General features: G+C 36.7%; 1 protein-coding gene across 1 annotated transcript; it reads right to left on the reverse strand.

The window, feature by feature from the left end:
- Window positions 1–27,102: 27,102 nt before the first annotated feature.
- On the reverse strand, window positions 27,103–111,752 carry LOC115232039 (sulfhydryl oxidase 2). The gene is made up of 10 exons (XM_029801920.2): window positions 111,274–111,752; window positions 57,741–57,841; window positions 54,281–54,435; window positions 50,330–50,420; window positions 46,758–46,897; window positions 43,548–43,682; window positions 40,785–40,920; window positions 38,715–38,831; window positions 29,285–29,423; window positions 27,103–27,899 (listed from the first exon to the last, which is right to left on the reverse strand). Exons 1-10 carry the CDS (start codon window positions 111,530–111,532, stop codon window positions 27,145–27,147), a joined length of 2,028 nt encoding a protein of 675 aa, XP_029657780.1. The 5' UTR covers window positions 111,533–111,752; the 3' UTR covers window positions 27,103–27,144.
- Window positions 111,753–137,500: the final 25,748 nt, after the last annotated feature.

Below are 137,500 nucleotides of genomic sequence, written 5' to 3' on the forward strand. Positions count from 1 at the left end.
ATCCTCCGACCGCAAGTCCGCTGCCCTAACCACTGGGCCATTACACATATACATACATATAAATAAATTAGGCACTAAAATAAGGTTAAGGTTAATTTCAATAATAGAGAGGAACAGGGGTATTCAGGTTAAGGTAGAGGTAGAGATTAAAGGAAAATAACGAACCTATGTGGTATTATAAATGTATAAGGTTGTAAAGTTAATTGCAATTATAATAACCATTATTCAGATTAGGATAGAGATGAAAGGAATGTTATTTTGGGGGTAGTTTGTCATAAGATGTATATGAATACACCTACATGCATAAATATTAATAAGTATATGAATCAACACTCACAGATAAATGCTTAGAAATATATGTAGTACCACCCTCAGGAGGATGGTATGAGAAAATATATATAATAATGAAATATATATATGAATAAAATAATATATAGGGTATATGGAATTGGTTACCTTACACATATAGTGGAAAAGAATAACATTCAATATATAGTGCTCAGACTAGGAAAAAGGGGTAAGGAAGGGACTAAAAAAGGAAGTAATATTACCTATAATAATCATAGGGGTATAATACAGATAATGATGCTTATGGGTTGATATGTTTGCAATTCAGAACAAAAATTAAGGAATAAGTGACCAGTGACAAATAAATAAAGTGGGATAGATTTAGAGGTACTAGAAATATTCAATCAGACAAAGAGGTATAAAGATTTACACTGTGGAGGTGGAGTCCAGTCCCAACAATATGTTAATATCAAAAGAGAAAGTAATACTAATAACAATTAATATTAATAATTCCTAGAGAAAGTGTGTTTAGCTTTAGGAAGGCAGAATGCATTATTTTTTTTTTTTACTATTAAGTAGAGGAACGTTGGCCTTTAATATAAAGAGGATTTCACTAATACACAAATAACATTTATTATTCCTTCAATCATACGCTGAAGCTGAGGCTAAAATTTTCCAGTGGAGGTCATAACTCTTATCTTTAAGATCCCATATATAATTACTTAAACCAGGGAATTTCTTCCTATTTCTGTTTCTAAAAGTATACAAATGGTAATTCAGTCTACATTTCATGTGGTTTTGGGGTAGGCCCACATAAACCCTTTTACTCGACTGTGTAGTAACTATACATTGGTAAACTATTTCTTTTTTATTGCAATTATTACTAAATTACTAATTCGGTCGTCTATATTTCAAGGGAGGTAACTTTAACAAACTACAGTACAGTCCCTTGATAAATATTTGAAGTTATATTACACGAATTCTTTACATAGTTACCGAAAGGAGTGCTATATAGTCAGACGTTCTGGATACAAGCAATCAAATTCACGCACACCTACTTACCCTCTTAATTATGATTCTATACGTCTACTTTCATAGGAGGTGTCTTGTCTTTTATTTGGGATATTTAGAGCAATAATTCATAGTGTAGGTGAATTATTACTCATTCACACACGCATACACACGCACGCCGCACGCACGCACGCACGCACGCACGCACACACACACACACACACACACACACACACACACACACACACACCACACACACACACACACACACACACAAACACACATAAACACACACACATTAATTCCTCGACTATTGCGGGTGTTACGACTCCGCACCCGCGATGGGTGAAAATCCGCGAAGTAGAAGCAGTACTGTACTATATATTTTTAAAATTATTTTTATAATTTGTATATATTTTTTAATTGTAAAGCAACACCACTGAGGAATCGACGTAAGCTTAATAGTAAAACGCGATAGGTGAACCGCGATATGGTGAGGGATTACTGTATGTATTTATATATATATCTATCTATCTATCTATATATATATATATATATATATATATATATTATATATATATATATATATATATACAGAGAGAGAGAGAGAGAGAGAGAGAGAATTATATTTGTATAGGATACAAATGTCTGTATGCTAAAGGACGACGCCGAATACGTCCTACCACTTTGAATATTCCTTCCACATATAATTACACATATAATTATATATTCGAATATTCACTCCACATATAATAATATGTGTAATTGTATGCGGAGTGAATATTCGAAGTGGTAGGGTGTATTTGGCGTCATCCTTCAGCATATAGGCATGATAGCTTTTGTGCCCTTAAGTGTAATTGTATCCTAAACAATTACATACCTTTATAAATGTATTTTACCTAAAAGGTTTTTTTATATGCTGGCCACTGATAAGATACATTAATTTTAATGATTTTATCCCCTAATTATGTTTCATATATATATAGTGAAATGTGTACTTCAGCCGAAATTGCGAGGATGATCCAGTTCTTGACCGAAGATTAAAGGCTTCGAATGACACGTCCGTGTTTTTTGTATCGTCTATCTGAATGTTTTGCATTCTTGTCCCATTTTGTGTATATATATATATATATGTATATATATATATATATCAGAATCATTACTCTCTGTCGGTTGCTAGTGTGGAACCTCGCTTGGCCCTACCTGAGATTCGAAACTGAATCTGTAAATTCTCCCTAGCCAACGATCTTTTGTTTTGTCAGGAATAAACCGACCGGTTCGAAATACCGTCTCGACAGAGCGTCATAGAGGGACAGCTACGGAATTCACCAACGATACAGTTGTCCTGTTTGCCACTCTCTTATTTTCTCACTCACTCACTTTCGACAACATCACTTATCTATTTAGTTATGGCTGCTAGAATGGCAGGGAATAACTAAGTCCAATGCAATCTACCCTTTTGCAAGAAAATATGATTCTCGTTACCTCGTATGCTTTACCACTGTTTTTATACATACCTGCCTGTCGTGGTTTAGCTTTTATCATATGTAATGGAGAAATATCTACAATTTCGACCACTATCTTTCTTTAAACATCATCATTTTCGCCCTCAACATAACAACTCACGTTACATTCTGGTAATCACTCAGTTACACACACACACACACACACACACACACACACACAAACACACATATATATATATATATATCATCAGCAGCATCAACATCAGCATCCTCATCATTATCATCATCAACATCATTTAACGTCCGTTGTCCATGCTGGCACTTGTTGGACGGTTTGACCAAACCTAGTTAGCTGGATGGCTGCACCAGACTCCAGTCTGATTTGGCATGGTTTTCTACGGCTGGATCTCTTTCCTAACACCAACCCCTTCGAGAGTGTAATGGGTGCTTTTACGTACTACCGGCATGGGTGCCATTTGCATGACACCGATATCTGCCACGACTGTGATTTTGTTCGGTTTGATGGGTCTTCTTCTCAAGCATGACATAATGCCAAAGGTCTTGGTCATTGCCTGCCCAATGCTTTAAAGAAACTCAGCCACTTTTCCTCTGTGAAGCTCAACACTTGAAAAGAACTTAACTACTTTGCCTCTGTGAGGCCCAACACTCAAGAGGAACTCAATCACTTTGCCTCCATGAGACCCAATGCTTGAACAGTGCTCTTTGCATGCCACGAGCATGGGTCCAGTTACATGACACCAACATCAGCCATGACTACGATTTCACTTGGCTTGATGGGTCTTCTCAAGCACGGTATATTGCTAAAGGTCTTGGTCACTAGTCATTACCTCTGTGAGGTTCAAAGATCATGCTTCACCACTTTGTCCCATGTTTTCCTGGGTCTACCTCTACCACAGGTTCCCGCCACAGTTAGAGATTGGCACTTCTTTACACAGCTGTCCTCATCCGTACGCATCACATGACCATAGCAGCACAGTCGTCTCTCTTGCACACCACATCTGATGCTTCTTACGTCAAAAGGCTTTCTCCAAGTCAACAAAGGCCAAGTACAGAGGTTTATATTTGGCTATGTATTTCTCCTGCAACTGTCTTACAAGAAATATAGTATCAGTAGCGCTTCTCCCTAACACAAAACCAAACTGCTTCTCATCTAGGCTAACTCTCTCCTTGATAAGTTGGGCTATGACTTTCTCCACAACTCTCATCACCTGATCCAACAATTTGATACCTCTGTAATTATTTCTATCTAAGGCATCACCTTTACCTTTGTAGCAGTTGACTATGGTACTGCTACACCAGACATTGGTTATGACTCATTCGTGAACCACCTGATATACAATACAGGTAACCCACACCGCCAGATATTTTAAGCATCACAGTAGTGATTCCTGACAGACCGGAGGTTTTTCTTGTCTTCATATCCTTAATTGCTTTATCTACCAACGTACTGTCGATTCGGGTAGCTGGTCCCTCAATTGGGTCAACCTTTGGCAGACTCTCCTCCTCCTATTCATTCTCCGCATTCAGCAGTTTGCATAATGGCATTTCCAAGCCTACTTCTTCGCAGGATCATTAAATTCAAGTACACCATGATCCCTGCGGACACACTTCTCTCCTATGACATCACGATTTTCTCTCACACAGTCTTGCAATCTGAAGCACTTCACTTCTTTGGTCCTCACGTCACTGAACATAGGCAAACTTCTTTTCCGTTTTTCTGTTTTTCCCTTGGCTAGATATACCTAGTTTTCCTTCTGGCTATCTGATACAGTTCCCTGCTATCCCCACTCTTCCAATCCTTCCAGGCCCGTTTTTTGCTCTAATGGCCCTTTTGACCACATTGTTTCACCACCACATTACTCTAGGTCTGGATGGAACTTCGCACCACCCAAAGATTTGGTCTGCGACACTCAACAAGCTGTCTCGCAGGAATTCCCAGTTGCCCTCTATGTCTCTCTCATCAAATCTCTCAATTAGGATGTCCCTAAATCTTTGAGCACATGAAGGGTTTTTAAGCTTCCCAATCTTTCTTTTCTAGATTGGTCTGCTTCTTGGCATTCTTCTGGCCTGGAGTCTAAAATCACTAATGACTAGTCTATGCTGGGGGATACATTCTTCACCAGGGAGGGTCTTTGTATTTAAGAGCAACCATGCATCCCACTGCCTGGTGAGAATGTAATCGATCTGGCTAGAATAGTCACCTGATTGGTAGATTATCAGGTGGCTAGTCGTCTTCCTGAAGTTGATGTTGCAGATCAATAGGTTATTTACATTACAGAACTCCAGTAGCTTTGTTCCCTCTTCATTTCCGGAACCAATTCCGTACATGGCCCTCATGTACACCATAGAAAATACTGAGCTGCCGTCTGACATGCCCATTGAATTCCCCAGCCATGAAGATGAGATCCTTGTTATTCGTCTTCGAGGTAGCCTGAATAAGAATATCATAAAAATGAACTTTGCTATTCTGCAAGACTAGCACTCTATCACTCATATATATTCATATCTTTTTATGCGCCCTTTTCAAGCCTAGCCAGGCTCATGGGCCCGGTTTCCCGGTTACTATGGCGTATATGTTCCCCCCAGCTGGACGGGACGCTAGTCCATCGCAGCGTTACTCAAGAAACAGGAAGAAAGAGTGAGAGAAAGTTGGGGCGAAAGAATATAACAGGTTTCGCCACCACCCCCTGCCGGAGCCTCGTGGAGCTTTAGGTGTTTTCTCTCAATAAACACACACAACGCCCAGTCTGGGAATCGAAACCGCGATTGCGCCTCCACGTATAGACATATATGTGTGTGAGAACATTTTGAACATTTTGTAGTGTCCAAAAAGTTAGATTTGTAATAAAGATTCTTTATATCAAAGAAGTAGCTTGCAATTGCAAGTATTTAGAATATGAAAATATAACAAGTAAAAAATGTGACATGAGCACTTACAGGATTTAATCCTATATAAACTATATAAACTCAGCTAACAGTTAAAAAATGGAGAAGAGAAGATGTTAAAAGCTTTTATAAAGTTTTAATCCATGCATACGATCGTTTCAAATGATAATACCAACATGTAAGAAACATGGAAAAATTAAATTAATTATAATAATAATCAAATTGATTTAATTACGTATTACCATTCTCCTCAGTGCAAAAGATAAAGCTAACATCAAAAAAGGTATTAACAAAAGAATATTACAATGAAACTACAGAGAGCCTGTGTCGGATAAACTCGATCGGATATTCATAAAAAGATTGTGAAAGAGGGAAAAAGAGATATAGGAACATATTTATGTAGTGTTGAGTCTATCTTTGTAAGAACTAGAACTGTTTTGGCCAATTGATATTTTTAAATATATATATTCTTTTGCTTGTTTCAGTCATTTGACTGTGGCCATACTAGAGCACCACTTTTTCAGTCAAAGAAATCAACCCCAGGACTTATTCTTTGTGAGCTAGGCAATATATGTATTACAAAAAATATATGTATGGGCCATTGGTGAATATAACAAGTAATCAAGTGTGGAACATCAGGAAAAGTTGTTACTGACTGTAGATTTATTGTGTTGTATAACAAAGAATAGTTGGCATGAATAAGTGACCAGATGTTAAGGCGGCAACCACTTGAAACTTGTTGAAACAAAGGCAGGCATCAAAAGCAGGAAGCAAGTGGAGTGTCTCACAAACTGAAGAAGGGGCGGGTTGTCTGCATGTGGTTTGTTTAGATCAGAATTGCTGGACAAAAGCACCATTGGATCAATGTTTCTAGGAAAGTAATTACTGGCACTTGTATTTCTGTTAGAATGATAAGGGATTGTCTGTGTCTCAGTGAAGAACAAATACAACAGAGGAATTTTATTTGAAAACACTGCATTTATTTTCCCTTGCTTTTGTTTTGACCTATATATATATATGAGTGCATGTGTATGTGTACGTGTGTGTGAAGGAGGGGCATTGGAGGAGGTGGCCTTGTGCCTGATGAGAGGTTAGAGTGTGACAGAAGGATAAAAACAGGATTTTGCTGTAGAGGAGACACGTGGTTAACCACTCAGAGGGTGAGAGGGAGAGAAAGAATGAGGACAAAAACAGGTGTGTTGGTACTTCATATATATTATATATATATATATATATATATGTGTATATATATATATATATGAATTATTTATTCATATATATATATATATATATATATATGAATTATTATTTATTCACATACACACACACATATTTATATAAATAAGGATAAGATTGATATTTAAATACCGATCTTATCAGGTGGCCAACATGGGAATAAAAACCTTTCAAAGCTAATAATTATTTAAAATTGTAATTTAGGGTATCTAAGAGATATCTCCACGCTGGAAATAGTAGTCAAAACTTGACTCTAAAACCACATTAAATGTTCATATAGCACCAGGAGAGAAGACAAAGACACAAAATAAACTAGCAAAAAAATTACTGGATAATTCCAGATCCCGGATTTCTGGCTTTGCATAAGAAATGCTCTGCCTTCATCAGTGGAATATACTCAGATATCACATAAATACAAATATATATATATATATATATATATATATATATATATATATATATATATAACATACGATATACTTACATATACGAATGTATATACATATATATGCACGTATGCACACGTATTTTGTCTTTGTCTTCTCTCCTGGTGCTATATGAACATTTAATGTGGTTTTAGAGTCAAGTTTGGACTGCTATTTCCAACGTAGAGGTATCTCTTAGATACTCTAAATTATAATTTTAAATAATTATATATATATATATATATAGGAGCATTATCACATGGTTTTTTCTCAGACTTTCATGTTGCACGCTTCACTGTTGTTGTTGATGTTATTGACACTTGCTATATGCACAACTAAGCTAAAAAAAATTCTCTTGTTTTAATCCTTTCAGTCATTCATCTAATCCGTAATACTAACAAGTATTATTATTCCCTAAAACATTAGTTTTCTCTCTGTTTCATAATGTTTTTGTGATTGCTCTCTAGTAAAAAGGACCATTGTTTGACCGTGATGCGCCCACCCAATCCCACTCCGCCACCTATACTGATCCCACCCAATCCCATCCCCACCCCCTATACCGCTCCCACCTAATCCCAACCCCACCACCTATACTGGAAATCTATCCTCAGTACTGAAAACCACTACAGGACTCTGCCTCGCTTCTGTACCTGAAGACTTGCTTATCTTTGTCCCTCCTTCCGCACCACCAACGATCGCTCACACTACTGCATGCACCAAAAGGTGATATGTTACTTAGGCTAAAGTGAGAACAACTGATGTAACATGTCTGTTATCAATGAAACCTTTTCAGGTGCCGAATACCATCTCTCTTTCCCAGTTTTCAGAGTTGTCACTGTCAATATAGGCACATTGAAAGGTAGGCCTAGTGAGATTGTTGAGAGGCTTGAACAGAGGCATATCGATGTATGGTGCATACAAGAGGTAAGATGGAGAGGAGCTTCAGCCAGGTTTCTCACAGGCAAGACACATAGGTATAAAATTTTCTGGGAAGGTAACAATGATGGGGTAGGTTGTGTAGGCATACTTCTTGTTGAGAAATGGGTGGATAATATCATATAGGTAGTCAAGGTGGATAGTCTTGTAGAATATCATAATGACAGTTATATCTACCTATACCCCACAAGTAAGCTTACCAAATGAACAGAAGGACCACCATTATGATATTCTTCTGCAGGCTACCTCAAAGATGTTAGTGATTTTAGACTCCAAGCCAGAAGGTTGCCAAGAAGCAGACCAATCTGGAAAAGAAGGATTTAGAAGTTTAAGGACTCTTCATATGGTCAGAGATTTAGAGATATCCTAATTGAGAAATTTGATGAGATGGAGGAGGAACTACAGACTTGTGACATAGAGGGAAACTTGAAATTCCTGCGGTACAACCAGCTGAATGCTACAGACCAAATCTGCAGCTGGTGCAAAGTCCCACCCAAACCTAGGGTAACGTGGTGGTGAAACAATGCGGTAGACAAGAGCATTAGAGCAAAAAAGCAGGCCTGGAAGAGTGGAGGTAGCAGGGAACTGTATCAGATTGCCAGAAGGGAAGCTAGGAGCCAAGGGAGAAACAGAAAAGAAGTTTACTTATGTTCAGCAACGTGAGGACCAAAAGACTGCAAGACAGTGTGTGAGCTGATGGTGGTGTCACATAAACACTGTTCGAGCATTGGGCCTAACGGAGACAAAGTGACTGAGTTCCTTTCGAGCATTGGGAATCACAGAGGAATAGTGGTTGGATACGCAAACAAATATACAAAAATACGAAAATATGTACGCAAATACATGCTCACATATATAAAACTATACACACATATGCATACACATTATATATGTATGCATATATATATATATATATATATATATATATATAATATATATATATATATACGCATATATATATGCACACACACATACATGCATTTATATACATATACATACCTACAATACATACATACACATAAATATATAGAGACAAATCTACATCATAACGTATATATGAAAACAATTTAAGAAAAAAAAAAAACTGTTCGGTGTGTATAATATTAAAATGTAAAATAAGGAAATTGTACATTAATTTGATGCAACATAATTAAATACGCGAGTAAAAATAGAAATAAAAATTAAAATAATAAAAATATACCTCGGCGAAGCTTAAGCTTAAAATTGAATTTATAAAACAGTCGAGAGACTTCTTAAAAATGAAGTCGAAATATACATTAGTGTTGAGATGCAAAATAACTATACCGTGTAAAGTCAAATTCAAATGCGACAGTAAAAGTCAAATTCAAATGCGAAAGTAAAAACATTTTACCCGTACGGGTAAAATGTTTTATAAATTTAATTTTAAGCTTAAGCTTCGCCGAGGTTTATTTTTATTTTTACTCACGTATTTAATTACGTTACATCAAATTAATGTACAATTTCCTTATATTTCCTTTTCTTTAATATTATACACACCGAAAAGTTTTTTAAAATTGTTATGCGTTATGATGTAAATATGTCTCTATATGTTTCTTTATTACCCACAAGGGGCTAAACATAGAGGGGGCAAACAAGGACAGACAAACGAATTATGTCGATTACATCGACCCCAGTGCGTAACTGGTACTTAATTTATCGACCCCGAAAGGATGAAAGGCAAAGTCGACCTCGGCGGAATTTGAATTCAGAACGTAACGGCAAACGAAATACGGCTACGCATTTCGCCCGGCGTGCTAACGGTTCTGTCAGCTTGCCGCTTTATGTCTCTATATATTTATGTGCATGTATTGTAGGCTTGGAGGCGCAATGGTTAGGGCAGCGGACTAGCGGTCGATTCCCATACGGGGCCTTGTGTGTTTATTGAGCGAAAACACCTAAAAGTTCAACAAAGCTCCTGCAGAGGGTGGTGGCGACCCCCGTTGTACTCTTTCGCCACAGCTTTCTTTTACTCTCTCTTCCTGTTTCTTGAGTAACACTGCAATGGACTGGCGTCCCGTCCAGCTGGCGGGAACATATACGCCACAGAAACCTGGAAACCGGGCCCTTGAGCCTGGCTAGGCTTGAAAAGAGCGACGTATGTATTGTAGGTATGTATATGTATGTATGTGTGTGTATATATATATATATATATATATATATATATATATATATATAGGGAGAATTTACGAAAAAAACAACAAAAGACGAAGACAGGTGGTGTACAAAACAAACAGATGTATTAGTATAACGCTCAGGAATAGAAAAAGTCTTTTACGTTTCGAGCCTACGCTCTTCTACAGAAAGGGACACAGAAAACAAGGAGAGAAAAAAATGTGTGTAGTGGCTAACGAACTATCATATGCATATATATATATGCATACATATATGAATGCGTGTGTACTTTTATATATGTGAGCATGTATTTGTGTACATATTTTTGTATATTTGTTTGCGTATATATATATGTGTATATTTGTATGCATATTTATATTTATGTAGATATACATGTAGTTTCATGTGTTCGTTGTGCAAGCTACATGAAATATTCAAACGTTGTTGGTTACTTTCGAGCATCATAATGTAGCATCTCTGCCCCTATCTATATTTCTCCTTTCTCTCGCTAGCTCTCTGTTTCTCTTTCTTTTCTTTTTCTCCACTGTTTTCTTTCTCCTCCCCATACTTAATATTTTCTGATTTTTCCTTCTGTTCCTTTCGCCTGTAACAACTGACTTGTGTAAGAATACGTCAGGAGATTTTCTGCGCATATATATATATATATATATATATATATATATATGCTTACGGAGATGTACTTGCATAGCAAGTGACTTGATCTGAGATCGTGTGCTGGAACGAAAACAATTGCAGCGTGGATTTTTGTCAGTGAACAGGTCGCGGTCTTATAGCGACGAAAATATTTTGACAAATTAAACTTAAATGTTGAAGTGAATCGAACGGCTTTTGTATGTTTCTTAAATGGCTTACAAACACCTTCCACGCTGCAATTGTTTATATATATGCTTGTGTATATATATTTATGTTTGTATATGTATGTAGCTATGTACATGCATCGGTATGTTTTAGTGTATACATGTATATTACAGATGTCTTGGTATGTACATATACTGCTAAATGTATATGTAATCCAACATGAAAATTTTTTTAAACGGATATAAGTTTTAATGTATTAATTGATTAATATTTTACAAATAATTAGAACCTGTCCTTCGTTATAAGCTACTTTTGATTTAAGATTTCTTCGATTTTATACTGAAATTTGTTCATTGCATGCAACAGGTCATTGCAAAGACCGTTAGTTGAAAGGACCAATGAAACAAAAACATTTTCAAATGTGTATCCATTAAACTGTATATGTTTGCTTATAACCTTATTTTTGTTCCATCCTAAACAAAACTGTTCGACGAACGTGAACGTGAAACTCTGAGTAACAGCTTTTGTTATACTTTCGCTGCTTTTTAATTAAGCATATTACTCTATCTCTGGTATTTGAGTATTATTTTTTCCACCTTGTTTCGCATTTATGTGCTTACTCTGATGTATATATATATATATATATATATGCATACACTAGCAATGCACCCCGGCGTTGCCCGGGTGTTATGACCTACAACCACATTGTATTATTCCTTTCTTATGGGCAGAAACGGCACACAAGGAGCATGAAGCAAATAACTCTTCTTTATAAACATGTTTTCCAGTTGTTTCATGATGAACAACACTGCAGTTTCCGCCCAAGTTTCCATGCCGAGGGACTGAACGTGGAACCATGTTTTTTGGGTAAGCAAACTTCTCAACCACAGTTATTCTTGCACCTAATTCGTGTGTGTGTGTGTTTACATTTGTTGTTAAATCAAGTATTTTTTCCCACTATGTCTCAAAGTTAGCAGTTCATCAAGCAGAGATCCATAGAATGAATGCCAGATTGAAATACGTACTGTGGTCAGTATTATCAATTAAATTTTTGTAGGTGATACCCCATCATAGCGACAGTTGAAAGACTAAATCCAGTAAAAGACTTAATGGCTTCAAACTTAAGATACTGGATTACTAACAAGATAATGAGTTCAATACTTCGTATTGAACTTCCATTCTATACGGTAACACTATATTTACATGACAATCTACTTGATTTTCAACAATTAAGAATTGTAATTTTAAGTTGAATGGTTAGAAGTAAGAAAGATGTCCAGATTTCTTTAAAAATTATTGTGCAAAACATTCCGAGAAAAAGAATTTTTTCACAAAACACACACGGAGTTGCCTCCCTTAGCTAAAGACTTCAAAATTGTTCAACCCGACATCTTTTTCTAGGTTATTTTTTTTAGTAAAATAGAATTGTGCAAAAAAATACTTTATTTGGTAGCCGTAAGATTACTGAATCTTTTGATACCTCATACATCAAAATCGGCAACTCAGTTTTCGAATCCATAAGGAACATACGCATGCACACAAACTTTGTTTTATTATATAAGATATACATATATAAAACTGCAGAGGGCATGAAATAGATCCAACAGAAACATACCCTGGCAGCAGATGACACCAGGTAGCCCAAACTCTGCCAGTGCTCTACTCAACACACTAATCGACAGATACCCATTAGTCCAAAATATCAAATACATATGTGTGTGTGTGTGTATGTATGTATGTATATATATATGTGTATATATCGTGGTTTCGATTCCCAGACCGGGCGTTGTGAGTGTTTATTGAGCGAAAACACTTAAAGCTCCACGAGGCTCCGGCAGGTGGGTGGTGGCGTTCCCTGCTGTACTCTTTCACCACAACTTTCTCTCATTCTTTCTTCTGTTGGCCTGCTCGCTTAGCCAGCGGGATGACGTCATTGCGAAACGCATTGTGACCAGCGATGTGTAGCAACATCTGATAGCCTGGTCGGTCGCGGTGATCACGGTGATACACACACACACACACACACATATATACATATATATATATAATCATCATCATTTAACATCCGTTTTCTATGCTGGTATGGATCGGACGGTTTGACAGGGACTGGCCAGACAGAAGACTATACCAGGGTTCACTGTCTGCTTTGGCAGGGTTTTTACGGCTGAATGTACTTCCTAACACCATCCACCTTATAGAGTGAACTGAGTCCTTTTTTTTTTTGCAGCATCAGCTCTGATGAGGCCTGTTTTGGCATGGTTTTTACAACTGGATGCCCTTCCAAAAACCAACCACTTTACAGTGTGGACTTGATGGGTCACCAAATAACTTTCAAGCCAAAAATTCTTCGAGATGGTGTTGGTGGTGGCCTTGTGCCAGGTGATGAGAAGCTAATGTGTGACAGAGGGAAAGAAACATGTCTTGCTGTAGAGGAGATACAGGGTTACCCAGTTAGAGAATTAGAGCAAAAGAGAGAGAGAGAGAGGGGGGAGAGGGTGGAGAGAGAGAGAGAGAGGGACGGATGGACGGACAGACACAGACAGAATGAGGATAGAAATAGATGTGTTGCTCTCTTACCTCTGATTAGTTACCCAGTCAGAAGGAGAGAGCAAGAGCAAGAGAGTGAGAGAGAGTGATCACGAATGAGATAGATAGATAGATAGAGAAAGAGAGAGAGAGAGAGAGAGAGAGAGAGAGAGAGAGAGGGGGGAGAGGGGGGGGGAGAGGGTGGAGAGAGAGAGAGAGGGACGGATGGACGGACAGACACAGACAGAATGAGGATAGAAATAGATGTGTTGCTCTCTTACCTCTGATTAGTTACCCAGTCAGAAGGAGAGAGCAAGAGCAAGAGAGTGAGAGAGAGTGATCACGAATGAGATAGATAGATAGATAGATAGAGAAAGAGAGAGAGAGAGAGAGAGAGAGGAAGAGGGCGAGAGAAAGAGAGCGAGAGATAGAGAGTGGAAGAGAGCGAGAGAGAGAGATAATGGAGAAGTGCCAGGGCATACCCTCAAGATATGGGGATCATAATATAAATAGGAGGGTAGAGTATGGCCAAAGGTGCATGAGTAGGGAGTAGGGACTTCACATGAATGCAAAAAGTGTGTGTGGGGACGCAGGGAATGGAGTGACTGGTGAAATGTGGGCATATAGAAGAGGTGGGGGACAGCAGGAGAGCAATGATACAGTGAGCAGGGCAGTGAGGACAAGATTGGGAAGCAAGAGATAAGCATAGTGCATGATGAGGAAATGTGAGGATGAGAAGAGGAAATGTAGTTTGGTTTGTTGGGGGAGGGTATATTCATTTATTTGTTTCAGTCATTTAACTGTGGCCATGCTGGAGCACTGTCTTTAGTTGACCAAATCAATCACAGGACTTATTCTATCAGTCTCTTTTGCTGAAGTGCTAAGTTATGGGGCGTAAACACACCAACATCAGTTGTCAAGCGATACACAAACATATACACACATGCACGCAGATACACAAACATATACACACATGCACGCACCCACCTCCCGCATATATATATACACACACAAAGTTAAGCAGAGTTAGTGGTTGGAATAATCATCTAAGGGATAACAGTATCCATTCTTAATATTAGTATCATTTACCTATGCCATCCCTGGGCATGGATATACATGCACAGTATGCTATAGGGTACAGGTAACAACAGAATAAACAAAAGTTTATCATGAATCAAATTTAAATAAGCAGAGAAGGGAGAAAACTTTTGATCAACAAACAAACAAATTGACCAACATCAGTTGATTATTCTTAAATAGAAAACATGTCATGTTTTGTATTAAAAAATAATCAACCGATATTGGTCAATTTGTTTGTTTGTAGATCAAAAGTTTTCTCCATTTTCTGCTTATTTGAATTATATATATGTATGTATACGATGGACTTCTTTCAGATTCTGTCTACTAAATCCATTCACAAAGCTTTGGTTGGCACGAGGAAATAATAGAAGACACTAGCCCTAAGTGCCATGCAGTGGAACTGAACCAAGAACCATGTGGTTGATAAGCAAGCTACTTACTACACAACCACCTTTGAATTTTTTTTTTTTTTTAGATATTTACACGTGGGTGAAACACACAGCACTCCCAGAACTCAGTTTCACTGAAGTGGACAGGTCTTCTCAAGAGCAATATATCGCCAGACATCTCGGTCCATTGTCCTCACCACTTCATCACATCTCTTCCTCAGGTGTCATCCACTTGATCAGCACTTCTTTATATGGCTATCTACATCCATGCACATCACATGTTCAAACCAACATAGTTTCTTACATGCAGCATCTGATTCCTCTTATGCCCAACCTTTCTCTCAGTACATTTGCACCTTCTTGTACATCCACACTGATGTTGCACATCCAGCAATGCATACTCACTTCATTTCTCTCTAATCTACACATATCTTATGCAGTCAGACCCCATGTCTCACTACCATGGCGTATAGCTGTTTATACACAAGCATCATACAATCTACCCTTCACTCTGAGAGAGTCTTTTTGTTGCCAACAGTGGTAATAGCTCTCCAAAGTTCCTCCACCCTATTCTTATTTTAGCAACAATACTTTCAGAATATCTACCATTGCTAATTTGGTCACCAAGATAACAGAAACTATCTACAATTTTAAGAGAGCCTCCAGGGCATTTGAGAGTCTAATTCCCATGTGTCCTATGTGGCTGTTATTCTTGCACATCTGCCACGCATTTTTAGGCAGATGTGGCAAAATAGAATTTAAACACACAGGGTGAACAAAAATGAAAAATAACTGAATTATTTTTCAGGGAGAATGTACAAAAACCATAACAGAGATTTTTACACACGACTAATTGAAATACACAGAAGCCAATTTGTTGACAGAAGTTAGTGTGCGAGTTAAAGAGAGAAAGAGTGAAAGAAACAGACATAGACTAAAAGAGAGGAATTATTACAGAGGATGAGAGAGAATATGTGTAAGAAAGAGAAACAGAGAATGAGAAAAAGAGAGAGAGAAGAGATAAATAAACAGAGAGAGAATCAGTTGAAAACTGCAGAAGTTTTTAAAGAAAAATCCATATAAAACTCCGTTTTTCCCAGTTTTTCACTTTATGCAGGAGTTCTGGGCAAAATCTTATAGTGCATGACCCTCCCTGGCACATAAGTAATGTGTGTGTAAAGTTTGGTAAAAATTGGTTGAAAACTGTAGAAATGAATATGTATTACACACATCCTTTGTTTTATATTTACAGGTGAGAAGCAGTTTGAATTATTGATAGAATGGGGTACTTTTGATGTTCTCTTTCTAGTGAGACTTTACAAGAGAAGTTTTGAGCAAAGCACAAGACACTGCCTTTTCTTTTACTTGCTGAGTCTGGAGGAAGGGGCAGGATCCCTGACTCTTGCATACCCACCACACTGGTGAGTTTGATGCTAATGTTCCATTTAAACTGTCACTGGTTAACACCTGCTGGAAAGTCATAAACAAAGAGGAGATTCCAGAGGGCCATATGGAGGAAAAGGGAGTTGAACATAAGGGTGATGAGAGTTACAGAGGTAAGTGGATCATGTGCGCATGAGTGGCAAAAGTATAAGACCAGCCAACTCTGAGGAACAGAGGCCATTATAATAACAACAGAAAAGATAGAGAGAGGAGACAGCACACCTGTGGGGCTAGAGACTGAAGTGTGCCCTACCTAGAGAATATTTTTCATTGATACCACATTCTACAGTCTCATAGCTATTAAGAAAATTAGGCATAAATGAGTGGATTGTGAAAGCCATATAATGTGTTAATGAGTTGGCAGCTAGTAATAAATTCAGTAAAGAATTTAGAGTGCAAGTGTCCACCAGGACTCAGTTCTCAGCTTCTGTTTATTACAGCTCTCCAGGTCATAACAGTGGAGTTTAAGATTAGGTGACTGAGAAAACTTCTGTATGCCGATGAGCTAATTTGCATGGCTAATCTGTCAATGAGTTGGAGAAGAAATTTCAAGTGTTGAAGCAAAACTTTGACCCAAAGTATCTTAAAGTAAACCAAACAATGATAAAAGTTGGTGGAAAAGAAGACAGGACTCCACTGCCATTTGGCAAGTGGTCAAGCTCATATGCATTAAAGAAATAAAAAGGAAATCTATAATGTGTACCCAACGTAAACTATGGTTACATTGGAGATGCATCTGTGTCACAAGACGGAATTAATATGCAGCAGATGCACAGGAGTAGTTAACACTGAAGACCACTTGTAAAATAAAGTCTTTCAAATGTTCTGAATGCTCTCTAGTAATTGATATCTCCATTACCTAGGTAACTAAATTAAGGGTTTGGGTATTGCAAAAGCATAGTAGCCAGGGTACAAAGTGAGTGAAAGTAATTGGGAGAGATATTACTTCTACTAGCAACAGATGGATATTCTCTTGGATGAGAGGACAGATTGTGTGTTGCTTGTGATGTTACATGATAGTGATATTTTTTTCTTTTACTTGTTTCAGTCATTTGACTGTGGCCATGCTGGAGCACCGCCTTTAGTCGAGCAAATTGACCCCAGGATTTATTCTTTGTAAGCCTAGTACTTATTCTATCAGTCTCTTTTGCCAAACTACTAAGTTATGGGGATGTAAACACACTCCCATCAGTTGTCAAGCAATGTTGGGGGGACAAATACAGACACACGAACACACACACACACACACATATATATATATATATATATACACACATATATATATGACGTGCTTCTTTCAGATTCTGTCTACCAAATCCACTCACAAGGCTTTGGTCGGCTCGAGGCTGTAGTAGAAGCCACTTGCCTGAGGTGCCATGCAGTGGGAATGAACCCGGAACCATGTGGTTGGTAAACAAGCTACTTACCACACAGCCACTCAAATGAGGACATTTAATGTGAAGGATGTGCAAAATTTGGAAAGAAATAAAATAAGCAAGCTACATTGAATGAATAACATTAATGTACTTGAATGACAGAGCACAAGCAGGGAGGTTAGAGAAAAACTAGGTACGTAATGAATAAGAAACAGTATGAAAGAAAGATGACTGAGCTGATACAGATATGTGCTATGTATGGAAGATAAAGGGTGGGTTGGATAAAAAGAGTTCCAAGCAGTGCACATAAAAACAAACCAACAGAAGAAGAATGAGGAAGACATGAGTAGAAGTGGCCGAACTCCAGAAAGGAAATAATAAAGGACCAACAATTGGTGAGATACTGGAAAAGTTTGCACAAAATGATGATGACAAGGATTATGATGATGATCCTTGCTCAGGACAAGACATTATTTATTAAGAGAGAAAACAGGATAAGAATGATGGATGGTAAAAATCATATTCTGAGTTAAAATCTTGTCATGATTAACTTTGCCCTTAATCTTTACTGTATCAATAAAATGAATACATATCAAACACTAGTATCAATTTGTTCCCCAACAAGACCAAATCAATAAATAATTGGCTATGAAGTGCGAAAGAGAAAAGACTGAACTGGTCTGGACATGAAAAATACATGAAGCATAACTGTTGCATAAATCATAACAAGAATGATTTACACAATTGATTACCAATCACAAACAATAAAAAAGAATTTAAATGTAAGTATACACACACAAATGTGTATATGTGTGTGTGTATACACATATATGTATGTGTGTTTTATAGCATTATTCAGAAATCCCTTTAGCCCTTAAATCAGTGATTCTCAACCATTTTTTGCTTATGGATCCCTTTGGTTCATATTTTTTCTCTACTGGACCCCCATAGCCATTTAATGTTTTAAAAAATCCTATTATATTTTTATAATTAAATATTAATAGGAATTGTGTATTCTTTTATACCTTTATTTGTTTCAGTCATTTGACTGTGGCCTTGCTGGAGCACTGCCTTTAGTTGAGCAAATCAACCCCAGGACTTATCCTTTGTAAGCCTAGTACTTATTTTATCAGGCTCTTTCACTGAACTGCTAAGTTATGGGGACATAAACACACTTGCATCGGTTGTCAGGCGATGGTGGGGGAACAAACACAGACACAAAAACGTACACACACACACATATATATATACACACACACATGATAGGCTTCTTTCAGTTTCCGTCTACCAAATCCACTCACAAGGTTTTGGTCACCCTGAGACTATAATAGAAGACACTTGCCCAAGGTGCCACACAGTGGGACTGAACCTGGAACCATGTGACTGGGAAGCAAGCTACTTACCATAACCACTCTTGCACCTATTGTAGAAGTATAATCAATTTATTACACATAGATTTTTAACAGCAAAATCTTATATAGACCCCCAACTGTGAACCACTGATTTAAATGAAAAATAAAATGAAGTCATCTTGCATATGCATAATATACACATATCCTATGAGGTGGTATCAAAAAGTTTCAGGACTAGCTATATTTAATAAAAAGTAACTTATTTATCTAAGTTTAAACGGTCACTTTGCACAGCAATACACTGGTCCCAGCATTCCAGCCACTTTTGGAATCTGACCTTGAAGTTATTTTCAGTAATTGAATAAAGGACCTTCTGTGATTCACTCTGGATCTTGACAACAGCATTAAAATAGTGACCATTTAGCCACATTTTTGTCTTGGGGGAGAGAGAGGGAAGTCTGCAGGTGCTAAATCTAGTGAATAGAATGAGTGCAAAAGTGATACCATGTTGTTTTTGAGGAGAAAATCATGGGGGAGGAGAGCTCAGTGACAGGGTGCACTGTCATTATGAAGAAGCCAATTCTTCGTACTCCACAGATCCGGTCGCTATTGCCAAATGTCCACTCTCCTCGATTGACAGTCTGGTCCAGGGGGACAAATTCTTGAAGCACGATACATTTCCAGGGTGATGCTTATGGCAGGTTTTCCAGATTGCTCATCTTCTTCCAGGGTACATTCTTCCACTTTTGAAGTGCCTGTGCCACTTTAAACATTGCATACAATCAATTGCCTTGTTGCCATAAGCTTGCTGAAGCATGCTCAATGTCTCTACAGCAGGCTTCCCAAGTTCAACACAAAATTTTACATTGGCTCTTTGTTCCTGTCCATGACAAAAATCACATATATGTAATCACAAAAACACAAATTTCACAACTTGCAAAGTAAACACAGAGATGTCACTTGGCACACTGCCTCATGAAGGTCACTGCTAGCTTTCACTGCACATACAACTGTGTGTTGCCATCTATTGGCATGCTACCAAACTAGTCCAGGAACTTTTTGATACCATTTCTTTTATTCTTTTACTTGTTTCAGTCATTTTGACTGTGGTCATGCTGGAGCACCGCCTTTATTCGAACAAATCGACCCCAGGACTTATTCTTTGTAAGCCTAGTACTTATTCTATTGGTTTCTTTTGCTGAACTGCTAATTTTCGGGGATGTAAACACACCAGCATCAGTTGTCAAGTGATGTTGAGTTTGGGGACACACACACACACACACACATATATATATATATACATACATACATACACACACACACACAACGGGCTTCTTTCAGTTTCCGTCTACCAAATCCACTCACAAGGTTTTGATCAGCCTGAGGCTATAGAAGACACTTGCCCAAGGTGCCACACAGTGGGACTGAACCCACAACCATGTGGTTCGTAAGCAAGTTACTTACCACACAGCCACTCCTGCACCATCTCGTATGTATTCTTCAATGGGAATAGAATGAAGGTGGCTTCTTTCAAGGTAGTACATTTTTACAATATATCAAAATTTATCATATTTCTGTTGAAATACATTACATGTATCTTAATTTTGAAAATAATGAAGAATTTAAGAAAATGACTGTTATTATTAAGTTAGTGGATGGAATTTTTGACTTAAATAAAATATGACTTCAATAAAATAATAGGATTTAGATATGGATTAAATTAAATAAAAAATAAAATAAAATTTACAAAATGGTTGCAGTGTTGTTTATTGATAAAATAGGGAATTCACATGTAAGAAAAATTCTTCCAACACAAAGAACCCTATTCATACAAGCATGTATGAGTGGGATACTTTACATCTTCGTTAATTTTGCTACATGCCCAGCAATTTTGAGGGGAGGGGTAAGTAGATTACACTGACTCCCAATACTTGACTAGTACTTCATTTTACTGATGCTGAAAGTAGACTTTGGTCAGATTTGACTCAGAATGCAACGAGATGGAACACATGCTGCTAAACATTTTGTCCAACATTATAATGACATTATTAGCTTATTGCCATTTTTTATAGCTATAAAATTAGATGTAAAAAATGTAAAAGAAAGTTTCTCAAAGTTATAAAATACAATAACTGAAGATAGGTTGCATGAGTAAAGAAATCACAGAAACAGATAAAAAATTAAATATTATATCATCTATCTCTTTTACTTGTATCAGTCATGTGACTGTGGCCATGCTGGAGCATCGCCTTTAGTTGAGCAAATCGACCCCAGGACTTATCCTTTGTAAGCCTAGTACTTATTTTATCGGACCCTTTTGCCGAACCATTAAGTTACGGGGACGTAAACACGCCAGCATCGGTTGTCAAGTGATGTTGGGGGTGGGGACAAACATATATATATATACATATATATGACGGGCTTCTTTCAGTTTCTGTCTACCAAATCCACTCACAAGTCTTTGGTCGGCCCGAGGCTACAGTAGAGGACACTTGCCCAAAGTGCCATGCAGTGGGACTGAACCATGTGGTTCGTAAGCAAACTACTTACCACACAGCCACTCCTACACCTATGTGATATTTTCATTTTTTTTTTTATAAAAATGATATAATGAACAAAATTGCATTGTAAAAGGGATGGAACCAAACCCTCCAAGAAGAAGCTTGCATTCAAGAACATCTAATAACCTTGCTCTGAAATCTAAAATTTCTCTCTGCTCTCTCAAGTTCCTCGCATAAGAACTAAAGTTGTTATTCAGACATAAATTAAACAGATCTATGGACTGATCTAGAATATTCTAGCCATAACCATCTGTCTTTTTATGGGTATCAAGGACTAGATTACCTAATATGTACTTTATTTTTTCAAAGTAACAGGGTAGAATTTGAGGGAGATTTGGCTGCTATGTCACAAAGGATGAACAATTACATACAGGTTCTATCTATGTATCAAGACATTGTACCCTAAGAAATATAGGTTTTTCTTGTATACCCAGAGACAGTAGCTATAAAACAGATTTTTTTTTATATAACCAGACATTGTGCCCAAACAAATATAGGGTCTTTCTGTATACCCAGAGACTGTACTCAAGCAAAAAGTGGCAACAACAATTGCAAGGACACAAGTTGATAAACAACATTACTAAGACACAAAGAGATTTTGAAAATAAAAGCAATTTCAATATGATACTTATCAAGTAGCACACATTCAATATTATTAAGGCCTTTACAAAACTATTCCAGGTCTGTAGTACTATGTGCATTAACTATTTCAGGTTTTTGGTACTATGTACATAAACTTACACTGAATTGGCTTGTTTACCAAGTTAGCAAACAGTCTTCATAAATCTTGTATCAGCACAACAGTTTTTTTCACCTTTGCTTGGAAACAGGAAAAGATTGGTGACAAGAAAGGTATCCAGTTGTTGAAAATCTGTCTGACTCTTGTGAGTATAGAAAAGTGGACTTTGAAAAACTGATGATGACAGTGATGTAACTTAAAAAAAAACTTGTACTGATTTTAAAAGAGAACTGTGAAGAAGAAAATGTCTTTGAGCATTTAGTTTTGTCTCTCTGCAATCTACGTTCAAATGTAGTTTGGGCCAATTTTGCCAGAGTACCAAAGACATACTCAGCAACATACTACACTACAACTACCAACTCACAAACATGCATATTTTTCTTTTATTGCTACAATTGCAGCTCATACACCTTCCAAATCCTGCCTCTCATCTTTTAATATTTCTTACTGTGAAAGCTGCAAGCTGGCAGAATCGTTAGCACACCAGACAAAATGCTTAGTAGCATTTCATCTGTCTTCATGTTCTGAGCTCAAATTCCACTGAGATCAACTTTGATTTTCCATCCTTTTGGGGATAAAAGGTAAAGTACCAGTTGAACACTGGGGTTGATGCAATTGCCTAACCTCCTCCCTTGAAATTGCTAGCCTTGTGCTAAAATCTGAAACCAATATTTCTTACTGTGTCATACCACTCCTGTCTGCTTACTTCTTCCGCCCTCACAACATAAACCTTTGGAATTCTCTCTCTTGTCATATATGTCCATGCCAACATTAACTTGAAGAATATTCAATGGAATTTTCAGCCACAAACTCACTAGAATGCAATAACATGCAAAGATCACGGGCATAGATCATGCTCTTCTAATTAATCAGTTACAAACAAATAAATAAACAAATTATTATAATTGTTTCTAATTTAGGCACAAGGCCAACAGTTTTGAAGAGAAGGGAGGGGTTAGCTAATACTATCAACTGCAGTAAATGACTGGTACTTTATTCTATCAACTCCAGAAAGATAAAAGGCAGAGAAGACCTTGGGATTTGAACTCAGAATATAAAGAATGGGAATAAATACAGCAAGACATTTTTCAAGCAGCCCTCTAGCATGTCACTTGTGCTAATTTACATAGTAGGCCAGCAATTTTGAGGAGAAGGGTTACTTGATAAACATGGACCCCAGTGTTATATTGGTACTTCATTTTATTGGCACTAAAAGAATGAAATGCCAAGTTGGCCTTGGCAGGATTTGAACTCAGAACATAAAGGGCCAGAAGCAATATGGTAAGGCATCTCATTCCAATGCTTTAATGAATCTGCCAGTTTACTACAATAATAAAATAATTCTAATTTTAGCACAAGGCCAGCAAAAAAATGTAGGAATATGTGAATTATATTGTCCCTGTGTTCAAGTGGTATTTATCTTAATTGATCCTGAAAGGATAACAATGTTGGCCTTGGCAGAATTTGAACCCAGAATGTAAAGAACTGGAAGAAATGCCACAAAGCATTTTGTCTGACTTGCTAACAAGCCTGTCAGCTTTGCCACCTTAATAATGATGATTACGATAATTGGTTCTTATTTAGGTCAGTGTAAACACAGTTGCGTTAAGAAGCTTGCTTTTGTTAACATAGTGCAGGTTAAATCCATTGTGCGATACCTTAGGCAAGTCTCTTCCACAATAGCCTTTATGTTAATGAATGCCCAATGAGTGAAATGTATTTGGAAGCCAGTTTTACATACATATATACATTATGTATACAAGTGTGTGTGTGTGTGACAGCCTCAGGATATTGAACCTTTCAGATGTGGTGACAAAACCAAGATACCTGGTGCCTTGTACTCAAAGAGACCCGTCCTCCACAGCAGAAGCGTTAAGGCCAGTCCCTCTGGTGAAGAGGATTGACTCACAGGTCTGATACCACATGAAAAGCACTTGTCAGTTCCATGTAAAAGTGCTCATGCAGGTGCCATGTTTAAAGCACCCAGTACACACTGTAAAATGGTTGGCATTAGGAAGAGTATCCATCAGTAAAGACCAAGCCAGATGAGAGTGGAACCTGGTGCCCCAACTTGCCAGCTCTGGTCAAACTGTGCAACCCATGCCAGCATGCAAAACAGACATTAAAGGATGGTGATTATATATGATGATTTATATACACACACACACGTGTGTGTGTGTGTGTGAACTGGGACTCTGTCAGGTGTAGTACTACTACTACTACTACAATAAAAATAAATAGAATAAGAGTAAAATAGAAGTAGAACTAATCTCACAAGAAGATTGTAGTCAGCGATCAACACTGAGATGAAAATGAAAGAAAGAAAAAGAATAGATCAGAAGGTGAAGAAACAGCTATGATAAATTTATGGTATTCAGACAGAGAAATTTTATATGTATATGCATGCACACATACCATTTAGCATGCACAGGATTTAAATATGAGCTACTATATGTTTTATACCTCTGATAATATAAGCTTGTCTGACCACTGTATTATAAGAGGTATGAAATTTATTGTAGCTTACATTTAAATCCTGTATATATTAAATGATATTTATTTCTCACTGGACAGAGCACTTTTTCTCTTCATCCCACCAACACCATATATATATGTATGGTGTGTATGTATATATACACACACACACACACACACACTCATTTAAAAAGCATCCAGTCCATACTATCAAGTGGTTGGCATTTGGAAAGGCATCAAGCTGTAAAAACCATGCCAAAACTGATCTCATCCATGCTGGTGCCACATAAATAACACTTAGTCCACTTGGCAGGGTGGTTGGTGGTAGGAAGAGCATCCAGTCGTAAAAACCATGCCAAAACAGATACAGAAGTATGGTGCAGTCATCTGTCTGGCCAGCTCCTGTCAAACCATCCAACCCATGCCAGCTTGGAAGGAGGACATTAAATGATGATGATGACACACACATATATAAATATATAAGCACAGGTATGGCTGGGTGGTAAGAAGTTTGCTTCTCGTCCACATTATTCTGGCGTTCAGTCCCACTGTGTGGCATCTTGGGCAAGTGTCCTCTACTATAGCCCTGCAACAATCAAAGCCTTGTGAGTGGATTTAGTAGAGAGAAACTGAAAGAAGCTTATTCCATATATGTGTACATGTCTGTGTGTCTTTGTGTTTGTCCCCTCACCACTGCTTCACAACTAGGGACCAAGAGAATAAGTACCAGATTTTTTAAAATTTAGTAATCGAAATCAAATTCAATGACTGGCATCCGTGCTAGTGGAATGCCAAGAGCATCATCTGAGCGTGATCGTTGCCAGAGCAGCTAACTGGCTTCCGTACTGGTGGCACGTAAAAAGCACCATTTGGGCTTGATCGTTGCCAGCGTCACCTTACTGGCACTTATGCTGGTGGCATGTGAAAAAACATTCGAGCAAGGTCGTTGCCAGTGCCACTGAACTGGCTCCTGTGCAGGTAGCACATAAAAAACACCATTTGAATGTGGCCATTGCCAGTACCACCTGACTGGCCCTCATGCTGGTGGCACATAAAAGCACCCACTACACTCTCGGAGTGGTTGGTGTTAGGAAGGGCATCCAGCTGTAGAAACTTTGCCAGATCAGACTGGAGCCTGGTGCAGCTATCTGGTTTGCCAGTCCTCAGTCAAATTGTCCAACCCATGCTAGCATGGAAAGCAGACGTTAAACGATGATGATGATGATGATGATAGTAATGGGGGGTGGGGCTGGTTTGTTTGATGAGCCCCTTCAAAGTGGAACCCCAGTATTGCTGCAGTCCAGTGACTGAATCAAGTAAAAGATAAAGGATTTATGTGTGTGTGTTGTGTGTGTGTGTGAGTGGTACTGACACCACAGAAGTGGTGGTGATGTTTACATGTCCCCCACCCCCCAAAAAGACACCTGTAGTAAAGATTCTATATGCAAAAACAGAGAATAAAGTACATTACTTCAAAAGTAAGGGTTAGTATCAGAAAAAGCATCTGATGATAAGAACACTGCTTCCAGAAGTCATGCCCAACACAAGCCATCATGGAAAAAAGTAGATGGAAAATTAACAATGATGATGACTTGAAAATTGAAATCTTTGAAGAAAAGGTGAGTATTATGATATTCATGCATCTTCCAAGAAAGGGTTCAGTAACATAAATAGAAACGGTGCCAACAAACAATCCAAACTGGCTTTAGGATTTGGCTGATAGAAACTTACCTGTATTCTAATTATGAACAAAATGCATCCAGCCACAGGAAACACTGCCAAAGCAGACATTGGAGCTTGATGCAATCCCTAGATTCATCATTGAATCCTGTCAAATCATCCTCCCCAATGCCAGCATAAAAGGTGGATGATAAATGATGATGACAAAATGATGATGATTTGACTAATAATATAGTAATGATAATAATAACAAGATGGAGTAGAAGCCAATAGAAGCTAAGATATTTATTGCTTCTCTGCAGTCAATATGGTAAAAGCTTACACAACCGTTTGCCTTTCCGACGTGCAAAATGGAAATATAAGAAAATAAGAAGACTTAAGCAAAAAATGTAAAATATAATACACATGCCTATGTCAATCTCACTAAATATCCAAAATGTCCGAGAAGACCGGACTTTTAAATGAGGATCATGTCGATTAACATTTCTCTCAATTAGTTTTCTTAAATGATTTTGTCTTCTTTGTTCTTTGACACTATGTAAATTCTGTAAATCTCTTTTTCTCTGTTTTTTCTCCCACCAATCAAGTTCTTCAGTTCTGTTCTCTAACTTTCCTAAAAATGATTCAGCAGTTTTGCCAGAATTTTCGGCCAACAGGTTATTATAAGAATTCTTAATGGATTCTGAGACTTTGATTAAATTGGTGGAATAGAAATGAACCATGAAGTCCAAGATTGCAGCTTTATTCCATTTCTGATTAGTTTTAATTATCTTTGAATTGTCTTTGATATTTTGGTTGTAACATGTTGAACACATTTCCACGGACGGGAATTGAATTTTGGGGTGAAGTGGATCTTCAGAGAAATCATTGTGAAGACGTTTATTAACTTTGTTATGGGCTTCCCATAGCCATAACACTGAATCTTCATGACTGTGAATCACAGAAGAAATATTTTGCGACATTTTCTGAAAATTCCGGCTACATTCTTCACATCCAAAAAATTTACTGACGTAATCAGAAATGGCTGAAAGAACTTCTGCTGGATTTGATAAAAGATCTAGAGGTTAAAAAAGACAGAAAAAAAAAATTAATAGTAATTCAAAATTGTTGTGACAAATTTGTTAACAAATAAAAGGAACAGGAAAGGATCGCAAGACACATTCTTCAAGTTGAGCTAACCAGCAGGAGACCTAGGAGCAGACCACAAGTAAAACGGTTGGATAATATCCATAGTCTAAGTTGGTCACCTTTGCAAATCCAGCGGGAAAGCTTAATGATAGCTGTTTCTGATAGGACCTTATTGAATAAATACCTGAAGACTTAACCCCTACGATCCTTCCAAAAACAGTGGGCAAGAAAAATAGATGGATGGGATGGATATAAATCTTTAATGAATCATTAATGTGCTTTACAAAATACATCCATGACATGAATTTTGGATTTAGACAATGGTACAAACATTACTGACCTTGTCTGAGAAACTGACAAGATAAGTACCACTCATATGCCATAGCTGAATAGTTGAATTAGTGTTAAATATTTACACTTATATTGTTGTATAACCATTGGAATTGTTAATACGGCACAATTCTTTTTGGATATAAACATTTATGATATATTTTTAAAAAATGTATGTCAATATTTGTTCATTGGGATTAGGGTAAATTTGTGGTGCAGAAAGTTTGGTTTGTTGTTAGGAACTGTTCTAAAAGTAAAACTAAGAACAAACAAACAAACAAAAAAATGGAAAACTGGTAAAATGTTGATACTGTAAGTTGAGTAGAGCTTAGATATACTTCAATATTCAAAAGTAATCTTTATAATATATATTTTTTAAATAGACATTATAGTCAGAGTAAGAAGAATAGTAGAAACCTTATAGGTTATTTATTTACTAAGATGACCGAGATGACATAACAACAATGGAAGATGCAACTGTGTAGGTGACTAAAGATTTGTGATTTGTCCGACCTATATTACACCTTCTATGTAATGAAACTATAGTAGTGATACCATGATTACAGCAACAAAATGTCCATCATTTGCTTGTGGCTTGAAGAGGTTTGAGTCCTCACAATGTTGTTATTGCATATGAGCCTTCATACAGTCCGCTGGAAATCCAGCCTTTACAAGTGCAAGGTTACAAACTCTTAAAGAATCTCACCAACAGTTTAAAACATGTCAGTTACCCCTATGAAACATTATAATCAAAACCAAATGATTCTCATTCTTTAATTGCAGCCCTTTATACCAAGCTCCACTTCTTACAAAGATGACTGACTCAACTTTTTGTCCTGTTAAGGTTGATAAAATAAATATTAGTCATTTATTGGAATTGATTCTATCTTGTGCTACTATCAGAATTCATTATTAGAGCATTCTCAGTCAACAATAATTTGTAATTCATTTTTGAAGCAAATAAATTAAAACAGTTGAAGTTACCATTTCTATTCTTTAAGTAAGCATTAACAGTAAGAGCATGAAAAATTGTCCATAAGCTACAAGGATAACCTCTATATTGAGGTCTGCTGCCCCGACATCCAATCCAAATTATTTTCTTTGGCAAGAAAGCATCTTCAGCCTGAAACAAAAAGAAAATAAAGTTATATAATGACAGTATAATTCAGAAATGATCCACAAAATATTAATCAATAAGGCATTTTTTTATTTTTTAGGAGAGCAAGAAGCACTTAACTAAATGTGATAATCTAAATAATCAAATTAAAAAATAAATATCCAGTATTAGGTCTGTAAGCTTCAGAACATAATCATTAAATGCTTGTCTTTCATACTGGCATGGGTTGGATGGCTTTACAAAATCTTGTGGGTCAAAGGACTACATCATGCTCCTATATCTGTTTGGGCATGGCTTCTACTGATAGATGCCACCAATCACATTACAGAGTATACTGGGTGTTTTTTATCTGACACTGACATTAATGATAGTGTACCATTTGAGCATGGCCATTGCCAGTACCGCCTGATTGGCCCTTGTGCCGGTGGCATGTAAAAGCACCCACTACACTCTCGGAGTGGTTGGCATTAGGAAGGGCATCCAGCTGTAGAAACTCTGCCAGATCAAATTGGAGCCTGGTGCAGCCATCTGGTTTGCCAGACCTCAGTCAAATCATCCAACCCATGCTAGCATGGAAAGTGGACATTAAACGATGATGATGATGCTGTAGCTTGTAAGACTAAATTATCTTCAACTGAGTGGGACTACAGAAGAGAAGGAAGCAGTTTTATGCTAGGTGATAAGCAGTGACAATATGAAAGAAGGGGCCAAAACACGTTTTTTTATTGTAGAGGAGATACAAAACTGCTCACATTGTACAAGAATGGTTGCAAGTAATTGGGGTGGATTTAAATTGTAACGAAAAGAAAATCACTTCTAGCATGGTTGGTATAAGAATGTAATCAGTAAGAATGTGAAGCCAGTAAGTGGGTAGAATTGCTGGCATGTTAGAAAATATTACATAGCAGCATTTTGTTTGTCTTTAAGTTCTGATTTCAAATTCTGCTGAAGTTGACTTGGCATTTCATCCTTTCAGGGTTAATAAAATAAGAACCAGTCAAGCACCGGGATTGATGTAATCAACTAGCCCCACATACTAAATCTAAACTCCAGGTCATGTGTCTATAGGAGAAAGGACAATTACACAGCATGAGGTTTGTGAACACAGGTTAAAATAGGACAGCATTCAATAGATCATCTCTCTATATATAAACGGCAGTTTGTCTGTGTGTGTTTCTGTGTGTCTGTTTGGTTGTACCCTCACCCTGACCACGGCTTTCAACCGATTCTGATGAAACTTGACACACACATAGCCCAATGTCATAATTCAAAACTAACCTGAACCACTAAGTTACGGGGACATAAACACACCAGCATCGGATGTCAAGCGATAGGGAGACGAACACAGACACACAACCACACACACATATATACATGGGCTTCTTTCAGTTTCCATCTGCCAAATGTGTGGTAAGAAGTTTGCTTCCTAATCACATGGCTTCGGGTTCAGTCCCACAGTGTTGCCCCCTGGGCAAGTGTCTTCTATTGTAGCCTCAGGCCGACTAAAGCCTTGTGAGTGGTTTTGGTAGATGGAAACTGAAAGAAGCCCATCATATATGTGTATATGTGTATATCTATGTGTGTGTGTTTGTTTTTGTCTCCCCAACATCGCTTGACAACCAATGCTGGTGTGTTTACGTCCCTGTAACTTAGTGGTTCGACAAAAGAGACTGATAGAATAAGTACTAGGTTTACAAAGAATAAGGCCTGGGTAGATTTGCTCAACTAAAGGTGGTGCTCAAGCATGGCCGCAGTCAAATGACTGCAACAAGTAAAAGAGTAAAGAGTATATAAGAGTATATATATATTATATATGATATATATATGATATATATATATATGACATCTATATGATATATATATATATATGACATCTATATGATATATATATGTATGACATATATATTATAAATATATATATAATAAATATATATGATACACACACACACACGCATATGACAGGCTTCTTTCAGTATCCAACTGCCAAATGCACTCATAAGGATTTGGTTGACCTGAAGCTATAGTTGAAGACACTTGCCCAAGGTGCAACACAGTGGGACTGAACCCGAAGCCATGTGATTAGGAAGCAAGCTTCTTACCACACGGTCGTGCTTGCAGCATTATACCTGATTTTATGTTCTGAGTTCAATTTCTGCTGAGGTCAAGTTTGCCTTCTAACCTTTCAGGGTTGATAAAATACATACTAGTCAAGGATTGGAGTCGGTGTAAACAACTAACAATTTATAAGGATTTCATTAAATAGCTGTCTTTTCCATTATTAAGTTACTGTTTAGAACAACAAAACTCTTGAACAAAATTATAATAGAAAGCTTTTCTTTTAGTGTTATATTTCAGGATGGTCTTTTTAGGGGTTTTTTTTTGCCAAATAAACACGTGCACTATATATTCATTCTTCACTTCAGATTTATTATTGTTCTTATTCTATTATCCTTTGTCTGAAAATTCAGAATGGATCAAACAGAACAAGAGGAGACATGGGATGGAGAGTTGCTGAAGAGGTCACAGGATGTGTGACAAGAGATTTCAGATAAAAGACAATAAAATACGAATAATAAATTTGAAGTGAAGAACGATAACTGTTGTGAAATATAACAATATCTGTTTAAACACAGGATTTCACATTAGGAATCTTGCAAAATTAATACATAAATGTAGTTTTAATTTTAGATATTAACAATTTAAACAGAACCAGAGGTGGTCACAGTGGTGGTGGGGGTGGGGTGGGATTTTGTTACTGAGGGTTTAAAATTTTTTTATATCAACCTACGTCTGGCTATCTCTGGTTCTATGTTACAGTCTATTACTCCTGTTACTTGTTGAATTAGCATTTATGTGACTGAGTATTCCACAGACATGTGTACCTTTAAACACAATCCTCAGCAAGGGGCATAGTCAATGTGACACAGTTGAATTACAAGTAATTACTTGAATTACTGGAGGCACATGGCCTAGTGTTTAGAGTAGTGGACTCACAGTCGAGGGATCATGGGTTCGAATCTCAGACTGGGCAATGTGTATGTTTATGAGCGAAACACCTAAGCTCCACGTGGTTCCGGCATAAGGTAATGGCGAACTTCCGCTGACTCTTTCACCACAACTTTCTCTCACTCTTTCCTCCTGCATCTTGCAGCTCACCTGCGACGGACCGGCGTTCCATTCAGGTGGGGAACCTTTACGCCAAGGAAACCGGGAAACCAGCCCTTATGAGCCAAGCATGGCTCGAGAAGGAACAAACTTGAATTACAAGTACAACCTGTCTGATGAGCATCTAAACAGTTTTGATCAATCCAGTTTCATTGAGAAAGCTTAAATGAAACTAAGGCTGGAGAAAAAAATATACTCAAAATGTTATGCAATGTGACTGAACCTGGAACCTCACGACTGTGAAACAAACTTCTTAACCACTTGGCTATGCCTTTGTGTGTGTGTGTGTGTGTGTACGCACACACATGTATTATATACACTCAAAAGTAGTTTAGGGTGGAGTCGACAGAAATATTGTAGACTAGTACTTAAAATAGAAGAAAAATATATCAAAGAAAAAGTTAAAGAAGAAAAGAGACAAAGGTTACAGAGGTCAATCATTGAAATTATTAAACATTTCCCTGTGTAAAGAAAAAGAAAGTAAAGTAAAAACACAGTGAGTGGAGTGCTATGAATGAATGTATAAAGGTGAGTTGATATCATTCACATATAAAGTATTTATGAGTACTTGAAATTTTATATATAGAACTATGAAAACTAGGACATGAAGAAGCATTCAGGATCATATAAAGCAGATTTTTGGGAGTCCATGAAGCAAAATAGTAAATTGGAGATCTACAATACTATTCTAATGACCCCTGAATAAAGTTTGTTTTAGCCATATGTATTGGTGTGTATTGCAAGAAACAGCTAGGTTTTTTTTCTCAAACGTTTTACATAGTTCAACCTACACAAGTTAATGTGTGAAAAAACAAAATAGAAATTTTGAAAGAAGTTTCTATAAAACTAATTTTTAAACAGCAAATGGCTATGGGGGTCCACCAGAATAAAATAGTAATCGAATCAGTCCATAGATAAAAAAAAATTGTTGAAAACTCCTGATATAAAGGAAAGACCGTTGCTAAAGAAAGGAAAAGCACTTTTTTTAAAGAAATCAAATAAAAATCTATAAAAGGTAAAAAAAAAAAAACCTAACAAACAAACAAAACAAAACAACTGTCACAACCCTGTTTCTTTAAATAATGTCAAAGTGCTATGGAACATAAAAGCATCTTTCAAGCACTGGGCCTCATGGAGGCAAGGACTAAAAGCATTATGCCATGCTTGAGAAGAAGACCCATGAAGCCAGGTAAAACTACAGTCATGGCAGATACCAGTGTCACACAAATGGCGCCTATGCCAGTGGCACGTAAAAGTACCCATTATACTCGTGGAGTAGTTGGCATTAGGAAGGGCATCTGTGCCAAAACAGACCGGAGTCTGGTGCAGCCTTCTGGCTTGCCAGCCCTCATCCAACCCATGCCATGTATGTGTGTGTGTGTGTGTATGTGTGTGTGTACATGAGTGCATGTGTGTATATATGTGCATATGAGTGTGTGTGAGACCATGTGTGTGGACATCTGTGTGCAAAAGAGATGGAGAGACGTGTGTGTGTGCATGTAAGTGCACATGAGTGTATGTGTGCATGAGTGTGTGTGTATATGTGCATAGGAGTGTGTGTGCGTATGAGTGTGTGTCAATGTATATGTGCATATGAGTGCGTGAGGATGTATGTGTGGATGTGTGTGTGTGGCTGTGTGAATATATATGTATGTGTAGCATGGGTGGCGGCATGTGTGTGTGAGTATGTCTATATGTATATATGCAAGTGCACGCATGTGTAAGTAAGTGTGAATCTATGTTTGCAAGTGCACATATGTGTGTGAGTGTAGTGGGGGAGGGTTCTACTTGTACATGTCAGGATATGTCAACAGGTGTGTGCAGAAGGTGTGTATATATTATGTGCGGGTGAGGGTGTGTGCATGTTATGTATGATGGTGTGTGTGAGATGGATAAAAAAATAAATGAAAGCGAAAAATAAAAAAAAAATTAAAGAATAGATTTTAAAAAAGGTGTGTGGAGGATGTCACTGGAAGGAGGGGTTCAATGCTTAGTCCAAACGGAGTTTGGATTTGGAGAATTAAAATGTAGGTCTGTTCAAGACAAAGTCTGGTGTTGGTGGATCCTTGTTGTAAGGCCAGGCCGAAGACAGTGAGGTGTGAGGTGGAGTGGCTGGCAGAGCAAAAATGATGGGTGCATATGTGCGTGTATTTTCTTTATTTTGTTTTGCTTTTATACAATGCAGTACCCAAAGCAAATACTGTCTGTCTGTGTGTTTTGTTGATCGTTCAAAATTGCTGGTGTAACTAATAACACTTTTACATGTGTGTGTGCGTGAATGTGAGTGAGTGAGCGAGCATGAGTGAGTGTATGAGAGTGTGATTGAGTGAGTGTGTTAGTGTGTCAGTGAGTGGATGTGAATGAGTGTATGTGAACAAGTGAGTGTATGTGAGCGAGTGAGTGTATGTGAGTGAGTGAGTGTATGTGAGCGAGTGAGTGTATGTGAGTGAGTGTGTGTGTGTGTGTGTGAGTAAGTGTGTGAGCGAGTGCATGTGTGTGAGTGCGTGTGCGAACGAATGTGTGTGAATGTGTGTGCATGTGTACATGTATGCAAATGTGTGTGTGTGTGAGCAAATACGTAGGTGTGGGTGTGTGTGTGTGTGTGTGTGCAACTGGTGAATCTTTATCAAATATCATCACCTTTTGTGCTAAAATTACAAATGCAACGCCGCCTAGTTATGGCCTCACACAAAGATAAAATCTCACACAACCACAATATAACAAGAGAGATCATAGATACTAGTAACTCGACAACGAAGTGTTGTAGCTGTGCAAGCACTCAAGGAATCACAACTGCCTCTGCTTATATGGCACCCCATTTTTCATCAAGTAAAGAATCTAGTCCTTACCAAGCAAACCAAGTGGAGTTTCCAGTTAGGTCAGAGACAACCTAACCTTGCAACAGGTTGTACTGGCTCTCAGGATTATGAAGTAAGCCAGTATAACTTGTTACCTGATAAAGTTAGAGGTCTGATAACTAGGTGGTGTTTATCAGATGTTTGATTTTACGTGCACATGTGCATGTGTATGCATATGTGTAATAATAGTCTATTACATTTCTCTGGTACTTATCAACTCTGAAATAACGGAAGGTGAAGTTTACCTCATCAGTAAAAGTAATCAAAAGTGCATGAACAGTATATCTTAAATATAAAACAGTGTTTGTGTATGTGTGTGTGTGTGTGTGTGCGCGTGCGTGCACACACACACACACACACACATATGTTCCATATGGATTCAAAAACTGAGTTGCCGATTTTGACGCATGAGGTATCAAAAGATTCGGTAATCTTTCAGCTACCAAATAAAGTGTTTTCTTGCACAACTCTTTTTTACAAGAAAAATAAGCACAAAAACAAAGTCAGGTCAAACAATTTTGCAGTCTTTATCTCAGGGAGGTCACTCTGCCTCCACAATCTTTACGTCTTAGAGTTTAGTGAGAAAATGTTTAAAATACATGGAGTTTTACTAGGGAATGAAACTTCAAAGATAAACCGTCAACTTTATTAGCATTTATTTGGTACTCTTTTACTTGTTTCAGTCATTTGACTGCGGCCATGCTGGAGCACCGCCTTTAAATAATATAATCTTTTAATGTGAAGTATGTTTGTCTGCATTTTGTTTAGCCCAGAGTTGCATAGTTTTTTTTTCATTCTTGAAGTACTGTAAATTTGTGTCTTTCTTCTGATGAAAGGGTGTTTTAAGAGAGATTTGGCTGCTATCTGTAGTAGCTCAAATTACCACAGACACTCCTCTGTGTGTGTGTTTTGTTATGATGTAAAAAATACCTTTTCTCAGAATATTTTGCACAGTAATTTTTAAAGAAATCTTACTGCTAACCATTCAACTTCAAATTAGAATTGTTAATTGTTGGAAGTCAATTAGACTGAGATGTACATATAGTGCTATCATATAGACTGGAAGTTCAATAACAAGTTTTGAATTCATTAACTTGTGGTTAGTAATCCATTACCTTAAATTTGAAGCCATTAAGTCTTTAAACATTATCTTACTGGGTTTCAACAGTCACTATGATGGTGTATAAAAAAAAATATTGGATTTGTTATATTGACCTCAGTATGTATTTCAATCTGGCATTCATTCTATGGATCTCTGCTTGATGAACTGCTAACTTTGAGATATAGTGGGACACAATACTTGATTTAACAACAAATGTAAACACACACACACACATTAAGTGCAAGAATGACTGTGTGGTTGAAAATTTTGCTTCCCAACCATATGGTTCTATGTTCAGTCCCTCTACATGGAACCTTGGAGCAAGTGTTTTCTACTATAGCCCTAGGCCAACTGCAGACTTGTGACTGAGTTTGGTAGACGGAAACTGCAGTGTTGCTCATCGGAAAACAACTGAAAAGCATTGTAACAAACAAGAGTTGTTTGCTTCATACTCCTTGTGCCCATAAGGAGCAAATAATACAATGTGGCTGTAGGTCATAACACCTGGGCAACACTGGGATGCATTGCTTGTAGAATATAAAACAAGAGTGCTTATATGGATCAAAAGCCAATAAGAGAGCTTCTCTCATGGTCCCTACCACAGTATAGTTTGTTCTAATAGAACATTCACGTTTAAGCAGGGATAAATATCATTTCAATATTAATACTGCATTTGTGACTAATATATATTTAGTACATACACTAATGCACAGGAAGTGAGTTGTTTAAGGAAGCATGGTGTTTTCGAAGGGTGTAGTGTCTTGACAGCTAACAACTGAGGTGGGCAGTTTATTCCATGCTTCAGCAATTCTGAGTGTAAAAAAAATGTTTCCAAAAGTCATATGTGATGTGTTGATTTTTGATTTTGTGAGCATGTCCACGAGTGTTAGGCATGGAATTCAAAAAGGTGCCCAAGGTTGTCGTTGGAAAGATGGTGGATAATCTTGTGGGTCTTTACCAAGTTAATTGCCAGACATCAAAGCTTTAGTCTATACATGCCTAGAGAAACAAGACATTCAGCATATTATAGTAGATACCTGAGGGTGGGTATTTGTCTGGTTGTATGTTTCTGAACAGTTTCCAGGAGACTGATATGTGTAAATATATGTAGAAGTGTGTGTGTGTGTGTGTGTGTGTGTCTGTCAGTTAAGACTTTCCTTTCTTATGCATTATTCACTTATCTGAAACATGCATAGTAAATGCATTCAAAGTATCACTACTTGGTTTGACTTTATTTAAACTGTGCTTATATATGTGTGTGTGTGTGTGTGTGTGTGTGTGAGAGAGAGAGTTGGATGGATTTTTGTGAATGTGTGTTAATTTCAAACAGCTGTTGCTTATACAAAAATGTTTCACACAATTGAAACAAATTATTTTTATATGAGATACAAGACCATCAATTACTTTTTTTTTTTTCCCATATAAGCAGTGTGTGTAAAATTTCCAATAACAGACCATTATAGATCACATCACCATCATGTGTGCATTTAATCTATATTACTATCCTTCTTTTTAAAAACAAAGGGGTCTAGGTCTAGTGAACAACAGAGTTGCAGAATGATACAAAATCTGTAGCTTCATAATTTAACAAACCAATATAATTATTGCTACACAAGTCAGATATTAATAATTAATTATAAAATAAGCTCGTTAAATAACAGTTCATAGTGTGTGTGTGTGTGTGTGACTTTTTTTTTTTTACAAGACTGAAGTTTTGGCCTGCTTATCCTTCATCAGACAGTGTGATGAAGAATAAGCATGCCAAAACCTCCAAGTCACTGTCAACACTGTTACTGTGAAAGAATAATAATATGTATTTGAGAAAGGTATATCTAGTAATCCTTTACTTTAACTTAAAATTTGTTTTATTATAACTTTACAAACTGACAGATAGACACACATACATACATGCATGTAGATAAATAGATAAATCAATGCTACAAAAATATAAAAAATCATGAAGATGAGGTAGAAAAAATACAAGTTAACAAGGTATACAAAGTTGACACTTGGGAAAATTAGAAGTGTGATATTTCAAGCCTACACTCTTCTATGGAAAGGATAGATTAGAAAAGAACAAGCTTGTCTAAATTTTATTATATATATATATATATATATATATATATATGTGTGTGTGTTTGCATATAAAGCCAATTATAGATAATTACTTACCTGTAGAGAGTCAATTTTTTCTAGCCAAGATTTACCAGTGATGGAATATTGGATTGTTGAAAGCCAAGAATTGACCTTACTCAGGTAAATTGAAACTGATGTTTCACCAGGAAAGTACTGTCAGAAATAAAGAAAAAAAAGAAAAATGTATTCTTCATCATCAATATAGTGTAGGAGTGGCTGTGTGGTAAGTAGCTTGCTTATGAACCACATGGTTCCAGGTTCAGTCCCAATGATTGGCACCTTGGGTAAGTGTCTTCTACTATAGCCTCAGGCCGAACAAAGCCTTGTGAGTGGATTTGGTAGATGGAAACTGAAAGAAGCCCGTCGTATAAATATATGTATGTGTGTGTGTGTGTGTGTGTATGTTTGTCTGTGTTTGTCCCCCCCAACATCGCTTGACAACCGATGCTGGTGTGTTTACGTCCCCACAGTAAAAGAGACTGATAGAATAAGTACTAGGCTTACAAAGAATAAGTCCTGGGGTTGATTTGCTCGACTAAAGGTGGTGCTCCAGCATGGCCACAGTCTCTTTACTGTTTTACTTGTGTAAAAGAGTAAAGAGAGTAAAGAGTAACATCATCATTTATTTACTGTCTACTTTTCTATACTTGCATGGGTCAGACAAGAGTATGCTGGGGATAGAAATTTTTTATTTTCCTGCAGCTGGATGTCCTTCCTGTTTACCAACCAACTCAATTGGTTTCTAAGTGAGGAAATCTCAGGCTATTGAACATTAAACAGTCTGCACATGTTTTTATGGTAGCCTGCAAGCAAATGACAATGTCAGGAAGACGTTGTTTACAAATCAACAAACATGGGGCAAATATGAACTAACTCTAACACACATATACATACATGTGAGTGAGTGAGGGCAAGTGTGAGTAAGGGCGTGTGTGAGTGAGTGAGAGCAATTGACACAGCTTTTTAATGCACCTGTAAGCTAAAACTGTTTTCAATATGCTTGTTTCACAAGTCCTTCAAACACTAAAGGCATGTTATTTCACAACAGCTGAAATAATTAAAACTGAAGATGGAATAGAAGACACCTTGGACAGGTATCTTCTATAGCCCTGGGTTGACCAAATCCTTGTGAGTGGATTTGATAGACAGAAACTGAAAGAAGTCCATCATATATATGTGTGTGTGTGTGTGCGCACACGTGCATGTGTGAAAGACTGTGTGTGTGTCTCCTTGTCTTGACATCATGTGATAATTGTAAAATTGATTGTCACTGCCATAAAAGCAGTGTCAATCATTTCCAATATACTGTGAGACCATGTCTGGTCATGGGAAAATATTACCTTGCATGGAAACAGGTGAGGGTTGGTGACAGAAAGGGCATTTGGCTGTAGAAAATCTGCCTCAATAAACTCCATCTGACCCGTACAAGCATGGAAAAGTTATGATGATGGCGACAAATATTCTGATGGTATATTTGCATATATGCCATCAGTTTCTGATTAGTTATTTTGAAGATAATGTTCAAAGTATCAATATTGAGGAACATATCACATTTTAGCATTCAAGGAGATTTTCACTAACACACTGCAAGCTTTTAAAACTCAGTTGCTACTATACTGTAAATGAGCAGACATAAGCTCTTTTACTCTTTTACCTGTTTCAGTCACCTGACTGCGGCCATGCTGGAGCACCGCCTTTAGTCGAAGAAATCGACCCCAGGCCTTATTCTTTGTAAGCCTAGTACTTATTCTATCGGTCTCTTTTGCTGAACCGCTAAGTTACGGGGACATAAACACACCAGCATCAGTTGTCAAGCGATGTTGGGGGGGGACACACACACAAACACACACAAACACACACACATATATATATATATATACATGACGGGCTTCTTTCAGTTTCCGTCTACCAAATCCACTCACAAGGCTTTGGTCGGCCCAAGGCTATAGTAGAAGACACTTGCCCAAGGTGCCACACAGAGGGACTGAACCCAGAACCATATGGTTGGTAAGCAAGCTACTTACCACAGAGCCACTCCTGCGCCTACAAAAACTAGGAATATTTTTTTTTTCTCCTCCTTTAATTACAAATATTTGAAATACATACCTTGGACAAAACTTCAATGAAATTTTGAAGTGATTTTAATGATTTGCCGTTAATATTTTTTCGAATTGCAATCTCCTGCTGAAACATATAATGGATTCCCGAGAGTAGGTCCTGCATGTGAGCAGCTGGCTTGTTTCTGATGACATAGAAAAGAGATTTAATTAAGAACATGTTAAGTAAGTTTTGTATCAGATGCATAATTCCCACCAAAAACAAATAAATTTTTATTTAAAAAAAAACTAATAATAATAATGATGATAATAAAAACAACAACTAACATACTAAAGAAGAAGTAGAGAGAAAAATCACTTGATAACCAAAATCCAGCAAGGCTCAAAACAGAAGCACCAATCCAATGTCAGAACTAATGATGGCTTAAAAGCTCTGAAACAAAAGCAGAAATCAAAAAACTGAATTTAACTACTCAAGACCAACACCAGTTTTCAAGCTGAGGTGGGAGACAAACACACACACCACAGGCTTCTTTCAGGTTTGTTGACCAAATCCACTAACAAGGCTTTGGTCAGCCCAAGGCCACAGTAAAAGACACTTGCCCTAGGTACCATACAGTGGGACTGAAACTGAAACCATTTGGTTAGGAAGCAAACTTCTTACCACACAGCTATGCTTGCACCTATCATGAACAATTCTAAGGTAAAATATAACAGAACTGAATCCTAACACCAAATGCAGAATGTGCAACCAATACAATCAGATGGCTAACCACATGGACCCCAGTGGTCAGTTGTTGCCAAATCTGAATATACAAGGAGAGGCAAAAGTATACGGTTGCTTAATTTGAGCAGAATTCCTATTCTGAAAAAGAAAAAGAGAAATGAAAAGAACATTCCACTCATTTTAAGCAACTGTATACCTTCTTTTGCCCCCTGCGTATACACAGACATGACTGAGTTGACAGCTATATCTATGGAGCAATATGTCAACACTTCAATGTGAAAACAGACAAAAAGTGGTATAAATGGGTACCAAACAAGGTACACGGAAATGACCTGGCCACAATAATCTGGGAATGTGCACATCCAAACAAAGTGATCAAAGCAAAACATCTGGACAAAATAATCAAGGACTGGAAAAAAACCCAAACAAAATGAAAAAACACATGCATACTGATAGACATTATAATCCCTTCTGACCAAAATATGATGAGGAGTAGGTGGAGAAAGAGGAAGATGATGATGATGATAATAATAATAATAATAATAAATAATAATAATAATAATAATAATAATAATAATTCTTTCTACTAAAGGCACGAGCCTGAAATTTGGTGGGAAGAGACTAGATGATTATATCAACCTCAGTGTTTCACTGGTACTTGATCTATTGACCCTGAAAGGATGAAAGGTAAAGTCAACCTCAGCAGAATTTCAACTCAGAATGTAGTAATGGGCGAAATACCACTAAATGTTCTGTCCAGCATGCTAACGACTCTGCTAGCTTGCCACCTTAATAATAATAATGATAGTGATTTTTTTTGTTTGCCATACAGAAACATCAGAAGAGGGAGACATTATAAGGAGAGTTTATAATTTGTGTGTGTGTTCACATAAAAGATAAGGGGAAAGAAAGGAAAAAGAAATGTGATAAAAGTATACATAGTGCATTAAGTATGAAAACACAGGAATGATGTAGCCCTCTTAATGCAAGAGTACCTCTTACTTGGAGCCAGTCAGGGAAGCCCACAGATCCATGATTACTCTGACCACCAAGGGCAGGAGCCCTCACCTAGTGTGTTACAAAATTGCTACTGCACTGGATAAAATGCTAGGTGGCCTTTCTTCTAGCACTTTACATTCCAGGTTCCTTCTGTCAAAGTCAACTTTGCTTTTCATCCTTTTGGGGTCGATAAGGTAAGTACCAGTCAAGCACTAGGGGCAATGTAACCAACTGACCTTCTCCCACAAAAATTTCAGGCCTTGTACACCTACAGTACAAAGAATTATTGTATAAAAAATACAAAGGAAAATAGAAACTCCTGATAAAAAAGTATAGCTTTATACCAGTGTTTCTCAAGCAGGGTTCCACGAGAAAGAGAGAGTTAAGCTAATGCTAATTTCATGATTGTAATATTACTATACATGCACAACATATTATTGGTTATTGTAATATAGACATCATCCTATCTAACCTATTATGTTATATATATATATTATATATATATATATATATATATATATCTAACCTATCTAACCTATTATGTTATCAACAAATATAACAACCATATATATATTATATATATATATATATGGTTGTTATATTTTTTGATAACATAATAGGTTAGATAGGATGATGCCTATATTACAATAACCAATAATATGTTGTGCATGTATAGTAATATTACAATCATGAAATGTTATGCAAGGGTAAAATGGTTGAGAAACATTGTTTTATACAAATGAATACAGGTTTCAAATTTTGGCATAAGGCAGGAACTTCAGGGGAGGAGGTAAGTTGCTTACATCAACCCAGTGTTCAACTGGAACTTGTTTAATCAACCCTGAAAGTATGAAAGACAAAGCTGACCTCAGTGGAATTTCAGCTCAGAATGTGAAGATGGCTGAAATGTTGTAAGCATTTTTCCCAGTGTGCTAATGATTCTGCCTGCTCACTACTTTTATACAAATGAATATTAAATTAAAAACATACCAACAGTGTTAATTATAAAACAACTATCAATAATTTCCTATACACACACAAACAGAAAAAAGAAGAGACATATAGAAATTATAAAAATCAACTTACATTTGAATGCTTTTAAGAGTTGGTTTCATACTGGCAATGTAACCCATTGATGGGTCTTTTATTCCACTAATATTGGTAGCATAACCAGATACATTTTTTAGGTAATTTACACAAAACCTTGTTGTCAGATTTGAACTGGAAAAAAAACAATAAAAATATTTGTTTTAAACAAAGGTAAATGTATACTCTTTTACTTGTTTCAGTCAAGTGACTGCGGCCATGCTGGAGCACTGCCTTTAAATGATATATGATATTTATTTACTAAGTGACTTTAAGACATTTTACAGAGCAAAATAGTGAATTTAATGTGATTAAGACTTAAATTCACAATCAAAATGATTGAGATTTTAATTTTTATTTCATTTCATTCCAAGTCTAAGACTGGTAAAACAAATAACTCAAGCTGCTCCAGTAACTTTGAAAAATTAATCTCTTGGAAATTGTTTATGCCCAAACAAGTGTAAATCTTTAATTGCATCATCATCATCATCATCACCATTGCCTTTTAACATCTGTTTTCCACGCTAGGATGGGCTGGACAATGTTATGTTCCAATGTCTGCTTTGCCATGGTTTCTACAGAGCTGGATGACCTTCCTAATACCACCCACTTTACTTATTCTATTGGACGCTCTTATTTGTGGCACCAGCACATAATATTAAACATATTGGAATATTTATGAAGAAAGTTCAATATGCAATCACTGCAACCACATGGTTTCAAGTTCAGTCCCATCGTGCAGCACCTTCAGCAAATGTCTTCTTCTGCAGGCTAAAACCAATGCCTTGTGTGTGTGTGTTTGTGTGTAGTAAACTGTATGTGGTAATGATGTTTTCATTTTTCCTTCAACAAGAGGCTTTGTACTTTTGAAGATGTATGAAATAAGAGAAACGTGAGGGTGAGCAACTGGAAGGGGATCCTGCTGTAAAACAAGGCCTCAGTGATATTTTCACCTAACCTATGCTAGCAAAGAAAAACATGTAAAAGTGAACAGAATGTGCATGTATAAATGTTGACATCCCATGGTGATTTGAGGTTAACATTTTTTGTTGATACTATGACCAGTCACTCTCAGCTTTCAAAGACCTACAAAATAGGGGAAAAAAGAAAAACCTCCCTTACTTGAAAAGCAACAGTGATAACTGAAAGAGCACCATCTAGTAGAAAAAATCCTGCCTTAAATATGTTCCAGTCCAAATTAAGCTAGCATGAAAAAACAGGCACTAAACAAACAAACAGTCCAAACACTCCTATCATACATACACACATTCCTGAATTTAACAATAGTACTGTCGTTAATTCATAACAAGACAACCTTCAAATAACGTAACTCGCATATTTTGTTATCAAACAGTATTAACATTGCACAAGGATAGGAAAACAAAGTCAGTATTGCTTAATTGTTGACTGGATAATTGCGTAATTTTGTTTGTTCCGTAACTTTTAAAAACACTGAACTGTTCAGCACAAAGACTTTGTACAATAAATTGACATATAAAGTAACTTTCTAGATCAGATGTCTAGAAGAGTGTAAATCACATCGCACTCTTCTTATTGTCGATTTACCTTTGTGAAGAGTTACATCAATCTTTATTGTAATAATAATAATAAGAAGAAGAATAAAAATATTTTTATATAAAAAATATTTTGACATTAAAATCAAAATAAAATTTAAATTGTTTTTTCCCTGTTCAAATATCAAAAAAGTTTAGAATCTTTATATTCTTTACCAAAAGAATATATCATGGTAAGGTGCATACTGTAGTTTTAAAAGCAACAGAGTGAAATATAGACTTCCTATAAAGCTATTTAAAGGAATTTGTTTTCTGTCTGTAGAAGTATTTAAAAAATTTAATTCTGTAATAAAGTTGCTGTAGTTTAACAGCAAGTCATCACAGGCCTATGATCAAAGGCATTCCTGCTGTGACCCCTCCCATCTAGAACTACATTTACAATTATACCTGTCCTGCCACTTTGTCTTTTTGAAGGCAATAGAGTGTCATTACAGAGTGATTTAACTAGCAAACTGAGCAGCCATGTAAAAGCTATCTCACTGACTTGCTTGATGACTTATGATGATTTGTTTGAATGATAATGTGCCCAGGTTTGCTTTTTGGGTGTATACAGGTGGTTAGGTTAATGAGCTAGCATTAATAAAGTATGGGTTCAATTCCCGGACAGGGTGATACATTGAGGCCTTGAGCAAGGCATGTCATTTCATGTTGCTCCAGCTTACTCTGCAGAAAATGAGTACTAGCTGACTGCTAGTACAGTCCTCTCCCTCTTCCAACTTTTATAATCACAATAGACACCATCTTGGCCCTCTCACCAATGAGTTCCAGAGTCAAGGGTGAGAGGGTTAAGATGGTGTCCAGTCAACTCATCACTACACAGGCATCTAAAACAATTAGCAAAAATGTGGTACATACCACTAGGTCATACTCACACACAAGTGATGGTAAAGTTGTTTTTCTTTTAGCTTGTTTCAATATATATTGTTCAATTCAAAACAATTTTGCATTTTTTTTTCATAAATTATTTCATATTTTGTTCTTCAAATTATTAAGTCTTCAGCAAAAATCACCAATTTCAGAAACTCTAAAGGTCTTATGTGTTAATGGTGAGCATTTGAGAAAACTCTAGCTGAAGTTTGTAAAATATTTTCAAAATTTAACATGGGTTGGATAATCCCTGCAAATTGAGACATTTTCATGATTTGCTGGGAACATCAGATATCTTTTATCAACAGCAGTTCTCTAACCAAGGCATGAGAGCATTCCTTATGTTGTTGTTTAGCCAAAGGACACTCTGTGATTGGAAGAACATTTGGCAGCTAACAATAACCAAGTGGCAATAGAGAGGCTACCTTTGTTATCTTCTATGTATGCATATATTTCATAATTTTGCTTAGGAATGGCAATGCTAATAACCAGTTGTTAGAACTCATTATACTAATGCTTAGAGTGTAATATAAATTATTGAATGACAAAGAAACAGGAGTTACCAAATCAACTTCGTTAGTTTGTTGATTACATAATTTCTGTTGCCTTGTCAATTACATAAATCCACTTTTTTTTTTTATCAATCAATAATATACATGTAAAACTTGATTAAATAAACTCATGTTCTGAAAACCAATTGTCTAGATCCATTACTACTTGGCAATGAGACTTCTATCAATATGTTAAGGAAACCGTAAAGAATACTTACTGTATACGTGTTTTGAGTTTGCCTTTTTTATCTATTAGTAATAGAGATGGGAAATGTGTCACCTGGTATTCTACAGGAACTACGTCTGATAGCATTGATCTGATGAGGATTTTGGAATATTTACTCAGATCAAGTATTACCTAAATACAAAATTGATTAATTCATTAAATAAAATTAAACAGAGAAATGAAAAACTGGAAAAGAAAATTTTTATTGATATATTGAAAGACACAGGTCAACCCTTAAACAGCAGACATCAGAAAATGATTCAAAAATTTTTACATGGGTTGAGCTTTCATCAGTTGATCCCCAAATGTAAATGATCTTCATCAATGGAAGAAATCAAGTCGCAAATGGAAGATTTAGACATTATTTACTGAAGAACCTCTTCATATTCATATTTCGCTCAGCTCTCTATTTTACTCTTACTTATCCTTTTCCATTTTTATTGTTTACTCTTTATCTTTCTATCTCTTTCTTTATCTTTCTATCTGTCTGTCTTTCCCTTTGTTTTTCTCTCTCCCACTCTTTCTCTGTCTATGTTTGTTTACTCTCTTTTCAACTTATTCTCTTTCCTTTTCTGTCAATTCTGTATCAATCTTCCTCTCTATCTATGAGTCCACCCCGCTTTGTATATCTTTCTTTCTCTCTCTGCCTTTTCATTCCCATTTCTTTCTTACACTCTTTCTCCTCCTCCTACTGTTGTAACTTCTCTTTCTATCTTAAACTTCCTCCTCTATCTCCCGAATGATATTCACATTTCACTCAGCTCTCTATTTTACTCTTATCCTCTCCCACTCTTCTTTCTATGATTGCTTATTCTCTCTCCTACTTATTCTCTTTCCCTTTCTATCAGTCATCCTCTCTTTATATATCCATCTTTGTATCTGTCTCTCTCTCTCACTTTCTGTCCGTGTCTGTCTTTCCCTGTCTCTTCTCTTTGCTTTTCTTTCTGCCCACTCATCATCTTCCTATGTTTGTTTACTCTCTTTTCAATTTATTCTCCTTCCCTTTCTATCAATTCTATATCAATCTTCCTGTCTATCTATAAGTCCTCCCTTCTCTCTATTTTCTATCTATCTTCTGTAAAAATCAGTGGCCTTTTCCCCATAAAAACTAACAACCTCCTCAACATGGTATAGGCTAACAGTGGCAATATTACTTGAATGATAATCTAAATAATAAATGATGTAATATAATCAATAAGGCTACAATCTCCAGCTCGGAACCTTGCAAACAACTTCTGTACAGTTCTTTTGGATAAAGAAACATCACCGTAAACTGTGCATATTTCTTTGGTTGCTTGTGAGGCATTTTCCCCTTTATGAAAAAAGAAAAGCATCAAGTGCCAAACATGAACTTTCTTATCTTCCATTTTAAAGGGTTACAGAATTAACATAGGTTATAGGAACATAAACCTTCTTCCACAAAAAGATAGATTAAACTGTGCTCTAAATGGAGGTGTAGTCAAATCCTATTTTATGGACTCAACCATGTTCTATAAAAAGCCAAAAGAGAAGCTACTATAAATTGGCACAAACTTTCCGGATGACTCTATATTAAGTAATCATTTTTTCCAATTTCTTTCCAAATTATTAGCAGATGAGTGACTATCTTTTGATACAGACACAACACAGGCTACACTTTCAGGTTTTTGGATAAAGTTTTCAGAAATAATCCAATAAGCTTACCATTAATTCTGCAAAATATTCATGGGTCCTACTAGTCCCCAGGTGATAGAAAATCTTTGCTAAATAACTTCATACACTCCTTATCATTTTCTCTTGTATTGTATTATATGTTCTGTGTTTGTAGAATGATATATTAAGAAGTTTTTTTTTCATAAGTACTACTGGATTACTTGAATCCATATATTGTGACTTAATATATATATATATATATATATATATCATCATCATCGTTTAATGTCTGCCTTCCATGCTAGCATGGGTTGGCCGATTTTAACTGAGGGCTGATGAACCAGACGGCTGCACCAGGCTCCAATCTTGATCTGGCAAGAGTTTCTACAGCTGGATGCCCTTCCTAATGCCAACCACTCCGAGAGTGTAGAGGGTGCTTTTTACGTGCCACCGGCATATATATATATATATATACATATATATCATCATCATCATTTAGTGTCCGCTTTCCATGCTAGCATGGGTTGGACGGTTCAACTGGAGTCTGGGAAGCCAGAAGGCTGCACCAGGCCCAGTCTGATCTGGCAATGTTTCTATGGCTGGATGCCCTTCCTAACACCAACCACTCCATGAGTGTAGTGGGTGCTTTTTATGTGCCAGATGAGGCTGACAAACGGCCACGATCAGATGGTGCTTTTTACGTGCCACCGGCATGGGGGCCAGGCGAGGCTAACAACGGCCACAATCGGATGGTGCTTTTTACGTGCCACCGAAATATAAATGTATAAATATTTGGAAAAACCAAGAGGAGAGTGGAGATTTATACAAATCCAAAACTTTTAAAAGAGTTTTCTACAGCATGACCAATGTATGTTTCCACTACAGCAACTACATGCACATTGCTCTAAAAAGCTTTGGATGTGAATAAATCTCCACTCTTCTCTTGGTTTTCAGTTATATACTCTACAGAATATTTGCAGTTCTGAATAGGAACAAGGAACTACTCAACAACTGGAGCTTACAAAAACCAGTATCTATTTAAACTTGAGTACTATGTAATTGAACTATTGTGGATAGTCTGTATCAATACCATTTTATGAGATATATCCACCAATTTATATCCACCAAGATAATTTATCCCTTTTATCTATATATATATATATATATATATATACATATATATATATATATATAAATTAGAGAAGAACCACCATGTAGCAATTCAACAATGATGTTCTCTAATTTATATACATATATTATATATTGTGAAATTTGATTTAGTATTACTAAATTGAATTTTTCCTTGTAAGTTTGGAATCATATTCCCTAATATTATTATCATTATTATTATTATATATATAGGGAGAATTCACAAAAAAAAAAATAAAAGACGAAGACAGGTGGTGTAGAACAGAAAGCAAATCATGTGGTTTCAGGTTCAGTCCCACAGTACAGCACCTTGGGCAAGTGTCTATTAAAACCCCAAGCTGATCAATGCCTGGTGAGTAAGTTTGGTAAACAGAAACTGTGTGGAAGCCTTGGCACGTTAAAAGCACCAACCGATTGTGGCCGATGCCAGACTCCCCTGGCACCTGTGCTGGTGGCACGTAAAAAGCACCCACTACACTCGCGGAGTGGCTGACGTTAGGACGGGCATCCAGCTGTAGAAACACTGCCAGATCAGACGAGCCTGGTGCAGCCTCCTGGCTTCCCAGACCCCGGTCGAACCATCCAACCCGTGCTAGCATGGAAAACGGACATTAAACGATGATGATGATGATGATGTGTGTGTGTGTGTGTGTGTATTTGTTCCCAACAGGATTTGATTTGTTCAACTAAATAATTAAAGCAGTACTCCAGCATGGCTGCAGTCAAATAGCTGTAACAAAACATGAAAAGTAAAATGTAAGGAATAGTATAAGAATCAATTACCTCTTTTCCCAAGTAACTGCCTTTATCTTCAGTAATGATAGCAATAACTGAGTGTGATGAAACACGATATTTTAAAATGTCATCAACAGAGCTGAAATATGACACAAATAGAAATGTAAGTAAATACATTCCTGTTGCTAATAATATAAAAAGAAACAAACATTAAGTTTATTTTATTTCATTTAATAGCCTTTCCTTTCAAGTAATTAAAACTTAAATAATATTGTAAGAAATTGCTTACATTATTACATAATGGGATCTGCTTCCATTTAAAGTTACTGAAAACAGAATACAGATATCATGATGTAACACATATTACATGACACATCATCATCCCAAATGCAGTATATTTCACTTTCATAATTAACAGGTAATACATTTGAAAAAGGAGACTAACATTTCTGGAATTTTAGACCATGTACTATAAAATGTCTGTTGTAATGAAATTGTGAAAAAAACAAAAAAACAAACACAGAACTCTTAGGTTTAGTTAATATCTTTATTCCAGAGATGTACTTGCACAGCACAAGTGCTTTGCTCATATGCTGATACAAAAGCAATTACAGAATGAAAGACAAGTTAGCCATACAGAAATACACAAAGCATATTAACTTCACTTTAATCCTTTAGTATTCAGATTTCTCTGTCAAATGTAATGCTTTTTTTATTCAAATCGTTTTGAATTAGTCATACATTACTTTGTAGCTTAAAGATTTTGATGATGTGGTTGTTTATTTCTAGAGTAATATTCTAGGGTAAGTGTGAGAGACTGGATCTGGCCAGTTTGAAAATAAAACAGGTAGAATATTTTAGCTGGATATGACTGGTTTAAACATTTATCTGTAATGTAGTGAGATTTTTTTTGTCAGTGAACAGTTGCAGTTTTGAGTGACAAATTTTCGCACCATATTATACAAACAATTGTTTAAGTGAAGTTAATGGTCTTTGTGTGTTTTTCTATGGCTATCTTGTGCCTTCCATGCTGCAATTACAAACATCTTTATCTGTACAAAATTTTGGAATTCTATTGAATGATCCACTTTAAAGCTGTAGTGCAAAATATTAACATCTAAACTGGAATAAATGCAATAAGAATCTTGTAGAGAGAGTAGACTTCTGTGACAAATTTCCAATGAACCATCTACCTGTCATACTAGCAAGGGCTGGGTGAATTTGCTAGGGGCCTTTTACTATGCAAACTTGCTCTAACTTTTTAATGCCAGTTTCCCTTAACCCATACATTGTAACTATAATATAAAACATGGCTTTCCATACAGTTACCCTCATCTGTTCTCTAGTTTTTCTCTATATTATTTTTTTTTTTTCTATCAGAAATATCTATTCATTGGAAATTTGTCTTTGGAATTCAAAACTAGATAATTATTTCTGTAGACAGAAAGTTAGGCAATCACTAGGAAAATTATTGTTTGAAATTTATAGAAACAAAAAGAAAGCAATTGCATGCCTGCATTAACCGTTTCCATACTGCATTTCTGGTGAAATACACCATCTTTGTTTCAATTACTTTGGAAAATAATGAAGAATTCAATAAAATACCTTTGTCCTTATTAAGCTGGTGTTTGGAATAAAATTCAACATGAAATTTTGATAGAAGGTTTTAATTTAGAATCCTTTAAAACAGAACCGAAAATAGTATTGGGCAGGCTGGTATCAAAAGCTTTAATGAGGAGTTATTTTTACATCTAATTATATTGATTGAAAATATTGGTTTCAAATTTGGAAACAAGGCCATAAGTTTTGGAGGAGGGTGCTTGTCAAATACACAACCCCACTGCTCAACTGGTACATTTTCTTTTTTTATCAACTCTGAAAGGATGATAGGCTAAGTTGACCTCAGCAAAATTTGAATTCAGAATGCAAAGATAGACAAATACTGCTCAGCATCTTGCCCTGTGAGCTAACAATTCTACCAGCTTGTTGCCTTATATTAACTGAAAATATTAACATCATTTTACACTCCTAATTCATATTTTTACATGTATATACATAAATTGCTTTTAACAGTGGAACTTGAAGCAGATAGAGCTATGAACAATCATATGTAGAATATCAGGGAAAAAAAAAGATCATTGGATAGAAAAAAGTTGAAGGAAGCCCATCAGATGCAAATCCAGATCTTCTGTGAACATGATAGATATGCTACCATTAAACCAAAGTGACACTTGAAATTTTGGGTAAAGATTGAACTCATGAAACATAACAGTAGTACAAAGTTTTACTGCTTTTACCTACTGTGTCACAACTGAAGAAAAAGTGCATTGATTTGATACTGAATACCAAATCTTGTATATATGTAGCAGAGCTGTGGAATCAAACTTAATTGTGGAGTTGGAATCAGAAGCAATTACTGATTTGAGTAATCTGATAATTGCTCCTGATTGTTGACTGTAAAGAAAGTGTGCAAAAATGTTCAGTTTCACATATATTACTAATTTGATTAACCTCTTTTTTCTTTCCAGGATAAATTTATAATAGTTTATGGCCAATGTACTAGAAAAAGAGTGCCAATGAAGTTGGTAATGTTTTAAACATTTTCTAATCTTAGCAAACAGGAAATATTAAATGTGATTGTGCTTTTGTAGCTGGTGACAATGGTGAAAAAATATATTCTTTTAATTGTTTCAGTCATTTTGACTGCAGCCATGCTGGAGCATCATCTTTAGTCAAATAAATCAACCCCAGGGCTTGTTCTTTGTAAGCTTAATGCTTATTCTATCGGTCTCTTTTGCTAAACCACTAAGTTTCGGGAATGTAAACACACCAACATCAGTTGTCAAGTGGTGGTTGGAGGACAAACACAGACACACAATACATATATATATATATATATATATATATATATATATATATATATAATATATATATATATATATATATATATATATATATATATATATATATATATATATACACACACAAACACATGATGAGTGGATTTAGTAGAGGGAAACTGAAAGAAGCCCATCATATATATGTGTATATATATGTGTGTGTGTGTGTGTATATGTTAGTGTGTCTGTGTTTATTCTCCAAACATCACTTGACAACCGATGCTGGCGTGTTTACATCCCTGTAACTTAGTGGTTCAGCAAAAGAGACGGATAGAATACAGTCAAATGACTGAAACAAGTAAAAGAGAATAAAATAAGTGGAAAAGTATGACTCCCCATTGAAGCTGACTACAGAAGTCAGGTCTGCTTATCCAGATTATTAGTATTATTAATCAACAGTTGAAAGATTGTTTTCTAAGCTGAAAGAAATCAAATCAGATTTAAGGGCTTCTATGAAGGTGAATCTAAGAGAAGCAGTTGTTTCAAAGATGACATTTGTAAATTTTGGATATAGCTGTGTATGCATGCACGCACGCACGCGTGTGTGTGTATGCTTGTTGCCCTCAAACACTTGTTAATCAGTGTTGGTTTGTTTATGTCCCTATAACTTAATAATTCAGTAAAAGAGACCAATAGAATAAGTAATAAGTTTAAAATAAGTATTGGGGGCAATTTGTTCATCTGAATCTTTCAAATTGGAGCTCCAGCATGGTTGCAGAAACAAGGAAAAGAATAAAAGAAAAAATACGTCTCTTTTGGTCAGCAATGAAATTTTACACACCTGACAGATTTGTAAATGGAAACGTTTGGATGAACTACAAAAAGAGATGCTTCAATTCAGAATACCAAACAGTAATAGAAAGACTCAAACTATAGTTACATGAGGAATGAAGGATATTTATTAATGAAATTCTTTCAAAAAGGTGAATAAATTGTAACAGAACCAAAAGTAATTCAAGGTAACTGAAGAACAGAGGCCAAGCTCTTTGTTTTTCGCACGAAGATTTAAGCTGGAAAATTGGAAATATGTGTTTGAAGAAGAACAAATTATGCAAACTTATATTATAAAACTAATTGATTGTATTAATTAGATACTCACTTAATTGGTGATAAGGTTTCCCATTGTGGATCCTTAGACTGCATATAATACTGTACAGAAAGGTCTATAAGGTTATGGCGCAATACGTCTACGCTGTCACGAGCTTTATTATAGTCTGTGCCAATATCAATTGGTTTTGAGTGTGGGAAAAATGTCTGCGATGAAAAGAGATAAACGGAAATTAAGAAAAGCAAAACAAGCGAATAAATTATTTTTAAAAATTTCACTACAATATTTTGGTTTTTGATCACTTTATCAGCTGATCTTTTATTTTACCTATTCACTATTTGTTCTTGAATATAATAATAATAATAATAATAATAATCCTTTCTACAGGAGGCACAAGGCCTCAGATTTGTGGGGAGGGGACTAGTCAATTACATCGACCCCAATGTTTCATTGGTACTTAATTTATCAACCCCGAAAGGATGAAAGGTAAAGTCGACCCCAGCGTAATTTGAACTCAGAATGTAAAGACAGGTGAAATGCCACTAAGCTTTCTGCCCAGCATGCTAACTATTCTGCCAGCTTGCCGTCTTAATAATGATGATAATAATAATAATAGTAATAATAATGGTTTCAAATTTTGGCACAAGGTCAGCAATTTCTGGGGTGGGGCGATAATTTCAGGGGTAGGGATGCAGCAATAATAATAGTAATAAGCCCCTTGTATGCTGACTGAAAGATTATGAGATCAAGCTTTTTTTAGAACCATAGCCAAGGCATATTTCTTTGTCTCAATACATTTGGCCCTTTCCTGTTTACTCTTTAAAGGTCAGCATTAGAAAAGCCTCTAGCCAAGAAGGTATGTCTTGTCTAATCAATCATATTAAAACATTCAAATTCACAACAACCATGCCAAGTTAACTCTGCATTTCACTCTCATAGGATTAATAAAATAGGTATCAAGATTAAGTAATGTGGTCCATATAATTGACTAAAGCTACTGTAGGCAGTGCTCCAACATGGCCATTGCCCATCGACTGAAATTAGTAAAAGAATATTTTTAAAATGAGGCACAGCTGTGTGGTAAGAAGCTTGCTTCCCAACCACATTATTCCCAGTTCAGTCCTACTGCATGACACCTTGGTTAAGTGTCTTCTACTATAACCTCAGGCTGACCAAAGCCTTGTGAATGGATTTGGTAGGTGAAAACTGAAAAGAAGCCTATTGTGTGTGTACATTATATATATATGTATGTATGTGTGTTTGTCCTGTAAGACTTCTTGACAATTGGTGTTGGTGCATTTATGTCCCTGTAACTTAGTAGTTCAGCAGGAGATTGATAAAGTAAGTAGCAGGCTTAAAAAAGAGAAATACAATTCATTTGACTAAAATTCAAGGCAGTGCCCCAGTATGGCTGCAGTCTAATGACTGAGACAAGTAAAAAAATATTCCCCAAGTCCACCAACCCACTCTGGTATTTCGATTATCAACCCTGGAAGAATGAAAGGCATAGATGCCCTTAGCAAGAACTGCAGAGAATCTGAGACAAAAAAAAAAAATGAAAAATATAGTTACAGATAAGGAAATAATTTATTCTCAAATGCAAAATAATACTGACAGAGCAGCAGGAACAGGATAAAATATCCATATTTTGCAGAAAAATTTGCCAGCAGCCAGCCATGAGACTAATTCACTTCCCTGTGATTACCAGCCAAGTGCTTTACCATTAAGCTAAATTGTCCACTGACAAATTAATCTAGCTTTATAAGACACTAATGTTAAATTCAAATTACGATGAATGCAAACAGGGTTTGCTTTTAGGAGTGCTGAGATGTACTGAAAGATACAGATAAAGAAATAATTTATTCTCAAATATTTCTAAAAGCAAACACTGTTTACATTCATTGTAATTTGAAAAATATAGCTGTAATAAACTGTAAAATTTAATGAATTTTTCAAATAATATTGTTCTACACTGAATAGCTAGCTAAGTAAGTAGTCTTTCTATGAAGCACCAAATGTGATATCAAGCTGTGGTGACCTGTAAATCATGCATAATACAATAGTATTACTGTCGTGATTCAGTTTTAATCTATAGCAGATATATTAAGAACTTGTGCAGTATATCCAATTTTGTATTGTTTGATTCACTCACTAAGCAATTGGAAACAGGCTGAGAATTTTAACTACAAAAGAATAATGCTTTATGCACAAAGCAGAGAGATATTATCTCTCATATTACAAATTCAAACACTTATAAACATCTGTGGCTTATATAAAAGTGGAACAAGGCTGTCAGGTGAAAGGACTTGAGCTGAAAACTGTTGGAGGTATTTTGTTGTGTTTGAATAGCGCTCTTAATTCTAGGTAAATTAGTTAACAGATGGATTGTCTGGAAATTTTACATGAGATAGATTGTCACTAAACCTCAACACAATAATTTTCATCATCTGCTTTATGATACCATAAAACCAGAACTAAACATCAGCCCTTAAAGATCCTCTTGGATCTAAGAAGCATTTACATATTTACATTTTCCATATAGTTCCATCAGTATGTCTGTTATATTGATTCCATATTTTGATACAAAGCCAGCAAGTTAACTCTTCATTCGGTGAAGAGATCAAGCAGAACTGTTAGAGTGTTAGACAGAATGCTTCACTGTATTTGTTCTGACTCTCTGTGCTCTGGGTTCAAATCCTGTCAGGGTCAACTTTGCCTTTCTTCTCTTTGGGTGAATGATAAAAAAAAGAACCAATACAAAGCAGTGAACTGGTGGAACTGTAGAAATGTTGAACAGAATCATCATCAACATTGTTTAACATCTGCCTTCCATAATGGAATGGGTGGGATGGTTTGACAGGAGCCAGTGAGGCAGAAGCTTGCACCAGACTTCTGTGACTGTTTTGGCAGGATTTTTACAGCAAGATGGTATTCCTAACACCAACCACCCAGCAAAATACTTTGAGATATTTGTTTCAGCTCTTTGCATTCTGAATCAAAATTCCTTCCTGACCTACTTGTCTTAATACTATCACTTGATATCTTGGATGTCTTTAGGGGAGTCCTCAGTCACAAGCATTTTCACCAGGTTTCCAATTTAAGGAAATATTCCTCCCTCCCTCTCTCTCACCAGCCTTGGAGGCGAGCATCAATGAGCCATGGGTAACTGCTTTCCCTCTTAACAAAAACAATTACAAAAAAGACAAAAATCGATCTTAAGACTAATAATTTTCCTCCTCCAACAACATTTTTATTCATTAACCCTTTAACATTCAAATTACTCAATGCTTATTTATTCACATTGTTTTGAATTAATTATGTATTATCTCATAGCTTCAAGATTTCAATGATGCAATTGCTTATTTTCAGAATAACATTCTAGGGTAGGCATGAGAGTCCGAATCTGGTTAGTTTGAACATAAAACAGGTAGAATTTATCAGCTGGATATGGTTGCTTTAAATGCTAAAGGGTTAAGGTAAAAAAAAAAAAAATGACAAAAAGGGCATTTACCTTAATAGTTGGGAAAAGACTAATATCATAGGTTCGACACATTTCTACATTTTTCTCATCAGCACAATCGATTGCACCAATATGAATAAAACAGCTCCAAGCTGAAAAACAAAACAAAATAGAAGAAATGAAATGTATTAGTGGGAATGACTGATTGGAAATTGGGAAGAAATTCTTGGAGAAATTCATTACCAAATGTTGATACTCATTCATTTGTTTGTTTTACATCTGTTTTCCATGCCAGCACAGGCTAGATGAATATGAATTCAAAATGTGACTGTGTGTATACTATTGGCAATTTTTTTTTTCCTCCATCTTCCCTTCCTTAGACCTTTCCTTTTTCTATGTTTCTGACGAAGAGCTCCGCTCGAAACGTTAAATCCTCCTTCTTTCTTTCCTTCCCTGAGCGTCCAATAACACTATACTTGTTCCATGTCCTCGTGTTGTGTTTTCCCTTTGTGTTTTCATGTTTGGATTAACTATATATATATATATACAATATATATATATATATATACACAAATATATATAAAGGTAAATTTTCAAATTAGGTTGGTAGGGATAAACAATCCGAGCTAGTACTGTATTTACTTTTGGTGGTTAATAATGCTAGCTAACCTCTGAGTGTAGAAAAACTCCAGTTTATTTTACAGCCCTCAGTAGATCTACACATGAGTAAATCCATATGGCTCTATAGAGACTGCATGTTGTTGATAGAGAAGAAATAAATTGATAATAAGGAGAACAGAGACTTATATATCCAGCTTTATTTTGCAGTCAATCGTGTTTTTCCACTTGAAAAACACAATTGACTGCAAAATAAAATTAGATATATAAATCTCTGTTCTTAAACAATTGCAGCGTGGAAGGTGTTTATAAGCCATTTAAGAAACACACAAAATCCGTTAGATTCACTTCAACATTTAAATTTAATTTGTCAAAATATTTTCGTCGCTTTGAGACCACGACCTGTTCACTGACCAGTGACCAGGTCGTGGTCTCAAAGTGATGTTTGATTCACTTCAACATTTAAATTTAATTTGTCAAAATATTTTCATCGCTTTAAATTTAAATGTTGAAGTGAATCTAACGGTTTTGTGTGTTTCTTAAATGGCTTATAAACACCTTCCACGCTGCAATTGTTTTCATTCCAGCACACGATCTCAGATCAAGTCACTCAATTGATATATATATTGATATATATCTATATATCTAATATATAAAATAGAGATGTATGTGTATTCACTTTTCACACAAAAATGGCTTAACTAATTGCTTCCATACTTGTGATGCATGAATAATTTGACCCTGGACATGTTAGGCTCTCCATTTGTTTTTTTTAATTAAAAATAGAAAATATTGCTTTTTATATTAGAATCACGTTTTTGAAAGTTATATTTACTTCCTGTTTTCTAGCCTCAGTGACATAGCAACAACATGTATGTATTCAATACACTGCTGAATATTTACATTTCAACTACATGTACTTAATTTCAGTCATATTGCTGTATTTTGGGGGGGGGGCTCCTGGGGAAAATACATGAACGTCACAGCTTATATATTTCTTTTTTGAAAATCTTACTCTTTACCTTCCTTATAAAAACATTTCATGTGTGTGTGTGTGTGTATGTGTTCGCATCGTAAATAAAGGAACATTAAAATTTTTAAGAACTATATTTTTGTGCTTCTTCAAAGGATTTCTGTTACTAAAAGAAACAACTAAAGTGTCCCACAATAATTTCTAGACCCAATTTTAATTTCAGTTTTAGTACAGTAAACGGCAAGTTACTGTTGACTTATAAACACAGGATATATCACACTCACACACAAATCTATCTCTTTATCTATCTTTCTATATCTATCTTATTTGCCTAACTAGCTAGCTCTCTCTCTCTCCTCCCCTCTCTCTATATCTCACTTACTCTATATTGTTTTCACTTTCATTTTTCAGACACTATTGCTTTCACTTTAAATTTTCAGATGTCATTGCTTCACTTAAAGTTCAATCGCTATTGTTTTCACTGTAGGTTTTCAATTGCTATTTACAAACAAGAACAACAAATTACTGACAGAAAGAAGTTCACAATTACTGATGAAAGTAATTTAATAATTTACTGACAGAAGTAACTTCATAAATTTTTATTTCAATTCATACACTGTTAAATTTGCCTACCAATTTCTTATTTACTTTTGCAACAGTTTTGTTTTTCTGTTGTTAACGGTTTTTTTGTGGTTCTTTTGATACTGGCTCTTTGATTCACCGAATGACAAATTTTGCTTCAACCCGAAACCGGGCAATGCTAGGTAATCCTGCTAGTATATAAGTGATGTCCTTGCTATCACTAACCATTATTAGTTTTTCAAGGGATTTTTTAATCCACAAGTCTTTGAGAGCAAAGTGCTATAGGATTATTTATTGACAGGGACATGACAAGGTACTTCACCACTTGTGAAGCCTTTTCTCAAAGTACACAGAATATAAATATTCAGAGACACAAGCATGCACATACATACACTCCATGCACACATATCTCTCTCTATATAAACGGCAAAATGTCTGTGTGTATGTCCTTTATACAAATCCACAATTTTTCAGTTAGAGGGCTCACACTTTCTATGGTCATTCAAAACCGTCCAAGGGTGGTCGTGCACATCTTTACATTTCCCCAGTCACCTGGCAAAGCCATTAAAAAATCAATAGAAGTGACTTTTTTGTGAATTTTCTATCCAAAACCCAATCAAAATGCCCAAAACTTGATATGCCAATTGAATGCCAGCTAGCTGTATGTGATAGGTCAGAGATTTGGACAGTACTTGCGTGTATGTGTGCACGCACGCAGCTGTATATGCGTGCACTAAGCACTATGACATGGCGTTGCCGTGTCATAGTGCTAGTCTTATATAATTTGCCACCCTGTGGTTTGGAGTTCAGATCCACAATGCAGCACCTTCGACAAATGTCCTACTTTAAACTCAGGTTAACTAATGCCTTGTGTGTGAGTTTGGTAATGGAAACTGTATGGAAGTTCACCATGTGTGTGTGTCCACCACTACGTAACAATTTAGCATATGAAACTGATAGAATAAGTAGTAGACTGAAAAAAAAAAAAAGTACTTGGAGTTGACTTGTTTGACCAAACCCTTCAAGATAGTACCCCGACATACCAGCAGTTAGATGACTGAAACAAGTAAAAGATAAAAGATATTTCATCTAACAGGCCTTGCACAGTTTCTGTCCACAAGTTTGCTTGGAAAATATTAGTTGGCCAAGGCTACACTAGAAGACACACATCCAAAGTACCACTTAAAACACTTTCTGACTCAGAATATATCAAGATAATTCAACACTGAAGTTTATTTTTTGCTTTCTCAGCTTTCAGGAAATGTCAAAATATCAAGAAAGGTGTTGTTGTCTGAACAAAACTTTAAAGTTTTCACTATTAAGAAAACTCATCTAAACATAATCTGTCCTTCTTGTCTATAGCGCTAAACCACCTAAATGTCTTCTTTTAATTTGGCTCAATATATATAATATCTCTAACCTTATCTATAATTATCATATTACATCAAAGAAAGATTCTGCAAGTATATAACATTAGATAACATGATTTTGTCTTCATAATTTAATAGCTACTGTCTTGTAATTATAGCTTCTTCTTAGGTTTCAGATTATTAGATTTTTCAGAACAATGTCTAGTTATGATATGAACTTAAAATGATGTATTGCCTACTTTGACAGTTCTTTATATATCATCTTCATTCATCATCATCGTGTGACCCAGGCAAGCACTTTTCCATGCATGTCTGGGTCAAATGGAATTTGTTGAAGTAGACTTTTTATGGCATTTATTAATCCTAAGCTATCTTCAAGCAAGGTACTATGTCCCATAGCAGGACATGTTTCCATGTTAACTTGGAAATGAAGAACATTATTTGAATGTCAATGACGTTCATTTAGAACTATCATACAATGTCAAGACAAGGAATCACAAAGACAGACACACATTTTAATTTTAAGATTTCACTTAGGAATAGCAATACTAATAACCTGGCGTTAGAACTCAATGTTGAGTACAGAGCATAATATGCGGGTGTCAGGTTAAATGCACCTGTGCTGGTGGCACATAAAAAAACACGCACTACACTCTTGGAGTGGCTGGCATTAGAAAGGGCATCCAGCCATACAGTAGAAACCTTGCAAAATCAGATCAGAACCTGGTGCAGCATCCCAGCCTACCAGTTTTCAGTCAAACCATCCAACTCATGCCAGCATGGAAAACGAACGTTAAATGATGATGATAAATAAATGAGAAGGGAACAGAAATTATGTAATCAAATTCACTAGCTTACAGTTGTTTCTGTTATAAGATACAGTGCACTCAGACACAATGTTATAAGGTGATGTACACGTACTCAGCTGTGAGTGCAACTGCATCTTATAGCAGAAACAGCTGTAAGCTACTAAAGTCAATTGCATAATTCCTGTCCTCTTGTCATTTAATTTCATATAAATAAATATATATATATCACCGTGACCGACCAGGCTATCAGATGTTCTACACATCACTGGTCACTATGCGCTTTGCATTGTTTCAGCCTTCAAGTGACGCCACCCCGCTGGCTAAGCAAGCAGGCTAACAGAAGAAAGAGCGAGAGAAAGTTGTGGCAAAAGAGTACAGCAGGGATCGCCACCACCCCCTGCGGGAGCCTCGTGGAGCTTTCAGGTGTTTTCGCTCAATAAACATTCACAAAGCTTGTCTGGGAATCGAAACCGCGATCCTACAACTGCGAGTTCACTGCCCTAACCACTGGGCCATTGCACCGCCACACACACACACACATATATATACTCTATACACACATGAGTGAGTCAATAACCAAGACCTTTGGCATTATGTTGTGCTTGAGAAGAAGACCCATCAAGCCAAGCAAAATCACAGTCATGGCAGATACCAGTGTCACACAAATTGGCACCCATACCAAATCAGACTGGATCCTGGCACAGCCTTCCAGTGTGCCAGCCCAGCCAAATCATCTAACCTATACCAGCATTGACAACAGATGTTAAATGATGATGATGATATACACACACGCACATGCAAGAGATATATATATATATATATATATAAATGCATGCACAATATGCTTATACCTTACTTAGATATAATGCATAACACATATATACACTACATACAAGGGACCTTCTAAGTGGTTGCTCAGCCTACTAGAAATAGCTGCAAAATCTCTTTCAACCCATACTCTGCTGTGTTGAGTAAGGCAGAAACACATTGGATAATGTGATCTTGGGCATACCCAGAAATGATAAAGTTGATCACAGTTGGTCAGTCTTTGATCATAGGTCCACTCTATTATGGCTTACCTGGTGCTGAACAATGTTTTAGTAATTCTGTTACAGTTAGTCCTAGAAATGCCCCTTCAAATATTAAATATCACAACAAATAATATAAAGAAAGTAATAATAATAAAAGGAGCTGTCATACAAATTGTATAATCTGTAGTTACTACAAATAACACAATTCAGCTGACTCATCTCAAAATTATTACTGAATATAAAGAAAATGACTTGTCAAAATCTATTTTAATATGTCTTTTTTGTCTTTTTGTCGCTAAGTCAAGAGAAATGGCAGCATTGATAACCTTTTAAGATCTTTTAAGACTGGTAAGAAGGAGGAATGTATCCTCAAACTGGAAACCTTACCAGAATGCTTATGACAGAGTAGATTCTACTGAAAATAACCACAAACTTGGTGGTGGTAATGTTAAACTGAGAAAGAGTTCAAACCTTTGACATTCAGGTTACTCTGTCAAATGCAAGGCTTATTTAATCATTTTGTTTGAATTAATCACACATTATCTTGTAGTTTCATAGAGGCACATGGCTTAGTGGTTAGGGTGTCAGCACCATGATCATAAGTTTGTGGTTTCGATTCCTGGACCAGGCGACGCGTTGTATTTTTGAGCAAAACACTTCATTTTCATGTTGTTCCAGTCCACTCAGCTAGCAAAAATGAATAACGCTGCGATGGACTGGCATCCCGTCCAGCTAGAGAACACATACACATACGCTAACCTTGGCAGAAACTGAATTCAAAATGCAGATAGCTTGCTTAAATCAAAAGAGACATTTTGGATGATGTTTTAATGACTGTTAATCCATCATGTTTTTTGCATGTGTCACACAATTAAAAAAAAATTTAACAATTACATTCTCTAGAAAATTTATTGTCAGTTCTAGCTAGTTATGAGTAATCCATCATGTATAATTGAGTTAGAGTAAAAAAGCACATTATGACATTTGGTATTAAAAATAATAATACGAAAAGAAAAAAAAAGAAAAAAGACCCAGAAAAATGCTAATGTTTCTTGAAAGCAAAATAAAAGCAAACAAGAATATGAATTAAATTAAATCATAAAGTTATTTAAAGTAAAATTGAGAATTCTTCAAAAAGCTTGAAAAAAAAAATTGTAAAAACTATAGAAAACTATAAAAAAAAAATTTAATCAATCTGTAGCTAAAGGGTTTGTAATACTAAACCTGGAAATAAGTGCCCCTTTCACATGCAAAAAAAAAAAAAAAAAAATCACTAGAGCAACATCAGTTATATCTCAGGCATTAGAAACAAAGATAGAATAACAACTGACATGCTAAATTATGCATAGATCACTCCCAACCATCAATAAGCAAATACCATATTCAACAGTGGTTTTGAATTGTTGTTTTTTTTTTTTGTAATCTTGTTTACATTATTTTCTTTATTAATGAACATGCAAAGATAGTTGATTTATTTTCCACTCTGAATATCATATATCTCGTAAGAAAGACAGCATTAAAATGGTAATATATTGTTGCATAATGTTTGTTTGTTTCCTATATGTCCACATCAATACTGTCGTTGTCTAGCTTAACTCTTTGTATCAATATCTGCAGAATATTTACTAATAAATTTATTTCATATAATGACATTAGAAAGCAATTTCTTTTCTCTTTTACTTTATTGTGAAAAATAATCCAAGATTATAAAAACTGTCGACAAATAGGGTAGATGGGGGAAAAAAGGTATCGTGCATACTTAAAAAGAAAATTCAATCCTCTTTTGTAGATAGTAATAGTACTTAAGCTTGTCATTGTTAAAAGAGCAGGTAACACTGTAACAAAATTAATTGCTTGATCATTTAAGGTGATGAGCTGGCAAAATTGTTAGCACACTGGACAAGATACCAAGTAGCATTTTATCTGCATTTACATTCCAAATTCAAATTCTGATGAGGTCGACTTTGTCTTTCAGGGTCAATAAAATGAGTGTCAGCTGAGCCCTGGGGGGTCAATGTAATCAACTATACCCCTCCTGGAAAATTTCAGGCTTTGTGTCTATAGTTGAAAGGAATATTATGAGGCTGAGTAAAAAGTAAGTAACGTTTTAAAACATGAAATTCATCACAATATATTTCAACAACACGGAAATTTTATTCATCAAAGTAAGTATTCCAGTAACATAAAAATCTGGCGTTCTGGAGCTGATGAACTCTTTGAATGCACTTTCAACATCAGCTTGATTTTTGAACTCCTTCTCTCACAGGAAACCATCAAGGTGCTTGAAAAAGTGTTAATCGGTAGGAGAAAGTTCTGGGGAATAAGCTGGGTGGGGAAAAAATTCATAGCCAAGTTTCCTCAATTTCTGAAGCATCATTAGTGGAATGTGTGGTTGAGCATTGTCATGAAGAATGATTGGCCCACTTCTGTTGACCAGTCTGGGACAGAGGTTAGGATGTTGTTGTATTCGTATGCAGGAGCACCACCTTTAGCTGACCAAATCAACCCCAGGACTTATTCTTTGTAAGCCTAGTACTTATTCTATCGGTCTCTTTTTGCTGAACCGATAAGTTATGGGGACATAAACACACCAGCATCAGTTGTCAAGCGATGTTGGAGGGACAAACAGACACACAAAAACATATACACACACATACATACATATATATATATATATACATACACACACACAAAATGGGCTTCTTTCAGTTTCCATCTACCAAATCCACTCACAAGGCTTTGGTCGACCCGAGGCTATAGTAGAAGACACTTGCCCAAGGTGCCATGCAGTGGGACTGAACCTGGAACCATGTGGTTTGTAAGCAAGCTACTTAGCACACAGCTACTCCTATGCCTGACTTCTTGCATAAGTTAGAACTGAATTTGGTTTCATTTCTAAGAAGTACCATTACATTATTTAGTCTGGAAGCTATTTAGTAATGGTTACTACTGTGAGAGCAAAAGGCATGAAGTATTTAGAAATATAAGGTAGCATGTAAGAAATATAAATCAAGATATTAATGGAAAGAAATGTACCTAATGCAATTCATCTTCAAAATGCCTGGATGAAAGATTGACAAAACAACTAAATTTAGATTATATATACAATCTGTATATCATACTTAAAGCATATAAACTGATGAAAGCCTTCTAAAGCTGCAGTGTTTGTCTCAAGAAAGCATCTTATTAGATATATAGTGTTACAAGACACAGAAATGTTTTTAACATTATACCTCAGTAACAGATGCTTTATCAAGGTGAATATTGTAGTTTAGAAGGATTTCAACGATATCTATGCTTTTATGATATACAGATCACTAATTTGAATTAATACTGATCTGTCGCTTATCACAAATGTCATATATAAACGTACACATATGCAGAAAGAGAGAGTGAGAGAGAGAGAGAGACTGGGAAGTAAGTCTCTGTACAATAAACATAGGAATGTAAAGAAATTTCAAAAAATTAAGTTGGTAAAAATGTGAGTCCAATAGATATTATTGCTGTGATGCTATAATCTGCAGGATAGTTAGGCACTACATTACGCAACTAGACAGCCAATACAATTGTGCAGGATGGTACAATTTTCAACAACTATAGAGAAAAAGTTGATGCATTTAAAAATTAATTATAGAATTTCAAAGAGTTATTGCAAATTTATAAAGGTATGGGTGAATCTGGATGATGTAATTTTGAATGCATTCCAGGCAATGCTATTTCTAGTGAGACAAAGACAAAAGTAGTCAACAAAAGTAAAATAGAATTGTCTGTTCTTTGCTGGGAGAAATTAAAAGACTATTGCAATAAAGAATTTAATCATTTGTAGGGAATGAGAATGCCTGCAGTGGAAGAATTGCATATAAAGATCATTGAAATGATGTGTAAGCATTCGGAAAGTGAGGTGGTGGCTGGTAATGGATATAGTGAGGAATTTAGTATACAGCTAAGCATTCACCCTGTTTTTGTCCTGTACTCTTCAATTCATTACAGATCAAGAACCCATTACAAAACAGTTCAAGAACTGATTGCCTTTGAAAACTTCTGTGTATTGACAACTTTTAGTCACAGCAAAATCTCTCGAAAATATGCTGAGAAAGTTTGAAACCTGGGAAAATAGAGTCAAAACAAAGGATGAAGTTAATATAACAAAGAATATAAATGGATGCTGAAAAGGTCCAACTGTCTGAGTTCTTTTACAGGGCTTAGAAAAACTGAAGGACTGTTGCAAAAAGTGTGTGAACCTGAGAGGGGAATGTGTTAAATAAAATCAATTAATTGATCCTCCTGTATTTTCTTTTACCAAAAGCCAAGAACTTTTCAGTACCAACTCATAGTATGGAACTTAGCAGCAGATGCCACAGCATTATGGTAGCAACAGGGAATGTAAGAGAGATGTAAATGGGAGAATTCAGTGCTGTGTAGACAATAAAATAAATGAGTCCATATGAATTGCAGTCAGACCTCTGGTGGACTGACTTTAGGTGCATAAGCTACATTGGGTAACTATTGGTTGAGAGATTTCAGGATGGTTTTTGTTAAAGGTAATAAGTAATTTCTTTTATCTTGACATCATACTTCACCCTTTAGCATTCAGATTACAAAATTTTGATGATGTGGTTGTTTCTTTTGTTTGTTTTTTTTTTTTTTTGTAGAATAACATTGTAGAGAAGGAGTGAGAGGTCAGATCTGGCCAATTTGAACATAAAACAAGTAGAATATTTGGGGCAGATATGGCTGGTTTAAATGCTGAAGAGTGAATGCAGAAAGCCAGATAAAAAGTAACATTAGTTGAAAGTTAGGAGGCAGAAATTCTATCCATTCTGAAAATTCTAAATATAGAAAAGGTTTCTTGTTTTGAGGGCCAAGCTGTATGACAGAGAATCTAATCCTCAATGGAAATGAGAATGGGTAATATCTGAAGGCGTTGAGTAACTAGGGAAGAATGAAATACATATGGTTTGGTAGATGTGCAAAGGTAATCTGCAATATACGAGGGGATGCTGAAAAGTTGCTGGTTTTGGGTGAAAGAAAATACAGGAGGATCAGCTAATTCTGATTGTATTCAACATACTTCCCTCTCAGATTCACACACTTATTGCAGTGGTCCTTCAGATTTTCTGAGCCCTGTAAAAGAACTCAGAATGTTGGGCCTCCAACCAGGCCTTTTGCAATACACTTAAAGCCAGGAACTTTTCAGCACCCACTCATAATTTGATACATGGGCAGCCATAGCACAGTAATGTGCAACAAAGTTATCTGCAGTGCAAAAAAGTAGACTAAGAATACAATTCACTATTAATAGTAGCAACATAAATATGATGAAAGGTAAACTTATGCTAGTTTAGGCATGTGATTCAAATAGAGGATGAAAGTTAACTGTAAAGGAAAAAAAAAAAAGCCATGCATGAAGAGGTCAAGGAAGAGCAGTGAAGAAACAATCATATTTCACTCATTCCAAAGAAGAGCATTAGTATGATTGATAAAGAAGAAATGGTAAAACTTTTCCCAGAAAACTAATTGCTTCTTAATGAAAAAATATTTTTTCTCAGCAGCATTTAGAAAACATTTATTGGATTCATTTTAAAACCATGGGAAATTCACAACATTAATCAATTATGAATACTAGCAAGCCTACCCATCTACAATGGGAAATGAAAGAAGGGTGGGAAATAATCTTTTCTACTCTAGGCACAAGGCCCGAAATTTTTTTGGCTGGGAGGACAATCGATTAAATCAACCCCAGCATGCAACTGGTACTTAATTTATTTACCCTGAAAGGATGAAAGGCAAAGTCAATCTCGGTGGAATTTGAACTCAGAACATAAAGACAGACGAAATACCATTAAGCATTTCGCCCGGCATGCTAATGATTCTGCCAGCTTGCCGCCTTAAAGGGTGGAAAATGATAACTTTAAGTATGACTGTATTGGAAATGTAACAAAATATAAATAACGTTTGGTTTTGATTATACTTATGTACAGTTTTACATAGTACATATTCATGATATTATTAGGTTTACAAAACTTCTTTGTAAATGATATTTTGTGTTTGATCAACATTAATTTTCAAATTAGCTGAGTTTGTTGCTCTGCTTATAGTGACATACAACTGGCCATGGGCAAACATCAGAGTGGGCAGAAACATGATCTAAAGTCTGGCCCTGAGACTTGTTAGATGTGAATGAGAAGGCTAGTTTGATGGGAAACTGCCTGTGTCGTAATTGGAAGGGAAACTGGTTGTTGGAGGGTACCAGTGGTATCCGAGGTATGAACAGGCGCTTACCACTGTGAGGGCCAATTGCTATCACTGCCTCGATGATATGAGAATTGAGTTGGTTGTGTGATGGTGTATCTTGTTCCGTTGCAATGTCCATTGGCAAGGTCAAAATTTTGTAGGAGCATTATAGGAGAGTACTTTTACAGTGAGATCCTATGCACAGGTAGTCCCAATGGATTCAAGTTGTTAAGGAAATCCTGTGGATACTGGTGATAATTTCCATCGACTATAGTGTCCAAACTTAGATATTGTCGACTTTCTCCTGGGAAGTTGTTAATCATGTAGTCATTAACATTATTGTTTTTATTTATTTATTTTTTGTCCTGGGTGCTGTACCTAATTGACATCGTTGTAGAGGAAGTGCATTGATGGGGTTAAAAGAAACACACACACTTCCTTTTTCTCTCTCTTTCTGTATGTCTGTTTTTTCTCTCTCTCTCTCTCTCTCTCTCTCTCTCTCTCTCTCTCTCCCTCTTTCTCTGTATGCCTGTTTGTCTGTCTGTCTCTCTCTCTCTCTGTCACACACTTTCTGTTTCGCACACCCCCATCAATGTGTTGATGGGGTAAAAGAAAACACACACACACACACACAGTGTGGCTTTCTGTTTCTGTGTGTCTGTGTTTTTCTCTGTCTTTCTCTCCCTGTCTGTGTCTTTCACACACTTTATGTATTTTTATTTATGTAAACGGAAATGGCTTCCTTAGTTTTGTACGAGAAGCAGTGTAGCAAGTCTTACCAATAAAATTTTTTAAACATGATATAAACTATTATCAAGATGTCCTTAGTAAGACTGCGAAGTTTCATGCAAGTGTGACCAGTCGTTTGGCCATGGAAAGGTCACGGACAGATGGATGGACGGATGGAAATAAGACCAACTATAGTAAGATTACCATTTTGACTCAGCACTGAGTTCTAAAACTACTACAGTCTCTATTAGTACAAGATTTAGATTACAGAATATAAAACACTGTTTCTATAGCTATAACAAATTACTGACAAAAAACAGAGTGGCTGTGTGGTTAAGATGTTTGCTTCTTAACCATGTGGTCTTGAGTTCAGTACCTCAGCATGTTACTTTGGGCAAGTGATTTTTACTATATCACTGGGCTGACCAAAAGCTTGTGAATGGATTTGTTAGATGGAAACTAAAAGAAGCCAATCACATGTGTGTGTGGTGTGTGTGTGTGTGTGGTGTGTGTGTGTGTGTGTGTGTGTGTGTGTGTGTGTGTGTGTGTGTGTGTGCCTTGTTTTGATGTCACGTAATGGCTGTGAATGAGCATCACTATCATACAAGGAATGTTGTTTGTTTCCAATTTCCCATGGAAAACATGTCTAACTCTGGTGAAATATTACCTTACTTGGAAACAGGTGAGGGTTGGCAACAACAAGGGCATCTGGTCATAGAAAACCTGCCTCAACAAGCATGGAGAAGTGGGCATTAAATGCTGATGTGATAATAACAGTATGATAATTATTTCCTCTGCATGCAATAGAAAATTTTCTTTTTCTACTTTCATCCTTATACATATACTCTTCATGCAGACTGTTTCTGTTTTCTCATCTTTCTTGACATCCCTGTCAAACAGCATATGCAACAATAATGGAAAAATTCTGATAAGCAAAACTATCAAAATATATACATCATCATAGACTTGGGGAAAACAGTTTTATGAGAAGACAGGCCATATGTACAATGCCCATGAAATGGGGATTTCAAAAATATCCTACAGTAGTGATATGCTAAATTATTTCATTTAATAGCAGTAAATCACTGAGCATTTCAAGGAAATTTACAGCTCATGAATGCACTGCAAACCTCACCGCATCCTAAACACTTTAATGACATGCATTAGCAACTTTTTCTTATTTCTTTATTGCTCACAGTAGGCTAAACATAGAGGAGACAAACAAGGGGATTAAGTTGATTACATCGACTCCAGTGATTAAGAGGTTGACTTTGCTTTTCAATCTTTTCGGGGGTCGATTAAATATTAATCGACCCCGAAAAGATGAAAGGCAAAGTTAACCTTGGCGAAATTTGAACTCAGAACGTTAAGACAGACGAAATATCGCTAGGTATTTCGCCCAGCGTGCTAATGTTTCTGCTAGCTCTCCACCTTGTATTATAGCAATTAAAAGTACACAAGTTATGACAACATAGCAAAGAAAAATATTTTTTTAATACTTTCCACGAAAAAAGAAAAAAAAACAAATAAATCATGCACTATTATAGAAAGATGATACATTTGAATACTGATCACACATGTAGTACAGCCACATTTTAGATGACCTCTACAACTAGACTATTAATCTTTGTATTTACTTAACTCTCTACAACCAATGGAAAGCTGCAAAGCTTAGGTCTTTCTTCTGTCGTTTCAATAATGGCACAGTCAATGTTGTGTAGTTAAGAAGTTCACCTTGCAACCATGTGGTTTTGAGTTCAGTCACACTGCACAGCACCTTCAGCAAGTGTCTTCTACTACTACTACATAGCCCCAGCCTGACTAAAGCCTTGTGATTGAACTTGGTAGATGTAAAATATGCAGAAGGCTATTATATATGAATGTGTGTGTGTATGCCTGTGTTTGTCCTTCCACTACTGCTTGACAACCAGTGTTGGTTTGTTCATGTCCTCATAAGTTAGCAGTACAGCAAAGACAGCTGATAAAATAAGTACTGGATTTAAAAAATCAGGACTAAGGTAGATTTGTTTGGCTAAGACCTTCAAGGCAGTGCTCTAGCACAGTCTCAGTCCAATAACTGAAACAAGTGAAAGATGAAAATGGCCTTGGCCCATTTTATATCACTGAATACTCTCCTCATCTGAACTCAATGTTCTATTGGTTCTGATCCTTCAGGCCCTATACTAAATACATCGTCAATTCCTTCCCCCAGACAAGTGAATCCTTGAAGGACCAAAACAAAAAAAAAACCCTACAGTGGATTGGTAGAATCATCTTAGCAATGGACAAAATGCAGCTATATTTAGTTATGGGTGTTAAATTTCTCATTTCAAATATCATTGAAGACAGCTTGTTCATCCTTCCAGGGTAGCTAAAATATTGGGTTGTCCGGAAAGTTCATGCCGATTTACAGTAGCTTACCTTTCGACTTCTTTTAGAACATGGTTGAGTCCATAAAATAGGATTTGACTACACCTCCATTTAGAGCACAGTTTAAGCTATCTTTTCGTGGAAAAAAGTTTATGTTTCTATAACCTGTGTTAATTTTGTAACCCTTTAAAATGGAAGATAAGAAAGTTCATTTTTGACACTTGATGCTTTGGGAACCAGACAAAAATTGCTGCAGCTCAGCTGGGATGTGTTACCCCACCCTCCATATTCACCAGATATTACTCCTTCAGATTTCCACTTATTCAGGTCTCTGCAGAATAGTCTTAATGGTAAAAATTTCAATTCCTTGGATGATGTAAAAAGATACCTTGATAAATTCTTTGCCATGAAACCACCTCAATTCTGGGAAGAGGGTATTTTCAAGTTAAAGGAAAGATGGAGACGCATTGTGCAACAAAATGGTTCATATTTGGTTGATTAAAAATGTAATGGCAAGTATTTATTGACCTTTTTCCTTTCCTTCAAAAATCAGTATGAACTTTCTGGACAACCCAATAAAATGCCACTTGAGTATTGTGTTCAATTTAACATGCCTATAAAGCATACCTGAATGAAGTTATAAGAGAGTACAAAATTCATGATTAAACTCAATGTTGATACTGAGTTGATTCTGGAAAAATAAATATTCATAGTGCTCTAACACATAACCTTCTCCTTTCATTAATGTAATAGGATCATATCAAATGTCTTCTCTAAGCTTATAAATGTATGTAAACCCTTTATGCTCAATGGTTACTTTAGTTGGAAAGTTGACACTAATTCTATTTTATGCAACAATGAATTATATTAAAAGACATCAACTAACAGTGAAACACCTGTTGAATAAACACATGAAGTTGTAAAACTTGGTAATTTATACAAATTAGGGAAATGGACACAAGAAGAGAGTTGTAAAAATGATTTGTTATTAGTAATTAAATTACTAAATCAACAAAATACAAACTCTTTATAAGGAACAGCTGTCGACCAATTCTTTCTCCTTTCTGTTTCTCTTTCTTTCTGTATATCTCTCTGTCTTTCTGTATATTTCTCTGTCTTTCTATATATATCTCTCTCTTTCTGTATATATTTCTCTCTTTCTGTATCTCTCTCTCTCTCTTTCTGTCTGTCTCTCTCTCATTCATTCATTTGTAGCTACCATAACAGGGAAACATGAGAGTATTTTGTATTTCCTTTAACCTCTGATCTTGTCAACTGTTGTTCTAAATGTCCACTTCCTACATCTCAAAATGTGATGAAAAAGTTCTGAACATCTCCTTCACTACTATAAGGCCGTGGTTCCCAAACTTATTTTGTCTTGGAACCTTTATATAATTTTTCAAAATCACAGAGCCCATACCTGTATTTTATAGACAATGCTTATCACCCTAATTTTGATTAGAAATTAAATGAAGCAAAATTGTTTTAGAGAGTGAATTTATCCATTTAAGAAATATATAATACTAGTATTATAATCTGATTTTATTCAAGTCTACTCGGTCCATATTTTAAAGATGAGGAATTTTATCCTAGAATCTACACCTTTCAATTGAGCAAACTCAAAGTTGCCATACAAACTCCCCAGCACTTTTAACATGGGTGTGCAAATTTTCAGGTTAATCCGACCACATTTACTACCACTTTTGCCTGCACAACTGCTTGTGAGGCAACATCCGCCCTTTTCACAAATATATAGTAGATTACTTTGAAATAGAGAATACCATGTTTTTTGGGTTTTTTCCATAAAATTAACCATTTGTATAAAGTAGTTGTTCAGGCAGTTACTTCTGGAAACTTTTCTTCAGTGTCTACAATAATATCCAGAAACCAGTGGGTTGCCACTTTATCTCCCTTGGACACTCCCCACCACCTCTCTATCTTTGTAGTGTGCTAATATCAAGGCTTAAAAGGAACTCACAAACTTAGAGAATAGATCATTTTTTCAGCAAGAAACATTTTCTCCAAATGGCACAAACTCACTCCTTAATTTTATCTACACCTACATCTTTTCTGTTCCACTTTTCTCCACAATCCTTTGTTCTATTTTCCCTTTCTTTCCCTGCTTGCTTTAATCCTTTCTTTGAACATGTACTCGACATTTTGTGCAATTGTGTATTGTTTGACAAATGCATTTACCTATGTATAACTTTGTAGTTGTGTGCCCTTCACTAACTTACACACTGTTCTCTTGATAGTAAGCTATTGCATCAGCTGCTTGGTTTCTCTTCCACCACTTAATATATCAGCCAGCTTTCTCTTGGCCCTCTTCTCACTTCAACTCTATACCTCTTCTTCCACGTAACTCTTTGTCCCTCTCAAATACTTTATTCACTTCTGCAAGCCATTACACACACACCAGTTTCACTCAACCAAAGAGGCTGTAACTTGAACTTACTGATATTCAGCAAATTCTCCTTTATATATAATACAAGGTGATCAAAAAAAAAAACAGAACCCATAAAAATTTTATTAAATCCTATAAAGGTCCAACAAACTTTTTGAAATTTGCTGGACTTAAACTTTGGTCTGTATACAATCATTCCCTTTGCACAAAAGTCATGTTCTTTTCAAAATATGCTCCAAATGGCATACGTCACACAGAATTGTCAGTTACTCAAACACATTCCTCTTTGGGGATTTCCCTGATTATTACTGTGATTGCTGCCTTCAGTTCACCACTTGTTTGAGGGTTGTTCCAGTAAACATTATCCTTGAGATACCCCAACAGATAAAAATCTGGGAGGGTTCAAGTCCAGTCAATGCAGTGCCCTCTCAACTTCCTGCTGATCAGTCTCTCCTGAAATCGCTATCTCAGCCAGGCTGAGGAGTCATTTGATGACAGGGAGTGGGGTGGGGAGCAGCCCCATCTTGCTGGAATCACTGTTTATTTTTATCCCTCTGCATCATTTTATTCAAACAGTTTTATTCAAAGATTTGTGGGTTCTGCTTTTTGAAGGGGTCATCCTGTAATACAGCTTGTTCCTTGGTTTATATATCAAATATATTAGTAATACAACAGCTTTGTATATCTAGGTTAAAGAAGTTAAACCTTGTAAATACCAATTTTTATAAGTTACTCTCCAGTGTTTACATGCCAACTTCTTTTTTGTTTGTCACTTGTTGAGTCTGAAGAAAGGGGCTGAGCAAATGAACTTTGCAGGACCATTTGAGACTGGTAATATCAATGCAATCAATGTTCTGTTCATGAGTGTGGAAATGATTCCAGAGGGTCAATGTTCTGAGGATGATGAATTGGACATGCGAAGACAAGTGAGATAGGGGCACCTGAGAGACAAAGGTACAAGATCAGCCAGCTCTCAAGAATAAAGGCCACTATAGTAAAGAACCAAATTGCAGAAAAGCTTGTGGGTCCTTTGTGAAGAGGGTCTCTAGCAACTAGATTGAATCTTGTGCAGCACTTTCCAACCAGAATGCTCTTGTTTGTAGCCCTCTGAATGTGCTGCTGTCTTGTCCCCAGCTATACAATTCAAGCACCTAAGAAAGGTCTTCTCAAACTCTCCTTCATTTCCCAAATTTCACAACTACACACACAGTTGCTCAGAGCCAAGTCCTCTAATCACTTCAAACTAGCATCGTAAACCTACTAATACCATCCTCAAAAAAGATACCTGAAGGATTTACTTGCAAGCTCCTGTTTCACAAAATCTTCAGTCTCTATCTTCTCTCTCACTCAACAGGAATATATCTTAATCCTTGAAAACACATTCCACTGTGTCTCATTAAAAAAAAAAATAAATGGAGGAGCAAGGTCTCTGACTTTACCAACTACCAACCCTATGGCATCCACTTTTAATATTTCAAAGGTTAAATAAACTATAAATAAATGCCTCCTCTATCACCTTAGGTTCTTTCATTCTTCAGTGATATGGTTTCCATACAGTATGGTGTACCTGGTGATTTGCTTTCATATACCAGTCACTTTTGAAAATCTCAACAAAAGCAACATTGCACTTTGAGTGCATCTGGCATGAGAATCTCCAAGCTAAGTTATCCATTAAATGTTTTTCCAACAAATATTAATCTATTAATGTTTAACACCATGTCAATTTCAGCAATTTCAATCTGGAAGAGAAGTAAAAGTCATTCTCATTCCTCTTGCCTGAAAACCTTTGCCCTAACTAATCCATATATAAAAAGCATAGGCATGACTGTGTGGTTAAGAAGCTCGCTTTGGAAACCACACAGTTTTGGGCCAACCAATGCCTTTTGAGTGAATTTGGCAGACAGAAACCAGACTTTAAAATAATTACTGGAGTCAATTTGTTCAACTAAACAACACTTCATGGTGGTTCCCCAGCATGGTTGCAGCCAAATGACTGAAACAAGTAAATGACAAAAGATAAAAGACGAGAAGATATCTCACAACAAAATACAGTCTGTGTAACAATCATGCTCTTTGATGAAATGGTCAATAAACCCCAGCACCAGCGCCACTACTACCAAACAAAACAATGGCTGACACAATCCTGAATCATAAGAATGGATAAAATCTAAAAGAACTATGCAAGGAAATTAAAGAAAGTTTATAATATCTTATTAATGATAGTGAAGTAGACACTGGGAAATAGCATTATCTGAAAGATAAAACTTATTACTTAATAAATATTTTCTTAAAACCATTGAATAAAAAAAATAATGAACACGCGATTTTATCAAAGTTGAACAATGTATATTCAATGATATCAATTTAATTTAGTTATGAGTTAGCTGGTAACCAATAGTTCTATTACTAAATGAATAAATGCCAAGAAATAAAAAAGCAAAAACAAAAATAGAATAAAATACAGCTGCTATAATTTGTGATAAATCAATATCACTTTGGAAGAATACTTTACTAACAGTAAATTCCAAAAAGTGGTAGGCATTGTATAGTATTAAAGAGAATTGAAAGAAATTTGTGGTATATACACAGAGAACAAACATCACCGTCCAGTCAATTATTAAGTGCTCATACATAATATGAGGGAAAGATTGAATACATACATGTGTGTGTTAATATATATCATCATCAACATTTAATGTCTGATTTCCATGCTGGCATGGTTTGGACATGTACACATATAACAAATATATATATCATCACCATTTTACTGACACCACCCCTATACATGGCTTGTATGGCTCTCACACACTATTCATCTCCCCCTAGCTTCCTTAGAGATCACCAGATCACAGAACAAGGGACTCTGTTGAAGTCTTACTCTAGGTCAATGAATGGCAGTTACAATTTGATTACTTTTAGCTAAATACCTCTCCTGCAGTTGTTTTACTAGCAAGAATAGATCAGTAATACTTCTCCTTGACATAGAACCAAACTGCACTGCATCCAGCTTAATTCTCTTAATTAATTGGACTATAACCCTTTCTATAACTTTTATGGCCTGATCCAGCCATTTGATAGCTCTGAAATACTTCTCCCTAAGGCATCTCCTTTACCCTTGTAACAGTTGACTATAACACTGCTACAACAGTTGTTCAACTTGATTAACTAGACGGCCAACAAAACTATATCCAATCCGTCAAATATTTCAGGCACCTCAGTGGTGATTCTAAATGAACCAGAAGACTTTTCCTACTTTCATATCCTTAATAGCTTTATCTATCATACTGCTGTCAACTATAATGGCTGGTCTCAGTTGGATCCAGATTAGGAAGTGTAGCTTTCTCCTGTGCACTCTCTACATTTAATAGCCTTTCATAGTAGCACCTCTATGCAGCTGTTTCTTTTTTTTTCAGATTAACTAAGTGCAAATGTACCATTATCAGTCCACACACACTTCTCATCACGTCTTAATTCTCTCTGATACATTTATTTGCAATCTAGAACACCTCATGATGTTGATTCTCACACAGTAGAACATTGGCAAACCTCTTACTTTCTGCTTCTCCATTTGCTATGGAAACCTGTCACCTAGCTTCTCTTCTAGCTACCTAATGTAACTATCTGCTGCCTCCATCTTCCCAGGCTTATGCACAAATACATACAACATATGAATCCATTATAAGTAAACTAGTTTTAAAGAAATGCCAAGTACTTCTGCAAATGTCCTCAATGATTTTCTTCATGTTTTTTTTATTTATTTATTTATTATTATTATTTTTTTTTAGAAAACAGAACACTAATTTCTAGAACTATCTGCCAAGAAGATCCACATGAATGAATTTATTAATAAACTGAAAGAACTAGTCATTACCAGACAATGGAGCTACACTCTGAATGGGAAACTAAATAGTTAATATAAATACAGTTAATACATATTACATGTAAATACATGAAAATGTATAACAGGATAACAAAATGAAGGACTGACAAAAATATTTGATGTGCAACCTACATATGAGGAGCCAAGCTGGATCGGAGAAATAGAAAAATATATCTCTGGATCATCATCATCATTTTAATGTCTTTTCCATGATTGCCTGGGCCAGAGGAGATTAGTTTGGGGTTGAGTTTTCATCTGTTAGATTCCCTTCCTGACAACAATACCTCACCTGTTTCCATCTGAGATAATAGTCTTCTAGTCTATAGAACAACAGCAAATAGCCCAGACATGGTATCATAGTGGACTACCCAACGACACCTTCAGTGATGCTATTGTTTATAAACCAGTGGACAAACACACATGGAGACTTGAGAAATATAACACTCTCACAAAAACAGGCATAGACACACAACCATGATGGACTTCTTTTAGTTTCTATCAACCAAACCAACTCTGAAAGCTTTTGTCAGCCCCGGACTTCAATAGAAAACACTAGTCCAAGGTGGTTGGGAAACAAATCTCTTAACCACACATTTACCAAAGCTGTGTCTGCATCTTGACATTTAACGAAAGCAAAGCCAGCTAATTTGCATGATTACTTTATATAGGTGTAGGAGTGGCTGTGTGGTAAGTAGCTTGCTTACGAACCACATGTTTCCGGATTGAGTCCCATTGCGTGGCACCTTAGGCAAGTGTCTTCTATAGCCTCGGGCTGACCAAAGCCTTGTGAGTGGATTTGGTAGACGAAAACTCAAAGAAGCCCGTCATATATATGAATGTGTGTATATATATATACATGTGTGTGTGTGTCTGTGTTTGCCCCCCCCCCCCAGCATTGATTGACAACCGATGCTGGTGTGTTTATTTTCCCATAACTTAGCGGTTCGGCAAAAGAGACCGACAAAATAAGTACTAGGCTTACAAAGAATAAGTCCTGGGGTTGATTTGCTTGACTAAAGGTGGTGCTCCTGCATGGCCACAGTCAAATGACTGAAACAAGTAAAAGAATAAAGAGAGTAAATAGTATAGGGGTAAGAGTATAATTCACAATAATATGAATAATATTTCATTATCAATTATATTGTGTGTGTATCTTTTCTTTTTAAAAATAGGTAACAAATTTGTAAGCGACAATATTATCATGAACATGACAACCAGGAAAATATCAGGTAACATAAAAACCATGAACTGAATGAATGCTTCAGAAAAACCCCCAAACTAATCAGTATGTTGAAGACTACACTTATACCTATACATGCTTTAATTCATTCAGGTCTTCATACCATTTTCTTTGGTAAAATCTAAATTGATGATCTAGATTGCTTTCCAGTAATATATAAACATATATGCCAATGATAGAGCACATTTCCATTTTCATTTGTCCTGTATTTCATTCACATGCCTTTCTCTCCAGTAACACATTCTTTATCAACTAGATTAATCCAAAGCAGCATTCTTAATGGAATTGGGATTTATTCTACAATTCTTCAATGAGATATTTTATCCAGTTCTTGAATAGTGCAACTCTCCAAATGCATCTTTTGGACATAGCAAACAAAAAGTATTGAGTAATTCATATTTTCCTTCCACTATAGCCCCAGGTTGACCGATGCCTTGTGAGAGAATTTGGTAAACAGAAACTGCATAAAAGCCTATCGTGTGAGTGTGTGCGTGCATATGTTTATCTTTCAACACCACTTTACAACCAGTGCTGGTTTGTTTACATCCCCACAGCTTAGCAGTTTGGCAAAAGAGGCCAATAGAATAAGCACCAGTTTTAAAGTAAGTAGTAGCATGGATTTGGTCAACCCTTCAAGACAGCAACCCAGCATAGCTGTAGTCCAATGATTGAAACAAGTATTGAAGTTTCAAGAATTATTTCCTTATGGTACCTCAGAGTAATAAATAATCTCACCACGTCACTTTCAAACAAAGAAAGGCAAAATTTAGGAGAGAAAGTCAGGAGAGAAAAGTAAATGTTTGACAGCATACATTCAGAACAAGATCCAATAGCTTCCTATAGCTGTCAGTAAATACTGCTTTGTTTTTTTGCTTTTTTTTTTATATATATTTTTAAAATTCTCATACAATTTGCTTTTTTTTAGTCAGTACCTTAGAGTAATACATAATCTCACCATGTTGCTTTCAAATGTAGAAAGACAGGCTAAGAGGTTAAATCTTGAGGGAGAAAAGCAACCGTTTGACAGCATACATTAAGAATTGAGATCCAGCAGTTTTTGCAGTTATAATTTTTCTCCCCTGATCCCTTCCTTATATACACCTCCCCACAGATGTCAAACTTCTCTAAGGCTATAACAAAAAAAAAAAAAAAATTTAAGAAGCTAATTACAAATACAAATATTCATACCTCATACAACCATATATCACTAAACATTGCATGCACAGGTGGAGACTCAGTTAATGCATCATAATATGACAAGTGACATGACAGCTAATGTTGGTTGAGCCAAGAAAATTCCTATGTGGTCACTCAACCTGCTAGAAATAACAGCTAAATTTCATCCTAACACTTTAAAAAAGAAAACTTTTGATGATAATAAAGGCTGGAGTACAGTATTTTGTAATAAAAAAAAATGCTAGAGAGTCACCATGGAATATTTTTTTTTATATCACAGGACTGCTCAAAGTTGACTCAAGAGGAAACAACAAAATGATGATGATGAAAAGTTAGTCTGAAACAGGTCACATCATTAATCCAAAAATCTATTTCATTGGCTGTTTTTTGTCCAAAATTGTTACCATGGTACAATGATGTTTTGGAAACACTATATAAGATTTGTATGAAAGATGGCCCATCAAATTTATTACTACATAAAATATTACAACAAAGTATAATGCCCATGTGTTTTAGTATATTAAAGAAAATTTGGCAAACACAAATTAAATGCAACTATAACATTTAATAAGGCTGTACAGGCTGGTGGCATGTAAAAAGCACCCACTACACTCACGGAGTGGTTGGCATTAGGAAGGGCATCCAGCTGTAGAAATACTGCCAGATCAGACTGGAACCTGGTGCAGCCTCCTGGCTTCCCAAACCCCAGTTGAACCATCCAAGCCATGCTAAACAGACGTTAAACAACGATGATATATTTTATTTATATTATTATATATATATATATATATATACATATGCCGGTGACACATAAGAAAACACCATCCGAGCGTGGCCGTCTGCCAGCCTTGTCTGGCACCTGTGTCGGTGGCACATAAAAAACACCATCCGAGCGTGGCCGTCTGCCAGCCTCGTCTGGCACCTGTGTCGGTGGCACATAAAAAACACCATCCGAGCATGGCCGTCTGCCAGCCTCGTCTGGCACCTGTGTCGGTGGCACATAAAATCACCCACTACACTCTCGGAGTGGTTGGCGTTAGGAAGGGCATCCAGCTGTAGAAACACTGCCAGATCTGACTGGCCTGGTGCAGCCTTCGGGCTTGCCAGACCCCAGTTGAACCGTCCAACCCATGCTAGCATGGAAAGCGGACGTTAATCGATGATGATGATGATGATGATGATATGTATGTATGTATATACACTAGAAATTTCTTGCCGTTAACTATGGGAAGCATTTTTATATACCAATCTATCTTTTTATGAGGAATGTCATGTTTGAAACTGCTTTTTATTGAAATATGTCAAGTTTAGTGAGGCAACGTGACTTGCAGAAAATAGTAATTCTATTTTCAGTAGATATTTAACATCATTACAGGAATAACCAGGAAATTTAATTTTGCAGTTAAAAGGTTAACAGTGTGTGTGTGTGCAAACATCTGTGCGTGTAGGCACATGTGTGTGCATTTGTGTTTGTGTTAGTAAGCCAATAGATACTTGTTCAACGAACTGCAGGTCTGAAAACACACCAAAAAAAAGAATGGTACATTTTTTTTGACAGTACTCTTGCCCTGCATCCACAGATATCTATGAGTCACTTTCACATTTTTATATATGTAAACCCTTTTATATATATATATATATATATATATATATAGTTAATCCAAACAAGAAAGCACAAAAAAACACAACAACGCGAGGACGTGGAACAAATATAGTATTATTGGATGCTCAGGAAAGAAGGAAAGAAGGAGGGTTTAACGTTTCGAGCGGAGCTCTTCGTCGGAAACATAGGAGAAGGAAAGATCCAGAGAAGGGAAGACAGAGGAAAAAAAATCGCCAACGGTACACACGAGGTCACATTTTGAAAGACCGGAAGGAAAAGGGTGAAGAAAGGTGTTTTCAAAGACAGAAGAGTAGTTCTGTCAAAGACAGGAGAATGTGTGTGTAAGTGTGGATATGTGCATGTGCGGAGGTCTGCATGTGCGTGTGTGTGTATGTGTGCAATAATGACACGTGTGCGTGCATGTGTGTGTGGTTGTGGCTGTTGAACAAAGCGTGTTTGTAGGGCTAGTAGTGTGAAGATCGAAGAAGGAGTGGTGCCTTTTGTCTATACCACAGGTCAATACTGCTACTTTGAAGTATGTGTGTGTGTGTGTTCGTGTGTGTATGCATAGAGTTTGTGTGTGTGGCAAATAACTGTGCTTTACTTAGTGTATGTGTGCGTGTGTGCTTGTACGTGCGTATGTGTGTATACATGTATGTATAATTGTGTGCCGTGTGTATGGGACGTATGTGTGGGTTCATTTGTGTGTGTGTGTGTGTGTGTGCGTGTCGTATGTGTGTGCGTGTCGTATGTGTGTGCGTGTCGTATGTGCGTGTAGTTGTGTGTGCGTGTACGTGTGCGTTTGTATGTGTGTGTAAGCGTATATGGGTGTATATACGTGTATCCGTGATGTTGTGAGTTTTGGGTGTGTGCATTCGTGTGCGTGTGTGCATGCGTATGTTTTTGTGTGCATGTGTGTGTGTGTGTGTCTGTGTCTATATGTGTATACGTAGGTGTATGGGGGTTGTGCGTGTGTAGGCATATATTGTGTGTGGGTTTTTTGGAGTTGTGTGGGCGTAATGTGTGTGTGTGTGTGCGCTTACGTGCATGTATATGCGTGTGTGTCTGTGCCCATGTGTGTATATATATATATATATCTGTATTCACCATAATAGATCACTAGCCACTAAACCTTTTTCTATTTTCTCTCCATGTTTATTTCTATGTTCCTTTCTGTCGAAGAGTGTAGGCTTGAAGCATAAGAGACTTTCTCACTTCCCAAGCATTAAACTAATACATCTGTTTGTTGTTTACACATCCGCCTTTGTCTTTTGTTTTTTTGTAAATTCTCACTATATGTGTGTGTGCGTGTGTGTGCATGCGTGTGTATGATGTTCAGGCTAAATTTGACTATATTCTATGTCACTTGTTTTTGTCAGAAACGGCTTAATGCATTGGTGAATAATCAATGGCACTGGAGAGCATAAAGATTAAAGCTCCACGGCAGAAAAAGTTAGCTGGCATGGGGGAGTGAAATCCATATGAATATACGGGGATACAGATACCTGTATTATGATGATTCACACAAGGTATCAAAATGCCAACATCATGACTGCTGCTCATTGTTCTATAAACACTGTAAAGGTTGTAAGATGTGACAAGAACATCATGGAAACCAAGCTTCCCCCAAACTGTAATGGTTTTTGGCTGTGTCTCCATTCAAGGTGATGTAATGCCACCTCAGATCTATAAACAGGGCCTTAGGCTCAGTTCAGATGGCTATGTGAAGCTGCTGGAGTCTGTGGTCAAACCTGGCTGGAGAGGGTTAGAAGGACATATGTGTAGCAACAGGATTTGGCTCCTTATCATACCTCTGGAAAGAGTCAGAGGTGGTCATCAGAGAATTTCTAGTCACCTAATTCCCTCAATTGTAATCCCATAGATTACTATATGTTAGGTAACACTAAGAAAGGCACAAACTATTCTGTCTGCAACACCAAGGTCGAGCTGGTGGCCAAAATCAAGGCAGTGTTCAAAGATCTTTCCAAGGACACAGTGAGGAATGAATGCACCAAATTCTGGAGCTGCCCTGAGGCCAGGGTGGAATCTGAGAGCAGCTACCTTGAGTAAACTTATCTCCCAGCCATAATATAGTTGATAGTTTTTAATTTTCTATCAAAAAGTTTTATTTTTGGATGGGATACTGCATTTTGTTTTCCTTTCATGCAAACTGTCAAATTTATCCCAAACATCCCGTATATAATATTTCTTCCAATCTTTGCAAATTCTGACTGCCAGCTAATTTCAATAATAATTATCATAATCCACATCACTACATTTCTTCTCCCTTTCCATATATTGTGGTGCACCTGAGCACTGTATACAATAATTTCATTATATTACACACACACACACACATATATATATATATATGCTTTGTCTTGTCAGTTGAGTAGAATATATTTCCCTGTTGAGATTTAATAAAACTCAAACATGCTTGTTACTTTTACCAGTCGGCTCTAAAGAAAAGATCCACTCTTGTGTTGTCCAAAAAAACTTATATTGGGATTATCTCAATTGCTTGTTGTACTGGTAGTTTTCTTGTACTAATTACTTGGATTCACTATATTACATGTGTGAGTTCAAGCCAAATTACTTTTAAGTAAGTCTTTAACCATGAAATAACTTGCATAATTTCTGGCATTAGGAAGGGCACCCAGCCATAGAAAACCATGCCAAATCAGACTGGAGTTTGGTGCAGCCTTCCAGTGTGCCAGCCCAGTTAAAATGGCCAACCCATGCCAGCATGGACAACAGACGTTAAATGATGACAATGATGAGGCATGCCTGTTGGGTAAGAAGCTTACTTCTCAACCACATAGTTCAGGGTTCAGTCCCACAGCATGACACCTTGTGCATCTTCTTTGGTTGGCCTGAAGTCAGCCAAAGCCTTGTGAGTGGATTTGGTTGACGGAAACTGAAAGCTCACTGAGTGCATGTGTGTACCTTTGTGCTTGTGCTCCCCCCCCCCAACACCACCACCACCACTTGACAGCTGGTGCTGGTGTATTTATGTTTCTTTAACTTAGTCATTAAGCAAAAGGCCCTGATGGAATAAGTACCAAGTTTAAAAAAGCAAAAAAAACAAAGTACTGGAGTTGATACATTCAACTAAAAATTATTCATGGTAATGGCCATAGTTCATTGACTGAAACAAGTAAAAAGATTAAAAAAAAAGATATTTATTCTCTCCCTATTATGTCCACCTTGTAGTTTGACCTTACATCTTTCTCTCTTTCCAGATGGAGAAGCCATGTATTCATCTCTTCAACAAGACACTTGGTCCTCTCCCTCTATCATACTTTCATATGCCTCAATAATTCACTTCACTCAGCTGAAGGGGTCTTGTCTTGTAAGTACTTGATCACCTCACTAATGATGATGTCATGGAAAAAACATCCAGTTCATTCTTAAATAGTGGATATATTTTATGTTTCTATATCAAATCAGCATATACACACACACACTCATATACTTATACATACATATATCACAATCGTTTTTACACTCGCTTTTCCATGTTTGCATGGCAGTAGATAGAATTTGTTGAGGTAGAGTTACAACTAGATGACTCTAGTATTGTTTATTGCTTGAATACTGTTGTTAACTGGATCAGTAGAACAACTTAGAGTTTTTAATATATTGATAGCAGCTGCTTACAATATTTTTTACGTGTGACATTTACATTTGTGTGTGGTAATATCCTAGTTACATTAAGACATATATATGTTGGTAAATATTGATTAGCAAAGTGAAAAACCAAATTCAAGCTAGATCGCATATGTTCATTTACCAACAGAATCAATGTTTATATATGTGCAATGTACATTTGAGGTGTATTTAAGAAGTGAATCATCAAAATCATCATCATTTAATTTCCATGCTGGCTTGGATTCTTGGATTGGACCTTGAATCTACATAGAAACAATTTTCCAGTTTATATATAAGACATATGCAAAGAAGTTGATTGACAGATCTCAGCTTTATCTCAGATAAAAATAAATCGTGGAAATTATAAAGATAATTTAAGGAACTCTCTCACTCACTCACACACACACATATAAAGGTGTAACTGCCTGAAACAGTAAGAACTGGTAAAATTGACTGATGAAAGAAGGCCACAAATGCCTCGTCTTTTTTTTTTCCTGTCAGCCTTTGTATCGGCTATCTGTCCGAATGTTTTATTGTCCTCTATTGTGTTTTTGTTCCATTTTTTTTAATATTTATATGTGTGTGTGTGTGTATACATACATACAAGTGAATGTGTATGTATGTGTGTGTGTATACATACATACAAGTGAATGTGTATGTATGTATGTATCTATCTATCTATACACACACACAAGTAAATGCAAATGGTGTTTAAAATTTAGAACAGCTGTTTCAGTAGAATTTTATGAATGCATTCATAAAATATTACGTCATAACATATAAACCACTGAACTCTATGTTATTGTACCTGGCCATTTCTCGAATCCTACTAATGAATCCTTAAAACTAAATCATATTATCTATATTATATATATATATATATATATATATATATATATATATATATACATACACACACACACACACACACACATAGACACATATAACAGGAATAATAAATATATATATAATATATATATATATAATATATATATATATATATATATATATGTATACATTTATTCATACATCACACATGTAGTGTTCTTTGTTTTCTAATCTTTCATAAAAATTTGTCCAGCCACGGGGAATATTACCTTACTTGAGAAACAAGTGAGAGTTGGTGATAGGTAGGGCATCTGACCATAGAAAACCTGCCTAACAAATTACATCTGATTCATGCAACAATGGAAAAGTGGACATTAAAATTGATCATGTGTACATGTGTATGTGTGTTCAAAGAGACACAAAATTATATTTACAAACACATATACACATCATATCATACAGAGGTCTGTTACCTTATCGATTGATTAACCTTGGAGATTTAGTAGAATCAATGTAAAAGCCACCTGTAAACATATAATCATAAAAATATGCATTAAATATAACTTACATTGGAGCTGGTTGACTTTACTAGCAATCTTTTCAATTCCTGTGGATTTTAAGCTACTGCAATTTTTACTCTACTTTGAGAACTGAATTGCCACATAAGATTAGGACAATTCAAAGTAGTGAGTTTTTGGCATTCCAGGCAAAAAAAATCCATAACTTACTAATTATGCAAGGCATTTTATGATAGAAAAATGCAAATGAATAGAAAGAAGTTGATACAGATTAGCAATACTGTTGAAGTATCTTTATTCAGTAAAACATATGTACATACATACATATATGTACATATATACATACATCCGTATACATGTACATACATACATACAAATATGTACATACATATAAATATGTACATATGTAAATATACATACAAACGATGATGATGATATGTACATACATATAGATACATATGTACATACATATACATACATATGTATATACATATGCATACATATGTACGTACACACATACACACATCTATCAAATCCACTCACAAGGTTTTGTTCGACCCAGGGCTACAGCAGGAGACCCTTGCCCGTGGTGTTATACAGTAAGATTGAACCTGGAACCATGTCGTTGGGAAACACATTTCTTACCACACAGCCACTCCTGCAGCTATAATTGGATATTAAAATTCAAAGAGAAGCAGTTCTGAAGAAGAAACATTCTGCATGATGTATTGAGCAAGGCTTTTGAGTACAGTGGAAGGAAGTGAAAAGATAAAATAGATGTCTTTCAAAAGGAAGACACTAGCTAACTCAAAACTGAATAGACTATTGTAGTAATATAATGAAAGCAAATAGATAATATAGCATAACAGAGGAAAGTAGAAGCATTAATGGTGAATGATAATTTGTTAAATATAATTGAATGTACACGAGATACCCGTGAAGTGTAGATCTTTTGCTACAGATCCTGTTTCTGTGATACTAATTTCCATTTCCAAGTGAATCAAATTAAAATTTTGTTCTATGTTGCAAACACCATCTCAGTAATGGCAGTTAGTTTACTATCATCATCATCATCGTTTAACATCCATGGTTTGGATGGCTGGACATAGAGTTGGCCAGTCATAGACATAGTTGTGTGGTCAAGAAGCTCACTTTGAAACCATATGGCTTCAGGTTCACTCCACTGCATAGCACCTTGGACAAGTGTCTTCTATTATAGCCCTGGGTCAATTAATGCCTTGTGACTGAATTTCATAGATGAAAACTGCATGGAAGCTTGTTGTGTGTGTGTGTGTGTGTGTATATATATATATATATATATAGATATACACTGGTCCCTTAGCTGACCAGTCACAAATTCTTTCTCTCCATTCTCCATCCTTACTCCCTTTTAGTCGTTTCAGTCATTTGAATGCAGCCATGCTGGAGCACTGCCCTTTTTTTAGTCGAGCAAATCGACCCTGGGCTTATTTTTTGTAAGCCTAGTACTTATTCTATCTGTCTCCTTTGCTGAACCGTTAAGTTGTGGGGTCGCAAACACACCAGCATCGGTTGTCAAGCGATGTTGGGGGAACAAACACAGACACACACACACACACACACACACATATATATACATATATATATACATATATATACAATGGGCTTCTTTTAGTTTCTGTTTACCAAATCCACTCACCCCATTACTTTGTGACTAATGATAGCTTGTTTATGTCCCTGTAACTTAACATTTCAGCAAAAGAGGCTAATACAAGTGCCAGTTGTAAAACATAAGTACAGGGGGTGATTTCAAAGTGGTACCCCAGCATGGTTGCTGTCCAATGACTAAAACAAATAAGAGATAAATGAGAAAAGGTATAGCTCAATAGAAATATCGTAATGAAAGGGTTCAAATGGCTTGTAGTCATTTATGTCTCTGGCTTTATAAATGCAATTTTGTGATAAGTCTATAAAAACTTCTAAGGGATGTAAACAAACCAACACTGATTGTCAAGCAGTGGGAAGGCTGAAAGAAATGCAAACAAAAAGGCAAACATACATACATACACACATACATACAACAGGCTTCTTTCATTTTCCATCTACCAAATCCACTCACAAGGCTTTGGTTGGCCCAGGGCTACAGTAGATTCTTTCCCTACAGTGGAACTGAAACCATGTAGTTGGGAAACAAACTTCTAACCATGTAGCCACACCTGATGAACTTTTTTTTAAATAATAAATCTTATGATGGTCTACAACAATAAAAACTAGACAGAAAATAGATATCTCAGCCTCGTAAGTTAAAAATGTATTTGTCCTACATCATAGTCATGGCCGATGCCACTGCCATCTGACTGGCATGTAAAAAGCACCGTTTGAACATTGGGCCTCATGGAGGCAGTGACAGGTGACCAAGATCTTTGGCAATATACTGTGCTTGTGTAGAACTATCAAGCCAAATGAGACTGTAGTCGTGGCCGATGCCGGTGTCAGGTCAATGGCATCCGTGCTGGTGACACATAAAAAACACTCACTATGCTCTTGGAGTGGTTGGCGTTAGAAAGGTCATCCAGCCATAGAAACCTTGCCTAATCAGATTGGAACCTGGTGTAGCTGCCCGGCATATCAGTTTCCAGTAAAACCATCCAACCCATGCTAGCATGGAAAGCAAGCATTAAATGATGATGATTACTAAGACTGACAGAAATGTTTTTTTGTCCCTAGACTTACTACCATATATGATGTACACATCATCACTATTTTACATCCGATTTCCATGCTGGCATGGGTTGGATGGTTTATCAATAATTTATTTTGAGGACAATCCTCAAAGATTTATCTTGAGTTTATCATCTTATTCAAATAACAATAGCAAAATTACAACCTAATTCTGAATAATGAACAGAAAGTCATTAAGAATAATATAGTCAATTAATGCATTGTTATAACTGTTGCCAACAACACCAATCATCAGAGTAGGAAGAGAACTGAAGACATGTTACGATAAGAAGAACATGTCATTTAATTGCACAGGAACAATATTGAATGAAGGAGCATCATGTCCTATATTGATAATGGAAGAGTCAATAACTACTGAAAGCAGCAAATATGTTTTGGTTACTGTTGCAATGACAACCATATTGTAGACAAATGAAACCTTATATCATAAAGAACCAACATTCAAGTAGCAATTTAAAAAATCTGTTTAGACACCTGCCTTGTCAATTGTCAAAGAGCCAACTTAAGATACAGAGTACATAGCCAATTACCTTTCCTTTCACAGCATGATAAAGTGATACTAAAAAGAAGAAGTATATAAAAACAATATAATAAGCTAATTTCTTAGGTGACTTTTTTTTTCAACTGTTACTGAGTAGCTGATTATTTAAATGAATACATGCATAATTGCTTTACTACTACAAACTCATTACATGGGACATCTTAGTGCACTGTGCATTGACCTGTTATTTTAATTAAGTACAGTAAAACCTTGCAGTTTGAGTGCACCATTGTATGAGTAATTTGCTGTAGAGGTTGAGGCTCATGCAAATTTCTGGTCTTGAAGTAGGAGCAGAAATCCACAGTATGAGCGAGTTTCATACAAGCAGCTGGTAGTTGGCGCTGAGCTTGCACATGCTCTCCCAACAAGCACAGTCTCCACTCACTCAATTCATGTGTTTATCTCACTGTGGTAGCATCCCTATTGTGTTTTTTTCCCAATGTTTTTGTTTAGCTTTGTGCATTTTTTGCTATTATTTTATAATAATTAGTTGTGTTAGCCATCTATCCTAAGAAGATTAGTGCAGAGGAGAGTGCTGAGAAGAAGGAAAAACTGATTATGATAGAAATGAAGAAGGAAATCATTGATAAACATGAGAAAGGAGTGTGTGTAGTGGACATAGCACATCAATATGACCGAAGAATGTCGATGATCTGCACCATCCTGAAGAAAAAGGATGAGATCAAAGCCATTACATCAGTAAAGGATGTCTCCAGGCTCTCTAAGCAACACACATCTGTCCACGAAAGGATGGAAAAATTGCTTCTCCTGTGGATCAATGAGAAGCATCTCACTGGGAATATGATTATGGAGACCATCATCTGTGAGAAAGCACAAGCGCTGTATGGGGATCTGCTGAAGCAGAACCCTGGAACATCAATGGAGCAAACATCAGCAAATGCATTTAAGGCCAGTCATGGCTGGTTTGATAATTTCAAGAAGAGGACTGGTGTTCATAGCACCGTCAGGTATGGAGAAGTAGCAAGTTCTGATGTGAAGGTAGCCAAAGATTTTGTATGCGAACTCCATCAGCTCATTGCAGCTGAGGGGTACATAGCATAACAGGTATTCAACTGTGATGAAACTGACCTGTTTTGGAAAAAAAATGCCCAGAAGAACCTACATAACTGTAGAGGAGAAGAAAATGCCATGCCACAAGCCTATGAAAAATAGGCTAACTCTTGTCCTTTGTGCCAATGTGAGTGGAGGCTTGAAGATTAAGGTGCTCCTAGTCTATCATTCCAAAAACTCACATGCGTTCAAGTCACACAAAGTGGATGAGAAGCTGCAGGTCATGTGGAAGGCAAATGTTCAAGCCTGGTGATGAGGCAACTTTTCTCCAAGTGAGTCAATCTTGTCTTCAGACCAGCAGTGAAAAGTACCTTCTGGAGAACAATCTTCTCAAGGCTCTCTTCATCCTTGACAATGCTCCTACTCATCCTCCTAACCTTGAAGATGATATCCTGGACAAAATTAAATTTATGGGCAATGGTCAGTGTTGGTCTTCCTCTATTACGAGTAGACAACCATATATACATATGTATGTGTATAAACACTATATGCCTCTGAAGCTAATGTATGTATACACACACACATATGTATGTATATGTGTATATATAAACTGATCCCAGTGCTTGTGTTATTAAGTTTGGTACTTATTCTGTTGGCGCTTTTACTAAACTGCTAACTTACATTGATGTAAACAAACCCACACCAGTTGTCAAGTGATGCAGGGGGGAGGAGGTGTATATATATATATATATATATATATATGTATATCTTTATGATTGACCTCCACCCCCGCCCCTGCATCACTTGACAACTGGTGTTGGTTTGTTTACATCAATGTAAAAATGCCAACACAATAAGTGCCAAACTTAATAACACAAGCAGTGGGGTCAATTTTTAGATTAAACATTTCAAACCAGTGACCCAGCATGGCTATGATCCAATGAAAGAAACAGGTAAAATATAAGAGATAATAGTACAGTCAATATAATTAAAACTGCTGGACATTATGGATTTATATAATTATGTAAGATTATATTATATATGTGCCAACTGAGGAGTTTAATAACATGATACTTGAAACTGTGAAGTTGTTTAACAACAGAAATTAACAATTTATTAAAGATTTTGATGATGATATAGGGAGTTACATTAATGAAGATATATAATAAGTAGCATTGAGGAGTTCACTGACATTGCAGGACTGGTTTGTTGTTTGTTTAATAACTATTATAGAAAACTGAGAGTGTAGGAGTCTTCTGGAAATGAACCAGATATCATTATCATCATAACTGCATCATTTTATGTTTACTTTTCCCTGCTGGCATATTTAACTGTTTTGCATTTCATCATCATCGTTTAACGTCCGTTTTCCGCGCTAGCACGGGTTAGACTAATTTAATCTGGATATATCCAGATCAAATATTCTCAGTGTTTTATGTTTGAACTGGCTAGATCTGGCCACTCACACCTACCCTACAAGTCTGAAAATAAATAGTCACATCATCAAAATCTCAAAGTTATAAGTTAATGTATGGTTAATTCAAAACAATGTGAATAAATAAGCATAATATTTGACAGAGTAATCTGAATGCTAAAGAGTAAAAGAAAAAAAAAAAAAAGAAAAGAAAATTATGCGAACAGAATCAGACACTAGTAGTGATCCCCATTACAAAATAATAAAAAAGAAATGAGAGAGAGAGAGAGAGAGGGGCAACAGATTGGGTCTAGCATTATATTTCACACTCCTTGGGGTTCAGAAACGTCAATTAAATACCAAAAATCCAAGAGTGAATCTGAAACATCATGTTGCTACAATTTCAGTATCTCTTGGGTTTGTGTAAATCAAATGTGAAAAATAGATTAAATGATAATTTCGTAACTAATGTAATGGTCTGGACTGTTGTTAGTGATGTTCTTAGTGGTTTGTTAGTAATTAGAAATGTAGTCACAACAGCTGCGCAGACTGGCGATAAGCAACATAAACAATGATCTTTGAATGGCCAGGTCAGAAAGATCCTCATTTTCCACACACATGTACAAGGGTCTGTTTGTACACACATAGATGTGATATATGTGTGTGTGTGTGTGTGTAACATGTTTGCCTCCCAACCACATGACTCTAGGCTTAGACCAACTGCATGGCACTTTGGGTAAGTGTCTTCAATTATAGCCTCAGACCGACAAAGCCTTGAGTGGATTTGGTAAACAGAAACTGACATAAGTCATCGTGTGTGTGTGTGTGTGTCTTTGCATCTGTGTTTGTTCCCCAACCACTGCTGGAAAACCAGTATTAGTGTGTTTACATTCCTGTAACCTAGCAGTTTTGGAAAAAGTGACCAATAGTGTAAGTACAAGGCTAAAAATATAAAAAGTATTGGGGTTGATTCGACTAAAAATATTCTTCAAGGTGGTGCCCCAGTATGGCCACAGTCTAATGACTGAAACTAGTAAAGTATATATATATATATGTATATCTTTATGATTGACCTCCACCCCCGCCCCTGCATCACTTGACAACTGGTGTTGGTTTGTTTACATCAATGTAAAAATGCCAACACAATAAGTGCCAAACTTAATAACACAAGCAGTGGGGTCAATTTTTAGATTAAACATTTCAAACCAGTGACCCAGCATGGCTATGATCCAATGAAAGAAACAGGTAAAATATAAGAGATAATAGTACAGTCAATATAATTAAAACTGCTGGACATTATGGATTTATATAATTATGTAAGATTATATTATATATGTGCCAACTGAGGAGTTTAATAACATGATACTTGAAACTGTGAAGTTGTTTAACAACAGAAATTAACAATTTATTAAAGATTTTGATGATGATATAGGGAGTTACATTAATGAAGATATATAATAAGTAGCATTGAGGAGTTCACTGACATTGCAGGACTGGTTTGTTGTTTATTTAATAACTATTATAGAAAACTGAGAGAGTAGGAGTCTTCTGGAAATGAACCAGATATCATTATCATCATAACTGCATCATTTTATGTTTACTTTTCCCTGCTGGCATATTTAACTGTTTTGCATTTCATCATCATCGTTTAACGTCCGTTTTCCGCGCTAGCACGGGTTGGACTAATTTAATCTGGATATATCCAGATCAAATATTCTCAGTGTTTTATGTTTGAACTGGCTAGATCTGGCCACTCACACCTACCCTACAAGTCTGAAAATAAATAGTCACATCATCAAAATCTCAAAGTTATAAGTTAATGTATGGTTAATTCAAAACAATGTGAATAAATAAGCATAATATTTGACAGAGTAATCTGAATGCTAAAGAGTAAAAGAAAAAAAAAAGAAAAGAAAATTATGCGAACAGAATCAGACACTAGTAGTGATCCCCATTACAAAATAATAAAAAAGAAATGAGACAGAGAGAGAGAGAGGGGCAACAGATTGGGTCTAGCATTATATTTCACACTCCTTGGGGTTCAGAAACGTCAATTAAATAGCAAAAATCCAAGAGTGAATCTGAAACATCATGTTGCTACAATTTCAGTATCTCTTGGGTTTGTGTAAATCAAATGTGAAAAATAGATTAAATGATAATTCCGTAACTAATGTAATGGTCTGGACTGTTGTTAGTGATGTTCTTAGTGGTTTGTTAGTAATTAGAAATGTAGTCACAACAGCTGCGCAGACTGGCGATAAGCAACATAAACAATGATCTTTGAATGGCCAGGTCAGAAAGATCCTCATTTTCCACACACATGTACAAGGGTCTGTTTGTACACACATAGATGTGATATATGTGTGTGTGTGTGTGTGTGTGTAACATGTTTGCCTCCCAACCACATGACTCTAGGCTTAGACCAACTGCATGGCACTTTGGGTAAGTGTCTTCTATTATAGCCTCAGACCGACAAAGCCTTGAGTGGATTTGGTAAACAGAAACTGACATAAGTCATCGTGTGTGTGTGTGTGTGTGTGTGTGTGTGTGTCTTTGCATCTGTGTTTGTTCCCCAACCACTGCTGGAAAACCAGTATTAGTGTGTTTACATTCCTGTAACCTAGCAGTTTTGGAAAAAGTGACCAATAGTGTAAGTACAAGGCTAAAAATATAAAAAGTATTGGGGTTGATTCGACTAAAAATATTCTTCAAGGTGGTGCCCCAGTATGGCCACAGTCTAATGACTGAAACTAGTAAAGTATATATATATATCATCATTTAATGTCCGCTTTCCATGCTGGCATGAGCTGGAGTGCATACACCTCTGTCCGGCCATCGCCATGATTGACCGCTACCTACTAAAGCTTTCTTTTTTTATTCTCTGTTTATTTTCTTTTGTTTCTTTCTGTAGAAGAGCATAGGCTTGAAACATAAAAGACTTTCTCACCTTCCCGAGCATTAAACTAATACACCTGTTTTTTGTTTACATATATATATATATATATATACAGGGAGAATTCACAAAAAAACAAAAGATGAAGACAGGTGGTGTAGACAACAAACATGTATTTAATGCTCGGGAAATGAAAAGGTCTTATATATATATATATACATACACACCAAGTATAGATATAAATACTGTTACAAATTTTCTCAATTTTTCATAGGTTTTTTGCACCTAAAATATTTTTCCTTTATATCAGTCATTAGCATTGAATTTCAGGTATTAACTGATCTAATTTTCCTATTTAACAATGGAATGGAATGTCAAACAAAACCATATAACTGCTGTTGGTCTTCAGAAGGGAGGTCATGATGTCTCCACCATTTTCAAACTGCTTGAATCACTTGAAATTAGCAGAATGTTTGTGTATTGCACCAGAAAGAGGTTTGCAGATCATAAGACTATCGATGACATCGTCCTAGCACTGTGAGGACTTCCAAGAAGGTCAAAGCTGTTGAAGCCAGAATTCAAAGGAATCCCTTGAGGAAGCAAAAAATCATGGCTAGAGGAGATGGAAATTTCACCTAGATCAATGTCTAGGTCAATCAGGGAAGATCTAGGGATGTATGCCAATCATCAATGTACAGGACACATGTTAACTCCTTCACTGAAAGCAATCAGAGTGGCAAGATCCAAACAATTTCTCTGATACGCAGGTGGTGCTCATAGAAAAATCCTTTGCATGGATGAGAAAATTTCACTGTAGAAGAAAGCTTCAACAGTCAAAATGACAGGGTGTATGCCCACAGCTCAAAGGAAGCTTCTAAGATCATTCACAAAGTTTAAAGAGGCCATCACCCTGCCTCATTCATGGTTTAGTGGGGTGTGACTTACGAAGGGGTGAGAAAACCACAGCATGTGTACATCAGTGATATCCTAGAGAGTAGAGAGCCTTAACAAATCCTTGTTCAAAGGTAAAGAATAGATTTTCCAGCAGGACTCAGCCCCACCACACAAAGCCAAGGTTACTCAGGAGTAGCTGTCACAAGGCAGCAGATTGACCATCTGAGAGTCTGGATTTGAATTCTCTGGATTACAAACAGTGGTCAGAGTTGGAGGAGATGATTTGTGGTAAGCCACACAAAAATTTGGTTTCTCTTAAGCACACTCTTGTTGCTGCAACAACCAATTTTCCAATTAATATTGTGTGCACTACAATAGATCAATGACCTGAGCACTTAAAGCATTGCATTGAAAACAGAGAGGGACATTTTGAATAGATTTTGTGAATTTATTTTGTTCAGCCCACAAATAACTGTTCAAAATTTCATTTGAATGCAATCATTAACAACCTGAAATTCAAGTTTATAACAATATTTATGTCTATAATAGGTAAATATAATATATTTATGTGTATATATACATATACGGAGCACACCAAAGTAACACAACAGTTGTGAATTGAATTAACTGTAGTAAATTAGGTTGAGTGAATCATTGAAAATCCAGCACAATTCAACATAAGTAAGCAAATATGAATTACTCTCTCTTTTACTCTTTTAGTTGTTTCAGTAATTTGACTGCGGCCATGCTGGAGCATCGCCTTTTAGTCGAGCAAATCGACCCCGGGACTTATTCTTTGTAAGCCCAGTACTTATTCTATCGGTCTCTTTTGCCAAACCGCTAAGTGACGGGGATGTAAACACACCAGCATCAGTTGTCAAGCGATGTTGGGGGGACAAACACATACACATATATACATATATATACGACAGGCTTCTTTCAGTTTCTGTCTACCAAATCCACTCACAAGGCCTTGGTCGGCCCAAGGCTATAGCAGAAGACACTTACCCAAGATGCCACGCAGTGGGACTGAACCCGGAACCATGTGGTTGGTTAGCAAGCTACTTACCACACAGCCACTCCTGCGCCTATGTTCATTTTTATATAGCATTATGGAATACATTTTGACTCCTTAAACCTTTAGCTGTAAAAATTAAATTTCATGGTTATTCCAGTAGTGATGTTAAATGTTGGCACATCTCAATAACAAATAGTTTCAAACATGACATTTCCCAACAAAATATAGACCAATACATAAAACTCTTAGTCATCTATGTGTATGGCAGAGTCATTAGTTTAACCCACTAAATGATGAATTGGGTGGCAAGCTGGCAGAAACGTTAGCACACTGGGCGAAATGTTTAGAAGTATTTTGTCTGTCTTTACGTTCTGAGTTCAAATTCTGCCGAGGTTGACTTTGCCTTTCATCCTTTCGGGGTTGATAAATTAAGTACCAGTTACGCACTGGGGTCAATGTAATCAACTTAATACCTTTGTCTGTCCCCTCTATGTTTAGCCTCTTGTGGGCAATAAAGAAATAAGAATCATTAGTACACCAGGCAAAATGTTTAGGGTATTTCGTTTACCTTTACATTCTGAGTTCAAACTCTGAGGTTGACTTAGCCTTTCATCTTTTTGAGATAAATAAAACAAGTACCATTTGAGTACTGGCATCAATGTAATTGACTATCCTTCTCCTGGGTATGACTCTAAAAAAACTGTATCCATCTGCAAAGCCATGTCGAGCCAAAGTGGCAGAGCAGGCTTGTCAAACCAGTATGGTCTCAAGTTCAAATTCACAGCCTCTACATCGGACCATGGTTGGTGAAAAGAACACAGTGAGGCCTTTATCCTGCAGTGAACTGAACATAGGCAATCTACAATGTATGTGTGTGTGCATACACATATGTATGTATATGTGTGTGTGTGTGTGTGTGTGTGTGTATCATTTATTGTCTACACATCATGTGATGGTTGTAAGAATGTCACTGTCATACAATTAAAGTTATGCATTTCCAGTCTTCTGTGAAAAACATGCATAGCTACAGGAAATATTAACTTGCTTGCGAGCAGGTGCAGGCTGTCAACAAAAACAGCAGCCAGCTGTAGAAAATTTGCCTCAATAAATTCCATCTGACCTATGCAAACATGGAAAAGTAGGGAGTAAAGGATTTTGATGAGAGTTTGAAATATAGGTTAAGGTTGATTATGCGTCCACAGATGGATTCACAAGCTCAGGCAAGGTTTTTGGAAGATGACTGGCAGCTGCCTATGCATGTAGCTCTCCCCTCTTTATGACACAGGTGTTTATCTGAGGAAAAAGCCACAAACTTGGACTAATACAGTATAGCATCAATGTCATCAGAGGTATTGTTATCAGAATGCAATGAGCTGGAAAGGATGGCGTTTTTTTTCCCTCCTTTTTTTCTTCTACTGTAGGCACAGAGCTTGAAATTTGAGAGAGGGGATAGTCGATTACATCGAGCCACAGCACTCAACTGGCACTTATTTCATCGATCCCGAAAAGATGAAAAGCAAAGTTGACCTCAGCAGAATTTGAACTCAGAATGTGGTGGCAGATGAAATGCCACTAAGCATTTCACTTGGCATGCTAATGATTCTACCATCAATCCACTACAATAGATTAGCACCTCTTTCTCAACCCCGAAAGAATGGAAACAAAGTTGATTTTGCTTGGATTTGAACTCAGAGCATGGGCTGCTGGAACAAATAATGTGATGTATTCTATTCAACACTCTACAAACAATGCCAATTCACTGCCTTGAGAGCTTAGATTAAGCCAGAACATTCATCATGATATGATTATTTTGTTACAAAGATATTTTACAATGTTAAAATGTTATTAGAAATATTTGGAGAATTGTTGTGTTTACAAAAGTTGTCAGAAAGGTTTTGACATAACAATAGACACAGACATGGCTGTGTGGTTCAGAAGTTTTCTTCTCGACCACATAGTTTCAGGTTCAGTCCTACTGCATGGTACCGAGGACAGGTGTCATCTATTATAGCCTCAGGCTGACTAAAGCCTTGTGAGTGGATTTGGAAGATGAAAACTAGAAGATGCCTATTGCACATGCATGTGCACACGTGTATGTGTGTGTGTGTGTGTGTTTGTGGAGTGGATATGTGTGTGTGTGTGTGTGTGTGGTGTGTGTGTGTGTGATTTGCGGGTATGACAGTGTCTTTGTACAAGTGTCCCTTTTGCCTTCCCAATGAGTGACGGTTGTAAATAAAGTGGTGTCTTTTGTTTTTTCAATCTTCCCTAGAAACACATCAGGCTGTGGAGAAATATTTACCTTACCTGGAAACAGGTGAGTGAGGGTTGGGGACAGAAGGGCATCAAGCCACAGAAAATCTGCTTCAGTTAATTCTGTCTGGCCCATGCAAACATGAAAATGAGGACCGTAAAACAATGTTGTTGACGATGATGATGACGGAGTACAGTATATAATAGATAACCTAGTTTGATTGAAGATACTCCTTTATTGATAGAGTATTTGGTAAAGTGTGTTGAGAAATCTTAAAATTACATTTGTGATGAGGATAAGTAATCATTGTGAAGGCACAGGGCTCAGTGGTTTGAGCATAGTGAATTCAATTCCCAGACTGGGCTCTGTGTTGTGTTCTTGAGCAAGACTCTTTGTTTCACGTTGCTCCAGTTCACTCAGTTGTAGAAATAACTTGCAATGTCACTGGTGCCAAGCTGTATCGGCCTTTGTCTTTCTCTTGGATAATATCAGTGGCGTAGAGGTGGGAGGCTGGTGTATGTGAGTGTCTTCCACAAACAACCTTGCCCTAACTTGTGCCTCAGAGAGTAACTTTCTAGGTTCAATTCCATGGTCATTCATGACCAAAAGAGGTCTATACCCTTTAAGTAATCATTAACTTGATAATTATGTCCACTCAAGAAAGGCAAGGGGAAGACAACTCCTCAAAACTTAATTAATTAAACATAGAATTTAATTAAAATTTCAAGGCTGTCTTCCATTCTGTCTTTATTGAGCAGCAAAAGTAAGTCTTTGGACACTACCACCTCAAGTCATAGGGCCAGTTACCAAGTTTGTATAAATGAGTGGACTGGAGTAATGTAAAATAAAGTGTTTTACAAGAACACAATGCACCACCTAGTCTGAAAATTGAAACCACAATCTTGTGATCATAAGTGCAACACCCTAACCACTAGAATTCACCATTATGGTAATGATCCTTTCTCCAAACTAAAGGCATAGTCATTGGGTTAGATGAGAGGCCAATTACCACAGATATAGAATTACCTCTTGCTCATCATGCATTATCAATTAATAGGATGTCTGCAAGAGGAGTAGGGTGAAATTGTCTATCTCTAAAAGAAACCTTGATATGCTACTGATTCTAACTATGGGTGTAATTTTAATCAATTAATTAATTAAAATATCTTAGTTCTATTTTGTGTTAACACTGACTTTACCATTTCATTTCCCTGCATTTGCCTTTTCTTTTCTTGTGTCCTCATTTATTGATAAATTAAGCTGGATATCTACATTACAATGTGAGTTAGATTAATAAAAGCAATTGAAAATTTCCTGAACTTAGCAGCTGCTTCTCTAGTTCTTCTTCAAATTAATTGTGGCTGTTGATTAGCTCTGAAATAATGTTTTGTCTAACAGACCTACAAACAAAAGTATTCCAGCAATGAGAACCACCTAATCTTTTTTTAAGGTCTACTGAAACTATGACTACATGTTCTATGTATTTTTTGCATTTTATTTGTTTCAGTTATTAGACTGTGGCCATGCTGGGGCACTGCCTTGAAGAATTCTTTAGTTAAATGAACTGACAGTAGTACTTTTTTTTTTTATTTTTAAGCCTGGTACTTATTCTAATTGGTCTCTTTTGCTGAACTGGTGAACTGGTGCTGAAGTGTTGATGGGGGACAAACACAGACATAAAAATACACACACACACACACACACACACACACACACACACACTCACAACAGATGTCTTTCAGTTTCCCTCTACCAAATCCACTCACAAGGCATTGGTTGGCCCATGGCTATAGTAGAAAACATTTACCCAAGGTGCCATGCAGTGGGGCTGAACCTGGAACCATATGGTTGGAAAGCAAACTTCTTACCGCAGCGCCATACCTGTATATTTAATTTTATTTTCATTTTTATTTATTTATTTATTCATTTTTTTTTGTTAAGATGGCAGGGGGTGATTTCAGAAAGATTTGGTTGCTATTTCTATGTAGTATCCACTTGGCAGACTAATTATCACTGTGTGCAACTGAACTAGATTCTTTAAGCATAATTAAGCTATATGTACACTTAGCGTTAAGTGATGAAGCTAAAATACAGCTTGGAGCTTTATAATTATCCAGATAAAAGAGGTAATTTCTGGCAAGGTAGTACATCTAAATCTTTTGCTTCATGGAAAAGGTTCAAATTAGTAGCAACAGCAATGAAATTGTTAACTCCCTCCTCCAAGTATTAATACATTGATTAATAATCATTACAGTATTCAGTTTTCTTTTAAACACAGTATATACACCAGTTATAGTAGGAACATAGCCAATATGTCTATGAAAACCCATTTATTCTATGCTTTATATGTGGTTTAAGTGATGTAAAGGAAAATAAAAAGACAACTTCAGTTTGTAGTCTGCTATTGAAATTATAACTGATCTTTCACTATGCACAAAAACACGCCTTAATAATTTTAATACTAAAATGAACCACATGTGGGATGAAAAAACAAATTTGTTTAGATAATACATAACATTAACCTATAATTTTCATGCACAGAACTTTTTTAGAAAGATGAAAAATTGCTACCTGCAAGTCATTAAACAACTCTAAAAATTGATTGGTTTTGAGCATAAGATATAAATAGTAGACTGCAAGCTTTGCTAAGTTATGTCAGTACAGTATGGAAATCCTGGATATAATTCACTGGATATAATTCACTGAATTCATTCAATTATTTTGGTACCAAGATTAGTAGACTGTAAGAAGAAACTACTTAATGCTCTATAAGTGGACAATGTGTTCATACACAAAATGTGAGAATATGTTCACAAAAGAACAAAGAGTAGAGTATAATTAGTCAGATGAGCAATGGAAATTTAGGAGACAGGTTATTTTTGATTATCTCCAGGTCAGCACTATGATTAAGCAGGCCTACACAAATCATTAGTAGAATGCTAGTTTAACAACACAAAGATATGTTGATTGTAAGTGAGCTGAGTAAATATTTAGGCATTAAAAGTATTAGAAGCTATGGAAGGAAATACCACCACATTTATTGTGTAATACCATTATTTTGTTTTATAGATGTAAGCATGGCTGTGTAGTAAGGAATTTGCTTCCCAAACACATGGCATCAAGGGCAAGTGTCTTCTACTATAGCCCTGGATCAACCAAAGCCTTGTGAGTGGATTTAGTAGAAAGAAACTGAAAGAAGTCTATCATGTGTGTGTGTGTGTGTGTTTGTCTTGACTTCAAATGATTAGTGTAAGTGAATGTTGTTCATTTCCAATATTCTACAGAAATATGGCCTGAAACTAAATGAAACTCATGAAGCATAGAAAAGTGGATGTTGAAAATGATGATCACAAAGATATTTTGGTCGTGTAATGTTAATGATAGTTCTGGGCAAGACATCCAGCTCAGGAGTTCAGAGGTTTTAGGGAGTATGGATCTATCCCTTATTCCCCACTTCTCCCACATCTGTTCTGTCCCAGGATGGTAGTACCTGTCAAGAGCTCTAGTTATGGATCAACTAGGCTAAGCATACATTACTCAGAGGAGGCTGGCACCTAGACCTGCATCACACAGACCCACCAGTATGTCAACACACTCTGGTGCTATGTGAACTAGTCCTCTTACTTGAGGGTCAAATACATTCTATGTTTTAAGAGTAAGCTTGAGAGTGCAAGCGACAAATAAGGTAAATGTTAAATAATCCAGAAGACAATAGAAAATTACTGCTGTATCTTCTCTTTAAAAAAAACCCAAAAAAGTCAAGGAAGTTCAGATTCTGACAAAGAGGTTCATGATAGGTGATATCTATAGGCAAGGCATGTGAAGAGGGAGAGAATGTAAACAGGTTATAAATCCTTGGAAAAAGTAGTTACAATGCATTTCAGAATATTGGGTTTCAAAGCTGACATGACACAGCATTGAAACTTTGCAGATATATAGAAATGAATGTAAACTTCTCTCCAAGACTCACAAGGAACTCAGAGATTTCATGGGATAGTAAATATATGTATTAAGGGTTAAATGTTGATGTATACCTATTATTTTAAAATGAGTTTTATTCCTGGGTCACTCAATTTATATATACATGCACTTGTGCACACACACACACACACATATATATGTAAGTGTGTGTGTGTATATACATATATATATATATATATATATACTGAATCAAATGGAACAAGAAAGTGGTATCATAAGTAAGAGAGTGACTAATAGAATACCCTAGTCGTGGACAACAAAATGAGAACAATCTACCCCTATGGATTTAATAAAGGGTTAGTCTTGAAATACCAAGAATGTTATTGAATACAACAGGAACCTCAAGAAGGCTATAGGGTACAATTGCTGAACCACTGTGACTATAGCAACTTAGAGGAGTATGATTAGTCTAAATATATCAGTGCATAATAATGATATATTGGTGTGTTCAACATAGCCTATAATTACCTAATCAGTGAAAGAGAGAGAACATGATGTATAATCATTGTTTTAACAACCAATTTTGTATACTGGAATGGGTTAGATGTTCAGAATTAGGTTGTTTAAAAGTCAGACTGCAAGGAAGCTTAGTATAACAAGTCTCTGATCACTCACTCTCTCTGGTCAGGTAACCATGTATCTCCTCTACAGCAAGACAACTGTTTCTTTCTCTCTGTCACACTCTAACCTTTCATCATCTGATACAAGATTACCTTCTGTTATACTTCCTCCCTTCTCAAAGATTCTTTGTCTTGCAAGTTAGTTGGTGACCCTGCCAGTGCTGGTGTCACATAAAAAGCATCCATTCCACACTATAAAGTGGTTGGAATTTGGAAAGGCACCCAGCTGTAAAAAACCATGCCAAAACTGACCTTACCTGTGCTGGTGCCATGTAAAAAGCACTCAGTCTACCCTGTGGTGTGGTTAGTGTTAGGAAGGGCGTCCAACCATAAAAAACCGTGCCAAAACGGATCCCAAAGTCTGGTGCAGTCTCCTGCCTGGCCAGCTCCTGTCAAACCATCCAACCCATGCCAGCATGAAAGGTGCATGTTAAATGATGATGATGATGCTGTGTGTGTGTGTGTGTGTGTGTTGTAAACTCACAATTTCATTTCATGTCCTCATTAGTATTCTTCTTTTGCTTCAAATAATTTCCATTGCTAATGATAGTACCTCTACATGATCATTTGACCTACCTGAAATAACAGCCAACTCAACTTCATTATCATACCCTACCATCTTAAAGAAGGAATGTCACAATGATGTACTTCTAGATATACTTAAGTCCTTCACTCCCTTTGGAGCATAAGCTATCATAATATATATAGTTTTTCTCCACGGTTCTTGACTCTGAGCTGTCTTTTGCTGAGGAAAGGACTCCTTTCCCAAATTATGTTGGCTTTGAATAGCTATCAATGTTTTTGTAATATTTTTTTCTTCTTTAGATAGGGATGTTGGCTTTATGCAAGTCCATTTTTACCTCTGGATAGAGGCGGTCTATATTAGTCTGGTCTCTATCCTTTGACCTGTCCAGCATGGGAAGCCCTACTTGGAACTTGCATTCATGGTCATTGAGGCATACAAGCCATCACACTGCAAAAAGACTTGTGTAAACTTCTAGATATACCAGCCTTAAAACATTAGTAGATTGCTAGAGGTAGACTTCTAGAAATACTAGCTTTAGGAAAAAAGACAAGGTTATCATATAGCTGTGATACCTTTGATCATAGATCTTGATCATGGCTGACCCAACACTAGGCAATAACACTTGTCACATAAACAAAACTTTTTCACCCAGCAGCTGCATTGTATATTCAGAGTCAATACAGCCACTCTCATGCTGGCTATTAAATGTTTATTATATTTCTTTTTCAGCTTACATGTTAGCCCATCAATTAATCTCAAACAGAACATAATTTCTTTTTAGTCAATGCAGACTTTGCAATTTCAATACTACCATATATCACCATAGAACATTACATGTTTCATGCATATAGTTGCCTTCTGCTAATTCTAGTAGATGTGGCATTGCTGAATGGTTAAGAAACTCACTTTACAATCACAAGGTCCTGGGTTCGATTACAACATCTTGGGCAATTGTATTTTACCACTGCTCTTGGATGAACTCATACCAATTGAATGAAACTAGACAGACAGAAACTGTGACAGTGTAGTAGCTTGTTGGATAGACTGCACCTGTAGTTCAATAGTACAGCCTTATCACACACCATGTTATGCTGATTCTGCCTGAGAATTGCATTAAGGTTACTCATGTCAGGGGATACTCTGCCACTTGCACACTAATCCAATCAGATGGAAATTCAATGGATTGACTAAGTCATTGTTGGCAAAAATCAATAGAGAGCAATTTACATTGCTACTTCTAGTGAACCATCTAAGAACTCCACCAGCTTTATGTCATGGGTGCACCCACTATACCTGGTGCATTAAAGCCCTAGTTTCCTGTTACTCCTTTAGAAATTACACTGAACTCTTTCTGTATCCATCGCTGGCAAAGAGTATACAATACTGAGTTGTATTTTTTTCTTTCCTTCATTATTTAACAAAGGCATTTTCTAAATGTAACTGACATTTTATTGTAACTAGACAGCAGTACACTGATAATTAAACATTAATTATTTCCATTTATCTAATCAATTAAGATTCAAACTACATACAAATGAAAAAAGAATTTTCTACATTTTTTTAAATGATGCAAGTTCAAATATGAAAATTTTAATTAGCATATGGCAATTAATTATTGACAGTATTATATAACCATAAAAATTAACTTTAATTTAATAACATTTAAAAAATCTTCTCTTTTTAATGTTAATACAGTTCTGATGTGTTAACAGTGTTTTCCTTTCAATGTTCAGAATATGTCAAGAAGCTTTTTGTCAACATTGTATGTACAAGCAAATGTAAAACACTCTGTTCTTATATATGATATATTCATGGATAGAAAAGGAAAAAGAGGAATCAGCCAGACTAGTTTTAATCTTGTGTTGGGAACACAATAGTTCATGGAATACTCATCATCATCATCATCGCTTAATGCCTGGCTTCCATGATTGCATGGGCGGGCCAGGCAGAAACCTGCACCAGATTTCTGTAGCTGTTTTGGCAAGATTTTTACAGCTGGGTGCCCTTCCTAACACCAACCACTCATCAGAGTATACTTAGTGCTTTTTATGCAGCACAAACACAGTTGAGGTCAGTTTTGGCAAAGTTTTTACAGCTGGATGCCCTTTCAAATGCCAACCACTTTACAGTGTGGGCTGTGTACTTTTAAGTGGCACCTGCACTGACAGGGTCACCAAGTACTTGCAAGACAAAACAATCTCTTTTGAGAGGGGAGGGGGCATTGGAGGAGATGATCTTGTGTCAGAGAGACAGAAACAGGCGTCTTGCTGTAGAGGAGGTACATGGTTACCCTGCCAGGGATAGAGAAAGATCAGGAATAAAGACAGAAACAGATGCACTGCTGTAAAGGAGATACAAGGTTACCCAACCTGAGGGAAGTGCAGGAGAAGGAGAGAGAGTTGGAGACAGTAATCTATTAAACTTGCAGCCAAGAGTTCATTATCTATGTGAACTGCTCTATTGTTTCCTTAAGCACTTAGTAATTGTGCCTTTCTCACCATGGACGGTTAAAGAGGATACACAGTTGCTGAGGAAATCTCAATACAAGATTAAGGGAAGTCTAATTAATCCCTCTTTGTTCTGATATTGTATATACAAAGTATTCACATCTGTCTTTACATAGTGCTAACTAAAAATCTATAGATATACAGTTCCTCTGCAACAAGAAACCTGTTCTGCTCTGGCCCTTTCTCTCATACCACTCCTCTCCTAGGATTTGTAGCTCCCTTAGGATTTGTAGTCTTACAAACTGCATAGTAACCTCACTAGTGTTGAGGGAACAAAAAAGCAAAAAAAAAAAGTATACACTATAAAGTGACCGGCATTAGGAAGGCACCCAGCCATAGAAACCATGTCAAAGCAGACTCTGGTGAATGATGCAGTCCTTGAACCCATTGCATCCTATCAAACCAAGCAACCCTTACCAGCATGGAATGGGGATTTTAAATGATACACTCTCATAACACCATAGAAAGTAAGACAAAGTATTTAATAACCACTTGATTACATTTTTCTAAGATCTGTTGTGATAAATAAAAAAAAATTAAAAAAACTTATCAGAGGCAGAAGTAAGAACTGTTCAACTACATAAGCAGAAATGAACTTTTTGAGATGGAGTTATTTATTGAATTTTGGATGTCTAGTAACTGTTGTTAATCATGCTAAGGATATATATTAAATGAAACAGGTGGCTATTCTGACAATAATTAATTGTGGCAACCACAAAATCTGAAAATATGGACTAATAAATCAACTGTATGTCAATGAATAACAAAAAAATTATCCTCACTGACATTTTGAACAACATTCAGCTGAAATATCACAAGTAGACTGGTGTGGTATTTCTAGTGTGTTGTTTCAAACTCAGCTAAAGCAGCCTGGGCTTGTGAGATATTACATGTAGATTAAAAAGAAAAAGAAATTTGAGAAAAAGTTTCTGTGAAAAATCTGCATGCCTGTACTCAGTTGACCCAGGAGCACAAGAATCAGATACTGTAAGACAGGTGAAAAGTATTCTGGTTGGATGAATTAAACTTTAATCTACATGACTCTTACAACTAATTGTATGTTCAGAGACAACCAAGGCAAGAATTTCTCTCAGAATGCATGAACTCAATAGTCAAGCATGGAGGTGGCAATGTTTGACACTGCATGTCTGGAAAAGGGACCAGATTCATACACCAGACCAAGAGAATCATGAACAGTACACTATCTGGAGATCTTGGAAAAGACTACATTTCCATGACAAGAGCCATTTGGGCTGATCAGACTTACACAGACACACATCTGAATACAAACATGCATACATATATACATACACACACTTCTGTACACATACACTTATATCAGTACACTTATATGCATACTCACACACACATACATTAGTACATTTATATGCATGCACCCATATACATACATATCTACATACTTATATACACTTACACCCCCCACCACGATTTCTGTCACTTTCCCTCAACCAAGTTCACTCACAATATTGATTGACACGGGTAGAAGACATTTAAGTATACAATTTCTCACTCCAACTCTACTGTAGACTAAATGTTATTATTGGTGTCCTGCTGTTATGCAAATTGACTAAATATTATAAAACCAGCATATAGCTTCTTAAAAGTCAATGCAAACCTTGGTTTTGTTGCTTAGTGTACAGTATTTTGTGATTGGTGAAAAACAAGATGTAGTAGGATAACAAAATTTTGATGAAATAAAATCTCTTTAATTGAACCAATCAATATTCTGCTAGAAGAGTTTAGTTTGTTTTTTTTTTAATTTTAAAATATTCATTTTTATCCTTAATAATATTGAGATATGAAAAGACTACATATTTCCAGGATCGGTGATTACCTAGCTCCTAGTTGTTTCCAAATATTAGTTAACAAGCTTTTATAATAACAGTATACATTTAGGGGTGAAATGAAGAAAGGAATACCGTTACAGGATATTGATTACTATGTGTGGTAAGTGAATAAATAAATATATATTCTCATGACAGTTCCTGTTTAGCTGGTATAAAGGAAACAGCTTTTACTATCCATAGTCAATATTCTCACAGTAATAATACAATAAGATGTGTGCGTGTGTGGTGAATGAGGTGAGGAAAAAGTAATGCTTCGAACAACCCTATTACTCAGTAACTATAATTAACTATTAACTATTTTCATGCGAAGGGCATTCTCAAACGTTACATTCTCTTTCTGTTATTTCAATCAATTCTGTTTAATAATTTACGGTGTATTGATTGCAGCAGACATGGAACACTATTTAGTTCCTTAAATATTGGTAACTATCATTGGTTAACATAAGAAAAATAATTTGATAAAATGGGACAAGAATTTGATAGCGGCAAATAATAGAATGGTTAGATAAAAAAAAAATATTAGCAAGAAAAGGTATGCAATTATAGTCCGTTAACTTTGGATTTTAAAAAATCGGATTAGCAGAATCGCTAGTCGTCGGACAAAATCCATAATGGTATTTAGTTAACGGCCTTTTTTACAATCAACTTTTGCCTTTCATCGTTTAGATGATAGTTGATAAAATAAAGTACCAGTCAAGTATCATATTAAATTTATTTTCGTTCAATGTACCCTAGATGCGAAATTTACAACGTAAAATGTTTAGGAAAATAGAGAGCGACTCAAACCGATAAACATAAATCATAAACTGTTGAATTAGGATGCTTTCACGAGCAATCGTGGGCATCATTTCCTAAGGGTTCATTTCCAATAACGAACCAATGGCATTTTGGAATTTTTCCTAGAGTATAAAAATAGAATTATCAAAAGGGTCTTTCTTTAAAAAAATAACATTTTAAATCAAATTTCCAAACATTTGACAAGAGGAAAGCGTTTTTCTAAACAGCTGACCAAAGATCCCGTTCGATTGATTATAACGAAGAATTTCGTTGTTGTTTTTTTTTAATGTAAACACACATTCAAATATAGAACATATTTGATAGTTTATAAAAAATCTTCGGTTAATGTTTAACCAAATCTTCAATTACAATATGAAATAAGTTAAATTTCATAGACACACACGACAATTTAATAAACACGAACATAACGCAAATATAAGCGTACATAAATACGTCTCTAACACAAACAGCCTGTTTCACAAAAACTGAACAAACATAGGTAGGAATTAAGATTTTACTCCGATAAAGTTAATAATTTTTACTCACGTTTTACGCTTGTAGCCAGATTTTTCCACAGAGGGGCAAAATTAATGCAGTGTCCACACCAGCTGTTATAAAATTCGACAAACCATAACTTGGAAGATCCTGTTACAGTTCGGACGAAATCATTTTCGTTCAAGACATCAACATCATCTGTCTGCGAATTGTAGAGACCGGCTGTTTCAGCTAACGTTAAATGAGAAACATTGAAGAAAAACAAAAGCCATAACGCCAGAACAGAAGACTCAAAATAGAATATCCTCATGTTTCGAAGCTGGCCATTACTCTTTTCACAAGCTATTATAAACGAACAACTTGGTCTGAGTGCCAGTAGGAAATGGCTATCAGCTTAAGGAAGTGTTTTTCAACATTTCATATCATGGAATAATTGCATTAATTAAAAATCTAGTTGGATTAAAAGAGCGGAGTACAACAACTGCTGTTATATATATACTTCTCTTCCCGCAAAGAATAACTTGTCTGTTTCCTTTTTTTTTTTTTTATATATATATACTCGCTGTTGAGGAGTGAGAGAATTTCGACAAGGGAGGTAACTCTTTAACACACACCTACATGTACGCTGCGTATGTGTATGTATACGTATAGGTAGATGTATCTATCTATAGCACTACACAAATGTATTGCGTATATTTGTATACATATACACGCAATAAACGGGAAATTCAGGAGCTTCACTAATCGTTGACTGCAGCTCTTGTGTTTTTGACAGCTTGTCTTACTAAAGAAAAAAAAAAAAAAAAAAAAAGAAACAGATGGTTCCTAAATACGTTTCTATTGTTGTAGTAGGTGGAGTTAGTAGTGTGACTTTTAAGCAGACGAATAAAACTTTTAACGTAATTTTAAAATGAAACCACCCAAACACATACACGTGTTACAACAAACGCTTTTCAATAGCAGTGAAATAAGAAATACACATTTGTTAAATCTATCTATGTCTGTCTGTATGTATGTATGTATGTATGTGTGTATAAGTGTGTGTGTGTGTGCGTGTGTAATACATTATTAGTAGTAGTAGTATTAGTGAGTTGGCAGAATCGTTGGTATGCCGGGCAAAATGTAGCGGCATTTCATCGGTCTGCACGTTCTAAGTTCAAATTCCACCGAGGTCTACTTTGCCTTTCATCCTTTTCAGTCGAGCTGGTAGAACCGTTAGCACGCCGAGCGAAGTGCTTAGCTGTATTTCGTCTGCCGCTACGCTCAGAGTTCAAATTCCGCCGAGGTCGACTTTGCCTTTCATCCTTTCGGGGTCGATAAATTAAGTACCAGTTACGCACTGGGTCGATGTAATCGACTAAATCCCTTTGTCTGTCCTTCTTTGTCCCCTCGGTGTTTAGCCCCTTGTGGGTAGTAAAGAAATAGGTATTTCGTCTGCCGTTACGTTCTGAGTTCAAATTCCGCCGAGGTCGACTTTGCCTTTCATCCTTTCGGGGTCGATTAAATATGTACCAGTTGCGCATTAGGATTGATCTGATCGACTTAAACCCTTTGTCTGTCCTTCTTTGTCCCCTCTATGTTTAGCCCCCTGTGGGCAATAAAGAAATGGATAAATTAAGTACCAGTTGAGTAATGGAGTTGATTTAATCGGCTATCTCCCTCCCCCAAAATTTCAGGCCTTGTGCTTTTAGTAGAAAGGATTACTACTACTACTACTACTACTACTACTACTACTACTACTACTACTACTACTATTATTATTATTATTATTATTATTATTATTATTATCATCATTATCATTATCATATTATTATTATTATTATTATTATTATTATTATTAGATGTTTGACTTTTGCTTTGTATTTGTACGCAAAGACCCCAAGAGACAATAAGTTAGAAGTTCAACTTCGTGTTATGCCTAAGGTGTCTTAAATATAGTTTTGCACGTAGTGTTCTTGAGAATGTTTAAGAAAACAAGAAAATTATAAGTTTGTTTTAAAATTTGATATTACATAGGCAGTATTTTACGAAGGATATGGGCAGTTCCCATAAACACTCTCTTTTGAATTTCTGCCATTTTAGGGTTTCCTGGTATCTGAGCTAGGTAGGAATCAGCCCCTTTTGCTATCATTCCTAGAGCACCTATGACAACAGGTATTGTTTTAGTCTTCAGGTTCCACATATTGCCAATTTCTATTTCAACATCTTTATACTTGCTCAGTTTTCGGTAGGTCTTGACAGATACATTTATGTCAATTGGGAAGGCATGATTTTTGTCTGAAGTCTTTCAATATAATGTCTGGCCTATTCACATCTACCTTTGTGTCAGTTTGAACAGTGAAGTTCCAGAGGGATGAGATGTGATCATTTCCAAGCACTGCAGGTAGTTTGTGTTCCCACTAAATTCTATCACAGGGCATGTCAAGGGTTTTGCAAATTACCCACTGAATACACTGTGCTGCTCTGTCATGCCTGTTGAGAAGACTGCACATGGATGCAACATTATTATTATTATTATTATAATTATTATTATTATTATTATTATTATTATTATTATTATTATTATTATTATTATTATTATTATTATTATTATTATTATTATTATTATCGTTTGATTGTAGTTACAGCCTGCAAATTCTGCCGATTAATAATAGATAAAATATATATACTCACGTTTTGAGTTCTATTTTCTTGTTTGTATCGCCAAACCTACCTACCTACCTACCTACCTACCTACCTACCTACCTACCTACCTACCTACCTACCTACCTACCTACCTACCTACCTACCTACCTATAAATCTATCTATCTACCTATCCTATCTCTGTCTGTCTGTCTGTCAGTCTATCTACGCACGCACACTCACTCACTCACTTACTCACTCGCTCACAAACACACACACACACACACACACACACATACACACACACAAATATGCGCGCGCGCGAGCGAATGAAAACTTGCACGGAAAGATGACAAAGAAACATACGGAAAACACGTAAAAGAATGGACGGAGACATGCACATCCTTTATCAGTTATCGACCAAAAATCCTTTGTATGTCTTGCAAAGGGGGAGTCATTAGAGTGTTGGATAAGGTGCCTCACACTATTTGTTCCGACTCTGCGTCTTCAGTTCAGATCCAGTCGAAGTGGTTAGCCTTTCGGACTCGATAAATAATTTTTTCTACTCTAGGCACAAGGGCCGAAATTTGGGGGGAGGGGGGGCAGTCGATTACATCGATTCCAGTACACAAATGGTACATAATTTATCGACCTCGAAAGGATGAAAGACAAAGTCGACCTCGGCAGAATTTGAACTCAGAACATAAAGATAGACGAAATACCGCTAGGCACTTCGACCGGCGTGTTAATGTTTCTTATTTCTTTACTACCTACAAGGGCTAAACATAGAAGGGACAAACAAGGACAGACAAACGGATTGTCGATTAGATCGACCCCAGTGCGTAACTGGTACTTAATTTATCGACTCCGAAAGGATGAAAGGCAAAGTCGACCACGACGGAATTTGAACTCAGAACGTAACAGCAGACGAAATACCTATTTCTTTACCACCCACAAGGGGCTAAACACAGAGGGGACAAACAAGGACAGACAAACGGATCAAGTCGATTACATCGACCCCAGTGCGTAACTGGTACTTAATTTATCGACTCCGAAAGGATGAAAGGCAAAGTCACCTTCGGCGGAATTTGAACTCAGAACGTAACGGCAGACGAAATACGGCTACGCATTTCGCCCGGCGTGCTAACGTTTCTGCCAGCTCGCCGCCTTGGATCCGATAAATAATGGAGGTGGTAGGGGTTGGGGTGATTAGCAGAATTGTTAGAACGTTGGATGAAGTAAGAGATAAATTACAATATATGTTCCGACAGCATTCTGACAGCAGCACTTGGGTGGAGTCGCAATGGTCCAGTGGTTAGGGCACGGACTCGCGGTCGTAAGAACGTGGTTTCGATTCCCGGACCGGGCATTGTTAGTGTTTATTGAGCAAAAACACCTAAGCTCCACGAAGCTCCGGTGGGGGGGGGGTGAACCCCGCTGTACTCTTTCACAACAACTTTCTCACTCTTTCTTCCTACTTCTGCCACAAAAGAGGGGACCATGGTGTAACCCACTATGGTATGGTAAACTTTCAGACCCTAGTCTAGATTGCGAATCCTCTGTACCCCAGGATGGTTCAGCTCTCCACCCGTTAAAAGCCACCGTTTACGGAATGAAGATAACAACGTAGCTTTCGCGCCCATGCAACCGCCAGTCTATCGCATGTGGTGGGTGCATCTTCAAGCTGCCACACGCATTCTTAGTAGCTTAGAGTAGGCTCGAATTAGAGATTATTCTTTGTGGCTAATGGCGTGAGTCCTGATTGGAAGAAGAAGAAGAAGAAGAAGAAGAAACACTTGGTGTAGGCAAGGTTGTGAGTTCGATTCCCGGTATGCGTTGTGTGCTTGAGCAAGAACCTTTATTTCGCGTTGCTCCAGTCCACTCAACTGGCAAAAATGTGTTGTAACTGTAATTTTAAGAGCAAGCTTCGTCACATTCTGTTTTACACCGAATCTCCCTGAGAACTACGTTGAGAATACACGTCTGTGGAGTGCTCAACCACCTACACGTTAATTTCAACAGGAACCCGCGTCGTTGTAACCGATGGAATGCCAGTGTCAGAATGTGTGCCTCCCTTGCTACCTATACAGACTTATACTGTAGACCCAAAAGGTGTCGCCCCACCACACCATAAAAGCATTACTAGAGCTGGACTGTCCCACCACTAACCTATGCTATTGCTTCGACGGCTGAAGCGCCAAGCTGTATCGGCCTTCTCTTTCCCTTCATCCACATTATAGAAGATGCAGAGATGAGGAAACTTGTACTCATGAACAGCAGCAGAAGAACTTTTCTGGTGCAGAAATTCATAGTCCGACAGTGATCAAGAAGTCGAGGTCTCTACACGCCCGGAGTTTTTCTGATTTTTCTCAACCCCGATTTTTACACTGACTGATTTTATTCGCGCAAACGGTGCACCTAAACCAGGACCCTTTCCAAAAAGCAGACCCACTATAAATAGGGTTGGGTGGAAGACGTATACAAAAATATCAAGGTGGCGAGCCAGCAGAATTATTAGCCTGTCGGACAAAATGCTTAGCGGCACTTCCTTCGGCTTCTTACGTTCTGAATTCAGATGCCACCAAGGTCATCTTGGCTTTTCAATAAAATGAAGTTCCAGTTAAGTACTGGGGTCGACGTAATTGACTTGTCCCTTTCACAGTATTACTACCCATGAACTCTGCGACGGAGCGGCATCTCGTTCAAGAGAAAGTTGTGATCTCGTTCAAGAGAAAGTTGTGATCTCGGTCACTTCTACGCTATGGAAACCGAGTAACTGGTCTTATGAGTCCTATGGCTCGGGAAAAAATATGAGAATATTAATAAAAATTGTTTTTGATTAAGTTACAAGGCCATTAATTTCGAGAGGAGGAGATTAGTCGTTATATCGAACCAGTACAGTGGCTGGTTTTACTGCAAAGTAGATCTTAGTTGGATTTAAATACGGGATGTAAAGAGTTGGAGTAAATATCGCAAAGCAAGCTTTTTGACGCTCTATCAGTTCCGACGCTCTGTTTCTAACAGATGTACAAGACTAAAAATTTGGAAAGAAATTCAAATATTCTATACCGTGTTTAATTCATGAAAACAGAGAAATAAAATGGCGAATCTAGTAACTAGCATTTTGCAAAGATACATAAAGTCAGCTCGTTTACCGTTGCCATTCAATTTGATCATTGCACATTTTAAAATTTTAAATTACATTGCATCTCTACTAACACATCAGTTTTCATAAAAGCCGAAGGCATTATAACTTTATAGCTATGTGTTCACTTGTATTTGGGTGGTAGCGTTCCCTTGGGGGCATCGTGTGCTTACAAAGAAGCGGGAAATGTCCAAAGGAGACTTGATGTTCAGAGAGATTATTTATTTTTCTTAGAAAATAAAATATTTAACCCTTTAACAAGGAATACAAAACTTATATTTTTAAACATATTTTCAAAAACAAAACCTATGTCCAGGTTTAATATATCAATGAACAGAAACGTAAAAGATAATGGATGCTGCTTTGGCATGTGATCTACAACTTCAAGGGCGATTACTTTAGGTTACAGTTCTATATTTAAGAGATAAGGAATTATGTACATTATTTACATTATTTACATTCGACGGATATTTGTCCTCAACTTGTTTGTTGTTAACACAACGTTTCGGCTGATATATTCTCCAGCCTTCTTCAGGTGTCTTGGGGAAATTTCGAACAACAAACAAGATGAGGACAAATATCCGTCGAATGTAAATAATGTAAAAAATGTACTTCAGGCTAGTTTTTAGTTTCTTTACGTTGCAAAACACAAGGCTGACAAACTTGTGTGATCTACGCACTTATTCTAATTATTATATCGTTTTTTCTTGGTTTCTTCTTCTTCTTTACTGAGACATAAATGAAACAGGGTTTTATTATTATTAAAATAGTAATAATTTTGAAAACAATACATTTACAATGCTAAGTATGTACAAAAGAATTTATTGTAAAAATCTATTGTCAACATGTTAAGTCTTTTTAGAAATTGAAAAGTAAACTAAAAAAGTAACGTAAAGAAATCGCCCTTGATGTTGCAGATCACACGCCAAAGTAGCACCAGACGATGTACCGAGATCCAATGTAATTTCATATAGTTTAAATCATCGCCCTCTTTAGTAATTTCTATTAGAATTTAATATTGTGACATGGAATCACTTATCTGCAAATATGTAAGAAGAGGTTGATACTGGGCGGGGTGATATAATTAAATATTGATAATAAACCACTGCACAAAAATTAGCTTTTGTTTGATTAAAATAGTCCCTGTTACCCAAATCATCGAAACATCGAAGACGAGCTGCACACTGGATTTGATGTACAAGTTTTAAAGCTTTTATTGGCAAGTGTAAACTGAATAAGAGCGAAATTTGGCAGACAAATACGTGGCAAATTCGTCCGTTCGGTGTGGGAAAATACTTGGAACCGTTCGCTGATGACGTCTTTATAACCTACACAAAAAAGAAAGAAAAAGTAAAAAATTAAAAAACCTGACTAAGTCTTGAGACCAAAGCAGTGATTTAAAATAATTATTGCATTCTCATTAATTTTTCATGTTTCATTTCATTGTTTCTGTAAGACGGATGTCCCTCCACTTTTACTTTATGCTCTCACATCATCATCATCATCGTTTAACGTCCGTTTTCCATGCTAGCATGGATTGGACGGTTCTACCTGGGTCTGGGAATCTAGGAGGCTGCACCAGGCTCCAGTCTGATCTGGCAGTGTTTCTACAGCTGGATGCCCTTCCTAACGCCAAACACTCCGTGAGTGTAGTGGGTGCTCTTTACGTGCCACCAGCACAGGGGCCAGAGGAGGCTGGCAACGGCCACGATTGGTTGGTGCTTTTTACGTGCCACCGGCACGGAAGCCAGACAAGGCGGCGCTGGCATTGGCCACGTTCGGACGGTGCTTTTTACGATTCCCTTCCTTACCTAAGAACTTTATAAATACGTCTTTAATTTTTCGGTTTCAAGATATTTACTAAAAAAACACTGCTATAAGGCCATGAGCTAGCAGAATCGTTCGCACGCCGAGGAAAATGCTTAGCAGCATTTCGTCCGTCTTTTCGTTCCGAGTTCAAATTCCGCTGAGGTCTACTTTGCCTTTCATCCTTTCGAGGTCGATAAAATAAGCAGCAGTCTTATTGATAAATATCTTGAAACTGAATAATTAAAGGCGTATTTTAAAGTTCTAAAGTAAGAAAGGAATATTTTAAAATACCCGAGGCAAATTGCGACTGCATAAAATAAAAGCGGAGGGACATCTGCGTTTCAGAAACATAATTAGCTGAAACATTAAAAATTCATAAACATAAATTAAATCTGTTTCTTTATTATTTTTTGCTTTCTTTTCGTGTAGGTTATAGATTTCTGGCTTTGTGCCAATCTTTGAAACCAGTAAGAAAATACAACCGGAAATTCATTTCTTTCGGTCAAATGGATAAATTACTTTATAATCTCGTAATTACCGCCAGAAAGTGAAATTTAATTGGCATACTATAACAGGATTAACACTGATAACGCAGAAGCAATCAGTCACTTTATAACTAATAAGCACACAAGCAAAGAGTGAGCTTGAAACTGATAATACTCGAGCAGTCAATCAGTTTATAAAGGATAAAACAAAAACTCACTAAATTGGTTTTCTTATATAGATACACTGTTTCAAATTCTGAGTGAAGGGACCAGTCAATTATAACAACACTAATACTTGACTGGTACTTTATTTTATCGACACCTAGGAGCGGTAGCGTAGCTAGGGGCTGAAGTCAGTAGGAGGTCTGCCCAGGGTAACAATTTGTCGAATGAATCTATTCCAATACTTATTTATTTATATATTTGAAGTCTGATACTCTTTCAGTCTCTTTGTTGAACTGCTAGCTTATGGGGACGTAAACACACCAGCATCAATAGTCAAGCAATGGGGGTGGAGATACGCATACATACATACATATATATACACATACATACGTACATACATACATATATATATATATATATATATATATATATATATACATACATATACATACACACACACATATGTGTGTGTGTGTGTGTGGAGGCGCGTGGATTAGAGGTTAGGGTGTCAGCATCATGATCGTAAGTTCGAGGTTTCGATTCCTGGACCGGGCGACGCGTTGTGTTCTTAAGCAAAATACTTCATTTCACGTTGCTCCAGTCCACTCAGCTGGCAAAAATGAGTAACGCTGCGATGGACTGGCATCCCGTCCAGCTGGGGAACACATACACCATAGAAACCGGGAAACCGGGCCCATGAGCCTGGCTAGGCTTTAAAAGGGCGCATTTATTTTATATATATATATATATATATATATATATATATATATATATATATATATATACACGACAGGTTTCTTTCAGTTTCCGCCTATCAAATCCACTCACAAGCTTTTGGTCGGCCTGAGGCTATCGTAAACTAAGACATTCGGCAAAATGGCATGTAGCGGGACTGAACCAGAAACCAAGTGGTTGGGAGCAGACTTCTTAGCACACAGCTAATATATTATATATATATATATATATATATAATATATATATATATATATATATACATATATATAATTACATACATATAAGAGGGAATTACTACTATGTGGAAACCCTTACGCTAGAAGATCCGCTATGGTCTTACTACTAAGAATTGTTCTCTAGAAAATTTAGCAAACACCAGAAACGTAAGCGATTAAGACAAATGAAAAGTAACAAAAATATAGATTAATCATAAACAAATGTTTCACAATCAACAAATTACGTAATTTTACTTACGCAATTTATTTGTAGATCTTCAGTATGATCATGCTAGACCATTGGTGTTAAATTGATGTTATCAAATTAATATTCAATTTTTCACACTCATTTTAAGTTTGAATTATATATATATAAGAGATGTATTGCTTTGAATTTGTGTGAATGTGTATACAATAATATATCAGATGAATAAATTTGGAGCGTTCTAAGAGGTAACAAATTTGTCAAGAACTCAACTGTCAATTAAACATATTTGAAATGATTACACTACGTACGAAAGCGTTAATTTAACATTTCGAGCCAAGCTCTTCTTCAGAAATAGGGCAAAGTTCAAAGGAAGGGAAGACGGAGGAAGAAAATCGCCAACGATATATTTATATATACATACATACATAAATACATACATACATACATACATACATACATACATACATACATACATACATACATACATACATACATACATACATATATATATATATATAAGGTTAATCCAAACGGGAAAACAGAAAAAACAACAACACGTGGAACAATTACAGTATTATTATTATTAGGCGCTCAGGAAAATGGAAGAAGGAGGGTATGACGTTTCGAGCGGAGCTCTTCGTCGGAAACATAGGAGAAAGAAAGATCCCGAGACGGGAGGACAGAGGAAAAAAAATTGCAGGTAGTCTTCACGAGGTCACATACTGAAAAGACGGAAGTTGTAAAAAAGGAGGAAAATGTTTTTTAAAAACAGGAGAGCTGAATCAAAGAGGGAATGGTAAAAAAAGGTGTGCGAGAAAACGAGGGTGTGTGTATGTGTATGTGCGTGTGTGTGTATGTGTGTGTATGGTGGACAGTGGCTAGTAGCAGGCAGTAGTAGAGTTAAAGGAGTGTGTGGGGGTACCCTAGCAAGTGAGAAAGGCAGGTCAGAAACAGGGAGGTATGTGTGTGTGCGTGTGTATGTATGTGTGAGTGTGTGCGTGTGCGTGTGTGTATGTGTGTGTGAGGCGAGATAAAAAAACAAAAAATATGTATATGTTAGTGCGTGCAGGGCGAACAGATGACAAGCAAGTCTCGAGTGGTAAAAAATGGGAGGAAGGAGGGAAGAAGGGAAGGAGGGAAAGGGTGGGGGCGTATGTAACGTGCCAGTGAGTGTGTAGAGTGGTAGTGTGTCCAGTGTGCGTAGTTGTGTGTATAGCAAGTAAATTTGAAGTGTGTGTAAGTGTAATGTATATATATATGCAAATGTGTGTGTGTGAGTGGGTGTGTGTATGTGTGTGCGTGTGTGTACAAAGAGGGGGGGGGGGGTAAGGGAAAAAAACTGCAGCGGAGGGGGGGGGGGAAGATGGAAGAGTGGTCCCGCGGCGACAGGCGTGGGAGAACCCAAAGACACGCGCCGGCCCCAGATACGTACAGGAGATCTAGTCGGTCAAACCACGCGCGTGGTGCATTGCATGCGCGAACGCGCACAAGCGTGCATGTGCGCGCGCCTGCGAGTGTGTGTGTAAGTATGTATGTGTGTGGATGTGTGAGTGTGTCTGTGTGTAAGTCTGGGTGTCAGTGTGTCCGATGAATGTATGTGAGTATGTGTGTGTATATGTGTGTATATAGATGTATGTCCGTGTGTGTGTGTGTGTGTATGTGTATGAGTGTGTACGTGTGTGTGTGTGGAAGTGTGTGTAGGTGTATGTGTATGCGCGTGCATGCAGGTGTGTGAGTGAGTGTGTGTGTGTGTATGTATGTGTGAGTGTGTATGTCTGTGTGTGTAGGATGCATGTGTGTGTATGGGTGTATGTATGTGTGTGTGTGTGTATGTATGTGTACGTGCGTGTGTGTGTGTGTATGCATGTATGCATGTATGCGTATGCATGTGCGTATGTGTGTGTATGTATGTGTGTAGGTATATATGTATGTGCGTATATGTGTGTGTATGTGCGTACATGTGTGTGTGTGTATGCATGTGTGTGTATGTAGGTGTGTAGGCGTGTGTGTATAGGTGTATGTATGTAAGTATGTATGGATGTGTCCGTGTGTGTATGTGTGTATGCATGTGTGTGTATGTGGGTGTGTGGGCGTGTGTGTATAGGTGTATGTATGTATGTATGTGTGTGTCCGTGTGTGTTTGTGTGTGTGTGTGTATGCATGTGTAGGTGTGTGTGTACGTGTGTAATATATGTATGTATGCGTGTGTGTGCGTGTGTATGCGTGTGTGTGTGTATGTAGGTGCGTATGTATGTGTGTGGGAGTGTAGGTGTGTGTGTGCGTGTGCGTGTATATGTTGGTGTGTGTGTATGTGAGTGTGAGTGTATGGGTGTTAGTCATGCATGTGTGTGCGCGTGCAGGCGAGTATGTGTGTAAGTATGTGTGTGTGTATGTATGTGTGAGTGTGTATGTGTGTATGTCTGCGTGTATGTATGTGCGTATAGGAGTATGTAAGTATGTGTATGTGTGTGGGTGTATGTATGTATGTGTGTGTGCATGTGTGTGAGTATATGCGTGTGTGCGTATGTATGTGTATGTGTATGTGTGTGTGTTTATGTATGTGTGTATGTATGTGTGTAGGCGTGTGTGTACAGGTGTATGTATGTATGGGTGTGTGTCTGTGAGTGTTTGTGTGTGTAGGTATGTGTGTATGTATGAGTGAAGGTATGGCTGTGTAGGTGTGTGTGTGTATGAATGTAAGTGTGTGTGTGTACAAGTGTAATGTATGTATGTAGGTGTGTGTGTGTATGTGTGCGTGTGCGTGTGTATGTGTGTGTGTGTGTGTATGTGTGTGAGTGTATGGATGTATGTGTATGTCTGAAGTAGGTATGTGTGTGTATGTATGTATGTGTGTGTGTGTGCGGGTATGTGTGTGTGTGTATGTGTGTGTGTAAGTGTGTGTGTGAGTAGGTGTGCGTGTATGTATGTGGGTAGGGATGCATGCGTGTGTGTGGGTATGTATGTATACATACGCACGCACACACCCGAAGCACGCCCACACACACGAAGCACGCTCACACACGCAACACACAAACAATACAACGCAAGCCCATGGGGCCGACCAATCCCCAGCACGCACTAAGGTGTGCGCGCGCGGGGGCCCCCGAACGACCCGCTCCACGGGAACCGAGGATCCATCAACCAAAGCTAGAAAGCAGAAAAGAGGGGGGGTTTGCCTGGGTGCAAATAGGTGTATGTGTGTGTGCATTCGTGTAAAGGTGTGCATGTGTGGGTATGTGTGTATGTATGTGTGTGTGCGTACATGTATTTGTGCATGTGTGTGTGTGTATGTAAGTATAGGTGTGTGAAGTATGTATGTGCGATGTGTGTGTGTGTGTGTATGTATGTGCGTATGTATGTGTGTATGTATGTGTGTATGTATGTCTGTGTGTGTGTGTGTGTGTAAGTATGTATGTGTGTGTGTATGTATGTATGTGTGTATGTATGTGCATGTTGGTTTCTATGTTAGTGTGTGCATGTATGTCTATAAGTATGTGTGATTGAATGTGTGAATGTGTGTGCGTAGATGTGTATCCGTATGTGTGTGTGTGAACAGGCGTGTGGGATGTAGGTAGGTGTGTGTGGGGTGTTTATCCGGAAAAAAAAACCTTAGGAGGAGGAGGCTATATATATATATATATATATCTTTATTGCCCGCAGGGGGATAAACATAGAGGGGACAAACAAGGACAGACAACGGGATTAAGACGATTACATCGATCCCAGTGCGTAACTGGTACTTATTTAATCGACCTCGAAAGGATGAAAGGCAAAGCAAAGTCGACCTCGGCGGAATTTGAACACAGAACGTAACGGTAGACAAAATACCGCTTAGCATTTTGCCCCAAATCGCTCACGTTGTTATAAACCGATAATATGTTTGACAAAGGATGGATTCTGGTGATCACTTGTTCAGGAAATGAGATAAAAGTCTCATCGGTGCTTATCTAATGTACGGAGATCTGAAAGACTTTAAAGATCTATTAGAACATTATGGTTCTACTAATGTAGTTTTGGGGAACGCAAGTAAATATTCGCGAATTTCTTCAATAGATTTTGGTCTACAATAAATTCTGTATTACACGGTTAGTTGACATATTTCTTTGCTAGGCTGAAATACAGTGTACAGTATTGAATATGCCAGTGATTAATGCAGTAAGGCTGAGGCTGCCAGCCAGTGCTTGAGCTATTATATGCCCCGGTCGTGCAGGAACAAAAGTGTGGCATGCTGGCGCGTTGTAAGGGACAAACAACTTTCTCTATGTATGCGTGACCGACCTTGGGTCTTATATTGAGCATGGAAAACAAGCGAGAAAGGCATGTGTGGCGTATGAATGTGACAGAGATAGCATTTGTGTGTGTATTAACTATGTGTGTTCGTGTGTGCGACAGAAGTACAAACAAAGTGTATGCAGGCAAAACAAAATACAGCGCATAGGAAAAGTCTCTCAGGGTATTTCAGACAAGATGGAGTTAATTTGCCAGTTCGTAGTAAAGTTCATAATAGCAGTTCGTTCTGTAACAGGATGTTCGGATCACAAGTGCAGATGCCGGTTGAACACATGTCGTGTAGCGGTTGTGGCTTCAATGCTGTGCCAGGTTACATTGGTACAGAAGATCTCGCAGGTAGTGCTGTGCTCTTAACCTCGGTGAAAATCATAACAGCATGAAAGCTAAACCTGAATGAGTGCTATGTACATATTAATGTTGCTGGAGATGGAGACGACGTGAAGGTGAAGGACGACGATGGTGATGGCGACGGCAGAGAAAGGCGACGTTGAGATGAAGGCGTCGGTGGCGTTGCTGGTGTATGTCAGCGTCGTCATTGGCTGGAGCAGGAACATGACTGGCTGGTCTGGTCGTCTGTCGCTGGAACTGGAACATGGTTGAGTAAGCTCTGTGTGGATGAAGACTGCGGCGGATTGATTGGTTCAGACTAGGTAGAAACTAGATTTTAGCTAAGTGTTTTATGGTCTATGACCAGAACTCGGGAAACTTGGTTGAGTGTTCTATGGTCTATGACCAGAACTCGGGAAACTTGGTTGAGTCCTCATCTTATAAAATGTGGCCCCAGTAGACCCAAATGAAATCGGGTTATATTAACCAAAATGTGAAAAGGGGTCTAAATGGGTGCTGGAAGGGGATTAAAATTTAAAGGAGCGGGTGTTTAGCAATTCTCTGTTACATCAAGCTAAAAAATTTGCGCCAGCCTTTTAATCGTCAATGTGTTGCCGTCCATGATGAAGAAGTTTTGAATGCTTGCCATCGTGAGTCTACTGTCGTGAGAAAGAATCAATTCAAAACTTGGTGTTTAGGGATTTTCTTTTACATCAAGTTCAAAATTTTACGCCAGCCGTTGAACTGTCAATACGTTGCTGTCCGTCGTTAAGAAATGCCAGCCATGGTGACTCTACTATCCTCAAATTCTATCCCTTCAAACTTTGGTTTCCAATATTTTATTATTTTTATTCAGCTCGCAAGTTCGTCTGTCCCTTTTAAATGTTAGTGTTTTGCTGTCTGCCTTGAAGCAGACCTTTCCGTTGTTACTGCCTGATATTTATGATTGATCTTTCTAAATATTTTATTTCTCAACTTACTCAAGATCTTTTGTTGTTTATAAATGGGAGAGAGATAGATAAAGATAGAGAGTAAGAGAAAGCGAGGGAGAGTCCGAGAGAAAGGAAGAGTAAGAGAGTGGAAAAGTGAGAGAGAAAGGAGAGAGAAACAAAGAGGGAGAATCATCATCATCATCATCATCATCATCATCATCATCATCATCGTTTAACGTCCGTTTTCCGTGCTAGCACGGGTTGGACAGTTTGACCGGGGTCTGGGAAACCAGGAGGCTGCACCAGGCTCCAGTCTGATCTGGCAGTGTTTCTACAGGTGGATGCCCTTCCTAACGCCAACCACTCTGTGAGCGTAGTGGGTGCCTTTTTCGTGCCGCCGGCACAGGTGCCAGGGGGGCTGGCAGAGGCCACGATCGGTTGGTGCTTTTTACGTGCCACCAGCACAGAAGCCAGTCAAGGCGGCGCTGCAATCGGCCACGTTCGGATGATGTTTTTTACGTGCTGAAAGGAAGCAACAGAAAGTAACAACCACACTCTTACCCGCGCGTAGAGCGGGTCACCTTCAGCTAGTCTTATATATATATTCATACATACATACACACACACATACACTCACATATACATACACACACACGCAAACACACGCACACACGCACACACGCACACACACACACACATATATATATATGAATATATATATGTGTGTGTGTATGTACGTGTGTGTATGTATGTGTGTGCGAGTGAGAGAGAGAGAGAGAGAGAGAGAGAGAGAGAGAGAAAACAGCCTTTCGCATTCATTGAGTTTTATTACACATAAATACTGTAACAATTTACATATGTTACCAGAGCATTTAGCTTAGCGTCTTTGTTTTCATAGAAATGTGGGGTTTTTAAATCATAGCCGTCTAAAAAGATTGTGACATCAAAGACGTTTTAATAAACTTTATAGCTATGTCAGGCGCATGCAGAACAGGTATGCCAAGAAGGTAAAATAACTATACAAATGATTTATTAATTTTGGTTAATTATGGCTTTTGTGTATTATTGATGATACACAATGGAAGAAAAATAGCCTGGCTGGTTGCATGTAAAAGTGAGAATGACTGCACTAATAATGATATACATTTCCATATTTTATTACTTCGAACTTTTGTATTTACACTTGGCCTATGTATTAGTTAAACTGTAAAACATATAAGATATTGTATATATGATAATTTGAAGTTTTTACTGTGTAACATAGAAATAGTATTTTAGTTAATTATATAATAATGGTTTCAAATTTTGACACAAGGCCAGCAATTTCGAGGAAGGGGTAAGTCGATTACATCGACACCAATGTTCAGCTGGTACTTAATTTATCGATCCCGAAGGGTTTGAAGTAAAGTCGGTCACGGAGAAATTTTAACTCAGATCGTAAGGACGGACAAAGTGCTGCCAAGCATTTTACCTGGCGTGTTAACGATTCTGCCAACTCACCGCCTTAGTTAATTATATAATAAACCTTTCTATTAAAGGTACAAGGCCTGAAATTTGTGGGAGGAGATTAGTCAATTACATCGACTCCGGGTGTTTCACTGGTACTTAATCTATTGACACCGAAAGGATGAAAGGCAAAGTCGACCTCGGCGGAATTTGAACTCAGAACGTGCAGACGGACGAAATGCCGCTAAGCATTTTGTCTGGCGGGCTAACGACTCTGCCAGCTCACCGCCTTAGGTTAATTATATATTAGTTCATAGTCGTTATAGGCAGAACACGTAGTAAAGGTAAGAACATCTATCATGGAACTAACGTAGAGAGTTACGTGTAGAGTTCAAGGTCGTTCTGTCTTGGAATTCAATAGCACAACTTTTCTGCCAGCTCGCCGCTGGCAGAAACGTTAGCACGCCGGGCGGAATGCTTTACGTTCTAAGTTCAAATTCCGCCAAGGTCGACTTTGCCTTTCATCCTTTCAAGGTCGATAAAATAAGTACCAGTTACGCACTGGGATCGATGTCATCGACTTAATCCCTTTGTCTGTCCTTATTTGTCCCCTCTTTGTTTAGCCCCCTGTGGGCAATAAAGAAATAAATATCACAACTTTTAATAAATTTTTATAAGTTTTCTAGAACTTTCGATAAAATTATTTGCCGGGATTTCACGTCACTTTCTTTTTCTGCTTTTAATTATTATTTATTTACAAAATATGTGGATGGAACGTTTGTAAAACACCATTTAGTTTAAGAGAGCGTTAAGGTACAAAAAGGGCTCAGAACCGCTAAAATTTGTTAATTACTGACGTAATATGCTAATAGTGATTTCTGAAAAATAATTTCAGAAGACATGAGCTTACTATTAATTTCTGAAAAATAATTTCAGAAGACATGAGCTTACTATTAATAGAAAATAGAAAATTACAGATAAATATGTTAAAAGGACAGGTATATACTAAACAGGATATATCAAGTAAAATAATTTTCTTTACAAATTCAATGAGGTTGATGTTCTGGCATAGGCGTTTAACTTAAAAATAGACATGTTAATTCAAGCTTAAGTCATAGTCAGTTAAATCCTGTCTACAATTGTGATATTACGACCCCATGCTTATCATACGCGAAATTAACTTGTATATGCGCCACTGCGCTGTTAATATAAAAACCTTTCAGCGAAACATATTTTTAAATAGTACACACACACACACCGCACACACACACACCGCACACACACGTATGTATGTATGTATACTACAGAATAGTATAGTAGCACAAAGAGGCTACCTTAAAGATAGTGTGCTTGGCATTCATAGTGGTTATTATTTAGCATTCATCATTGATGTGATTATTGAATGCAAGTGTGCCTGTTTATTTGTACCCATCATCGCACCCTATATATATATATATATATATATATATGTGTGGTGTGTGTGTGTGTGTGTGTGTATGTGTGTCTATCTCCCTCTCCCCCTCTTGTTCTTCATCATCACGTGGTTTTCTCCTTTCTGGTTTTCTCTCCCACCTTTCCCTATTCTTCTTCTCTCCCCTTCACCGTTCCCTCCCTCTCACTCCTCCTCTCGACTCTCTCGTCGCTGACACGTGACGAGAAGGAATCTATCTTTCTGACTACTACCTTCATAAAGACTAAACGTGCTTATACTGTCTCTTCATAAGCTCGTCTCCCTAAGCGTTCAGAATAATTTTTCCATCGTCTTGGCTTAACAACCCTCAACGTTTGTTTTTACTGTTTTGTTCTCATTGTTCTGTATTTTACTATTTTTACTTTTTTATTGTTTTTACTGTTTTGTTCTCACTGTCGTGTGCTTGTTACCAATTTCACCCTCGGCAAAAAATCACAAATTCTATTTAATTTGCTTTGCGGGAAGAATTGTTTCAACGAAGTCGCGTCTTGTCCTTGCCTTCTTAATGTGGAGTAGTTGAAACAGGGACAACTGAAGAAGGGGAATATTCTTTATGTTGTATGTCCCGTTTCTCTGTTTTTTTTTCATTGTTCTAAAAAAAAGTTCGTTTCTATGGTCTTGTCTTTATGTTTTCGTTTCTCATTGTGTTCAACGTTTTTTTATGTCCTGTATATATACATATATATGTAGGTATGTACATATCTGTATGTATATATACATATATATGTAGGTATGTACATATCTGTATGTATATATGCATATATATATATATATATATATATATAATATATATATATATATATATATATGTGTGTGTGTGTGTGTGTGTGTGTGGTGTGTGTGTGTGTGTATGTATGTATATATATATACAAAATGGGGCAAGAACGCAAAATATCCGGACAGCTAGGTGATACAAAAATGGGACAACAAAGCATCCAGATAGACGATTCAAAGAAAAAACAAGGACGGGTCATTCGAAGTTTTCTTTCCTCAGTTAAATACCAGATTATCCCCGCAATTTTGACTGATTATACTTGAGATTGCTCCAATCTGGCCAGCCCCAAGGAAAAACTAAGCTAAGAGCATTAGATTCCTTGGAAGAAAGCAGCGAATGTACACAAAAACAAAGACGGTAAAAAACGCACAATGTTACACAAATATAAATACAATAAAAATAATAACAAGACATAATTACAGGTGTCTTTCGACTAAGGACGAATTGAATTAAGCTGGCGTGTGTGGAAATGAAGCCTTACGGCAGAGATACAAAGTTTCACAAACACAAGGAGGAATATCGATGTTGCACGGACAACCACCAGACCAAGAAAGAAAGAACAGGCTTGGCCGAACGCCGGTTATGTGGGAAGAGAAGAGAGAGAAGTAGAAGCAGAGGGACAGAAGGATTAAGGAGGGGCGAGAAAAAATGACAGGAACACAGTGAAGTGAAAAGTGGAGGGAAAGTGAGCAAGAAGAGAAGGCAATATATATATATATATATATATATATATATATATATATATATATACATGCGTGGAGGCGCAATGGCCCAGAACTTAGGGCAGCAGACATGCGGTCGTAGGATCGCGGTTTCGATTCCCAGACCGGGCGTTGTGTGTTCATTGAGCTATAACACCTAAATCTCTACGAGACTCCGGCAGAGGTGGTGGTGATCCTTGCTGTACTCTTTCACCACAACTTTCTCTCACTCTTTCTTCTGTTGGCCTGCTCGCTTAGCCAGCTGGGCGTCGTCATTGAAGGCTAAAACGATGCGAAGTGCATTGAGGCCAGCGATGTGTAGCAACATCTGATGGCCTGGTCGGTCACGTGATATATATATATATAGTGTGCGATGGGTAAACTGTCGCCATTTTATACTTTAAGTTTTGGGCATACGCATTATTTGTTTTGGATTTTGTCAACTACACAGTATAGTAAGGTCATTTGTGCAACGTCTGTTAGAAAAACAGCACCATGACGCAATTCACTCTGCCAGAAATTTGGAAACAACATACTGTACTGCTTGGCATTCACGCCGGAAGCTCTAATACGAACATTTCAGAGTGTTTGGGTGTTAATCTGAGGACAGTGCAGAGGATTTGGAAAGAGTTGGATGAGTTTAATGGTGATCACGAAGGTACGGCAGCTCAGAAAACTCACTCATATCGTTCCAATAAGAAAACTCCTGAATTTGTTGGTGAGATCAAGGCCATGATTGACAACGATCCCTCCAAGTTAATCAGGTCCAGGAACATGGAAGTATCTGAGTTTTTTTATCTGGCAGGGAGTGCATGAAGACATTCGGTATTCCTCATGATGAGAAAGGGCCAGTTTTTATCCCAAGCCATTAAAGACAAGGAGAAATACCACGCTACGAAGCTTTTGAACAAATTCAAGCATCTCCTCCAACAGAACATGGTTTGGTTTTTCTCAGACGAGAAGAATTTCTACCAGGATCAGATGGTGAACACACAGAACAACCGTTAGCTTGCCGTATCCCCAAAACATGTACCGAGAGTGATAAAAATCAAACATCCAGTCAACATCATAGTGTTTGGAGTGATTACTAGTGATGGCGAGGTTATGCCTCCATTCATCTTCCCACACGGCCTCAAACTCAACACGGAAGCCTAAATCAAGTGCCTGGAGGAGGAAGTGCTGCCCTGGGTCAAGCGTGTGGCTGCTGGAAGACCCTATGTCTGGTAATAGGACTCTGCACCATGCCATACAAGCAGGAGAACCTAGTCATGGCTGTCAGACAATCTCTGCAACCATATAACCCATAACATCTGGCCATCTAACACGCCAGACTGCTACCCCCTTGATTATTATGTGTGGGGCGCAACTGAGCGAGAGACCAACAAAACTCCTTGTAACTAAGATGAATTGAAGGTAAGTATTATAGCAGCATTGACCAACTTAAACAAAGAAACCGTCCAGAAGAGCTGTAGGCGGTTCCGAAGTCATCTGGAGGCTGTCGTCGAAGCCAATAACGATTTTATTGAATAAATTTACTCTTTAGTATTTCAAGATATTTTTACGTAATTTTGGTAGCTATATCTGATAAAACGAGATCTCAGTGTTATTTTCCTTTTTGCGTCATTGTGTGTGTGTGTGTTTGTGTGTATATATGTGTTTGTGTGTGTGTGTGTGTTCGTGTTTATATATATATATATATATATATATATATATATATATATATATATATATATATATATATATGTATATATGTATGTATGTATGTATGCGTATATATATATACAACGACGACAAAAACAATAATAATCGTTTCAAATTTTAGCACAAGGACAGCAATTTTGAGGGAAGGCGGCAAATCGATTATAGCACTTGAAAAATACTTTATTTTATCGATCCCATAGAACGATGAAAAGATAAAAGACAAAATCGACCTTGGTAGATTTTTGAACTGAGAACGTAAAGCCGGAAGGAATGTCACAAAGCATATTGTCTGGCCTACTCACGATTTCGCCAGTTCACGAGCTGGCGAAATCGTGAGTAGGCCAGACAAAATGGTTTCAAATTTATAATGGTTTCAAATTTTGGTACAAGACCAGCAATTTCTGTGAAGTGGGTGAGTCCCTTCAAAGTTTGAAATGTAGAGTCGAATCAGGAGACTTTTAACTCAAAGCATTAAAATGGACGACGTGCCGCTAGGCATTTTGCCCAACGTGCCAGCTTACCGCCGTTAATTTTTACGTTCGCTGTCCACGCTGGCTTTAGACGGTTGTGTCATTCCATATTTAAATAATATATATATTCATGTACGGGTATCATCAATACGTAGATATACATATACAAACATAAATATGTGTGTATGCGTGTGTGCGTGAGTGTGTTTGTAGCACATGTGTATGTGTCTGCGTCTATGAGCGTGTATGTACAGTATGGTTGCTTGGCCTGCTACAAACAGCGACCAGATCTCATCAACACATACACACACACACACACGCACGCACACACACACACACACACAAACACACACACACACACACACACACACACACACACACACACACACACACACACATATATATATAACAAAGTGAAGTTGTAAGATACCGCACGAGTGGAAATATATATGAAAGAAGGTTTGAAAATGCAATTTTAAAAGGTGTTTATTCACTTGACTGGTTTCACTTTTTTAGAAAAAGATTGCCAAAAGTAAAATGTAAAAGCTTTGTAAAAACTTTGTTGTGTTAAGTACTGGTTGTCACAAAATATTACAATACATATATACATTCTTTGATAATAATAAGAAAATGTTAAAACAGTTTACAAGGAAAAGTCTTGAGAAAATATTAAAAAGTTCATTGAAAATATAAGGATTTCATTAAAAATCATGTTTGTTTGGAAGTATCTATAAATATACACAGAAAAATAAGTTCACATATTTTGGTGGTATATATATATAGAAGGAGATATATTTAGGAGTTTACAAAGAATTTGAGATAAACTGACCTGTTTTACCATTTTTTCATTTCCTGTGAAGCTAAATAAAGGCTGATTACTATTTTAAGGGACGGTGTGGGTGGCTGGTTTGGGTGGTAGGAAGAAGGAGCAATGGAATATATATATATATATATATATATATATATATATATATATATATATATATATATACAAGATAAGAAAATGGAGAAATACATCTAAATCAAATATCAATTACCAGATAATACTCAATCACATACTTTATTAAACCACCACATAAGAGACTGTGGGGTTAAATATAAAAAGCAGAACAAATCAGTGTACATATAGGAATGTACATAAAAAAGTGTACATAAAAAAGTAATGTTGTATAATAAGTAGAATATATATAAAAGAGAATATAAATATAAGTAAATATAAATATAAGTATAGATTACATCTTACAGCTGTTTCGACCATGGCCGAAACAGCTGTAAGATGTAATCTATACTTATATTTATATTTACTTATATTTATATTCTCTTATATATATTCTACTTATTATACAACATTACTTTTTTATGTACACTTTTTTATGTACATTCCTATATGTACACTGATTTGTTCTGCTTTTTATATTTAACCCTACAGTCTCTTATGTGGTGGTTTAATAAAGTATGTGATTGAGTATTATCTGGTAATTGATATTTGATTTAGATGTATTTCTCCATTTTCTTATCTTGTATTAGTAATTTGTGGTAAATCATTTTACCTTTGCCCATATAATACAGTAAATGAATTGATTGCATCGCAATCATTAACATTTATGTATTAACTTTGTTGGGTACTTCACTAGCAGTATATTGGATATATGTTATCCCATGGAGGGTTGCATTTACAACCCCTATCTCAAGAGATGCATAAGGTATTTGAGGACATCTTTTTTGTTCATTGCTGCATTTTTTGCTGCATTTTTGCTGCATTTTTTGCTAACTCTATATAATCTTTGTTTCAGAAGATAATAATGGCAAACCCTCAGCTTACTCAAGAAATGAAGAGGCATGCTGTTATTGTGACTATAAAGGCTGAGCATAGCGATTTAGAATTATCTCGATTTTTAGAAGTTGTCAGTTCTTTCGTCTACAAGGTTCGTAAGAAGTTAGATCTCGAAAATGGAAAAATATCACCAGTATCAAAGCATAAAAAACATTCTAAACGCTCTGAAATCATCAGAACACCTGAATTTATCCAACAAGTTCAACAAACCATTGATTACAATCCCATAAAATCCATAAGGTCTATTGCAAGAGATCTCCATGAATCAGAAAGAACATTCTTAAATGGTATCCACTAAGACATGACATAAGTCATATATGACGAGTAAAGGTCAATTTATGTCAGAAAAAGCAAAAGAAAATCGCTACGTCATATCTAAAAGGCTGAAAAATCCAGCAGAAAAGATTTGGTTTGGTTTTTCTCAGCCGAGAAAAACTTTGACCAAAATCAAAAAATTAACAAAAGAAATGACAGATGGTTATATGCAGACCCTTCTGAAGTTCCATGTAAAATTTCCTGTAACTGTCATGGCTTTAGGGGTTGTCAGCAATGAAGGACATGTAATGCCTCCTTATTTCTTTCCACAAGGCCTTACAGTTAACTTTGCTGTCTACACTGAGGTCCTGGAAACAGTTGTTAAACCTGGATAGACAGTGTACGCAATGGAAAGTCATATGTGTTTCATCAAGACTCTACACTATCACACAAGGCTCACGCAGGAATGGATGGCTGAAAATTTTCATGATCACATAACACCTAACATTTGGCCTCCTAATTCTTCAGATCTCAATCCATTGGACTATTATGTGTGGAGCGTTGTTGAAAGAGAGGTGAATGAACAAGCCTATAACACCAAAGAAATCTTTGAAAGCCGCCATAGTCAAAGTAAAATCCAAAACGAACCAGGACCACTTGATTCGAGCATGTAGACAACTTAGATCTCATATAGAAATAGTTATTGAAGCTGAAGGTGGCTTTCTTGAATAACATAGAAAAGAAAGTTTATTTTAATCTTCATAGCATTTTATGATAATAAATTTATCATCTGTTATTATATGTCTGTTTTTTTTTTTGTTATAAACATAAATCTGTATTCAAATATCTTACGCACCCTGTATATCTTCCGTCAACCAAATCCACTCACAAGGTTTTGGTCGGTCCAGGATTATAGCAGAAGGCGCTTGCCCAAGGTGTTATGCAGTGGAGCTAATCCCGGAGCCATATGGTTGAAAAGTAAGCTTCTACACATGCGTGTATGGCGGTTGTTGCATGCGAACTTTCTATCGAACAGGATATTCAAACAATTAAACAGCTCATACTGACCGTCTGTCATAAGTCGTGATAAATGTTTTACCTTTTATTCTTCATTTTCCTTCCTTTTTTTTTTTTTGATACTTGTAATTTGAATTCAGAATGCACAGAGCCGGAGCAAATATTACAAGGCGGATCTAATACACACACACACACACACACACACACACACACACACACACACACACACACACACACCACACACACACACACACACACACACACACACACATACATACATACATACATACACACACACACGCGCGGAAATTTGGATAATTCACACATGTCGACTTTATTTCTTCATAATTTTCAGAAGAAACTAGATATTTGTAAATGAAAATTTCTCCCAGATACCTTTCAGATGGTATAGATTACGATTACATAGGAATTAAACGTAATACTGACGCACATCACATAGTTTTTCAAAATTTCAAGTTTCATTTTGTAAAAGTATATGTGATGTATGTCAGTATGTAAGTGTACACGCCAACCGACACCAATTATTTTTTCGCATTAAATTCCGATGTAACTGTTGTCTACATCATCTGAAGTGTATTTGTAGAAAATTTCATTAAAAATACCAATTTTTCTGAAAGATATAAAAGAAAATAAAGTATCTTTCGGTATTTCCTCTGGAGTGTATAGAAATACTATTTTTCCATTCTTTGTTAAGTGCGCTTTGACATGACAACGTTTTTTCTGACACGTCAACTTTTTCCATTCGACTACACGCCTAGACGAAACCGTTCCCATTTTGTATAGAAATAAGAACGACCGCTATGTATGTTGTGTTGTTCGTAGTGGTGGTGGTAGTGGTGTTGTTCGTATTTGTGTCATTTTAAATTTTATCCTGCTCGTTGCTGCTGTTGTTGTTGTTGCTGTTGTTGTTGTATATGATTTGTCTCTCGATCATATCAATTAGTGATGGGAAAATAATGTCCTAATGGCTTGTTCGAACAGCCGTCATTTCCCTCGATTTGGGAAAGCCATATTTTTATTTTTTATTTGAAGACATTAGATTTTAAGTTTTAAATCTCAAAATTCACCTTGAAAGGTAGAACTTTTAGCCAAACCAGCGCGCTTTGCTCACAGCGAGCTTGTTTATTTAACAAACAGTCCAACAAGAATTCGAATACCAAATAACAAAACAACAAATTTGATAAAAAAAACAAACTTACGAGCCATGAACAAGCATCTTCTCATTCCAAACACTAATAATAATAATAATAATATAATAATAATAATGATGATGATGATGATGATGATGATGATGATGATAATAATAATAATAAGATGGGCTATAGCAAATATTCTGCTCAATACCACAGATTTGCTTGTCAGTTATTTGACCTTAACCAGTTGAGCATGTCCCTTAGTGGCTGACGATATGTGTATCTCTGATCACGAGCAGAAGTAGTGGGGGAGCATGATAGCCATGTGTTGAGAGGGATTCTTTGGGGTTTGAATAATTCACCTCTGGAAACATGGGTGGTTCTTTCAACATCCTTAAACAACCCTTATTCAGGGACCTTTTGAGCAGGATGGGCTACTCAACCTGAAGAAAATTCTAACTGGGCCCCACCTGCAAGGTCATGTGCTGTTTATCTTGATATGAGATCACCATGTCGCGCA

Source organism: Octopus sinensis, linkage group LG2 (assembly GCF_006345805.1).
Source record: "Octopus sinensis linkage group LG2, ASM634580v1, whole genome shotgun sequence".
In the NCBI taxonomy this organism is placed as follows: domain Eukaryota; kingdom Metazoa; phylum Mollusca; class Cephalopoda; order Octopoda; family Octopodidae; genus Octopus; species Octopus sinensis.

Excerpts from the sequence above, each read along its gene's own strand:
- LOC115232039 (XM_029801920.2), bottom strand. The coding sequence starts at position 111,532 with ATGAGGATATTCTATTTTGAGTCTTCTGTTCTGGCGTTATGGCTTTTG. Across the intron at positions 38,832-40,784 it reads TCATTGAAGTTTTGTCCAAG|TACTTTCCTGGTGAAACATC; the intron begins GTATGTATTTCA and ends TATTTCTGACAG. Across the intron at positions 29,424-38,714 it reads AAAAAATTGACTCTCTACAG|GCTGAAGATGCTTTCTTGCC; the intron begins GTAAGTAATTAT and ends TTTTTGTTTCAG.